The sequence below is a fragment of the Enhydra lutris genome, unplaced genomic scaffold, assembly GCF_002288905.1.
Source record: "Enhydra lutris kenyoni isolate GAN:26980312 unplaced genomic scaffold, ASM228890v2 scaffoldscaffold45, whole genome shotgun sequence".
Taxonomy (NCBI): Eukaryota; Metazoa; Chordata; class Mammalia; order Carnivora; family Mustelidae; genus Enhydra; species Enhydra lutris.
The window spans coordinates 3,436,027-3,573,219 of record NW_019154129.1 but is presented as its reverse complement, the minus strand read 5'-3'; the positions used below and the strand labels follow the sequence as shown (position 1 = coordinate 3,573,219).

At 48.2% G+C, this 137,193-nt stretch overlaps 4 protein-coding genes across 12 annotated transcripts in view; 3 read left to right on the top strand and 1 right to left on the bottom strand.

The window, feature by feature from the left end:
* LOC111156183 (uncharacterized protein C16orf45 homolog) overlaps positions 1-37,050 on the top strand; it is a 105,935-nt gene extending 68,885 nt beyond the window's left edge. The window contains exons 3-6 of the mRNA XM_022516903.1: positions 25,135-25,208; positions 31,961-32,075; positions 33,324-33,406; positions 35,796-37,050. Of these exons, the coding sequence (XP_022372611.1) occupies positions 25,135-25,208; positions 31,961-32,075; positions 33,324-33,406; positions 35,796-35,908 (385 nt within the window). The 3' untranslated portion in view covers positions 35,909-37,050. The remainder of the gene's footprint in view (positions 1-25,134; positions 25,209-31,960; positions 32,076-33,323; positions 33,407-35,795) is intronic.
* Positions 37,051-71,475: 34,425 nt separating this feature from the next.
* On the top strand, positions 71,476-82,248 carry LOC111156187 (uncharacterized protein C16orf45-like). The gene is made up of 4 exons (XM_022516907.1): positions 71,476-71,548; positions 78,300-78,414; positions 79,664-79,746; positions 82,136-82,248. Exons 1-4 carry the CDS (start codon positions 71,476-71,478, stop codon positions 82,246-82,248), a joined length of 384 nt encoding a protein of 127 aa, XP_022372615.1.
* A 12,718-nt stretch (positions 82,249-94,966) lies between these two features.
* On the bottom strand, positions 94,967-132,181 carry LOC111155998 (meiosis regulator and mRNA stability factor 1). Of its 8 annotated transcripts, none has more exons than XM_022516516.1 (27): positions 132,110-132,181; positions 128,379-128,580; positions 125,503-126,192; positions 124,584-124,758; positions 123,431-123,657; positions 122,156-122,273; positions 121,404-121,576; positions 119,752-120,180; positions 119,396-119,553; positions 119,150-119,308; positions 117,922-118,114; positions 117,037-117,215; positions 115,438-115,518; positions 113,038-113,274; positions 112,808-112,927; positions 111,917-112,092; positions 110,485-110,705; positions 109,619-109,761; positions 109,317-109,450; positions 108,009-108,211; positions 107,129-107,356; positions 103,623-103,853; positions 100,827-101,039; positions 99,537-99,597; positions 99,324-99,449; positions 97,588-97,758; positions 94,967-95,455 (listed from the first exon to the last, which is right to left on the bottom strand). In XM_022516516.1, the coding sequence occupies exons 2-27, from the start codon at positions 128,520-128,522 to the stop codon at positions 95,211-95,213; spliced, it is 5,235 nt and encodes a 1,744-aa protein (XP_022372224.1). In that variant the 5' UTR covers positions 128,523-128,580; positions 132,110-132,181; the 3' UTR covers positions 94,967-95,210. The 8 variants fall into 8 exon arrangements, with proteins under 8 accessions (XP_022372224.1, XP_022372225.1, XP_022372228.1 ...); XM_022516517.1 differs by having other exon boundaries at positions 117,922-118,111; XM_022516520.1 differs by having other exon boundaries at positions 117,922-118,084.
* A 4,570-nt stretch (positions 132,182-136,751) lies between these two features.
* LOC111155990 (nudE neurodevelopment protein 1) overlaps positions 136,752-137,193 on the top strand; it is a 29,166-nt gene continuing 28,724 nt past the window's right edge. For both annotated transcript variants that reach the window (XM_022516502.1, XM_022516503.1), the window contains exon 1: positions 136,752-136,786. The gene's annotated coding sequence lies outside the window, so the exon portion shown is untranslated. The remainder of the gene's footprint in view (positions 136,787-137,193) is intronic.

Here is a 137,193-nt window from a genome sequence, read left to right as displayed (position 1 = left end):
ACACACACACACACACACACACACACACACACACACACACACACACATACACACACACACATGAGGGCCCCTGGCACAGTGTAAGAGGGAAACAGAATTTCAGACCATACTAAGCATTTGCAGGCTCAGGCAGGGAAGCTCTGGGTGACAGGAAAGTGACAGCCATTGACTGAAACTGTCCCAAGCTGTAATAACCAGGATGAGATTGGTTTTGTCACACCTGCTCCAAAGTAATCAAGTTAATACCCATCAGCTTCTATGGAGACTATGTGAGTCAGACCACATTCCACGGTTGCCAGTGTCTTCTCACTTTTACTGTCTCCTGCTGTATTGATTGTTTTAAGAATGGGCCCAATGGCTGCTGCCCCAACACCCCCAATGTTTAACATTTTTCTTTCATGGACTTCCACGTTCTTGTCTTGCTGGTTCAACCTCTCTTCTTGCCAGGATGGTGAGGAAGTAGAAGAGTGAGATTTACCTAATTCCCGGGGAACCAGCATGGATTCAGGAGAAGTAGAGTCAGGGGTTGTCCTGGCTCTCTTGTGTCCTCAGTGGATGACCTTGGGCACATGACAGAGCATAGAAGAACTGCTGTTTACTCTTTATTCCCTCTCTTCTTTGCCCAGCACTTCTAGAATGTGAGGACAAACTCCTCGTTGGACGTCCACAATCCCACAATTACACAATCCCAGGTTGGGTTTTGTCTTGCTCCGCCATCTTGAATTAAGTGTGGTAGAAATGGAAAGGATTTTACTGAGGGAGGCTCAGTGAACTGGACTCCATCAGGATTTTTCCAAACTCTTTCTCTGGAAAGAAGCAATTTATTTGGAACCCAAAATGATGAGCTCTAACTTAGACGGCCAGGTTTGCAAGTTAACCTCCCAGGAATTCTTGGCAGTGCTCTACAAGGTTCTCAGGGGGCACCACAGTCAACATTCAGTGAGCCCTTCCTGCAGGCCAGCCCTGAGCCCACATGATCAGGCCATCTATGAAAAGTACCTATTAATGAAAGGACAAATCAGGGCAACCCCCTATTTTTTTAAAAAGATTTTTATTTATTTTTTGACAGAGAGAGAGAGATCACAAGTAGGCAAAGAGGCAGGCAGAGAGAGAGGGGGAAGCAGGCTCTCTGCTGAGCAGAGAGCCTGATGCAGGGCTCGATCCCAGGACCCTGAGATCATGACCTGAGCAGAAGGCAGAGGCTTAACCCACTGTGCCACCCAGGCTCCCTAGGGCAACCCCCTATTCACCTTGACTAAGAGCCACAAGGTCAGGCTTGGGGAAGGGCTATGAGTTGACCTTGGGGGGCACGGCATTATCTTCTCCACCTTCCTCAGCTTCTCCTCTGGTTTACAGGTTGCTACATGGCAGCTGGAGCTCTCCCACGTGAAGTTTGGTGGTTTTATGAGCTTCATTTGAATGAGTCAGTAAACCCCTCCGTATCACAAACACACCCCTGTACTAGGTACCAAATGTCCAGGAGGTAAAGCCTGGAGTCTGCTTTGTTCTCTCCGTGAGCCTCCGTACCACCCACCTCCCATCCCTCTGCCGCTGCCCTGGGTCCCTGCCACTCCCTCTCGCCTGTCCCACCTGGGCTGTCGCCAAGCTCAGACTCATTTTCTCACCTTTAATTCCAGGCACTGAATCACACCATTAGCTTTTCCTAACTCAGCAGCCCGGGCTCGCCTGCCTGGGCTCTCCTGCCGTCTCGGAACAATACCGGCCCTGCCATTTCTCTGGGCTTCAGATAATTAAGAATCTTACGCCTCTGAGCAGGGGCAGGGGGTGGTTATCTTCATTTTACACCCGCTTGCCGGATTTTCATAAAAGGGATAGCGTGCTCTGTCTCTCGGCTTGCCATGGGCAGTGGCGGGTTTTAATCAGGGAGTGTCAGCCCCACAGTGGGGAGGGGAGGCGCAGTGAGGAGGGGAGGCGGCGGGCTTGTGCAGGATGGATTTCAGGAGCATAGCACTCACTTTCTGCTGTTTCCAGAGCCACGGCCTGAACCCCAGTTACTTGGTTTCATTAAGTAGTACCAGCATGGTGGAGAGGTCAAGCCCTAGGATCCAGATAGCAGGGAGTCCGGTGGGGAGGGTAGAAGGCACATGGGTTGTGAACAGCAGCGTTCCGAGTACTTGCTAGGCTGAGCAGCATTCTAAATATTTCATGTGAGTTGACTCATTTAATCCTCACTACAACTATAGAGGTAGGCAGCAGCCATGTCCCACCCCGCTACTTCTCATCTTTTAGAGGAGGTGGAAACTAATGCACAGAGAGGTCGAGTAACTTGCCTGGGGTTGCCCAGCATCCATTAAGTAGCAGATACCGGTTTCTCCCAAGTATTCTGGGTCCAGTGTCCATCCCAACCACCATGCTATGGGGGTCTCTCAACTGACTTTGAACCCAAGTTTCTTTCTTTTTTTTCCTTTTAAGACTTTATTTATTTATTTGACAAAGAGAGATCACAAGGCAGAGAGGCAGGCAGAGAGAGAAAGAGGAGGAAGCAGACTTCCTGCTTAGTAGAGAGCCTGAGGTGGGGCTCGATCCCAGGACCCTGGGATCATGACCCGAGCCGAAGGCAGAGGCTTTAACCCACTGAGCCACCCAGGCGCCCCTGAACCCCAGTTTCGACTTGTAACCAACCGTGTGGCCCTGGAGCAGGTTTTTAGCTGTGTTTCACCTTCAGTTTCTCCCTCTGTACAATGGGGCATCGACGCTTTTCTGGCAGCAAGACAGCCGGAGATGAAAAGAGAGGACACGTCTGAAAGTAGGTGACTTTTCCTCCTAAGGAAATAAGCAAATCCTCTCTTTCACTGTTAAGGGCTGTGCTTTGAAGGATCACAGGAGATCAGGGTGCTGAGTCATCCCCAGAGAACACCCAGAACATGCTCCTCTCCCCGGGAAGCTGGGGAGCGGCTCTCCACCAGTAAGACCAGCTCCACCCTGGGGCCTTGACTTTATTATCACCCGTGTTATTTTTAAAAATGTTTTATACACCTGCATTTTTTTTTTTTTTGTCTTCAACGAGCTGGTGATTCTTAAGTCCCTTAGGAAAAGCTTCAAGCCAAGGGCAAAACGAAGCCTGTGCGTTTATGTAACTTGACACATCTTAGCCACGTTCGGGAATTCTGCTTCACACCCGTTACACTCCGGGTTTTAAATAGCATCCTCTAAGAACAGGTCACTGTTGACAGAGCCACTGTAGGTATCAGGTGGAAAGAGATGCTCTCAATGCAGAAGATCTGAAAAGCTTTTTTTTTTTTTTTTTTTTTGGACAAAATGTGCATGGATTTGAGGAGTTGTGGGGGGGAGGAAAGAGGGAGGGGTAGGGAAATGGAGGGAGAAGGAGAAAGGATGGAGGACATTGCAGGTTGGACCTCTGAGTGGAAAGATCCTCCTGAATTTATAAACATGCCAGGAGGTAGGGATGGGCGTGGGAAACTGGGCTGATCAAACGGAGAAAGATTATGTCCCCTGCTCAACAAGTTTCTGCTGTTCCAAGTTGCCTTTTGCAGTCAGAACACACTTCAGGAAAGGAAACTCTTCTCTCTGGGAACTCAGACGGTCTTACCATCCAGGACTTAGTTCTCTTACCTCCGAGGATCTGAGCGTCCTGTGTGCTGGTGAGCTGGGAGGGAGATCACAACAGTAGGCTCTTGTGATGGTGAAGTTCATGTGTCAGCTTGACTGGGGCTGTGGGGTCACCAGACATTTGGTTTTACGTTATTCTGGGGAGTCCATGCGGGGGGTTCTGGGTGAGACGAGACATTTGGACCAGTGGACGGAGTAAAGCAGATTGCCTTTCCCGGAGCAGGTGGCCTCGTGCAACCCACTAAAGGCCTGAAAAGAACAAAAAGGCTGAGAAAGCGGGAAATTTGCCTGCTTTCAGCTGCGATATTGATCTTTTCCTCCCTGTGGACTTGAACTGAAAAATCAACTCTTCTCGGGGCTTGAGCCTGCCAGCTTTTGGCCTAGAGGTATACCATCGGCTCTCCTGCTTCTCCAGGTGGCTGACGATAGATCTTGGGACTTCTCGGCCTTGATGATCAAGTGAGCCCCTTCCTTATAATGAAATAATCAATCGCTCAATCAGTCAATCAAATCTCTTATTGCTTCTGTTCCATGGGAGAATCCTGACTACCACAGCCCTGTTTATTCTCAGAAACTTCCATCTGGATGCCTTCTCTGGCTAGCAAAGACCTAGGAAGTTGGAGAAGGCTGATTAAGATAAAGGGATATTGGCTCTAGCACTTTGTAAAACAATCTGGAATTACCTAGTAAAAATGAGCATGTACTTACCTCTACAACCAGTAGTTTCTCCCCTGGGGATACCCTGGAGCAGCTCTGTATGACTGGGTAAGCCCGAGCTCCGTGTGGCTATTTCAATTTAAATTCATGGAAATAAAATGAAAAGTATAGTCATTCATTAGTGCTACTATTTCAAGGGCTCGTTCATCGACTAAGCCTAATGGCTGTTCTATTGGAAAGCATCCACACTGTTGTACATGTCCATCAATCTAGCACTGCCCTAAAGAAACTCTCATTCGGACACTCTCCCTCGGTGACCGAGCCACCCAGGCACCCCTACCTGTCCCTTTTTAAAGGAAAAATGCTAAGAAACGGAAGCAAGTTTATGATCTTTGATATCTTTGCATCAATGTCTCAGATACATCGAACCCAGTAGGTCCAAGTCCAAACTCAGGATCCCCGTGCCATCCCCCAGGCCTGCCCCCACCAAGCACAGCTCTGCAAGTGGTCCGGCACCACCATCTACCACGGAAATGCCAAATGCTGAAGTCAGATATCATTCTTGACTCCTTCCAATTTGCCGCCTTGCGTATTCAAACCATTCCCAAACTGAGTCCATTTTACCCCCTAAAGTAGTTTTTTTTTTAAAGATTTTATTTATTTATTTGACAGAGAGATCATAAGCAGGCAGAGAGGCAGGCAGAGAGAGAGGAGGAAGAAGGCTCCCTGCTGAGCAGAGAGCCCGATGAGGGGCTCGATCCCAGGACCCTGAGATCATGACCTGAGCCGAAGGCAGCGGCTTAACCCACTGAGCCACCCAGGCGCCCCCCCAAAGTAGTTTTAAAAACTGTCCACTTTCCTCCATCGTCATGGCCAACACCCAAGTGCACATTCCCACCTCTGTCCCTGATCTCAAGAACCTCCCAGCCTTCTACCCAGCTGCCCTCCGGGCCAGGGTACCACAGCCACAGGGAGCCTTTGGAAATGCAAATCAGACCACGCTCCCAGTTTTAAACACTTTCCAGAATGTGTTACTGTGATTAAGCCTACCTGATACCGCCAGGTCCATTCCTGTCTCTTCTGCTTTCTGTTCTCCCTTCATCGTTCCTCCGCCCCAGCCCCTACCCCTGATCTGCACCCCACACACACTCCATGCCCTTTCCTGCCACTGAGGCCATTTTCCATGCTGTTCCTTCTGCCTGGACTCCTTCTCCCACCATCCTCTTTGCCTGGTTGACTTTCCCTCTCCCTCCAGAGCTCAGATCCAGGGAAGGGAAGCCTTCCCAGGACTTCCCGGTCTGTGTCCAGTGTTATCCCCCAACCACCATCCTTTTCTTGGAAGACTTTCCCTCTACTTAGATCTCCATGCATTGGCGTGAGTATGTGCTCACTATCCTTCTCCTCCCAGACACTGGCCTTGCTGAGAACGGAGGCTGATCTGTTTTCACTCCCAGCACATGCCCAAGCTCAGAGCAGGTGCACAGTGAATACTTATATCATCGATGAACAAGAGCTCATCTTCCCGCTTCTCCCAGTGCCTGACCCATTGCAAGGGCTCCCCTGGGGCTGGCAAGTCCAGGTAGTGAGAGGGGCCTGGCCCTGTGAGGCTTAGACAGATGGTGGATCCAGTTCATAGCATTCCAGCGGAATGACAGCATGACATACAACTTGCCGTGTAGACACTTTGAGAAGTGTATGAGTTTCCCATGGCTGCTGTAACAAAGTCCCACAGAGTTGGTGTCTTAAAATAACACATATATGCTCGTACACTTCTGGAGACCAGAGGTCTGAAATTGGCATCACTGGGCTGAAATCAAGCGTCCGCGGGACCACGCTTCTCCTGGAGGTTGCAGGGGAGAATCTTTTTCCTCGTGTTTTCCAGTTTCTAGAACTGCATTTCTCACAGTCCTTGGCTGGTGGGCCCTTCTGCTCCTGTCAAAGCCAGCAGAAGGGAATCTTTAAATCTCTCTCTGCTGACATCATCCCATCTCCTCCCTCTTCTCCACCCAAATCTCACTCTATCTCCCTCTTATGGGGCTGCTTGTGAGTACATTTAGAACCCGCCAGAATAACCCAGATAAATCTCCCCATCTCAAGATCCTTAATGTAATTCCACCCGCAAAGTCCCCCATATTCCTAGCTTCCAGGGATTAGGCCGTGCATATTTCTGAGGGACATTATCCAGCAGGCCACATTAGGAGAGACCGATAGCAAATCGCACTGGGGCTCAGCATCGAGCTGGAGTCTCAGTGTGGCCATGATGGTGACAGATAGGGCCATGGCTGAGCTGAGCAGAGGGAAAGGCACCCCCTACGTGGAGAATGTACATTGCTTGATCTTATGCTAAATTCTCATTATTTTTTGAAATCTCCCAAAGAAGTGGCATCTTATGAGACAAAGAGGGAGAGGGGGAGGGAGCACCTTGGTAATGCACACACGGCGGCCTGACAGTTAAGGGTTTTCTCACTCTCCCTGCGTGTTTCTGGAGCAGTGCTGATTTGAATGGCAGCAGAACTTGAGAAGGGCTCGGTGGTATCACTCGATGATCTCAGCAGAGGGTTCAGCTTTTCCTAAGCGCTCCGTGTGGAATCAGATAACACTGGACTGGGCTGGCTTCATTTCCACATTGTCTCTTCCCATGAGAGCCAGCCCTCCCTTGATATTTCCTAGGCAGGATGCTCACAGAGAAAAGGAAGGACGGAAGGTACAAACGGCTTAGAGGGTGTGCCTTGGTGTTTCCCGTCCATGAGCTTTGCTGGCCCCCATCCCCCAGGAAATGTAAATATCCTGATTTACATCTTTCACTTTATTTAATTGGCTGCTATTCGCTGAATGATCAGATACGCGGATTTTTTTTTTTCCTTCTGGAATTTTGACCCACTCTGGGTCTTTCTTTCCTCCATCCCCTAAAATCCTCAGGGGTTTTGAATTATATGAAGTCAATCCAAGACACTCCTAGTTGGGGTTCTGCCAGTGGGAAGGAAGCCGTATTGTCACTTCTGGGTGTCCTCATCTCGGACAGCATGGCCTTCTGATCAAGAGAGAGACCTATACTTGTTCTAGGTTAGATTATACGTACGTTGGAACTCTAGCTCTGTCATTTCCAGGCTGTGCAGTCTTGGTCAAATATTTAACCTCTCAGAGCCCCAGCTGTCTCACCTGTCAAACGGCGATGGCTCCAACATTGCACAGGGTGGTTATGGGGAATAAAGGAAGTCATTTATACATGAAGTGCTCAGACCAGTGCCTGCCACAATGTAAGCGCTCAGGAAATGTTACTTTCCTTTGCTTCCAGAAGTAGTCGAGTTTGGAAAAGAACAGACATGTTTGTAAGAGCAGATGTTGGGCCTGCACTCTTGGTGACTAGTCGTACAGTTATGTATCTTGAATAGGGGGCACGGGAGAAGGGAGGGAGATTGGGAGGTAGACTGAAGGTCTCCTCCGTGACAAGGAAGTTCAGACTGGAGAGCAGGCTCGGGGCACTTGAGATGTGTCTCGAGACAACTGAAGGACTGCCCGGTAGAAGAGGGAGACTGTTTCTTCTTTGTGCAACCGGGACCAAACACAGATGCCGCTGGCGAATCAGGTTACCATCTCAGCCCGAGAGAGAGCACCCCAAACACTTGGAGCTATAAAAAGTGGGAGACTTGGGAGATCTTGAATTTCCACACCTGGGGATGTTCAAGTGTTGATTTATTCCTTCCTTCATGCAGCCGGCATCTACGATATTATTATCATGGGTCAGGTCCTGGGAACGTGGGAATGAACAGTGTAGATGAGAGCTCTGTCTTAATGGCATCTGGGGGAGGACAAAAAATGCATGACTCCTGGGGAGGATACGGAAGCTTCAGATGGGTGATGGGGAGGAGGGACAGTGAGTGCCAGGATACTATGCTCAATTCTTAAGGTCTCTGTCTCTCCTTACACCCCTTTGCAGGCCAGAGCTGACTGGTCCAGACTGACTCAGAGTCTCTCTCCTTGGGATACAGGGAGACTGGGCCAGTTCGGTGATGGATTTGCAAACCAAAGTCAGTGGATGAGCACAGAAAGCCTGTCTTTGGGAAGGAAGGAGGATAGCACAGCTGCCTGAGAGTAGCAAACAAGAGAACTGTCGTCTCGGAAAGCAGAGAACGATCTTGGCTATGACGTTCCCATTCCAGTCCCCAAGCAGCTCAGCTGAACTGGGCCTTTCTATAGGATGTTGTATCTTCTTACCCCCTGGGTGTCTGCTGTCCGGACCCTTGGAGAAAGGCCTCACACTTGTGTGGCCGCAGCCTGGGGAAACCCCAAATTTTCCGCTGTGCTGTTAGTGAATTTCAGGGTTTCCCTGCTCTGCTTTTCTCTGCCCCCAGGCTTGGTTCCCTGCATCCTGGAACCCCATCCACGTGGGTAGGTGACCTGGATGCTTCACCAGTTTCCATAATGACAGAACAGGACAAAGCCCTATGCTACTTCCACAGGTCATCCGAGGAGTTGCCGAACTAAACATCCAGAAAGGGCTTGCACTGAGCCCTTCACAGCTATTTAAAAACCCAGCTTGACATTCTCAGCTAATGGGCTCCTTTTAGGCATCTTGTACCAAGCGGTTGCTTTTTCCTGGCCCTTCTCTACTTCCAGGGCCCAGGTTCATCCACCTAGCTCAGACCTCTCAGTTCCCAGGAAGACAACTTCCCCTTCCTGTCCTTTTTTTTTTTTTTTAAGAGTTTATTTATTTATTTGACAGACAGAGATCACAAGTAGGCAGAAAAGCAGGCAGAGAGAAAGGAGGAAGCAGGCTCCCTGCTGAGCATAGAGCCCGATTCGGGGCTCGATCCCAGGACCCGGGGATCATGACCTGAGCTAAAGGCAGAGGCTTTAACCCACTGAGCCACCCAAGTGCCCTCTTTTTTTTTTTTTTTTTTAAAGATATGTTTCAGGGAGGGACAGAGGGAGAGAGAGAATCTCAGGCTGACTCCATGCTGAGCATGGAGCCCGAGATCAAGGACGTGGGCCAAAACCAAGAGTCAGATGCTCAATTGACTGAGCCACCCAGGTGCACCCTCCCTCCCAGTCTCACGCAGAGCAGTTTCACCTGCTTCCAAAAAGCCATTGTGCCAAAAGACACCTGGGCTCTCAGACACACTACCCCAGCTGTTTGTCAAGTTAAGATTCTAAGCAAAAACTCTTTCTTCCCCAAGATAGATCTGGGCACCAGCTGTCAAATTGATAACACTTCTCCCCATTTTTTTGGTTAAACTATCTTTCATCAGATGAGCTTGAGACAATTTCTGTTCCTTCTAGCCCATGCTGGGAGGGTCTCTTGAAACCATAGCTCAGTCAGGAACCCAGAATCCCATTCCTTGTCTGTTTCCGGTTAAAGGTGGGAGATCCAAGAGGCAGACAGGAAGTGCAGTGTTGATTCACTGAGGGCCGCCATGTTTGGATGAGGAGGCAATCAGATAGAGAAGACATGGAGGTTCCAGCTCCTCCTGACTTTCGCCGATTTCCCAACCAGCTTGTCATCCCCACGGCTGGCCCTGCTGACCAACAGCAGTCCTCCATCTCTTAGACCCTTGGAAGCCAAGACAACAGCCTCCCAAAGACCCCTCCACCTGCCTTTCCTCTACAGCCCCACCTTGCTGGCTGTATGTACCTGACTTCTCATATGGCTGGTGACTCCCCTGGTCTTCCACCACCCCTCCCAGACCTGCGTGTCCCCAACTCCTCCCACGATGGTGAAAAGTCCAGTTCCTACAGTGTATCCCTTGCCCCATAATTCATGGTGGTTCTGCTTTCCTGAGGGAGCCCTGACTGACACACATCCAGAGCCTTTCCAGAAGAGACTCATCTTCTTATTTTCTTTTCCTAATTTTTTCTTGATGAGAATTGGCCTCAGTCTGAAAGTGTAAAATCTTCCCAGCATTAGCATGGCTCCTGGAACGGCAATAGGTACCTCTCTTTCCAGTTGCTTCTAACCGTGATCAGAATCAGAATGAAATGTGTTTGTGGTCTCTCGTGGCTCATGAAAATCCCAAAGCCATCTGTTGTCTTCATCCTCGTGTCCGTTATCAGAATACACTGATTAGGCTTTTAATTGAACCTGGTGCCGTATTTATCGAGAAACTCACAACAATTAGCTTTCTAAAAGCTTATCACCGGAACCCGAATATATAATCATTCAGCGACAGTCACTTTCAACTCGCTCCATGGCCTACCTGTGTTTGCCCTCGAAAAACCAACACATAATCTCCTTTTTTTTTTTTTTTTTTTTTTAATTTTTCCAAGAGATCAAGTGAGCGAGCTGAGAGCTGGCAGTTAGGGAATTTCTGAGCTTCTTCACCAAACTGCAGAGGGATTTGGGGGATCAGAATAGAATAGGATCAACGTGGATTCTGGAGCCGGATGGTGCAGGGAGTCACTCCCAGCCTTACCACGGACGGACTGCGGAAACTTTAAGCTTTGAGTCCCTCATCTGTAAAACCGGTACAAATATAATTCACACCCTTCGGAATGAAGAATAAATGAATGAATGTGCAAAAAGAACTAGTATAGAGCCCAGCTCCTGTAAGCACTTCTCACGTAGTCATGAGAATGCTTATCCGTGCCTTCTGTGACCCCAGGAGGGAGTCGTGGACCTCGAGTTTGGCCCGAGACAGAAATGGTGCAATTATAAAATGAGATCTGAATTTCACTTTGAAAGCAGCACTTTAGAAAATGCCTGGATAAGCTAACATTTTGGCTTCCCGTGAGGTTTCCCCAGATAGAGCTTGGTGAGCTGGACCAGGTTATGAAAAGGGACCTCTGCACCCTCCTTGCCCCAGCAGAGGGTGATTATCCGCTGTCGCTCCTTGTCTCCAGGTGCTGGTGCTGCCTCTTAGACGCATTAGGACTGGCCTAGCACAATTTAGAGAGGATGTGTCTCAGGCTGTGATGATCTCGGATTAAATTCAGGGAGACTTGCCCAGGGCATCATTAACTGCCTGGAGGAGTCAGTCCTCCAGCCATCTGTCGTCTGCCATCCCTCTGTCTGGTTTTTCCTTTGGTCACATTGAGCCATCTTGAGAAACTTGGAGAGGTCCTCTCCTCTTGCTGCGTTGGCACGGTAAATGAGAAGCACAGCGTGGTCAGGGGTTCGGCTTTGGGGCTGAACCAGCACCACATTTAGAGATGGTACCTGGGTTGAGATGTTGGCTGTGGGACCAAGTGCTGCTGGGGAATGTGACGTAGTCAGCAACAGCTAGAGGAAGCCTAATGGAGTGATCGAAGGTCAAGAGCTTTATTTGGGTAAGAGCTGATATCCCAGCAGAGCCACTCACCTGCTCTGTGATCTTGGGCAAATTGCTTACCTTCTCTGTAACTCTTTGGTTTAGTGTTTGATGTTTTTGAGCAAATACGCATCCTTCTTCCATACCAACTTTCTGATTCTCTGACCCCAACTGAATATCCAACCATTTAATTCAATTTTGACACCACCTACCTGGAGTTAGGGTCGGATCCCGCAAGTTAAAGGGCTCATTCCCTGCCAAGACTGCACTCACTTCAGATGCCTGTCACAACTTCCGGGCATGCCTACACTTCTGTCCAGCCAACTACAATTTTGCGGTTCCCACATCCCTCCCCCTAGATTGGATAATTCGCTAAATTGGCTCAGAGAATTTAGGAAAGCATTTTGCTTGTGTTGACTGGTTTATCTTGAAGGCTACACCTCAGGAACAGCCAAATGGAAGAGAGGCATGGGGCACAAGACAGGGATGGTGGGGTGATGCCGAGCTTCCATACCCTTTCCAGGCACACTAGCCTGCCCAGCCCATGTGTGTCCACCAAGCCAGAAACTCCTTGAATCTCACTGTTCAAGCATTTTTATAACTTAGTCTGCATTCCTTTCCTCTTTCTTCAGAGTCTGGGGAGGGAGGTAGAGACTGAAAGCGCCCACCTTCTAATCACAGGTTTGGTCTTTCTGGTAGACCAGCCCCTACATGACACTAATGTGTAGTTCCACTCTGATCACCTCATTGGCAGGAACTCGGGTGTTTGTTCTCAAGGGGATCATTAGGAATGACAAAAGACACTCTTTACCCTCCGGAAATTCCACCCAGGGTTTTAAGAGCTCTGTGCTAGGAGCTAGGGACAAAGACCAAATATATTTTATGATAGTTCCACTGGGATACTTCCCAGACCCACAGGTGGAGGCCTGAAACCACACAGAACACCAAACTCTACATGTATACCATGCTTTTTCTTAAGACATACATACCTATGAGAAAGGTTCATTTATAAATTAGGCACAGTAAGAGATTAACAGTAGCTAACAATAAAACAGAACAATTATAACAATACAGTGTATAAAAGATATGTGAATGTGGCCTCCTCACATCTTGGAGCTAACCCTTGTTGAAAGCATTTGAAGAGGCTCCTGATGGCAGGGATGGGACAAAGGACGGGGGTCCTGGGGCAGAACGGGACAAGCTGGTGTGTCTGTGGAGCACTTCTAGTCAGTGTGTTGTAGTGACAATTGTCAGGGCTCCGGAGTCAGACTGCCTCCTTGCAAATCTTGCCTTCGTCCTTTGTCAGCTGTGTGATATTGGACAATTTACTCAACCTCTCTGAGCCTTCTATAAAGTTAAGAATGATAATACCTGCCCTATAGATTAAATGAGACAGTGCCAGGTCCAGTTCCAGACCGGGGTCTGTGCTCAGGTGAAGGCTAGCTGCTGTTAGTACTAGACCAGCGTGCAAGATGACTGTGGCTGTGGGCAAGGTAGGTTTGGGAGAGGAGCTGGTGCATTGGTGGGAGCTCAGCAGATATCGGAGAAAGGACTGCGCAGGAGGGCCCCAGCACCACCCAGAGGGGGGTCAAGAATAGAATATTGATACCCGAATGCAAAGCAGGATATGTAATTGGATTTCTCTGGGGGGTGACTCACCCCCTTTGATAAATGCTGTTGCCCTCCTGAGGTCTCTATCATGCGATTTGGAAAATTTTCCACCTGCACTTGCCGTCTCGAGGTCTCATTTTAATGAAACTCCAGGACTGTGTGTACTCTGTGCCCGCCTGCCTGCCTGCTCTTCTTGATCACAGGCTGACTGCCACGTGTCAGGCACAGGTGACGTTCGAGAAGCACGGAGGGAGGAGGCAGGGTGCTTTAAAGGGTGCACATGGGCGATTTAGGGAGAAACACAAGTGCCCAGGTGATTATCGGGGGTGGGGGGAGGGGAAGTGGATGGACGGTGGTAGGACATGGGGTCTTGGCAATGAGAATGTAAGAGCACCCGACCAAGCCCGGAGGCATTGGCAAGGCCATCTTGGGGGCTGCTTAAAAATTAGTCTGAGGTGAAGGTGCTCTGATCCCGGCAAGACTTAAAGGGAGAATGGGCTTGAAGACTGTAGGTCAGGATTCGCACAGACCTGCAGGTGGGCTGCTAGCCCCAAATGGGCTCTCCCTGGCTACAGAGGAGGCCAAAGAGATAAAAGAGATAAAAAGGAGGGGTTTCTGCTGTGGTTACAGTGACCCAAGGCTGGCGGGATTTGGCTCTGCAGAAAGTGGTGTCCTGTGGTAATTTTAAAACAAAAACAAAATGTCTTAAAAAAAAAAATTATCTACTTATTTGAGAGAGAGAGAGCACAGCAGGAGGGGCAGAGAGGGAAAGAGAGAATCTCAAGCTGACTCCACACTGAGCACGGAGCCCCGTGCAGGGCTCGATCCCACGACCCTGAGATCATGACCTGAGCCAGAATCAAGAGTCGGCTGCTTAACCAACTGTGCCACCCTGACCCCGCAAAACACAAAACGCTTTAGAAGTCATCAAGATACCACACCAAGCGTCTTTTCCAATCGCAGTGGCTTCAGATAATACATGCGTATGGTGAAAAAAAAAAAAAAACGCAGAGAAGCAAATGAAAGAAATAAAGTTTGCTTCAAAATCATCATCGTAACATTTTGAATGGAGTTAATGCATAGGTACTGTGCAAAATTGGATCCTAACCTTTGTGAACCATTTTTATATGGTTTCTTCTCTGATATCAATCACATCTTTCCTGAGCGCCATTTTTAATGCCTGTGTTATGAATTCCGAAATGCATACATCACACATTTAAGTCAGCAGTCTGCTATTATCGGTGGATACTTAGGTTGCTTTTTGTTTTTCGTGATTGCAAATAAGGTTGTCCTGAACATAATCACTGCTAAGTTTTCATGGTACCCTTTAAACGACCTCTTTAGGGGTGCCTGGGTGGCTCAATGGGTTAAGCTTCTGCCTTCGGCTCAGGTCATGATCTCAGGGTCCTGGGATCGAGTCCCGCATGGGGCTCTCTGCTCAGCGGGGAGCCTGCTTCCCCCTCTCTCTCTGCCTGCCTCTCTGCCTACTTGTGATCTCTCTCTCTCTGTCAAATAAATGAATAAAATCTTAAAAACAAACAAACAAACATCCTCTTTAGGATGAAACCTTAGAAATGGAATCAGTGGGCTCAAGAGTTTAAATGTTTTCAAAGCCCTTAACACAGTTTTCCAATTGTCCCCAGCTTTCTTCACCCATTAGTCCATGGGCCGTATTTGCTATTTCTTTCTTTTTTTTTTTTAATAATTTTTCATTTTTTAATTAACATATCGTATTTGCTATTTTTGCTTGAGGCTTTTCGTCCCTGTCTTCCCAGGCTCCCACATTGCAAGAAACCTGTCAACAGAGGGCTCTCCAGTGGCCATGGGGAGAGATGAGTCTAGGAGAGGCAACAATTATTCTAACTACTGAGGCCTTCAGGACACTTCCCTCTTCCCCCGGCACAACGCCCCCCCCCGCCCCCCCGCCCCCGCCCCCGCCCCCGCCCCTGGGCTTGGAAGTGAACCTGTTGTTGAAACTCTGGCCTCCCTCTTCTCATAGGATTACCAGAGAAAACACGGGATTCTATGTTAGATCTGAATTTCAGATAAACCACAGATTCTGTTTTTAGAGCATGTATGTTCCAAACAAATACTGCCTGGGCTGTTCTTTTTTTTTTTTTTTAAAGATTTTATTTATTTATTTGACAGACAGAGATCACAAGTAGGCAGAGAGGCAGGCAGAGAGAGAGGAGGAAGCAGGCTCCCCACTGAGCAGGGAGCCCGATGCGGGGCTCGATCCCAGGACCCTGGGATCATGACCTGAGCTGAAGGCAGAGGCTTTAACCCTCTGAGCCACCCAGGCGCCCCATCCTGGGCTGTTCTTATACTAAAAATTATTTGATACTTATCGGAAAATCCAATATAATTGGGTGCCCTGGTTTTTGTTTTTTGTTTGCTAAATCTGGAAACCCTAACCCCTTGGTGTCTTCCCTCATCAATTCTCTGTTGGCTGTATTTTCTCAAGAGGTCCTCTTGGGAAAAGCTTGCAGGTTGGCTGGCCATAACTTTGTAACGGTTGTTGAGTTCTTCCTTGTAGAGGTGGAAAATTATATATGGAACTACGTGCTATTACTGGGCATTTATAGTGATTCTTTTTCTCTCTTCCCGTCTCTTCTCCTTCCTCTCTCCCTCTCCCTTCACCTCCTCCTCCTTCTTTTCCCCTCCCGTCCTCACTTGTTTGAGCCTTAATCTTTATCCACATCTTTAATTCTTTTTTTACAGATTTTATTTGAGAGAGAGAGAGAGAGAGAGAGAGAGAGAGAGCACATGAGCAGGAGGGAGAGGCAGAGGGAGAGAGAGAAGCAAACTCCCTGCTGAGCAGGGAGCCCAGCACGGGGCTCCATCCCAGGACCCCGAGATCATGACCTGAGCTGAAGGCAGATGCTTAACTGACTGAGCCACCCAGGCACCCTATCCACGTCTTTGATTCTTGGTGAACCACTTAGCCAAAGGACTCAGGGCTAGGATTAGAGAAACCCAGGGCCAGAACCCCTCTCCTTTCCTAGTTTGCTGAGCCGTCCAAGGGAGAACATACGTCTCAGTCTAGGCTCTATCTTGGTAGGAGATTGGGGGACAAACATAGTAAATAAGGAATGAAATCTCAGAACTTTGTGTCTCCTTTAGAGAGACAGAGGACACACAGAAGGACAAATATGGTTGCAGAAACTGCCAGATCGCAGTAGCTGGTGCCTGCAGGCAATCTGTTGGCAAACCTTCTATGCTTTGGGCACAGCCCTATACCTCGCGGGAGCCTGGAGCAGAGAGCAGGCTGGACCCTTAGTGAAAAGCAGCAGGACCCAGAAGAACCCCACCGGCTTGCCGTGTGGCCTTGGTGGCTGGCCTGGGTCCTCAGTGGCTGGTGCAAGTGAAAACTGAGTCAGGAAGCCCGGCACACAGTAGGCTCTTAGTAAGTATTTTCTGGATGACTGATTTATTCGATGAGTCCACAAATCAGTGCATCCAGGATCAATATTCCCTTCTCAGGATTTCTTCATCCATATAAGCTGAGAGCTCTTCCAGCCCCCGCAACTTGATTAGTCTCTGATTAACGCATGGTTCTTTCTGAAGATCAGGACGCAACGAAATGTTTCTACAAAGAACCAGCCAGTAAAAATCTGAGAGTCCAGCAGGCCACAGTACAGTCTCTATTCCGATGACCTCTGCTGTAAAGAGAGAGCAGCCAGTGACAGCACGTGAACGAATGGGCATCGCTGTGTTCCAGTAAAACATTATTTATAGGCACTGAACTTTGAATTTCATGTAATATTCATGTGTCCAGAAATTTTATTCTTCTTCTGATATTTTGCTATTTAAAAATGTAAAAAACATTTTACGAACGGCCGGCTGGAAGGCTCAGTCACGTAAGTGTCTGACTCTTGGTTTCGGCTTAGGTGGTGATCTCAGGGTCGTGAGATGGAACCCTCTGCTGGCCTCCGCGCCGAGTGTGGAGCCTGCTCGAGAGTCTCCCTCTCCTTCTGCCCCTCCTCTCCACCGCATGTGTGCGTGCTCTCTCTCGCAAAAAAACAAAACAAAATCCAGAAACAGAACAACAACAACAACAAAAACCTTCTTACCTCATGCAGTGTACCAAAGCAGACGGTGGGCTGGGTTTGGGCTGTGGGCCACAGCTCGTCCACACTGCTCAAGATTCATGAACAAACCTGTCCTCTACGAAGTTCCTGAGCACTTTAAACAGAAAGTTCAGAGTGAGGGTGCTCTTTCTTCTTGCTGTGTACATATGGGTCCCCACATCTGCCAGACTGGCTTGCACAGACCCATTGCCAGGCCATGCTTTCACTCTACAACCTAAGATGACTCCCATGGTCGTCCTTTGTAACCCAGACCCACCAAGATGTCCTGTGCTGGTGGACGCTTCACTGCCGCATCCTCGGGGACACCACGCCCTTTTCTCGAGTCAGTATTTGAGTGAGCTGCCCCCTTTGCCTGAGTGCCTGGCACCCACCCTTCTCCCTGACCATCCAGGTTGTGCTCCTGTAAGTGGCCCTCAAGCTGAGAAAACTGCTCCCCTCCAACTACTCTGGTATCTGTCTTCCCTGAACTCCTCCCACCATATGGCTTGGAACCTGCATATTCCCCACTGGAGAGACCAGACTGCCTAAGTTCAAGTCCCTGTCACCTACTCCGTGACCTTGAACAAGTTCCTGACATCATGGGAGGGGTGATAATAATAGTACCCACCTGGGAGGGTCGTGGTGAGAGTTAATTGAGATGTTTTGTGTAAAATGTTTAGGCCAGGGCACCGGGGTGGCTCAGTTGGGTAAGTGCCGTCAGCTCAGGTCATGATTCCAGAGTGCCAGGATCAAGTCCCTCCTTGGGCTCCCTGCTCAGCAGGGAGCCTGCTTCTCCCTCTCCAGCTCCCCCTGCTTCTGTACTCTCTGTGATAAAATTAAAAAAAAAAATTTTTTTTAAGGGAGTATTTATACAGTAACAAAAGATCAGAAATACCCTTCCAGGCCTAAAGCAAAATTCACCAATATTGTTGATAATTTTTTCAGGTCAATTGTTAATTGACATGCAACATGCACACAGAAAAGGTTACAGACCCCCACGGTTCAGTGTGATGAGTTTTTTCAGTGCTAGTAATTTCCTTTGACTCAAAAGGGAGCTGATCTAGAAAAGGGGACAGAAGAGTCATCTGCACTCCAGGGAGGTGACGTGACATTCTTTTGGGAACAGAGGGTCGCATCTAGGAACAAGGATCGGGTTAGGGTTACAACTGAAGGAGAAGCCACTTAACACCCAGACCTTGAACTTGCCTCAGGGAGCAAACAGGCAGCTTACTTCTCAGTCATGCCTCACAAAGACGTCCCTCTCATAGATGTGTCACCTAAGCCCATGGCAGGCACCTGTCTGGGCCCTTGATCCCCGACAGGATGCAGAAAGGCAGCTGAGCCCACGGGCTCCCTGGAGATGTCTCAGTGCTTCTTCTCCCTCTGGGGACAGCATCTGAGCTCATTAATCCAAGAACACTAAAAAGATGCCCACATTCATCATCTCCAAGCCATTTGGTTTGAGGAAATGGAAATAGCTCATGAAGGTGAGGCTCTTTCTCTGACGCAGGAATGCTGGCAAAGATTTTTCAGGAGTGTCTGTGAGGCAACAGCCAAGGCTGGAGGGGCCGACGGAAGTGGCCTTCTCCTGTGCACCTACTAGATGTGTGCGAAGCTCAGGGCTGCCTGCTCTAGGCCCTAAGCTTTCTTCACGTTCATGCAACCCCAACACAAGGGTGTTATTCCTTTTCCAAGTGAGGGCAGCGAGCCCCAGAGCAGTGAAGGGACCTGCCCACAGTGTACAGTCAGTGAATGGTGGAACTGAGATGTGCATTCAGGTCTGGCTGGCTCTGGGTGCTAGTAGAATATGGCCCCAGGGGTCACCTCATTTTATACATGAGGAAACTGAGCTCCTGGAGGGAGGAATGGCCTGCCTCAAGTTATTACGGTATAATAAGAAGAAAGGGCACAGCAGCCCTGTGCCCCTTCCCCGTACCTTGCTCTGTGTTTCCTCCTCCTCAGGCTGTTCACCTGTATCCTTTGTAATATTGTTTATAATAAATCAGCAAATGTAAATAACTGTTTCCTCAAATTTCACGAGCAGTTCTAGCAAAGTACTGAACCTGAGGAGGGTGTCACAGGAACCCCAATTTATGGCCAGTTTGTCAGAAGAACAGGTGATTGGGGCTGGCAATCAGTATCTGAAGCAAGGGTAGGCTTATGGGACAGAGCCCTTAGTCTTGGGGTCTTGTTAATCCGAGGCAGCAAGTATCAGAGTTGAGTCAAACTGGAGGACACCTGCCTACAGTTGGACATCCGTCAAGAACTGGAGAGTTGCTTGGTGCAGAAGAATGCACACATTTGATGTCAGATGTGTAGAGTGTATAGAAAAACAGAACTTTCCTTTTGGGAGAAGTTCGTGGTGGGACTTAGGCTGGGGTCCAGGCTCCAAGCGCTAGACTCATCTCTGGATGAGTGTTCCTGCTTTTTACCCATCCCCAGAATGCCAAGCATCCACAATTTATAAGAGCCAGATAGGGCACCCAGGTGGCTCAGTGGGTTGTGCGACTGCCTTTGGCTCAGGTCATGATCCCGGACTTCCAGGATGGAGTCCCGCATCGGACTCCCAGCTCCTTGGGGAGTCTGCTTCTCCCTCTGACCTTCTCCTCTATCATGCTCTCTCTCACTCATTCTCTCTCAAATAAATAAATAAAATCTTTTTTAAAAATTTCTTTAAAAAAAAAGAAGAAAGAGCCAGATAAATATGATTTTTTAAAAGTTGGGCTTCTCCTCCATCAGTCTATTTTGACCTTCACATGGCAGTCTCTGCTGGATTTCCAATAGGCTCCAGACCATGCTATTTTCAAAGATATTTTGTAGAGTAGGTGCGTTATTATTCTGACAGAGCTTGATCGCCTCTCCAGCCCAGAGCTGGTAAAATGACCAATTTCCTCCACCGTCCCAGCATGAAAGGCTGGGATGGAGAATGGCACGAGCTGGCTTCTTTTCCCTGCTGCGTTCATCAGGTTCTTGGAGATGACATCACTCTCTCTCTCTCTCTGGAACAAGCTGGCAATAGTAGAGTTTGGTTTCCAGGACTTAGCTCTCTTCCTGCAGAGAACTGGACTAACATGCCTTATTCAAAAGGTCCAGCCAAGCTTCAAAAGTGCTTTGCATGAACTAGTGAAATGCTTTCGTAACAATATAATTTGATAGGACTGAAATTCCGTTCATGCTTGCAATGAGCAGTACATATATTTGTTTTAGTCAAAGCACACATATCCATGCACATGTATCAGTGAAAATGTCTTCAACTCTAAGTAACAGAACATTCCCTTAAGAATGTCTTAAATCTTAAAGCTCCTGGGTGGCTCAGTCGGTTAAGCTACGACTCTTAACTTCAGCTCAGGTCATGATCTCAGGGTGGTGAGATCAAGTCCCACGTTGGGCTATGAGCTGGGCATGGAACCTGCTTAAGATTCTCTCTCTGCCCCTCCTCTCCTCCCAATTTTTAAAAACCTAATGTCTTAAATCTAGGATGGCCAACTGTCCCTGTTTGCCTGGGACAAAGCAGTTTCCCAGGACATGGGAATTTCAGTGCTGAAGCTGGGACAGTTCCAGGCCAACCAAGACAGCTGGTCAGTCTCCTTAAATCATAAGGACATTTAACATTGCCTTACCAAGAAGTCTGGATGCAGGTGATCTGAGCATCAGCAAGGTACCTCTTAGCTCCCTTCCCCTTGTCACTCTCGCCACAGTGACTGCAGAAGCGTCAGGACGAGGAGGTGGGTAGCACTCGGGTCTTGGATCATCTTTCCCAGGAGCGCCCCCAAGCAGACTTCCTCTTCCATCTCATTGGCCAGAAGTGGGTCTCATGGCTACCTCTAACTGCAAGGGAGCCTGGAAAAGTGGATGTCTGGCGAAGGCAGACGGGATTGGCATCACTCTTGCTGCAGACTGAATTTTCCCTCCCAAATTCCTATGGTGAAGCCTTGATTTCCAGTTTGATCGTACTTGGAGGTGAAGCCTATGGGAGGAGCTTAGGTCATGAGAGTGGAAACCCCCTGAGTGGGATTATGGCCCGTAATGACACAAGGGACCCCAGAGAGATGATTTCTTTCTTCACCATGTGAAGATTTAGCAAGAATGTGGCCATCTCCAAACCAGGAAGGAGACCCTCACCAGGAGCCAAACTTGGCTGATATCTTGATCTTGGACTGCTTAGCCCTTCAGAACTGTGAGAAATTAACGTTCGTGGTTTAAGCCACACAATCTATGGTGTTTTATTATGGCTTTGGGCACGTTGCTTCATTTCCATTTCCTCATCTGTAAAATGGGGATAAAAACAGCTTTCCCATAGGACGCCTGTGACGCTATAGATGAGTTTATGTGTAGAAAGAGCTGAGACACTGCCTGGCCCATAGTAAATGTTCAGTACATGGTGACTTTTTGTTTTTGAGGATAAGAGCAGGATTGAATAGAGATTTTTATGAGGAGCTGTGTCATGACTCCCCATGAGAGCTTCCGAAGAATTCCTCACCTGTTAATGGTGGTGGATTTGAGTGTGTTTGAAATTGTTTGAAACTGCAATTTCAAGATGGACAGAGAGTGAGTGCGAAGGCCTCCCAGGGCATGTCCGCCATACTTGAGTTACAGAAAGGAAAAAAGACTGGCATGAGCTACACGGAAATACTTGGAGTGGAAGAGTGGCCCCGGGGTGCACGGGAGGTCAAGGTCATGCATCATTTTAGTTTCCTTCTTCATACCTGTTGGTGTTTTCTAAAACCTCTGCAGAGGGCAGGTGTGTCCTCTACAATTAGATAAGAATTTATTTCAAAACTTTGATATAGAGGAAAATACCCAATAAGGATGATTATTTTTAATATTGAACAGGTTCCATTTGTCACCTATTCCCCCAGCATCATTTTCTCTTTCTCTCCCTGCTTCTTTGTCATAGTGAGTAGTTGTACTAGACACAAATTACTGAGCACTTTACGTGTCCCAGGCACGTGCTCAGCACTTGACATGGGCAGCAAGACTGTTATTATTCCCATCTTAAAGATTTCTTTTTAAATTTATCTATTTGACAGACAGAGATTACAAGTAGGCAGAGAGGCAGGCAGAGAGAGAGGGAGAAGGAGACTCCCTGCTGAGCAGATAGCCCGATGTGGGGCTCCATCCCAGGACCCTGAGATCGTGACCTGAGCTGAAGGCAGAGGCTTTAACCCACTGAGCCACCCAGGCGCCCCAATTATTCCCATCTTAAAAAGGAGGAAAGTAAGGCTCAGAGAAGTTCAGCTGCTGGTGCATTGGCCCCTTTGAAGGAGAGCTCTTGGGTACCAGGGCTCTTACCTCTGACCAGGGTCTGTCTCTCTTTTGTCCCTTTCACTGCCTTTCCTTCTTTCATCTCTTGAAAATGATCAGCCAGGTACCTGTCTAAAAACTGACATTCAGACCAGATCATTCTCTACTGAGGTGCCACCCTGTGTGCTGTGGGACGTTTAGCAACATCCCTGGACTCTACCCAGTAGATGCCAGCAATGATCCCCACACACCAGCCCCAGCTGTCACAACCAACATGTCTCCAGACGTCGCCAAATATCCCTGGAGACCAAAATCATCCTCATTAGAGCCACGGATGGAGGCTGATCTCAGCAGTCGATGTGGCAAAGGATTCTGGAGGCCCTCCAGTTGAACGATCGCCGACGAGAGCCCATGGGAACAGGCTGTGCCCTACTGGCAAGTCCCCAAGCTCACTTGAGGCAGCTGCCACCTGCTAGGACATTTCAGGGCAGGGCCTGACAAACACTTGGGGGGCCTCTGGCAATAGGGAGATAATTCCGCGGCTTATCCCAGAAGCTGGGAGCTAGGATCAGAAGGAGTAATAATGGGCGCTCCTCGGCCAGCAAAGGGGAGGAGGCCCCATGCTGGTCTGTGGAATGTGGGCAACAGATCCGCGGAAGGAGGTGGGAAGATCAGCGGGCTCAGAGGTGTTGATTTCTAGTCCTTGTCCTGTTCCCACTTGCCATATGCATTCAGTCGAGTCCTTTGAGAACATGAATGCTCCCCTCTGTGTCTTCCCAGGACAGGAGTAGGATGTGTGCAAACTGGCCCCTCTGTGCCCCCGGCCCCTTACTTTACTCTTTTTCAGAGCATGTGACGTTCTGTTGTATCTGTGTTCATGCTCTGTCACCCCCACCTAAATTTCAGCTCCCGAGGGTAGAGGAGCCTCGGATGCTTGGAGCCCACAACCGTCCGTAGCAGGCACAGGAAATGTTCCATAAAGACGTGCAGAATGAAAGCAAATACCCTCCACGCCCCACGGGGCAGCGATCTGAAAATACACCTTAACAGCCACAGCTGTGTCAAGCCCTTCGTACGCAGTGGCGCCACTTCTGAGAATCCACGGCCCCCACTCCGAGTAATCCAACGTGAAGAAAAAGCCTTGTGTGAATCCATGTGTAGTCAACAGTGGCTCAAATGGCACCCCAAAAAAACCCAACCTGAAAACCCCACCTAAGTAGTCAAGATACGGGGGTCATTAAAGCACCCTTGAAAAATACACTTGGTGAAATTCCAGATTCGCGGTATACAACCGTGCACAACAGTTACAAAACTGTGAAGCAATACTTACCTGGCAGGGGAGGTCCCGTGATCACGAAGATGGTTTTCCCAGGGAGAGGCTTATCCATTGCACTCCGGATGTGCTGACCCCTGCGATTTCCCCAAATGTGGGAAACTCGAGTGCATAACGTGTGGTAGTGGGGGACTGTGTTCATTCACGCTTTCCCCTGGGAAAAAACAAAACAACTGTAAAGCGTGTTGCAAGACTGTCTGGGTAGCCCAACAGCAGAGATTATAGGCGTGAGCATCCTTTCCTGGTGGGAATATCATGCACCATCCATCTGGAGGGCAATTTGCAAGTTCCTAATTAAAATGCCAGTGTTGGGGCACCCGGGTGGCTCAGTCGGTTGAGCAGCTGACCCTTGGTTTTGGCTCAGGTCATGATCTCGGGGTCCTGGGACCGAGCCCCGCATTGGGCCCCTCGCTCAGCTTGGAGTCTGCTGGAAATGGTCTCTCCCATTCCCTCTGCCCCTCTGCCCTGTGAGTGTGCATGCACACACACTCTCTCTCTCAAATAAATAAATAAATCTTTTAAAAAAATAAAAACGAAAGGTAAAATGCAAGTGTTCATGTCACTTGACCCAGTGATTGCATTTCTAGGAATTAATTTTTCTAGGGATTGATGTGTTTCTAGGAATTTATCCTAGAAACATCCCAGATGTCTGCGCCTAGGAGAATGGTTAAATAAATCACCGTGTATCACTATAATGGAATACTACGCAGCCATTAAAAACAAGGAGGTACGCACATACCGACATGGAGAAATGCCCAAAATATATCATTAAGTTAAAAAAAAGTTGCAAAACATTTTTGTATGATAGTAATGATGTCATAACTTATAGTATAAACATGAACATTTAAAAAATCTGGAGGACTATAAACCAAAGTGTTGGGTTTTTTTTTTTCTAAAGGACTGAGGAAGATTTTTCTCTACATTGTTAATTTCTACAATGTCTGAAATTTTAAACATAGCTGCTAATAGAAAACACTGGGCCTGCAGCATGAGCTCACTCATATGAGCAAAAAGAAGTGAGGATATGAGGACCAAAAGCAATTCCATCAAGGGGTCATTAACAGTGATCGATCATTTCTCGGTAGTAGGATAATAGGCACTTACTGTTCTACTTCTTTAAGTTGTTATTTATTTAAGTAATTTCTGCACCCCACATGGGGCTCGAACTCACAACAGTGAGGTCGAGGGTCCCATGCTCTTCCCTCTGTGCCAGCCAGGCACCCCTGTTTTTCTTCTTTTGAAGGAGAACTTGTAGGAAGAGCGTGTGAGGTCTTTACAAAGGACAACATCCTCCCCAAACACTTTGTTTAAACTGGGTGATGCTCAAGGTCATAGAACATTCTGTCAACATAACCTGCTGTGGGATGGTGTCCTGTCTCCCCAGGATGGACGACATCCAGCTCTGCAATGACATTATGGACCTGAAGCAGGAGCTACAGAATTTGGTTGCCATCCCAGGTAAGCATGTGGGACTCCAGCCTAGTTAAGGAGGTGCCCAGAGCCCCCCAGCCAGCCCTGTCTGTGCCCCTTAGGTCTGGAAGGCTGAGTTCATCTCTGCTCCTAGCACAGCCCCATTCTTGCTATGTGATGCTCCCTGTCAGGCTACCCGGCTTCAAGTCTTCATTCTGGCCCCCTCCTTGACCTTGGGAAAGTCACTTTATCTGACTCTCCATTTCCTGGCCTCTGAAAACAGGGTAGTACTAGTCACAGCCCTTAACTCATTGGGTATAAATCTCCTTGTGATACATTGAACATGGCAAGCCATGGGCTTAGCTTCACATCTGGTCCAAAATGAAGAGTCCAGTAAGTATTAATGATTACTACTATTACTATTCTGTTTAGGGGTGGGTAGAGTATGGGGGTTACAAGCTCTGACTTTGGAGTCCAAACTAGATCTCTCGATTACTAATGAATGACATGACCAGAAACAACTTACTCCACCAAATTCAGTTTCCTCGCCTGTCAGCTGGGACAATAATGGTATCTACCTCATAGGGTCGTTGTGGAATTGACTGAGAGGAAAAACATGTATGGTGCTAGACACAGTTCCCATCCTTTAGTAAGTGCTTAAAGAAATTGTTACTGTTGTTCTTGTCATTAACTGAACAAACTTGTACCCACTTTTATATTTATACACTAATTCTTTTTAACCTGATAGTAGCAAACCTATTACCTTTTGACCTAAGTTCCTTTTTATGGATCATAATTATCTTTTCTAAACCTACAAATATTTAATGAGAAAAGTGGCATGTTCAAAAAATTTTTATGAAATCTCTTTTATGTCTTAAGATGTTGCTGTATCTGCTTTGGTAGGTATTGGGTTGGAAAATATGGTTTTGCTTCAAGTATATGGAATAAAGCTAGATACACACACACACACACTCAGACACACACACACTCACAGACACACACACACAGTGTCTACTCCTGACTCCTAATTTATTTTTTTTATTTATTATTATTTATTTGACAGACAGAGATCACAAGTAGGCAGAGAGGCAGACAGAGAGAGAGGAAGGGAAACAGGCTCCCTGCTGAGCAGAGAGCCCGATGCGGGGCTCGATCCCAGGATCCTGAGATCATGACCCGAGCCGAAGGCAGAGTCTTAAACCACTGAGCCACCCAAGCGCCCCCTGACTCCTAATTTATTTGGCCTCTTTTCCCAAGAGAGCTTTCCCTGCCCTCCAGGCTGGCTTAGGTGCAGGAATGAGGGCCTGGCAGGTGCTAAGGGAAGGTGTATTGGGTGCAGAAAATAACCCTGTCTCAAGAATCTTGCCTTAGGGAACACCTGGGTAATTCTGTCAGTTAAGCGTCTGCCTTTGGCTCGCGTCATGATCTCAGGGTCCTGGGATCCAATCCTGCATCGGGCTCCCTGCTCAGCAGGGAGGCTGTTTCTCCCTCTGCCTGCTGCTTCTCCCCTACCTGCCTGGGCTAGGTGCTGGTCACGTGACAAAGACAAAATGATTCCCTGCTCCAGCCACTCACAACTCAGTGGGAAGATGGGGCTTGGCGCTCAGTGGTACCAGTGAGTGGTAGCTATGACTGGTCAGAAAGGACAGTCGAAGGGGTTGTAGGTCCAGAGGCGCCTGGGTGGTTCAGTCATTTAAGCGCCTGACTCGGTTTCAGCTCAGGCCATGACTGCAGGGTCGTGAGATCGAGCCCTGTGTGGGGCTCCATGCTCAGCGGGGAGTCTGCTCAGGATTTTCTCTCTCCCTCTGCCCCTCCCCCCACCCCACTTACGCACACTCAATATCTTTCTCTCTCTCTCTCTCTCTCAAAAAAAGAGAGAGAGGATGCATTATGGAACCGAGCACTGTTCTAATGCCTTCTCACTAGAACATGTAGGGCTGGGCCATTCTTTGTTGAGGCTGGTGGGGGGCCTGTTCTGTGTGCTGTAAGGTACTCAGCAGCAGCACCCCTGGCCTCTACCCACGAGATGCCTGTAGCAACTCCCTGCTCCACAGCTGTGACAACCAAGGATGCCTCCAGGTGTTGCCAAATATACACTGGCAGATGGGTGCAAAATTGCCACCTAAGGGCCCTTACTTATATTTTTAAAGATTTTATTTATTCATTTGACAGAGGGAGAGCACAAGCAGGGGGAGTGGCAGAGGGGGAGGGAGGAGCAGGGAGGAGCTCCCTGCTCAGCGGGGAGCCTGATGCGGGGCTCCATTTCAGAACCCTGGGATCACGACCTGAGCCGAAGGCAGACACTTAATGCCTGAGCCCCCTGGGTGCCCCGAGAACCCCTACTTTAGAGTCCAGGTCCTGGCTTTGAATCCATGCTGGCCAGACAGGTGGCCTTCATGCGGCAACTTAATCTCTCTGAGCCTTAACGTTCCTTGTTTGCAAAATGAGGCCAAGAATGCCAGCCTCCCATGGTCGCCGTGCAGATGCTGTGGGGTGGGAGATGAGAAGCGTGGGAGCGCTCGGTCCATTCCTCTTCTGATGGCAGGGCGGGCGTAAGGGGCCAGCAGATCCTCCGGACGCCAGTGTCCCAGTGATCACTCACCAGGTGCCAGGCACGGTGCGGGCGGACAGCACTCAGATACCGGGCATCTCCTCGAGGGACCAAACTCTTCTAGGATGGCTTGTCGACACGGTTGCATGACTCGATGGGGGACTTGTAATGCAACGTGAACTATATCTTGAGAACACCCCTACCACAGAAAGTCAAATGCCCGACGCAAAGCATCCAAAGAAGGGAGCAAGAAGAACAAGGTCCAGACAGCACCTGCTAGAAATTCGATCCTGGGAGTGCAGAGCTCTGGCTTGGGTCATTTCTTAGAGCCTCGAGTGACTGTAAGGAACACCCAGGGTGTAGAGGCACCCCTGAGGACGGCCGGTTCTGCTGTCCCATTTCTATATCCCGCCAAGAACCAGTTTCAAAGGTAGAAAAACCCACCCCAGCTGATGGCAGCACTAAATGGGCAATTACTGGAAGGGCAGAGGAGGCTTCTGGAGCCCTGGGCCTTTGCATGAGCTCTCTGTCAAATTCCCTCCAACAGCATGAAACAACCCAAATTGATTCTCTTAGTTCTGGAGACCAGAAGTCAGGAATCTGGGCCCTGCTCCCTCCGGAAGCTCTAGAGGAGAATCCTTCCTTACCTCTTCCCACTCCCAGTGGCTGCGGGCGGTCTGTGGTGCTCCTTGGCTTGCGGCTGACTTGCTCCAATCTCTGCTTCTCTCATCCCATGGCTTCTTCCCTGTACATCTAGGCGTCCTCTCCACGTCTCCCAGGACAACTGTCATTGGATTTATGCTCCCCCTAGTGAATATGATCTCATCTCACTAAGTACATCTGCAAAGATCCTCTTTCCAAACCCAGTAAACAGGACATTTTGGAGGGGGAGGGGGATACTATTCAACCTAATACTGGCCTGAAGCTCAACCCAATCTCACAAGGGTTCGGAAACAAGAAAGTTGTTAGAATATTCCCTTCCTGTCTGTCTGTCTGTCTTTCTCTCTCCGCCTCTGTTTCGGATGAGTCAAGCAAGCCCACTCTATCTCCCTCCCATCATCTTCTCACCCAAAAACCCAACTATTCTATGTTTAGCAGAACTCGTAGGACACACAGATTAGCATAGCGTATCCTTCCTGTAAACAGATCCTCCTAGTTCCAGTAAGACCCCTTGTCACACATCACTTGCTTGAGAAACAGTGACGAAGATTTACGATTATCCAGAAGGACCAAAACGGTGGGAGCAAAGAAGAGCAGACGGTCTTCTCTGAGCACTGACCCTCTTGCCTTCTCCTCTCTTTCACAGCAAAAACAAACAAAAACAAAACAAAACCCCAAAAAACCAACTTTTAGGGCCTCAGTGTCTTAATTTTCAGCCTCTGAGAACTCTGATGGGCCTAGCAAGGGTTGATTTCCAGGATCACTTTTGGCTCAGCAGAACACATGGGAGCTCCTGAGGCAAAGGAGACATGGGTGTGTGACCACTGGACCAGCCAGGGCCACCTCAGGCCTCAGGGGCTCCAGTCAGGGCCATGGAAGCTTCTAGAACACAGGTGGAAATGGATGGGAGCAGGTGTTCTTGGCTGACGCAGTCCCTGGGATGCCTGGCTGACCCAGAACAGGGACTAGGATGAGGAGGACAAGGTCAGCCAGGTCACCAAAAAATCCAGTAACCATGACAAAGAATATATTAACGCAATATTTAAAATACCAAAATAGGGGTGCCTGGGTGACTCAGTTGGTTAAGTGTCTGACTCATGATTTAGGCTCCAGTCATGATCTCAGAGTCATAGGATCGAGCCCCGCATTGGGCTCTGCACTCACCTGGGAGTCTGCTTAGGATTCTCTCCCTCTGCACTTCATCCTACCCACATGTACTCTCTCTGTCAATCTTTAAAATAAAGTAAATAAATCTTTTTTTTTTTTAATTTTAAAATACCAAAATACACACACACATATACACACACAATCCATGATAAACAAAATACCAAAAATTTAAATTAAGATCAGTACCCACACTCAGCAGGCAAAGTCCAGGGATGCCAAAACATGCAGCGCAGGGGGGCGTCCCACGTGAAGAGTGCCTTCCGCCTGAAATATCATTGACTATCTGGCTAAGAATCATGGGTTGATAAGGTCATGGGACCAGTTAGTAATAGAGCTTAGGTCCTCAATGCCAGTTCCATTGACTCCCCCAGGAAATCAAGTTTTCCCAGTGACCTTTGTGTAGAAATTCACATATTAAAATTTTCTTTCTTCTTCTGCTTTCCTACTCACCTCTCCCTACCTTCTCCTCCAACTCTTTGTTGAGTCTTTCTGTGTGTTCCCTGGACCAGGCCAAGTGTTTAGATGGATTCAGCTGAGTGTAGGCAGGGGAAGAAACAGTGCTCCTGATGACACATCAATAAAAGTATCAAGCAAAGAGATCACTGAATGGCCAAGAAATTCACACCTCTCCAGCCAGGGTCAGAAGATCATTCACCAGCTCCCCAGTGGTGGATGCAGATATCTGGCTGGAGAGAATGCCTGGGGCCTTCTCTGCCTTGAGGACTCCTCTGGGACAAGCCAAGATATGTCATCTCACCTCCACTGCCCCCACTGCCTCCTCAGAACTGGAGAGGTCATGGCACCTTCCCCTTGGACATAAAAGTAGTGTCTCCCTCATACGGTTGTCGGAAAGGACTAAAGTTGTAGTTCTCAACCAGGGGTGATTTTGTCCCCCCTCCGAGGGACACTGGACAATGTCTGGAGGCATTTTTGGTTGTCACATCTGGGGTGGGGTACTGCTGGCCCCTAGTGGGTAGAGGCTGGGCATCTGGCTAAACACCATGCAGTATACAGGACAGCCTTTGCAACAAAGAATGATCCAGTCTCGAATATCAGTGGTGCTGGTTGAGAAACAGGACTAAATGGAAACGACAAGCTCATGGAAATACAAATATAACAGCTGCAATTTATGAAGCACTTCTCATTTGTACACTTAAGCTGAGATTCGCTTTTCGTTCATTAAATAAGTATTTATTTCTTTTGTACCTGATTCAGTAAATATTTAAGAGAGGAGCATTTAGTCATTAAAACAACGGTGACGATATACAATAATGGCTTATAATGGAAGAAGCTGACAGTTCATGAGCCCTTACGAGATACCAGGCAGTGAGCCTACTTTCCTTGGTCTATCTCTCTTAAAATTTGCAGCAACTTCATGATCACCTATGTTGAGAGACTGGATGCCCAGAGGGGTTGAGGGACGTGCTGGAGTTGCACAGCTAGGGAGAGGAGAAGGTAGGGTGTGAAAGTAGGACCGTCTGGTTCTATAATGGGCGCTCACAACTGTGTTGGGGTGACAGGCCAGAGAGTCCAGCTAGGAGGGCACACATGGTCCAGGAAGAGATGGCCTGGGCTAAGGAGGTGTGCTGGAGAAGATGAGAAGCCCAGTTGGAGAGTCACGTTGGTAGGCATGTGGAGATGTTAGGAATCAGGTGTGTGCTGCCAGCAAACGGGGTCAAGCTGGCAAGCTGGCAATTCTCATTGGCAAGTAGGTGGATAATGTTGGCAAGCAAAAGGATCACATCACCAAGCAAGTGTTGGTGCCTGGAGTGGTGAGAGGTGCACGGAGGCAGTTGGAAGATGCCTGGTAGGAAGTGGGGGTGCCTAGAGGCAGGTGGTTGATGCCTGGGGGCAAGTAGGTGGTACCTAGAGGCCAGTGGGTGGTGTCTGCAGACAAGTCGCCCAACACTTTTCATCTTCTGAAGGGGCCTGGGCGGAGGGAGCAGAAGCAGGTTCAAGTTTCTGCCTCCTTTTCTCAGTCATCTCTAGCCCTGACTCTTTTGTTTTCTCTTTGGCCTTCTAGGCCTTGGTATCTGGGACAGGACAAGAGCCATCAGGATGGATGATTTCCTTGTACACATTGGTTGGCCCTGGCTGTAGAGTAACTCCCTCCTACACCCCTGCCTGGGCCCTCGGAGCCCCTTGCCTTCTGCATGAACCCCTTGTTGCATCATTAACCACCTCCTAAGTACCTGCTGCGGGCCCAGCTCTGTACTAAGCCATTCACTAACACCGCTGCCTTTAAGCCCCACCATGTGTCTTTACAGGAAAGGAAACTGAGCCTTGAAGAGGTCCAGTTGCTTCTTCAAGTTCACCCAGCAAGTGACATGGCAGAGCCGGGATCCCAACCCAGGCCCCTGGACTTACATGCTTCTAGCATTTGCACTTGACAGTTTCTTTGCTGGTGTTTTCTTTTTCCCAGAAAAAGAAAAGACCAAGCTGCAAAAGCAGAGAGAGGATGAGCTAATCCAGAAGATCCACAAGCTGGTGCAGAAGAGAGACTTTCTGGTGGATGATGCAGAGGTCGAGCGGCTAAGGTGAGTGGGCTCCCATCTTCTGCTGCAGGGACTCATGGAATGGCCTGACAGGTGTGGCCTCAACAAATGCTCCCACATACTGGATCCAAATGAACCCCCAGCCTTCTCGTCTGAGGACCTGTTGCACATCCCAGGGAAACTGGAATCCAACTCCAGAAAGTCTTGCAAAGGCCTGTGGGTCCTAAGACAATGTTACTTGAGGAGGTGACCAGGGAGCAATTATATCACATGACACATGGCAGAGCCTCCTACGCATTCTCTTCACTGACCTTTCTCCCAAGGCAAACTGGTCATCAAGGCCACTTCCTGAAACTTCCATGGGTTTCTACAGAAACCCTGCCCCTTGGGCTGACTTGCTTCCTTGCCTGCCCTCTCCACTTCCCGACTTTGTTCTATTCTCCTGCCCCCCCCAAAACCCCTCACCGCCCCACACCTTGGTGGCTCCAGCACCACTCCCTAGCTCTCAGGGTCTCCTATTTGCAGATGCATCTGCCACTTGATCTGGACAACCATGGGCACTGGAGGCACAGGGCACCCACTCAAAGGAAAGGAATGTTGATTCTTGAGTATGTTTGTCCTGGAGCCGTGCCTTTGGAAAGCCCCACAAGGACAGAGGCTCACAGGTCTTCTTCCAACCTAGGAGGCATCTAGCTCTTTATTGTCTGTGTCCTCCTGGGTCCTCTGAAGGCTGGAATGTTCCTCGCCTGGCTCAGCCAGGCTGGGCCTGCTGACTTGTTCCTGATGACCCTTGGAAGAGTTTAGGTGAATTGCTGATACTTACCACAGACCTCATGGGAGCACAGATGTGTAGGTGACTTAAGGGTACAGGGTCAGGAGAGGTGTTATTCAGCTCACTGAAACCCCTGCAGAGGCTGGGTCCTAGCATGGCCTTGCCTTTGCCCTGGGATCTCACCCAGGCCCCAGGGAGACAGTTACTCCATTATTGATACATGTCTGTGGTTCAGAGTAAGTTCTTCAAATGCAACATGCATACACCACTGACACATAACACAAAAAAAAACATGGGCACACCACCCACGCATAAAACAGAACATACATTCCCCATCCACATGTAACATGCAGTATACACGTATCAGCCGCACATAATACACAGAAGCATACCCACACCAGCCACAGAGCCTGATGCGTGGTCCCACACACTTAACCTCTGGCCCCATTTCCTCAGTTTCTTGGTGCTTTCCTTGCTTACTCTACTTCCCTCTTGTCTTTACATGCCTGTCTCCACAGGGAGCAAGAAGAAGACAAGGAAATGGCGGATTTCCTGAGAATCAAGTTAAAACCTCTAGATAAAGTAACCAAATCTCCAGCCAGTGAGTGCCTACATTCTTCTTCCTCCTTCCCCCATTCAGGAGAAAAGGAAATTTTAAAGAGGTCTGGGAGCCAGAGGGGGGACAACAAAATACTTTCTAGAGATCAGACTTGGGCACATGATAGCAGCAGGTGGGGCCTGCTTCATGGGCATGCCTCCAGGGAAGTTGCCCAGGCCCCGATGCCCAGAAGGGCACTGTGCTTGTTTTCATGGTCTTCTCTTGCTATGTTGAGGTTCTTAATAGTTCTGGAACAAGGGGCCCTGCATTTTCATTTTGCCTGGGGTTCGGCAGACTGTAGCTGGTCCTAGCAGCAGCTGTCTCTTATCAATCGTAGGTTTGGAGGATTTCTCAGGAGTTGCATGGCCACTGAGGCAGAACGGTGGGGGCTGAGGCTCAGGGAAATCCAGCCTCTGTTGATAATCAGAGCAAAAAGTTTCCATGTGAAACAAGTTTGGGAAATGATACATATTTGATCTTCTGTTTGGTGCCAATATTTATTAGCCTATAAAAGTGGTAACAGGTTCTGCTTCTCTTTGTTGACCCAGTGAGGCTACGTTTAGTTATAGGAAACATACTCAATTCAAATTTACAATAGCACAAAGGGGGATTTGTTGGAAGAAGTGCAACAGGAACCAGCTTCGGGGACTAGACACTGTTAGAATGCCTTCATTTTCCTTCTGTTTCTATTTCTGCCCCTCCGCATATGTGAGCTTCATTTTCTCCTACTACATGGATGGGCCTTCTTCCTGGGGCCTGAACTGCAGAACCATAAATTAGCAGCAGCAAGACAACACCATACATTCTCTCTCCTGGTATCCAAACACATCAATCACAGGGGAATACTCTGACTGGCCCTTCTCGGATCATGTTCCCACCTCCTAGGCCTTCGCCGTCATCAAGAGGCTGGGATGCTATGATTGGCCAGATCTGTGTTGCATGCCTGCTTCTGTAGCCCCAGAGACATCAACTGTTATCAGAGTGAGAGGACTGGAAATCTTGCTAGGAAGATAAAACCCAAAGGCCACCACCATTTACTATGGCCACAAACCCAGTTTTCCTTGACCATCTATTAATATCCCATGAAATGTGGGGTAGAGTACAAGGGAATAAAGAAAGAAGAAGGTACCCTTCTTCAGGCCCCTAATATCACAAGGCATATGGTCCTTGCCTAAATCCAGCATCCTCAGTGGACTGTCTCTTTCATGAAAAGCCAATCAGAAAAAGTCCACCTAATGGGAGAGAGGAGGAGCAAGGAAAGCACGGTTATGAATAACAAAAAGTAATCTGGCAAGAAATCAAAACACCCAGTTTTTTGTACCCCATGCAAAGGGCCAAGTGTCCAAATTTGCACAAATCTTCTAGTGCTGGGATCTAAAGTTGAAAAATTAAAACTAAAAAAAAGCCACTGAAATCTCTGGGGTCCCAGCAAAGCAGATGCAAAACTGCTCAGTGAGGACCTTTCTGCATCCCACAATACGTAACCCACAGTTTTGGAAAAAAAACAACAACAAACAACTCTATGAAAATGAACTGTTGATAAAAATTTTAAACCCATAAAGAACTGAACCCCATGAGTGGAGTCAGTAGATACCACAAAAAGAATGTCTTCCCAAGAACTGGAGATAACAAACTATCTAAAAGAGATAATAAACTAAGTATATTTAAAACGATGAAAGAGATAAGAGAAGGGGTAAAACCCAAAATGAAATAGCAGGATGTCATGAGAAAAGAATTGGTAGATTTGCAAATAATTACATTTCTAAAAAAACTGCCACAGAAGTAAAAACTTGTAGATTAAACAGAGCTGAAGGGAGAATTCATAAATTGGAAGACAGAGCTGAGGAAATTAACCAGCATGTAACACAAAGAGACAAAGATATGGCAAATGTCTTCCAAAACATGGAAGAGAGAATAAGAAAGTCCAGCTTACTTCAAATAGGCATTCTAGAAGGAGTGATAACAGAAAACAAGGAATTTTCTGGAAGGATAATGTATGACCAATTCCCAGAATTAAAAGACATGAAACCCCAGATTAAAGTGACTTGGACGATACTTCCCATTTATCCATTCACCAAATACTTTGAATGCCAGACCCTGTGCCAGGCTTGGCAGATACAATGGCGAAGAGAACTGAATAGGATAAGAGCTAAAGGCTGTGACTGGAAGCTGAGGACTGAAAGTCAGGGGGCTCACAGGGAGGTGGGAATAGTTATTGGAACCATATAAAACACATGCCAGCTCTCCACTGCACCTAATCTGTAGAGCTGGAGCAAGGCCTGGCTAGGGGTTGGGATGGGACAGGGGCTGCTGATGGTCGGGGCTCTCCTTATGTCACCTCTTCCTCTCTCCTTTTTCCCCTATCTCTTTCTGTGCCCCTATCCTGCTGCAGGCTCCCGAGCAGAGAAGAAAGCAGAGCCCCCACCTAGCAAGCCCACAGTGGCCAAGACTGGGCTGGCACTCATCAAGGATTGCTGCGGGGCCACCCAGTGTAATATCATGTAGCCCCCCAATGTGGGGTGCCCCCGGGGCCACGGGGACCCCCCTCCCACCCTCTTGTCTTCATAGCCTCCATTTCACAGGGGCCCAAGAGCTCTCCAAGGCGGAAGGGGTTGAAGGCAAGCCTGTGACTGCCGCCAGGGGCCGTGGGCGTGGCGGGCGGGCCCGGCCGCCCTGTACAGAGTGTAGCAATAGGGAGTCCCTCACTGTCGCATGGCCCCCCCCAGAGCATGCCAAACCCAGGAGTCTGTCTCACTGTTTATCCAACCACCAGGAAAGGTCCTCCCTTGAAAAAGTGTATCTCCACTTCTATCTATCTATATCTAACCTACCGTGTGAATGAACTGGGAGAGGGGCATGATCCCCAGGTGTGTATAGTCGTGACTTTTCAACAATTTAGCACCATGTTGGACACATCCCCCATCCACCCTTCTAGCTCTGCTATCAGGCCTGCCCTGGATGGGCACAGCTCCCGTCTCCCGTCTGTCCTCTCCCAGGGGCTGTGCTCTGGAGGGCTCCACACAGCCCATGCGTCTTGGAGACATGAGGGCCCATCTGTAAAGACTGAGTTTGTGTGTGGTGTTGTGGTTACGTCTCCTGCTTCTTCCCCTCCTGTGTCTGGGCATGGTTCACATCGGGAGTGTGTCCATTTGCTCTTGGCTCTTCCTTCCCTTGCAATGTCTGCCCCAGGTGTGTGGAGCAAAGTGGGGATGAGGGCCTGGGCTGGAGCACAACCAGTGCTCAGAAGAGGTAGCAGAGTGCTGGGGGCTCCAACACCAGGCATGGGCAGATGAGAAGGGAACCCAGAGCAGATGCTGACTCAGGCGCTCTCCACCCACTGGGGGCCACTGGAGGGAGTGCCAGCAGGACACCACTCACCAGCCTAACACGAAGACCTCCGGAAACAGCAGCGGCGGGCGGGAGAGGTGGCCTGACCCAACCGTGTCCCATCATTTGGTGGTGTATTTTAACCAGCCTAATAATTCCACCTGTGTAACTTGATGTACATTTGCAACAGCCAGCCCGGCACAGCCCATGTGACCTCTCTGTGCATGTGTGTGTTGTGACCGGCCTAACGTAGTTAGCGTAACTCAAGATTCGCTGATGCGCAACCATCCATCAGAGAAAATAAAAATGGAAACCACGTACACGGGATTTTTAACGTTTTTTACTTTTTCCTTGATTATGGAAGTTATCCACATACCCAGTAAACCTTTTAAAAGTATAGAAAGTATAAAGAAGTTTCTCGTTTTCTGTTTGTATCTCCCACAAATTTTCCAACTTGAGACCACGCTGCCCTTGTGGCAGATTTTCCTTCATGCAATTTTTTTTCCCCAACAATCAGCATCATATTGTACCATTTTATAACCAGTTTCTTTTTTCATCTGGTGTTATATCACTACCATTTTCCCACATCATTAAGACCTCTTTGTAACATTAAACACTCTTTACAAATATTTGTAATGGCTGCTTAGTAATCCATCTTGTAGGTATGCCATAATCTATCTAACTAACCCTACCTTACTATCGGACATTTAAGCTGCTTCTACTTTTTCGGTATTATCAAGAATGTCATGGGGTACCTGGGTGGCTCAGTTGGTTCGGTGTCCAACTCTTGGATTTTGGCTCAGGTCATGATCCCAGGGTCCTGAGATGGATCCCAACGTCAGGATCCATGCTCAGTGTGGAGTCTGTATGTCCTTCTCCCTCTGCTCCTTCCCTGCTCGTGCTCTTTCTCCCTCTCTCAAAGAAATAAATGAAATCTTAAAAAAAAAAAAAAGAATGTTAAGATAAATACCATGGGGAACAAAGCTTCATCTGAATTTCTGATTTTTCCTTAAGACGAAAGTCAAGTTCTTAGGATCACCTTTTTCAAAAACATTTGTGAATGTTTTTCAAGTTATAGCAGCTTTGCCGTTGACACACAGTATCTCAAACTGAGGACCCCAGAGCCTTGGGTTCCCTGGCCCTTGCAGCACCCCCTCAGTCCCTCCCACTGTTTCAGATGTGTTTGTGCCTTAGTCCAAGCTTTGGCCTGCACACACTTCCTGCCATTTTGAAGCCGAAGAGGCTGCCATTGGCCACTGCCTGTGCCACCACGCCGGGCTTAGGGGACCCCATGGCCTCCTTCACTGCCCTAGACCAAGCATGAAGTCAGACTCTGTGAGCTTCCCAGGATGCTCCCATAACATGGTACCTCAACCAGGTGGCTGAAAACAACACAAATATATACCTCTCACAGTTCCGGAGGCCAGAGGTCTGAAATCAAGGAGCTGACAGAGCCATGCTCCCTCTGGCAGCTCTTGGGAAGCATTCTTCACTGCTTCCTACTCCTGGCAATCCTTGGCTTCATCATCCCAGTTTCCACCTCTGTCCTCATATGGTTTTGTCCTCTGTGTGTCTGTGTCTTATCCTCTTCTTATAAGGTGCACCTTAAACCCAGGGTGCTTTCCTGTAGATCCCTAGCTTACTGACTTCTGCAAAGACCCTATTTCCAGATAAGGTCACATCCTGAGATGTGAATTTTGGCAGGGGGACGGGCAGGAGACATGCTCTTCAAGCCACTCCATGGATGCTTCCCACTCTTGTAATAAAAACCCACAGGCTGCGAAGGGTCTGCTACTTTTCTTTCTTTGTAGAAAACATGGGTATTGAAGGCTTGACCTCAGACCAATTAGAGAGCAGTTACTCACTGATCTAATGAGCCAAAGGAGATTGAAGGCCTCATAAAAATTCTGCCTCTAGTACATCCCCTGAGCCCTGAGGTACACCGAATTTATGTTCCTGCTATTTCTATTGATTTGTTTTCAACAAACAAAAAAAAACCCCACCATTTATTCAGGCTTTCACACAAGAGCCAAAGAAAGTAATAATTCAAGATGTTTCCAGATCACCAGGGCTGCCTGTAAAGCCAGGAAACCTTGCAGACCCAGACTCACTCATTTTGGAAGCTGGAGCGGAAAAGATACAACAGGAGAAACGTTTACTGAGAGCTACGTGGGCCTAACCCCAGAGGCAGATGTTCTCATCACTTCTCTACAAATGAGGAGGTTGTCCCAAGTCCTTTGAGCAACGCCCTATGGATTGTTGGTGGTGGAATCATCATTAATCCAACCTTCTCCTGTAGCCTAAGAGGCCTTTGTTTTCCCATCAGAATTGAAACAAATCTCTCCCATCACCAACCAACCAACCAACCAACCAACCAACCAACCAACCAACCAACCCTCCATCCCATCTTCCCCTGCAGCCACTATCTCTCTGTCCCTCTTCATAGCCTTACATGTTGCGAGTTATCTGCCATCTTGCTATCTTCATTTCCTCATCTCTAGTCCCATCCTCACCCTATTTCAACTGGTTTCTGGCACTCTTTTGTCCCTGACCCCTCTCACTGGGGATGTCACCATGGTATGTAGGGAAAGAAAAATCCTTTCCTTTGCCTGTCTCACGTTCTCCAGATGGAGTCCTTTCAGTGAGATGGGCCAAAGAGAAGACCGAGAGAAAAACAGGCAGGAGTGTATGAACACAGGCACTACACAAGTACATGTGGGGGCACTGGACAATCAACAATCCAACGAGGTCCTTGGAACTTGAACTTACATACGGCCTGAACTAAAAGGGGAAAGGGTTCTGGGCTTCCGGGAGGGTAGCAAGTTATGGGAAGAGGACCCAGAAAAGTATGGTAAACAAGGGTTGTGTGGTTAGGTTTGTTATGCAGATGTAAGACCTGCCTTCTCCATGGATGAGACTCCTCCTCCTGGTGTGGGAGAGGGAGACACCTTTTACAAATGGGAATTTCCTTTATAAATGGAGCTCTCCTTTATGAAAGGAGTGCTTTCGCTGCACTTGTTGGTTCTCAAGGAACTTTAGCTCAAAATAATCCATATGCCAAAAGGGCATGACTTTGGGTGGCGTATCCTGGCACCCCGCATTTATGTCCCATCCATGCAGTCAGCCCTCAGGCTAGCTCTCTGAGATGTGTCATGGCCCAGTTACGATACTGCCAAAATACCCCATCTCAAGGCGAACCGCACCACCCAGGAAGACCTCTCTTCAGTCTCCTTTCTCTCTTCCTTGACCTCAGGGCCTGGCCCTCAGCATTCTGCTCTTGCCCGCTGGGGGCCTTAGAAGGCCTTTGCCCCCAGACTGCTCCTGGATTCCTTCCTTCACCTAGAATAGACCTTTCTCCTGTACTCAGAACCACTTTCCCCACGGCTTCCTAGACTCTCCATTTGAAACCAGAAGAGGCACATCAAATGTGACATGTCCTAAACGAGGGGCCAGAGAACCGTCCCCTCACCTGCTTATTGTAAACTGAGTTTTATTGGTGGGTAACCAAGAGCAATTGTACATATATTGTCTCCGGCTGCTTTTGGGGCTACAAGAGCCTAGCTGAGTACTTGTGACAGAGACCCCATGGCTGGCGAATCCTAAAATACTTATGGTGGCCCTTTAAGAAAAAGTTGGCCAGTCCCCATCCTAAGCTGCCTCAGTTTCCCCTATGTTTTCCCATTTCAAGAAAGGTTATCACAGGAGGTGACCTGGACTCATCTGTTTCTCCTCACATTCCCCCAGTTCCCAAGTCTTTAGCTTTTGCCCCCCGAGTCTCCCTAGAGTCCGTGCACACTGCCATGCTCCCAGCGTAACCGCCATCCCCTTTTGCTCAGTCACCCACAGGAGCTCTGAACCGGCCTCCTTAGCACCTGGTCATGCTCCACACCATGGCCGGCTGCTTTTCTGAGTAATACAAACCTAATTGTCATTCTGCTCTTTAAAACAGTGCCTGTGCCTTTAGGTTGAAATCCACGTTCTCTCGCGTGGCTAAAAAGGCCCTCTGCACTCGGACCCTCCCTATATCCCGCTTCATCTCCGCTCGCCTGTTGTGCAGGGCCACCAAAGCTTTCTTGGGTTTTTATAGTTCTTCTGGCTATGCCGACTGTTAGCCTCTCTCGCGGGCCCTCGTACGTTATTCCCTGTGCCAAGAACTTCTCGGATTCCCTGCCAGTTCTTTCTCTGATCTATCTGTGCGCCATGCTGAAGCCAAAATGACCTTCCTAATGGGCAAATCTGGCAGGTCTCCAGCTCTCCCGCACCTGCCCCCCAACCCTTGTGGTCGAGCCCTGGGGCTGGGGCCTGGTTTGCAAAGCGGTTTGTGAACCAGCATCTCCGGGGCCTTCCCTACCTCCTTCCTCCCCACTCCTCCAGCTTCTCACCCTTGCTCACACCATCGTTTAAGGGAACAAACATAGAAGCAGCTGGGGAGGAAGAAGGAACACCTGGTGGTGTCAAGGCGGGGGTTCTGTAGCATCCGACTTGACCCACACATCGCGTGGCTTTAAAAACTGTGTGAAAAGGGCCCAGGGGACATGGCAACAGGATGGGGTTGGTGTGAGCAGTTTCAGCAAGGGGCTGGCCCAGAAGTCAGATGCATCAGGCAGGAGAGTGCCCCCTCCCCCACTGTTCCATTGCATTTCCATGTGACAAATGGGGAAAGTGAGTCTCAGCGAGGAGAAGGGATTGGCCCAAGTTCATACAGCATGTCCGTGGGAGAGCTGGGACCGGAGTCTGAGAGCAAGGTGAGAGTCGGGTTCAGTGTATTTCTCATTTCTAACCCCAGCAGCCTCGCACCCCACTCCCCACTGAGCTGTCCTCGGATGGAGGTTAGCTTTGGCCACGGCCACAGCATCTGAGCCTCTTTTGACCCTTTCTGTTCCCTGGTGGCCTGGCAGCCCTGACCTGTGGGAATGCACCAGCTCAGCTTGAGTACAGCTCGAGAAGAAACAGAACACACCCACTGCCAGCAGCCAAGCCTCGGATACCTGCTACCACCGACAGGACAGCGGGGTGGGCATCATGGGCTGGGGCAAGACCCTCAGGAAGGTTGGCTCGAGGAACAAATGTCAGGGTCATTCTTCCATCCGTTCACATGTTTAATTCCACTACGGAACGGAACACATGGCAGGTGCCAGGGAACACAGATAAACCAGACAGGGAGGGTTCTGCCTTCCTGTAACTTACATTCTAGGGAGGGAGATGGACGTCCAACAGGAGCGTGGGGGTAGGCCTGCTCAGTGGCGATGAATCTGACCAAAACCCAGTGACATGCAGGAGTAGCTAAAGGGAGAGCCATCTGGAAGGTGATGAAGGGCTTTGGCTTGGAGTCAGTCTGCCTGGGGGACGATGCCAGCTGCTGCTCTCCCTGGGTGATCTCTTCCCCTCTCTGCACCTCAGTGGCCAGACCTGTAAGATAGAGAGAACACACTGGGGCATTCATGAGACATTAACTGTGCGGGATGGCTGAGAACAATGCACGCGGTAGATAATACACTTCGAGAAGTGGGTTCTTGTTGGCCACGGCCGAAGGCAAGAAGCTGTGGGATCAGAAGGCTGCTCAAGCCATGCTATGGTTCTGGAAGTCCTGGGGTGGAGAGGGTGAGACCTGCTGGGTCCTGCCTTCATGAAGCTGACAGGGAGGAGATGACGGGCAGCAGTGACAAAAGTTATTGTAACCTGAATGTCTGCAGGAGCCCCATTCCACATGCTTCCCCAAGGTGTCCGCACCTTCCCTGGGGCTTATGGGGCCTCCCCAACAGGTCACACCCATGACCTGGCCTGCGCCCCCACTAGCTCTGTACACCCCTCATATCCCTTCCTACAGCTGTCCTCACCCTCCTCCTGCCAAGTCCAAGGTGGAACTCACCTCCTTTCCTCACTCACAAAGAACCCAAGCTGCATAAGGCCTCAGGACATGAAGCCCGCCTTCTGGAATGTTTATGGAGGTGGGTGTGGGTTCACATCACAGCCGCACACACCAGTGAAGATCGGCGGCTCCTGTTCCCACCAGCTTTGCTACCAGTCACCGAAGGGCTCACCTCTGTCCCCAGGCCTCCTCATGAGCAATTGCCCTCCCACTTACTGGAACAATACAGCTCACTCTGGCCTTCACCCTAACCTGACTCCAGGCCCCAGGGCCCACTCTCCCCACCAAGGTTTATTTCTCTATGGATGCCGTAGCTCATGGCCTGTCCGCCCACAGGAGCAGCAGCTGCCACGGGTTTGGGTTTTGATGAATGGTTGAAGACTTTCCAACCCACTGGGGTCGTGGTAAGCTCAGAGGCCGTGGGAGCATGGGAGGGGGCGTCTACCAGACTCTGGGGTTCAGGGATGTCCCTGCAGGAGGACGCACCTCTGCAGCGAGACCAGCACAGACAGGAGTTGGAGGAGGTGAGGCTGGGTAGGAACAGGAGGCTGCTGGGGGCTGCCAGGAACTCTCAGTGGCCACCTCCAGCCCCCTCCATCGCCCCCATGGGGACCTGGAGCTCTGCAGTGGGAAGCTCTAGGTTTTAAGTAACTGAAACAGAAGACAAAGAGGCCAAAACCTAAGAACATTTCCTGGCTCCTGGGCCAAGATGTGGGGTACCCTTGGGTCCAGGGGTTCAAGCACGGTCACTTGGACTTCGTGTTTGTCTGCCTCTTGGCCCGCCTCCCTCAGGGTTGGGGGGGGGGCTTTATCTTGGGCAGAGTCTCCTGGTGAGGCACAAAGGCAACAGCTCTAGGTGCTCATCCTCCTTGGGGCGTCCTGGACCCCAGCATAGGGTCTGCCAGGTGTGGCCAGCATCGAGGTAAAAGATAAAGTAAGGCATATTAAAAAGGTTAAGTTTGGGGAGCCTGCGTGGCTCAGTCGGTTAAGCGTCTGCCTTTGGCTCAAGTCATGATCCCAGGGTCTTGGGATTGAGCCCTGCATTGGGCTCCCTGCTCAGCAGGAAGTCTGCTTCTCCCTCTGCCTGCAGTTCCCCCTGCTTGTGCGCGCTCTCTGACAAAGAAATAAATAAAATCCTTAAAAAAATGTTAAGTTTCCTTGAGCAAAAATCAGTTGGAATCAGGCAGTATCCAGCGGAGCAGACAGTAAGGCTCTCTGAGGAGCTGTTACAGGCAGAAGACAGCAGGAACCGGAAGTTATACCAGACACACAAGCAGGTTGGCTACTGCAAGGCCACCTCCCTTTAGGGGACGACAGGGGTCTGACAGGCACATCACCTGGCTAGTGCTGATCAGACTACTCCTGATTGACTGGTTTAGGATTCCATTTCTGGGAGCGGCGAAATTGTCGTCCAAGTCGTGGTGTGGTGACATGGAGCTTAGCTTAAACACTTCCATTTGGGGCCTGTTGTCCTGTTTTTTGACGGTCACGTGGCCAGCCCAGAATTACTGGCTGGGTCAGAGGGGGTGGTTCTCTGCTCAGCCCCCACAGCCTCCCGTTCCCATCTGGAAACCTCAGCGTGGAGGTGGAAGCTGGGTGGGCTGTGAGCAGGTCTATCACGGCTCCTGCTGCTTTGAAACTTGGTGGCTGACCCTCAGCGGGTTTAGCCCGGGACTCCTTTCCTTCCTCCCCAGTCACTCCCTCCAGGATCGTGTGGGAGCCCGTGTGGGGCAGGCTTCCACCTGATGGATGCTGGCAAGGACCATGGGAAGCCGCTCCCTTGGTTCGGTTACTTTCTGTGGGGCTCCCTCTCAGCCGACTGGAGATTCTCCTCACGGGTTTGATGGACTAAGCTGCCATCTTGAGGGAGCCCATGTGGGCGGCCTCTGGATTTACAAGTGGCTTCCAGCTGTCGGCCCACAAAACCTGGGGCCCGAACTCAGGACAGAGGACAGAGGGGAGATGCGGGAGGTCGGCAGGGGTCGGGACTCACAGTCCATGTGTAAAATCCTCTTATCGTCCTCATGCAGGGAAGCGAAACAGGCTACTTGAGAACGGAGAGGTCTTCCCTGATTCTGCATCCAGGCCCCACACCAGATTCAGAGGCTGCGAACACGGAGGGCGGGGGCCCTGCAGGGCCGTGGGCAGGCTTGTCTGTACTCACTGTGAGCGACATCAGAAACTCTGAGGGAGAAAAGGGTGGAGGTGGGAGTGGGAGTTCTCTGTGTAGGCCCTGCAGCCCAGCTGGGAAGGCCTCCTGGCAGAGGTGGAAGCAGAGGCCTTCCCATGAGGAGCCTGAGGTCAGAGAAGATGGCGCCACCGTGCCCTTGACCTCTGCAGCACTCCTAGCTGCTCCACATGTGGTGGTGGCTGCCAAGCTTCCGCTTGCCTCCTCTGTGCTCAGAGTCCCTCATTTCCAAGTACTTCCTTCCCAGGAAATGGGAATTCTTCTCCTTGTCTTGCTGACTTGAGATCTAAGCTCCTGGCCCCCCACACCTGAGAAGTGAGGGGTTCTCTCTCTTTGCAGCCATTTCCATAATTTGCTGACCATGTCCCAAAGGCAAGCAGCTGTTTCCTCCTATTTCCCAGGGGTGCCTCCCTCTGAGGGAGAGACTAGAACTTTCCTGGGAAAGTGTTAATTCAAAGAAGCAAATGGGCTCAGTCTGTCCCCCAAGAGCGTTAACAGCGGCAGCCCAGAGGCTGGCCAGCTAAGGCAGGAGTGTGCGGTCAGGCAAGGCAGTGGTGGGACCATGCTGACTGCTGGTTTATGGGGCGGTGAGTAGGGGTGCCTGCTCCTCCCACAGTCTGAGAGCCAAGGTGTGACCTGTCCCAATCCACGGAGCAAGCTCATTGGTTGGGGAGATAGTGAAGATGCTTCTGAGACACAACTGGGTCCCTGGCCATGTGAAGCTACTAGAAAGCAGAGAAGAGACATGCCAGAGCGCCATGCTCCTCAAGGTGGAGGACACAGCTAGCGTGAAGCATCAGGAGCCAGGTTTTAGATGTGGACACCCGTCTCCTCTGCACGGACAGGTGCGCCTTCATTCAGCCGGCCATCTTCGAAGCTACCTCCAGACCTCGAGGGAAGCGCAGAGAGAGAAAGGCAATGCCCCATTGCAAGTCCCAATCCAGACCTACAGAATCTCCCCGTGTCAGTTGAAAGGGGCATGGTGGCAGCTCAAGGTTTTCTGCAAAGATCTGCTACCACGAAAGATGTCTGGAAAGGACTGCCAAAGGTGTTTAAGAGCAGTTTCGTGTTGGAATTTAAAAAATGGCACTTCATCAAGAAGCAATCTACCCCAACATTCAAGTGTCTTCTAGGTCTTTTCAGGTATCTTGCAAGTGGGGGTAGTGGCAGGTGTCACAGTGGCCTCAGAGGAAGGACTTCAACATGGAATCGATGACGGAAGTCTTTTCCAAATGGGCTTATTGGAAAAGCATGCTGGGCAGTGACCAAAAAGGTAGCCTGCAGAATGGATTTCTCTCCCAGGGTGAGAGAGACCCAAGGGATTATCTCAGGTTTCTACCCAGAGGGGTCTGTGGTTACTGGATTTGCCCCACAGGTGATTGCACACCGGAACCTGGCTGGAAACCTCCGAGGGCCTGGGGTGTCAGGAGTGCAGACACCTGTGAGGGCTGTGGGCTCAGTGAGAAGGGCCCTGAAAATGTGGGACTACTTCACTCTCCCCAAAACAGCTGGATTTTCAGAAGGGGTGAGAAGTTGGGGAAACCCAACGTGGAAAGAGGACAGGACTGGACTGGCTTCCCACCCCTCCCCTCGGACAAATAACAAAGCACTTGGCAAACTCAAATTGATGCTTGCTTTGTAAAGTTTATTGACAACTGTTTGGTCCCAACACACAAAACAGCACTTAAACCACAAAAAAAGTGTTCAAACAAAGTAGACAGTTAAGAAAAAACATCTCTTCCCCCAAGCCCAATCCGAAACAAACAGTGCAAGATGGGAAAGGGGGTTGTGGTGATAACTTTTTATCTTTTTTTCTTTTTCTTTAAACAGATATATCTAATCTGGTACATCTTTCCACCCAGAAATAAAGAATTTCTTTGTCTTAATTCTCATACATCATTTCATCACATCATTTAATTAAAGCCTCTGGATAAAAAAATAGATAGCAATCAGACTGGCCGTTGTGGAGTACATCACGGACACAACGAGCTCACGCTGTATTTATTCTCGTATCTTCCAACAGCGACGGCTGGTCACACACGCGTCCCAGACTGGCTGGCGACTCCGGCGAACGGTTGGGTTCGACCACGTTCCTGGGACAGCATGAGCCCGCGGGCTCCTCTCTGCTGCCCAAAGAAGCTGCTGAGACTGTTCCTCGTGACTTGTAATGGTACCTCTGATGTTCTTAAAGTCGATCCCGCCTAGGCGAGCAAAACTAAAGTCCGAGAGTGCAAACTCAGCCTTAAGGAGTCTCAGGATAAGGCCACTGAGGTTCTCGACACCAACATTCTCACACTGGTTAAAAGCTTCTTAAAAAAAAAAAAAAAAAAAAAATTGCTCATCTGCATTTGACTTCTTGCCGTACTATGTCTGTAGGACAAATGCCTTCATTCGGAGAGGCTTCACGGAGGGCCATACTGCTTGCAAGGCTTTTCCAGGGTCACTCCATCTCGGCTGGGGCCACGTCTGGAGAACTGGGAACCACTGGCTTCATTTTAAAGATTTTGGGGAACAAAAACCCGACTTGTAGAAATCTCTCTGGAGCCCTTGTTTTGTGGCATTTTATCAAAATGCTGGCTATGAAATCAGAGCCCATTTTCTGGCTTTCTAGAAATTACAAAATACAAACATTTCCCCAAAAGAAACCATCTCAGTAGTGGAAGACCTTATGCCCACAGGTTCTTTCTGCTCTATGAATGAATCCGCCTTTTTGCCCAACAAATACAACCCATTGTAAATGTCAGGTTTCTCCAGGAGGGGTGAGAGACCACCTGTCACCTCAAGGCGAAGGTCATTCCACAGGGCAGTGCTCTCTCAAAGGCTGGCTTTTCCCAAATGCCAACATCAGACACCACAAAAACCCAAACATGCTTCCAACAGTGAGAAATAACAGTAAAAGCAGACACTATTAAAACACACTGAGCGCCCCCCCCAACACACTCACACATAAAGCTTCCCAGCTACCAAAACCAGGTTTAAAATTACAAATACAAGGTTAAGATGATCAACCTTGGCCTTCACACGTATAGATAGAATATCTGTCTCTTGCTAGTGGAAAGAGTATCGATATCGCTCCGGTTAAAGCACCTCGCCCCTCAGCTCTGATTTGTAATTTATGCATTTCATGCATATTTTAGAAAATCAGACTCTCTTCCCAACATTGCCCCTCGACACACAGTACTGTGTGCTGGAATTCAAATGCTGACTTTAAATTCATGACATCAAGACCATTTCCTTTTCCTTAACCTAATCCGCATCACACTGGAACGTAACATAAAAGGGAAGCTTAAAACATCCTCAACTGTCTAGAAAGCTCCTACATGGCACCCCGAAGTGGAAGCAGGGTTAAAAAAAAAAAAAAATCTGTGATGAAGCCACATTTGTCAACTACAGACATAGCTCAATAAAACAAACAAGGCACGCTTACAAGTCACATGGAAGCCAGGAAGCTTCATATCCAACCCAGAAACACATTCTCCCCGCCTCGCCTGCCCTTTTGCTTCCGCATGAGAACACACAGGGCCACAGAGCAGGCTCTGTGCTATCACACGCCATGCACTTGATCTGCACCGTCTGGAAACATCAGTAAGCAAAGGCTGAGAGGCTATCTTAGGCTACATGTAAGATCCAACCACGGATGTGGCTTGAATGGCAGTAAAACCACTCCCTTCCAGCTGAGTTCTCACCACTTTCTCCTTACACAACACCATCACATGCTAATTAAGAAAAATTTGGTAAGATATATTGAGGATTTCTTAACAACTGCCAGGAAGGTTTTTGGGGGGGGGGGGTTTTTTTTTTTTTTTTTTTTTTTTTTTTTGGTTTGTTTGCTTTTTCCAAAAAATTGGGGGAGGGAAAAAAAGAAAGAAACACTTCAGCTCTAAAGCTGTGTTCAACGTCAAAGAAACCAAATGTTATGGGATAAATCTGATAAGAAATTGGCTTCTAGGGGGTTTGCATTCAAACGGAAAAGGCTGTGTTTTCTGAACCCACTTTTGTGTGCAGAATCAGACAGTGTTTCCCCATCCTAATTCTATGTTCAAAACGCGAGTCAAAGCTTGGTTATAGGAGCAAAGGAAAAATTGGCTGCCAATTTTACTCTATTTTTGGGTTGCTTTTTGGCTGGGCTTTCCACGGGGTCCTTGCTGGGCAGTGACTCTGAGGTTTCCGAGGAGGGGCAGGGAGGCACCGGGACAGCTGCAGAGATGCCAGAGGAGCTGGAGTCCGAGGCTGGGTTGTTACTCTTTACCGGTACTGGAATTTCAATTTTCTCTTCTTGGTTTAAAATCATAATTTCTGTAAACACCAAAGAGCAAACACATTCAGTTCTAAGACCTGCAAGACGTGTGGGGTCTTAGTTTCTCTCTTGTCTCATCTCAAAAAGTATTTTTAAAATCACCCACCAAACATCACGCCCATGCCGCAACTTCCGTTATCAGCTATGTGGCCAACGAGTCACGTGAGTCCAGTATTTATACATAAAACTGCACTTCAGCTCGCTCTCCCTGGGATTACAAAGTTCTAGAAAGCTCCATTTTTGGCTATAACTCAATGGGCAATGGTGTAGACATTTTTACCCCCAGTTTGGATTCTCTGCCCATTCACTCGCTCTGTCCGGTAGTTAAAGACCTTTGAGCCTCATGGGACCTAACGACTTTTCCCACGAGGAGGGGCCTCAGTGTCAGGAAACCCCGGGCCCATTCCGCTGACTGAGGGCTGGATCTAAGGTGGGCAGACAGGGAGAGAAGTGCACAGAGGCAGAATTAGCATGAAATATTCAGGCAGTGAAACACGGCCATTTTTCCTGCAGTGTTTACTTTTTTTTTGGACAAAATGTGCATGGATTTGAGGAGTTGTGGGGGGGAGGAAAGAGGGAGGGGTAGGGAAATGGAGGGAGAAGGAGAAAGGATGGAGGACATTGCAGGTTGGACCTCTGAGTGGAAAGATCCTCCTGAATTTATAAACATGCCAGGAGGTAGGGATGGGCGTGGGAAACTGGGCTGATCAAACGGAGAAAGATTATGTCCCCTGCTCAACAAGTTTCTGCTGTTCCAAGTTGCCTTTTGCAGTCAGAACACACTTCAGGAAAGGAAACTCTTCTCTCTGGGAACTCAGACGGTCTTACCATCCAGGACTTAGTTCTCTTACCTCCGAGGATCTGAGCGTCCTGTGTGCTGGTGAGCTGGGAGGGAGATCACAACAGTAGGCTCTTGTGATGGTGAAGTTCATGTGTCAGCTTGACTGGGGCTGTGGGGTCACCAGACATTTGGTTTTACGTTATTCTGGGGAGTCCATGCGGGGGGTTCTGGGTGAGACGAGACATTTGGACCAGTGGACGGAGTAAAGCAGATTGCCTTTCCCGGAGCGGGTGGCCTCGTGCAACCCACTGAAGGCCTGAAAAGAACAAAAAGGCTGAGAAAGCGGGAAATTTGCCTGCTTTCAGCTGCGATATTGATCTTTTCCTCCCTGTGGACTTGAACTGAAAAATCAACTCTTCTCGGGGCTTGAGCCTGCCAGCTTTTGGCCTAGAGGTATACCATCGGCTCTCCTGCTTCTCCAGGTGGCTGACGATAGATCTTGGGACTTCTCGGCCTTGATGATCAAGTGAGCCCCTTCCTTATAATGAAATAATCAATCGCTCAATCAGTCAATCAAATCTCTTATTGCTTCTGTTCCATGGGAGAATCCTGACTACCACAGCCCTGTTTATTCTCAGAAACTTCCATCTGGATGCCTTCTCTGGCTAGCAAAGACCTAGGAAGTTGGAGAAGGCTGATTAAGATAAAGGGATATTGGCTCTAGCACTTTGTAAAACAATCTGGAATTACCTAGTAAAAATGAGCATGTACTTACCTCTACAACCAGTAGTTTCTCCCCTGGGGATACCCTGGAGCAGCTCTGTATGACTGGGTAAGCCCGAGCTCCGTGTGGCTATTTCAATTTAAATTCATGGAAATAAAATGAAAAGTATAGTCATTCATTAGTGCTACTATTTCAAGGGCTCGTTCATCGACTAAGCCTAATGGCTGTTCTATTGGAAAGCATCCACACTGTTGTACATGTCCATCAATCTAGCACTGCCCTAAAGAAACTCTCATTCGGACACTCTCCCTCGGTGACCGAGCCACCCAGGCACCCCTACCTGTCCCTTTTTAAAGGAAAAATGCTAAGAAACGGAAGCAAGTTTATGATCTTTGATATCTTTGCATCAATGTCTCAGATACATCGAACCCAGTAGGTCCAAGTCCAAACTCAGGATCCCCGTGCCATCCCCCAGGCCTGCCCCCACCAAGCACAGCTCTGCAAGTGGTCCGGCACCACCATCTACCACGGAAATGCCAAATGCTGAAGTCAGATATCATTCTTGACTCCTTCCAATTTGCCGCCTTGCGTATTCAAACCATTCCCAAACTGAGTCCATTTTACCCCCTAAAGTAGTTTTTTTTTTAAAGATTTTATTTATTTATTTGACAGAGAGATCATAAGCAGGCAGAGAGGCAGGCAGAGAGAGAGGAGGAAGAAGGCTCCCTGCTGAGCAGAGAGCCCGATGAGGGGCTCGATCCCAGGACCCTGAGATCATGACCTGAGCCGAAGGCAGCGGCTTAACCCACTGAGCCACCCAGGCGCCCCCCCCAAAGTAGTTTTAAAAACTGTCCACTTTCCTCCATCGTCATGGCCAACACCCAAGTGCACATTCCCACCTCTGTCCCTGATCTCAAGAACCTCCCAGCCTTCTACCCAGCTGCCCTCCGGGCCAGGGTACCACAGCCACAGGGAGCCTTTGGAAATGCAAATCAGACCACGCTCCCAGTTTTAAACACTTTCCAGAATGTGTTACTGTGATTAAGCCTACCTGATACCGCCAGGTCCATTCCTGTCTCTTCTGCTTTCTGTTCTCCCTTCATCGTTCCTCCGCCCCAGCCCCTACCCCTGATCTGCACCCCACACACACTCCATGCCCTTTCCTGCCACTGAGGCCATTTTCCATGCTGTTCCTTCTGCCTGGACTCCTTCTCCCACCATCCTCTTTGCCTGGTTGACTTTCCCTCTCCCTCCAGAGCTCAGATCCAGGGAAGGGAAGCCTTCCCAGGACTTCCCGGTCTGTGTCCAGTGTTATCCCCCAACCACCATCCTTTTCTTGGAAGACTTTCCCTCTACTTAGATCTCCATGCATTGGCGTGAGTATGTGCTCACTATCCTTCTCCTCCCAGACACTGGCCTTGCTGAGAACGGAGGCTGATCTGTTTTCACTCCCAGCACATGCCCAAGCTCAGAGCAGGTGCACAGTGAATACTTATATCATCGATGAACAAGAGCTCATCTTCCCGCTTCTCCCAGTGCCTGACCCATTGCAAGGGCTCCCCTGGGGCTGGCAAGTCCAGGTAGTGAGAGGGGCCTGGCCCTGTGAGGCTTAGACAGATGGTGGATCCAGTTCATAGCATTCCAGCGGAATGACAGCATGACATACAACTTGCCGTGTAGACACTTTGAGAAGTGTATGAGTTTCCCATGGCTGCTGTAACAAAGTCCCACAGAGTTGGTGTCTTAAAATAACACATATATGCTCGTACACTTCTGGAGACCAGAGGTCTGAAATTGGCATCACTGGGCTGAAATCAAGCGTCCGCGGGACCACGCTTCTCCTGGAGGTTGCAGGGGAGAATCTTTTTCCTCGTGTTTTCCAGTTTCTAGAACTGCATTTCTCACAGTCCTTGGCTGGTGGGCCCTTCTGCTCCTGTCAAAGCCAGCAGAAGGGAATCTTTAAATCTCTCTCTGCTGACATCATCCCATCTCCTCCCTCTTCTCCACCCAAATCTCACTCTATCTCCCTCTTATGGGGCTGCTTGTGAGTACATTTAGAACCCGCCAGAATAACCCAGATAAATCTCCCCATCTCAAGATCCTTAATGTAATTCCACCCGCAAAGTCCCCCATATTCCTAGCTTCCAGGGATTAGGCCGTGCATATTTCTGAGGGACATTATCCAGCAGGCCACATTAGGAGAGACCGATAGCAAATCGCACTGGGGCTCAGCATCGAGCTGGAGTCTCAGTGTGGCCATGATGGTGACAGATAGGGCCATGGCTGAGCTGAGCAGAGGGAAAGGCACCCCCTACGTGGAGAATGTACATTGCTTGATCTTATGCTAAATTCTCATTATTTTTTGAAATCTCCCAAAGAAGTGGCATCTTATGAGACAAAGAGGGAGAGGGGGAGGGAGCACCTTGGTAATGCACACACGGCGGCCTGACAGTTAAGGGTTTTCTCACTCTCCCTGCGTGTTTCTGGAGCAGTGCTGATTTGAATGGCAGCAGAACTTGAGAAGGGCTCGGTGGTATCACTCGATGATCTCAGCAGAGGGTTCAGCTTTTCCTAAGCGCTCCGTGTGGAATCAGATAACACTGGACTGGGCTGGCTTCATTTCCACATTGTCTCTTCCCATGAGAGCCAGCCCTCCCTTGATATTTCCTAGGCAGGATGCTCACAGAGAAAAGGAAGGACGGAAGGTACAAACGGCTTAGAGGGTGTGCCTTGGTGTTTCCCGTCCATGAGCTTTGCTGGCCCCCATCCCCCAGGAAATGTAAATATCCTGATTTACATCTTTCACTTTATTTAATTGGCTGCTATTCGCTGAATGATCAGATACGCGGATTTTTTTTTTTCCTTCTGGAATTTTGACCCACTCTGGGTCTTTCTTTCCTCCATCCCCTAAAATCCTCAGGGGTTTTGAATTATATGAAGTCAATCCAAGACACTCCTAGTTGGGGTTCTGCCAGTGGGAAGGAAGCCGTATTGTCACTTCTGGGTGTCCTCATCTCGGACAGCATGGCCTTCTGATCAAGAGAGAGACCTATACTTGTTCTAGGTTAGATTATACGTACGTTGGAACTCTAGCTCTGTCATTTCCAGGCTGTGCAGTCTTGGTCAAATATTTAACCTCTCAGAGCCCCAGCTGTCTCACCTGTCAAACGGCGATGGCTCCAACATTGCACAGGGTGGTTATGGGGAATAAAGGAAGTCATTTATACATGAAGTGCTCAGACCAGTGCCTGCCACAATGTAAGCGCTCAGGAAATGTTACTTTCCTTTGCTTCCAGAAGTAGTCGAGTTTGGAAAAGAACAGACATGTTTGTAAGAGCAGATGTTGGGCCTGCACTCTTGGTGACTAGTCGTACAGTTATGTATCTTGAATAGGGGGCACGGGAGAAGGGAGGGAGATTGGGAGGTAGACTGAAGGTCTCCTCCGTGACAAGGAAGTTCAGACTGGAGAGCAGGCTCGGGGCACTTGAGATGTGTCTCGAGACAACTGAAGGACTGCCCGGTAGAAGAGGGAGACTGTTTCTTCTTTGTGCAACCGGGACCAAACACAGATGCCGCTGGCGAATCAGGTTACCATCTCAGCCCGAGAGAGAGCACCCCAAACACTTGGAGCTATAAAAAGTGGGAGACTTGGGAGATCTTGAATTTCCACACCTGGGGATGTTCAAGTGTTGATTTATTCCTTCCTTCATGCAGCCGGCATCTACGATATTATTATCATGGGTCAGGTCCTGGGAACGTGGGAATGAACAGTGTAGATGAGAGCTCTGTCTTAATGGCATCTGGGGGAGGACAAAAAATGCATGACTCCTGGGGAGGATACGGAAGCTTCAGATGGGTGATGGGGAGGAGGGACAGTGAGTGCCAGGATACTATGCTCAATTCTTAAGGTCTCTGTCTCTCCTTACACCCCTTTGCAGGCCAGAGCTGACTGGTCCAGACTGACTCAGAGTCTCTCTCCTTGGGATACAGGGAGACTGGGCCAGTTCGGTGATGGATTTGCAAACCAAAGTCAGTGGATGAGCACAGAAAGCCTGTCTTTGGGAAGGAAGGAGGATAGCACAGCTGCCTGAGAGTAGCAAACAAGAGAACTGTCGTCTCGGAAAGCAGAGAACGATCTTGGCTATGACGTTCCCATTCCAGTCCCCAAGCAGCTCAGCTGAACTGGGCCTTTCTATAGGATGTTGTATCTTCTTACCCCCTGGGTGTCTGCTGTCCGGACCCTTGGAGAAAGGCCTCACACTTGTGTGGCCGCAGCCTGGGGAAACCCCAAATTTTCCGCTGTGCTGTTAGTGAATTTCAGGGTTTCCCTGCTCTGCTTTTCTCTGCCCCCAGGCTTGGTTCCCTGCATCCTGGAACCCCATCCACGTGGGTAGGTGACCTGGATGCTTCACCAGTTTCCATAATGACAGAACAGGACAAAGCCCTATGCTACTTCCACAGGTCATCCGAGGAGTTGCCGAACTAAACATCCAGAAAGGGCTTGCACTGAGCCCTTCACAGCTATTTAAAAACCCAGCTTGACATTCTCAGCTAATGGGCTCCTTTTAGGCATCTTGTACCAAGCGGTTGCTTTTTCCTGGCCCTTCTCTACTTCCAGGGCCCAGGTTCATCCACCTAGCTCAGACCTCTCAGTTCCCAGGAAGACAACTTCCCCTTCCTGTCCTTTTTTTTTTTTTTTAAGAGTTTATTTATTTATTTGACAGACAGAGATCACAAGTAGGCAGAAAAGCAGGCAGAGAGAAAGGAGGAAGCAGGCTCCCTGCTGAGCATAGAGCCCGATTCGGGGCTCGATCCCAGGACCCGGGGATCATGACCTGAGCTAAAGGCAGAGGCTTTAACCCACTGAGCCACCCAAGTGCCCTCTTTTTTTTTTTTTTTTTTAAAGATATGTTTCAGGGAGGGACAGAGGGAGAGAGAGAATCTCAGGCTGACTCCATGCTGAGCATGGAGCCCGAGATCAAGGACGTGGGCCAAAACCAAGAGTCAGATGCTCAATTGACTGAGCCACCCAGGTGCACCCTCCCTCCCAGTCTCACGCAGAGCAGTTTCACCTGCTTCCAAAAAGCCATTGTGCCAAAAGACACCTGGGCTCTCAGACACACTACCCCAGCTGTTTGTCAAGTTAAGATTCTAAGCAAAAACTCTTTCTTCCCCAAGATAGATCTGGGCACCAGCTGTCAAATTGATAACACTTCTCCCCATTTTTTTGGTTAAACTATCTTTCATCAGATGAGCTTGAGACAATTTCTGTTCCTTCTAGCCCATGCTGGGAGGGTCTCTTGAAACCATAGCTCAGTCAGGAACCCAGAATCCCATTCCTTGTCTGTTTCCGGTTAAAGGTGGGAGATCCAAGAGGCAGACAGGAAGTGCAGTGTTGATTCACTGAGGGCCGCCATGTTTGGATGAGGAGGCAATCAGATAGAGAAGACATGGAGGTTCCAGCTCCTCCTGACTTTCGCCGATTTCCCAACCAGCTTGTCATCCCCACGGCTGGCCCTGCTGACCAACAGCAGTCCTCCATCTCTTAGACCCTTGGAAGCCAAGACAACAGCCTCCCAAAGACCCCTCCACCTGCCTTTCCTCTACAGCCCCACCTTGCTGGCTGTATGTACCTGACTTCTCATATGGCTGGTGACTCCCCTGGTCTTCCACCACCCCTCCCAGACCTGCGTGTCCCCAACTCCTCCCACGATGGTGAAAAGTCCAGTTCCTACAGTGTATCCCTTGCCCCATAATTCATGGTGGTTCTGCTTTCCTGAGGGAGCCCTGACTGACACACATCCAGAGCCTTTCCAGAAGAGACTCATCTTCTTATTTTCTTTTCCTAATTTTTTCTTGATGAGAATTGGCCTCAGTCTGAAAGTGTAAAATCTTCCCAGCATTAGCATGGCTCCTGGAACGGCAATAGGTACCTCTCTTTCCAGTTGCTTCTAACCGTGATCAGAATCAGAATGAAATGTGTTTGTGGTCTCTCGTGGCTCATGAAAATCCCAAAGCCATCTGTTGTCTTCATCCTCGTGTCCGTTATCAGAATACACTGATTAGGCTTTTAATTGAACCTGGTGCCGTATTTATCGAGAAACTCACAACAATTAGCTTTCTAAAAGCTTATCACCGGAACCCGAATATATAATCATTCAGCGACAGTCACTTTCAACTCGCTCCATGGCCTACCTGTGTTTGCCCTCGAAAAACCAACACATAATCTCCTTTTTTTTTTTTTTTTTTTTTTAATTTTTCCAAGAGATCAAGTGAGCGAGCTGAGAGCTGGCAGTTAGGGAATTTCTGAGCTTCTTCACCAAACTGCAGAGGGATTTGGGGGATCAGAATAGAATAGGATCAACGTGGATTCTGGAGCCGGATGGTGCAGGGAGTCACTCCCAGCCTTACCACGGACGGACTGCGGAAACTTTAAGCTTTGAGTCCCTCATCTGTAAAACCGGTACAAATATAATTCACACCCTTCGGAATGAAGAATAAATGAATGAATGTGCAAAAAGAACTAGTATAGAGCCCAGCTCCTGTAAGCACTTCTCACGTAGTCATGAGAATGCTTATCCGTGCCTTCTGTGACCCCAGGAGGGAGTCGTGGACCTCGAGTTTGGCCCGAGACAGAAATGGTGCAATTATAAAATGAGATCTGAATTTCACTTTGAAAGCAGCACTTTAGAAAATGCCTGGATAAGCTAACATTTTGGCTTCCCGTGAGGTTTCCCCAGATAGAGCTTGGTGAGCTGGACCAGGTTATGAAAAGGGACCTCTGCACCCTCCTTGCCCCAGCAGAGGGTGATTATCCGCTGTCGCTCCTTGTCTCCAGGTGCTGGTGCTGCCTCTTAGACGCATTAGGACTGGCCTAGCACAATTTAGAGAGGATGTGTCTCAGGCTGTGATGATCTCGGATTAAATTCAGGGAGACTTGCCCAGGGCATCATTAACTGCCTGGAGGAGTCAGTCCTCCAGCCATCTGTCGTCTGCCATCCCTCTGTCTGGTTTTTCCTTTGGTCACATTGAGCCATCTTGAGAAACTTGGAGAGGTCCTCTCCTCTTGCTGCGTTGGCACGGTAAATGAGAAGCACAGCGTGGTCAGGGGTTCGGCTTTGGGGCTGAACCAGCACCACATTTAGAGATGGTACCTGGGTTGAGATGTTGGCTGTGGGACCAAGTGCTGCTGGGGAATGTGACGTAGTCAGCAACAGCTAGAGGAAGCCTAATGGAGTGATCGAAGGTCAAGAGCTTTATTTGGGTAAGAGCTGATATCCCAGCAGAGCCACTCACCTGCTCTGTGATCTTGGGCAAATTGCTTACCTTCTCTGTAACTCTTTGGTTTAGTGTTTGATGTTTTTGAGCAAATACGCATCCTTCTTCCATACCAACTTTCTGATTCTCTGACCCCAACTGAATATCCAACCATTTAATTCAATTTTGACACCACCTACCTGGAGTTAGGGTCGGATCCCGCAAGTTAAAGGGCTCATTCCCTGCCAAGACTGCACTCACTTCAGATGCCTGTCACAACTTCCGGGCATGCCTACACTTCTGTCCAGCCAACTACAATTTTGCGGTTCCCACATCCCTCCCCCTAGATTGGATAATTCGCTAAATTGGCTCAGAGAATTTAGGAAAGCATTTTGCTTGTGTTGACTGGTTTATCTTGAAGGCTACACCTCAGGAACAGCCAAATGGAAGAGAGGCATGGGGCACAAGACAGGGATGGTGGGGTGATGCCGAGCTTCCATACCCTTTCCAGGCACACTAGCCTGCCCAGCCCATGTGTGTCCACCAAGCCAGAAACTCCTTGAATCTCACTGTTCAAGCATTTTTATAACTTAGTCTGCATTCCTTTCCTCTTTCTTCAGAGTCTGGGGAGGGAGGTAGAGACTGAAAGCGCCCACCTTCTAATCACAGGTTTGGTCTTTCTGGTAGACCAGCCCCTACATGACACTAATGTGTAGTTCCACTCTGATCACCTCATTGGCAGGAACTCGGGTGTTTGTTCTCAAGGGGATCATTAGGAATGACAAAAGACACTCTTTACCCTCCGGAAATTCCACCCAGGGTTTTAAGAGCTCTGTGCTAGGAGCTAGGGACAAAGACCAAATATATTTTATGATAGTTCCACTGGGATACTTCCCAGACCCACAGGTGGAGGCCTGAAACCACACAGAACACCAAACTCTACATGTATACCATGCTTTTTCTTAAGACATACATACCTATGAGAAAGGTTCATTTATAAATTAGGCACAGTAAGAGATTAACAGTAGCTAACAATAAAACAGAACAATTATAACAATACAGTGTATAAAAGATATGTGAATGTGGCCTCCTCACATCTTGGAGCTAACCCTTGTTGAAAGCATTTGAAGAGGCTCCTGATGGCAGGGATGGGACAAAGGACGGGGGTCCTGGGGCAGAACGGGACAAGCTGGTGTGTCTGTGGAGCACTTCTAGTCAGTGTGTTGTAGTGACAATTGTCAGGGCTCCGGAGTCAGACTGCCTCCTTGCAAATCTTGCCTTCGTCCTTTGTCAGCTGTGTGATATTGGACAATTTACTCAACCTCTCTGAGCCTTCTATAAAGTTAAGAATGATAATACCTGCCCTATAGATTAAATGAGACAGTGCCAGGTCCAGTTCCAGACCGGGGTCTGTGCTCAGGTGAAGGCTAGCTGCTGTTAGTACTAGACCAGCGTGCAAGATGACTGTGGCTGTGGGCAAGGTAGGTTTGGGAGAGGAGCTGGTGCATTGGTGGGAGCTCAGCAGATATCGGAGAAAGGACTGCGCAGGAGGGCCCCAGCACCACCCAGAGGGGGGTCAAGAATAGAATATTGATACCCGAATGCAAAGCAGGATATGTAATTGGATTTCTCTGGGGGGTGACTCACCCCCTTTGATAAATGCTGTTGCCCTCCTGAGGTCTCTATCATGCGATTTGGAAAATTTTCCACCTGCACTTGCCGTCTCGAGGTCTCATTTTAATGAAACTCCAGGACTGTGTGTACTCTGTGCCCGCCTGCCTGCCTGCTCTTCTTGATCACAGGCTGACTGCCACGTGTCAGGCACAGGTGACGTTCGAGAAGCACGGAGGGAGGAGGCAGGGTGCTTTAAAGGGTGCACATGGGCGATTTAGGGAGAAACACAAGTGCCCAGGTGATTATCGGGGGTGGGGGGAGGGGAAGTGGATGGACGGTGGTAGGACATGGGGTCTTGGCAATGAGAATGTAGGAGCACCCGACCAAGCCCGGAGGCATTGGCAAGGCCATCTTGGGGGCTGCTTAAAAATTAGTCTGAGGTGAAGGTGCTCTGATCCCGGCAAGACTTAAAGGGAGAATGGGCTTGAAGACTGTAGGTCAGGATTCGCACAGACCTGCAGGTGGGCTGCTAGCCCCAAATGGGCTCTCCCTGGCTACAGAGGAGGCCAAAGAGATAAAAGAGATAAAAAGGAGGGGTTTCTGCTGTGGTTACAGTGACCCAAGGCTGGCGGGATTTGGCTCTGCAGAAAGTGGTGTCCTGTGGTAATTTTAAAACAAAAACAAAATGTCTTAAAAAAAAAAATTATCTACTTATTTGAGAGAGAGAGAGCACAGCAGGAGGGGCAGAGAGGGAAAGAGAGAATCTCAAGCTGACTCCACACTGAGCACGGAGCCCCGTGCAGGGCTCGATCCCACGACCCTGAGATCATGACCTGAGCCAGAATCAAGAGTCGGCTGCTTAACCAACTGTGCCACCCTGACCCCGCAAAACACAAAACGCTTTAGAAGTCATCAAGATACCACACCAAGCGTCTTTTCCAATCGCAGTGGCTTCAGATAATACATGCGTATGGTGAAAAAAAAAAAAAAACGCAGAGAAGCAAATGAAAGAAATAAAGTTTGCTTCAAAATCATCATCGTAACATTTTGAATGGAGTTAATGCATAGGTACTGTGCAAAATTGGATCCTAACCTTTGTGAACCATTTTTATATGGTTTCTTCTCTGATATCAATCACATCTTTCCTGAGCGCCATTTTTAATGCCTGTGTTATGAATTCCGAAATGCATACATCACACATTTAAGTCAGCAGTCTGCTATTATCGGTGGATACTTAGGTTGCTTTTTGTTTTTCGTGATTGCAAATAAGGTTGTCCTGAACATAATCACTGCTAAGTTTTCATGGTACCCTTTAAACGACCTCTTTAGGGGTGCCTGGGTGGCTCAATGGGTTAAGCTTCTGCCTTCGGCTCAGGTCATGATCTCAGGGTCCTGGGATCGAGTCCCGCATGGGGCTCTCTGCTCAGCGGGGAGCCTGCTTCCCCCTCTCTCTCTGCCTGCCTCTCTGCCTACTTGTGATCTCTCTCTCTCTGTCAAATAAATGAATAAAATCTTAAAAACAAACAAACAAACATCCTCTTTAGGATGAAACCTTAGAAATGGAATCAGTGGGCTCAAGAGTTTAAATGTTTTCAAAGCCCTTAACACAGTTTTCCAATTGTCCCCAGCTTTCTTCACCCATTAGTCCATGGGCCGTATTTGCTATTTCTTTCTTTTTTTTTTTTAATAATTTTTCATTTTTTAATTAACATATCGTATTTGCTATTTTTGCTTGAGGCTTTTCGTCCCTGTCTTCCCAGGCTCCCACATTGCAAGAAACCTGTCAACAGAGGGCTCTCCAGTGGCCATGGGGAGAGATGAGTCTAGGAGAGGCAACAATTATTCTAACTACTGAGGCCTTCAGGACACTTCCCTCTTCCCCCGGCACAACGCCCCCCCCCGCCCCCCCGCCCCCGCCCCCGCCCCCGCCCCTGGGCTTGGAAGTGAACCTGTTGTTGAAACTCTGGCCTCCCTCTTCTCATAGGATTACCAGAGAAAACACGGGATTCTATGTTAGATCTGAATTTCAGATAAACCACAGATTCTGTTTTTAGAGCATGTATGTTCCAAACAAATACTGCCTGGGCTGTTCTTTTTTTTTTTTTTTAAAGATTTTATTTATTTATTTGACAGACAGAGATCACAAGTAGGCAGAGAGGCAGGCAGAGAGAGAGGAGGAAGCAGGCTCCCCACTGAGCAGGGAGCCCGATGCGGGGCTCGATCCCAGGACCCTGGGATCATGACCTGAGCTGAAGGCAGAGGCTTTAACCCTCTGAGCCACCCAGGCGCCCCATCCTGGGCTGTTCTTATACTAAAAATTATTTGATACTTATCGGAAAATCCAATATAATTGGGTGCCCTGGTTTTTGTTTTTTGTTTGCTAAATCTGGAAACCCTAACCCCTTGGTGTCTTCCCTCATCAATTCTCTGTTGGCTGTATTTTCTCAAGAGGTCCTCTTGGGAAAAGCTTGCAGGTTGGCTGGCCATAACTTTGTAACGGTTGTTGAGTTCTTCCTTGTAGAGGTGGAAAATTATATATGGAACTACGTGCTATTACTGGGCATTTATAGTGATTCTTTTTCTCTCTTCCCGTCTCTTCTCCTTCCTCTCTCCCTCTCCCTTCACCTCCTCCTCCTTCTTTTCCCCTCCCGTCCTCACTTGTTTGAGCCTTAATCTTTATCCACATCTTTAATTCTTTTTTTACAGACTTTATTTGAGAGAGAGAGAGAGAGAGAGAGAGAGAGAGCACATGAGCAGGAGGGAGAGGCAGAGGGAGAGAGAGAAGCAAACTCCCTGCTGAGCAGGGAGCCCAGCACGGGGCTCCATCCCAGGACCCCGAGATCATGACCTGAGCTGAAGGCAGATGCTTAACTGACTGAGCCACCCAGGCACCCTATCCACGTCTTTGATTCTTGGTGAACCACTTAGCCAAAGGACTCAGGGCTAGGATTAGAGAAACCCAGGGCCAGAACCCCTCTCCTTTCCTAGTTTGCTGAGCCGTCCAAGGGAGAACATACGTCTCAGTCTAGGCTCTATCTTGGTAGGAGATTGGGGGACAAACATAGTAAATAAGGAATGAAATCTCAGAACTTTGTGTCTCCTTTAGAGAGACAGAGGACACACAGAAGGACAAATATGGTTGCAGAAACTGCCAGATTGCAGTAGCTGGTGCCTGCAGGCAATCTGTTGGCAAACCTTCTATGCTTTGGGCACAGCCCTATACCTCGCGGGAGCCTGGAGCAGAGAGCAGGCTGGACCCTTAGTGAAAAGCAGCAGGACCCAGAAGAACCCCACCGGCTTGCCGTGTGGCCTTGGTGGCTGGCCTGGGTCCTCAGTGGCTGGTGCAAGTGAAAACTGAGTCAGGAAGCCCGGCACACAGTAGGCTCTTAGTAAGTATTTTCTGGATGACTGATTTATTCGATGAGTCCACAAATCAGTGCATCCAGGATCAATATTCCCTTCTCAGGATTTCTTCATCCATATAAGCTGAGAGCTCTTCCAGCCCCCGCAACTTGATTAGTCTCTGATTAACGCATGGTTCTTTCTGAAGATCAGGACGCAACGAAATGTTTCTACAAAGAACCAGCCAGTAAAAATCTGAGAGTCCAGCAGGCCACAGTACAGTCTCTATTCCGATGACCTCTGCTGTAAAGAGAGAGCAGCCAGTGACAGCACGTGAACGAATGGGCATCGCTGTGTTCCAGTAAAACATTATTTATAGGCACTGAACTTTGAATTTCATGTAATATTCATGTGTCCAGAAATTTTATTCTTCTTCTGATATTTTGCTATTTAAAAATGTAAAAAACATTTTACGAACGGCCGGCTGGAAGGCTCAGTCACGTAAGTGTCTGACTCTTGGTTTCGGCTTAGGTGGTGATCTCAGGGTCGTGAGATGGAACCCTCTGCTGGCCTCCGCGCCGAGTGTGGAGCCTGCTCGAGAGTCTCCCTCTCCTTCTGCCCCTCCTCTCCACCGCATGTGTGCGTGCTCTCTCTCGCAAAAAAACAAAACAAAACCCAGAAACAGAACAACAACAACAACAAAAACCTTCTTACCTCATGCAGTGTACCAAAGCAGACGGTGGGCTGGGTTTGGGCTGTGGGCCACAGCTCGTCCACACTGCTCAAGATTCATGAACAAACCTGTCCTCTACGAAGTTCCTGAGCACTTTAAACAGAAAGTTCAGAGTGAGGGTGCTCTTTCTTCTTGCTGTGTACATATGGGTCCCCACATCTGCCAGACTGGCTTGCACAGACCCATTGCCAGGCCATGCTTTCACTCTACAACCTAAGATGACTCCCATGGTCGTCCTTTGTAACCCAGACCCACCAAGATGTCCTGTGCTGGTGGACGCTTCACTGCCGCATCCTCGGGGACACCACGCCCTTTTCTCGAGTCAGTATTTGAGTGAGCTGCCCCCTTTGCCTGAGTGCCTGGCACCCACCCTTCTCCCTGACCATCCAGGTTGTGCTCCTGTAAGTGGCCCTCAAGCTGAGAAAACTGCTCCCCTCCAACTACTCTGGTATCTGTCTTCCCTGAACTCCTCCCACCATATGGCTTGGAACCTGCATATTCCCCACTGGAGAGACCAGACTGCCTAAGTTCAAGTCCCTGTCACCTACTCTGTGACCTTGAACAAGTTCCTGACATCATGGGAGGGGTGATAATAATAGTACCCACCTGGGAGGGTCGTGGTGAGAGTTAATTGAGATGTTTTGTGTAAAATGTTTAGGCCAGGGCACCGGGGTGGCTCAGTTGGGTAAGTGCCGTCAGCTCAGGTCATGATTCCAGAGTGCCAGGATCAAGTCCCTCCTTGGGCTCCCTGCTCAGCAGGGAGCCTGCTTCTCCCTCTCCAGCTCCCCCTGCTTCTGTACTCTCTGTGATAAAATTAAAAAAAAAAATTTTTTTTAAGGGAGTATTTATACAGTAACAAAAGATCAGAAATACCCTTCCAGGCCTAAAGCAAAATTCACCAATATTGTTGATAATTTTTTCAGGTCAATTGTTAATTGACATGCAACATGCACACAGAAAAGGTTACAGACCCCCACGGTTCAGTGTGATGAGTTTTTTCAGTGCTAGTAATTTCCTTTGACTCAAAAGGGAGCTGATCTAGAAAAGGGGACAGAAGAGTCATCTGCACTCCAGGGAGGTGACGTGACATTCTTTTGGGAACAGAGGGTCGCATCTAGGAACAAGGATCGGGTTAGGGTTACAACTGAAGGAGAAGCCACTTAACACCCAGACCTTGAACTTGCCTCAGGGAGCAAACAGGCAGCTTACTTCTCAGTCATGCCTCACAAAGACGTCCCTCTCATAGATGTGTCACCTAAGCCCATGGCAGGCACCTGTCTGGGCCCTTGATCCCCGACAGGATGCAGAAAGGCAGCTGAGCCCACGGGCTCCCTGGAGATGTCTCAGTGCTTCTTCTCCCTCTGGGGACAGCATCTGAGCTCATTAATCCAAGAACACTAAAAAGATGCCCACATTCATCATCTCCAAGCCATTTGGTTTGAGGAAATGGAAATAGCTCATGAAGGTGAGGCTCTTTCTCTGACGCAGGAATGCTGGCAAAGATTTTTCAGGAGTGTCTGTGAGGCAACAGCCAAGGCTGGAGGGGCCGACGGAAGTGGCCTTCTCCTGTGCACCTACTAGATGTGTGCGAAGCTCAGGGCTGCCTGCTCTAGGCCCTAAGCTTTCTTCACGTTCATGCAACCCCAACACAAGGGTGTTATTCCTTTTCCAAGTGAGGGCAGCGAGCCCCAGAGCAGTGAAGGGACCTGCCCACAGTGTACAGTCAGTGAATGGTGGAACTGAGATGTGCATTCAGGTCTGGCTGGCTCTGGGTGCTAGTAGAATATGGCCCCAGGGGTCACCTCATTTTATACATGAGGAAACTGAGCTCCTGGAGGGAGGAATGGCCTGCCTCAAGTTATTACGGTATAATAAGAAGAAAGGGCACAGCAGCCCTGTGCCCCTTCCCCGTACCTTGCTCTGTGTTTCCTCCTCCTCAGGCTGTTCACCTGTATCCTTTGTAATATTGTTTATAATAAATCAGCAAATGTAAATAACTGTTTCCTCAAATTTCACGAGCAGTTCTAGCAAAGTACTGAACCTGAGGAGGGTGTCACAGGAACCCCAATTTATGGCCAGTTTGTCAGAAGAACAGGTGATTGGGGCTGGCAATCAGTATCTGAAGCAAGGGTAGGCTTATGGGACAGAGCCCTTAGTCTTGGGGTCTTGTTAATCCGAGGCAGCAAGTATCAGAGTTGAGTCAAACTGGAGGACACCTGCCTACAGTTGGACATCCGTCAAGAACTGGAGAGTTGCTTGGTGCAGAAGAATGCACACATTTGATGTCAGATGTGTAGAGTGTATAGAAAAACAGAACTTTCCTTTTGGGAGAAGTTCGTGGTGGGACTTAGGCTGGGGTCCAGGCTCCAAGCGCTAGACTCATCTCTGGATGAGTGTTCCTGCTTTTTACCCATCCCCAGAATGCCAAGCATCCACAATTTATAAGAGCCAGATAGGGCACCCAGGTGGCTCAGTGGGTTGTGCGACTGCCTTTGGCTCAGGTCATGATCCCGGACTTCCAGGATGGAGTCCCGCATCGGACTCCCAGCTCCTTGGGGAGTCTGCTTCTCCCTCTGACCTTCTCCTCTATCATGCTCTCTCTCACTCATTCTCTCTCAAATAAATAAATAAAATCTTTTTTAAAAATTTCTTTAAAAAAAAAGAAGAAAGAGCCAGATAAATATGATTTTTTAAAAGTTGGGCTTCTCCTCCATCAGTCTATTTTGACCTTCACATGGCAGTCTCTGCTGGATTTCCAATAGGCTCCAGACCATGCTATTTTCAAAGATATTTTGTAGAGTAGGTGCGTTATTATTCTGACAGAGCTTGATCGCCTCTCCAGCCCAGAGCTGGTAAAATGACCAATTTCCTCCACCGTCCCAGCATGAAAGGCTGGGATGGAGAATGGCACGAGCTGGCTTCTTTTCCCTGCTGCGTTCATCAGGTTCTTGGAGATGACATCACTCTCTCTCTCTCTCTGGAACAAGCTGGCAATAGTAGAGTTTGGTTTCCAGGACTTAGCTCTCTTCCTGCAGAGAACTGGACTAACATGCCTTATTCAAAAGGTCCAGCCAAGCTTCAAAAGTGCTTTGCATGAACTAGTGAAATGCTTTCGTAACAATATAATTTGATAGGACTGAAATTCCGTTCATGCTTGCAATGAGCAGTACATATATTTGTTTTAGTCAAAGCACACATATCCATGCACATGTATCAGTGAAAATGTCTTCAACTCTAAGTAACAGAACATTCCCTTAAGAATGTCTTAAATCTTAAAGCTCCTGGGTGGCTCAGTCGGTTAAGCTACGACTCTTAACTTCAGCTCAGGTCATGATCTCAGGGTGGTGAGATCAAGTCCCACGTTGGGCTATGAGCTGGGCATGGAACCTGCTTAAGATTCTCTCTCTGCCCCTCCTCTCCTCCCAATTTTTAAAAACCTAATGTCTTAAATCTAGGATGGCCAACTGTCCCTGTTTGCCTGGGACAAAGCAGTTTCCCAGGACATGGGAATTTCAGTGCTGAAGCTGGGACAGTTCCAGGCCAACCAAGACAGCTGGTCAGTCTCCTTAAATCATAAGGACATTTAACATTGCCTTACCAAGAAGTCTGGATGCAGGTGATCTGAGCATCAGCAAGGTACCTCTTAGCTCCCTTCCCCTTGTCACTCTCGCCACAGTGACTGCAGAAGCGTCAGGACGAGGAGGTGGGTAGCACTCGGGTCTTGGATCATCTTTCCCAGGAGCGCCCCCAAGCAGACTTCCTCTTCCATCTCATTGGCCAGAAGTGGGTCTCATGGCTACCTCTAACTGCAAGGGAGCCTGGAAAAGTGGATGTCTGGCGAAGGCAGACGGGATTGGCATCACTCTTGCTGCAGACTGAATTTTCCCTCCCAAATTCCTATGGTGAAGCCTTGATTTCCAGTTTGATCGTACTTGGAGGTGAAGCCTATGGGAGGAGCTTAGGTCATGAGAGTGGAAACCCCCTGAGTGGGATTATGGCCCGTAATGACACAAGGGACCCCAGAGAGATGATTTCTTTCTTCACCATGTGAAGATTTAGCAAGAATGTGGCCATCTCCAAACCAGGAAGGAGACCCTCACCAGGAGCCAAACTTGGCTGATATCTTGATCTTGGACTGCTTAGCCCTTCAGAACTGTGAGAAATTAACGTTCGTGGTTTAAGCCACACAATCTATGGTGTTTTATTATGGCTTTGGGCACGTTGCTTCATTTCCATTTCCTCATCTGTAAAATGGGGATAAAAACAGCTTTCCCATAGGACGCCTGTGACGCTATAGATGAGTTTATGTGTAGAAAGAGCTGAGACACTGCCTGGCCCATAGTAAATGTTCAGTACATGGTGACTTTTTGTTTTTGAGGATAAGAGCAGGATTGAATAGAGATTTTTATGAGGAGCTGTGTCATGACTCCCCATGAGAGCTTCCGAAGAATTCCTCACCTGTTAATGGTGGTGGATTTGAGTGTGTTTGAAATTGTTTGAAACTGCAATTTCAAGATGGACAGAGAGTGAGTGCGAAGGCCTCCCAGGGCATGTCCGCCATACTTGAGTTACAGAAAGGAAAAAAGACTGGCATGAGCTACACGGAAATACTTGGAGTGGAAGAGTGGCCCCGGGGTGCACGGGAGGTCAAGGTCATGCATCATTTTAGTTTCCTTCTTCATACCTGTTGGTGTTTTCTAAAACCTCTGCAGAGGGCAGGTGTGTCCTCTACAATTAGATAAGAATTTATTTCAAAACTTTGATATAGAGGAAAATACCCAATAAGGATGATTATTTTTAATATTGAACAGGTTCCATTTGTCACCTATTCCCCCAGCATCATTTTCTCTTTCTCTCCCTGCTTCTTTGTCATAGTGAGTAGTTGTACTAGACACAAATTACTGAGCACTTTACGTGTCCCAGGCACGTGCTCAGCACTTGACATGGGCAGCAAGACTGTTATTATTCCCATCTTAAAGATTTCTTTTTAAATTTATCTATTTGACAGACAGAGATTACAAGTAGGCAGAGAGGCAGGCAGAGAGAGAGGGAGAAGGAGACTCCCTGCTGAGCAGATAGCCCGATGTGGGGCTCCATCCCAGGACCCTGAGATCGTGACCTGAGCTGAAGGCAGAGGCTTTAACCCACTGAGCCACCCAGGCGCCCCAATTATTCCCATCTTAAAAAGGAGGAAAGTAAGGCTCAGAGAAGTTCAGCTGCTGGTGCATTGGCCCCTTTGAAGGAGAGCTCTTGGGTACCAGGGCTCTTACCTCTGACCAGGGTCTGTCTCTCTTTTGTCCCTTTCACTGCCTTTCCTTCTTTCATCTCTTGAAAATGATCAGCCAGGTACCTGTCTAAAAACTGACATTCAGACCAGATCATTCTCTACTGAGGTGCCACCCTGTGTGCTGTGGGACGTTTAGCAACATCCCTGGACTCTACCCAGTAGATGCCAGCAATGATCCCCACACACCAGCCCCAGCTGTCACAACCAACATGTCTCCAGACGTCGCCAAATATCCCTGGAGACCAAAATCATCCTCATTAGAGCCACGGATGGAGGCTGATCTCAGCAGTCGATGTGGCAAAGGATTCTGGAGGCCCTCCAGTTGAACGATCGCCGACGAGAGCCCATGGGAACAGGCTGTGCCCTACTGGCAAGTCCCCAAGCTCACTTGAGGCAGCTGCCACCTGCTAGGACATTTCAGGGCAGGGCCTGACAAACACTTGGGGGGCCTCTGGCAATAGGGAGATAATTCCGCGGCTTATCCCAGAAGCTGGGAGCTAGGATCAGAAGGAGTAATAATGGGCGCTCCTCGGCCAGCAAAGGGGAGGAGGCCCCATGCTGGTCTGTGGAATGTGGGCAACAGATCCGCGGAAGGAGGTGGGAAGATCAGCGGGCTCAGAGGTGTTGATTTCTAGTCCTTGTCCTGTTCCCACTTGCCATATGCATTCAGTCGAGTCCTTTGAGAACATGAATGCTCCCCTCTGTGTCTTCCCAGGACAGGAGTAGGATGTGTGCAAACTGGCCCCTCTGTGCCCCCGGCCCCTTACTTTACTCTTTTTCAGAGCATGTGACGTTCTGTTGTATCTGTGTTCATGCTCTGTCACCCCCACCTAAATTTCAGCTCCCGAGGGTAGAGGAGCCTCGGATGCTTGGAGCCCACAACCGTCCGTAGCAGGCACAGGAAATGTTCCATAAAGACGTGCAGAATGAAAGCAAATACCCTCCACGCCCCACGGGGCAGCGATCTGAAAATACACCTTAACAGCCACAGCTGTGTCAAGCCCTTCGTACGCAGTGGCGCCACTTCTGAGAATCCACGGCCCCCACTCCGAGTAATCCAACGTGAAGAAAAAGCCTTGTGTGAATCCATGTGTAGTCAACAGTGGCTCAAATGGCACCCCAAAAAAACCCAACCTGAAAACCCCACCTAAGTAGTCAAGATACGGGGGTCATTAAAGCACCCTTGAAAAATACACTTGGTGAAATTCCAGATTCGCGGTATACAACCGTGCACAACAGTTACAAAACTGTGAAGCAATACTTACCTGGCAGGGGAGGTCCCGTGATCACGAAGATGGTTTTCCCAGGGAGAGGCTTATCCATTGCACTCCGGATGTGCTGACCCCTGCGATTTCCCCAAATGTGGGAAACTCGAGTGCATAACGTGTGGTAGTGGGGGACTGTGTTCATTCACGCTTTCCCCTGGGAAAAAACAAAACAACTGTAAAGCGTGTTGCAAGACTGTCTGGGTAGCCCAACAGCAGAGATTATAGGCGTGAGCATCCTTTCCTGGTGGGAATATCATGCACCATCCATCTGGAGGGCAATTTGCAAGTTCCTAATTAAAATGCCAGTGTTGGGGCACCCGGGTGGCTCAGTCGGTTGAGCAGCTGACCCTTGGTTTTGGCTCAGGTCATGATCTCGGGGTCCTGGGACCGAGCCCCGCATTGGGCCCCTCGCTCAGCTTGGAGTCTGCTGGAAATGGTCTCTCCCATTCCCTCTGCCCCTCTGCCCTGTGAGTGTGCATGCACACACACTCTCTCTCTCAAATAAATAAATAAATCTTTTAAAAAAATAAAAACGAAAGGTAAAATGCAAGTGTTCATGTCACTTGACCCAGTGATTGCATTTCTAGGAATTAATTTTTCTAGGGATTGATGTGTTTCTAGGAATTTATCCTAGAAACATCCCAGATGTCTGCGCCTAGGAGAATGGTTAAATAAATCACCGTGTATCACTATAATGGAATACTACGCAGCCATTAAAAACAAGGAGGTACGCACATACCGACATGGAGAAATGCCCAAAATATATCATTAAGTTAAAAAAAAGTTGCAAAACATTTTTGTATGATAGTAATGATGTCATAACTTATAGTATAAACATGAACATTTAAAAAATCTGGAGGACTATAAACCAAAGTGTTGGGTTTTTTTTTTTCTAAAGGACTGAGGAAGATTTTTCTCTACATTGTTAATTTCTACAATGTCTGAAATTTTAAACATAGCTGCTAATAGAAAACACTGGGCCTGCAGCATGAGCTCACTCATATGAGCAAAAAGAAGTGAGGATATGAGGACCAAAAGCAATTCCATCAAGGGGTCATTAACAGTGATCGATCATTTCTCGGTAGTAGGATAATAGGCACTTACTGTTCTACTTCTTTAAGTTGTTATTTATTTAAGTAATTTCTGCACCCCACATGGGGCTCGAACTCACAACAGTGAGGTCGAGGGTCCCATGCTCTTCCCTCTGTGCCAGCCAGGCACCCCTGTTTTTCTTCTTTTGAAGGAGAACTTGTAGGAAGAGCGTGTGAGGTCTTTACAAAGGACAACATCCTCCCCAAACACTTTGTTTAAACTGGGTGATGCTCAAGGTCATAGAACATTCTGTCAACATAACCTGCTGTGGGATGGTGTCCTGTCTCCCCAGGATGGACGACATCCAGCTCTGCAATGACATTATGGACCTGAAGCAGGAGCTACAGAATTTGGTTGCCATCCCAGGTAAGCATGTGGGACTCCAGCCTAGTTAAGGAGGTGCCCAGAGCCCCCCAGCCAGCCCTGTCTGTGCCCCTTAGGTCTGGAAGGCTGAGTTCATCTCTGCTCCTAGCACAGCCCCATTCTTGCTATGTGATGCTCCCTGTCAGGCTACCCGGCTTCAAGTCTTCATTCTGGCCCCCTCCTTGACCTTGGGAAAGTCACTTTATCTGACTCTCCATTTCCTGGCCTCTGAAAACAGGGTAGTACTAGTCACAGCCCTTAACTCATTGGGTATAAATCTCCTTGTGATACATTGAACATGGCAAGCCATGGGCTTAGCTTCACATCTGGTCCAAAATGAAGAGTCCAGTAAGTATTAATGATTACTACTATTACTATTCTGTTTAGGGGTGGGTAGAGTATGGGGGTTACAAGCTCTGACTTTGGAGTCCAAACTAGATCTCTCGATTACTAATGAATGACATGACCAGAAACAACTTACTCCACCAAATTCAGTTTCCTCGCCTGTCAGCTGGGACAATAATGGTATCTACCTCATAGGGTCGTTGTGGAATTGACTGAGAGGAAAAACATGTATGGTGCTAGACACAGTTCCCATCCTTTAGTAAGTGCTTAAAGAAATTGTTACTGTTGTTCTTGTCATTAACTGAACAAACTTGTACCCACTTTTATATTTATACACTAATTCTTTTTAACCTGATAGTAGCAAACCTATTACCTTTTGACCTAAGTTCCTTTTTATGGATCATAATTATCTTTTCTAAACCTACAAATATTTAATGAGAAAAGTGGCATGTTCAAAAAATTTTTATGAAATCTCTTTTATGTCTTAAGATGTTGCTGTATCTGCTTTGGTAGGTATTGGGTTGGAAAATATGGTTTTGCTTCAAGTATATGGAATAAAGCTAGATACACACACACACACACTCAGACACACACACACTCACAGACACACACACACAGTGTCTACTCCTGACTCCTAATTTATTTTTTTTATTTATTATTATTTATTTGACAGACAGAGATCACAAGTAGGCAGAGAGGCAGACAGAGAGAGAGGAAGGGAAACAGGCTCCCTGCTGAGCAGAGAGCCCGATGCGGGGCTCGATCCCAGGATCCTGAGATCATGACCCGAGCCGAAGGCAGAGTCTTAAACCACTGAGCCACCCAAGCGCCCCCTGACTCCTAATTTATTTGGCCTCTTTTCCCAAGAGAGCTTTCCCTGCCCTCCAGGCTGGCTTAGGTGCAGGAATGAGGGCCTGGCAGGTGCTAAGGGAAGGTGTATTGGGTGCAGAAAATAACCCTGTCTCAAGAATCTTGCCTTAGGGAACACCTGGGTAATTCTGTCAGTTAAGCGTCTGCCTTTGGCTCGCGTCATGATCTCAGGGTCCTGGGATCCAATCCTGCATCGGGCTCCCTGCTCAGCAGGGAGGCTGTTTCTCCCTCTGCCTGCTGCTTCTCCCCTACCTGCCTGGGCTAGGTGCTGGTCACGTGACAAAGACAAAATGATTCCCTGCTCCAGCCACTCACAACTCAGTGGGAAGATGGGGCTTGGCGCTCAGTGGTACCAGTGAGTGGTAGCTATGACTGGTCAGAAAGGACAGTCGAAGGGGTTGTAGGTCCAGAGGCGCCTGGGTGGTTCAGTCATTTAAGCGCCTGACTCGGTTTCAGCTCAGGCCATGACTGCAGGGTCGTGAGATCGAGCCCTGTGTGGGGCTCCATGCTCAGCGGGGAGTCTGCTCAGGATTTTCTCTCTCCCTCTGCCCCTCCCCCCACCCCACTTACGCACACTCAATATCTTTCTCTCTCTCTCTCTCTCTCAAAAAAAGAGAGAGAGGATGCATTATGGAACCGAGCACTGTTCTAATGCCTTCTCACTAGAACATGTAGGGCTGGGCCATTCTTTGTTGAGGCTGGTGGGGGGCCTGTTCTGTGTGCTGTAAGGTACTCAGCAGCAGCACCCCTGGCCTCTACCCACGAGATGCCTGTAGCAACTCCCTGCTCCACAGCTGTGACAACCAAGGATGCCTCCAGGTGTTGCCAAATATACACTGGCAGATGGGTGCAAAATTGCCACCTAAGGGCCCTTACTTATATTTTTAAAGATTTTATTTATTCATTTGACAGAGGGAGAGCACAAGCAGGGGGAGTGGCAGAGGGGGAGGGAGGAGCAGGGAGGAGCTCCCTGCTCAGCGGGGAGCCTGATGCGGGGCTCCATTTCAGAACCCTGGGATCACGACCTGAGCCGAAGGCAGACACTTAATGCCTGAGCCCCCTGGGTGCCCCGAGAACCCCTACTTTAGAGTCCAGGTCCTGGCTTTGAATCCATGCTGGCCAGACAGGTGGCCTTCATGCGGCAACTTAATCTCTCTGAGCCTTAACGTTCCTTGTTTGCAAAATGAGGCCAAGAATGCCAGCCTCCCATGGTCGCCGTGCAGATGCTGTGGGGTGGGAGATGAGAAGCGTGGGAGCGCTCGGTCCATTCCTCTTCTGATGGCAGGGCGGGCGTAAGGGGCCAGCAGATCCTCCGGACGCCAGTGTCCCAGTGATCACTCACCAGGTGCCAGGCACGGTGCGGGCGGACAGCACTCAGATACCGGGCATCTCCTCGAGGGACCAAACTCTTCTAGGATGGCTTGTCGACACGGTTGCATGACTCGATGGGGGACTTGTAATGCAACGTGAACTATATCTTGAGAACACCCCTACCACAGAAAGTCAAATGCCCGACGCAAAGCATCCAAAGAAGGGAGCAAGAAGAACAAGGTCCAGACAGCACCTGCTAGAAATTCGATCCTGGGAGTGCAGAGCTCTGGCTTGGGTCATTTCTTAGAGCCTCGAGTGACTGTAAGGAACACCCAGGGTGTAGAGGCACCCCTGAGGACGGCCGGTTCTGCTGTCCCATTTCTATATCCCGCCAAGAACCAGTTTCAAAGGTAGAAAAACCCACCCCAGCTGATGGCAGCACTAAATGGGCAATTACTGGAAGGGCAGAGGAGGCTTCTGGAGCCCTGGGCCTTTGCATGAGCTCTCTGTCAAATTCCCTCCAACAGCATGAAACAACCCAAATTGATTCTCTTAGTTCTGGAGACCAGAAGTCAGGAATCTGGGCCCTGCTCCCTCCGGAAGCTCTAGAGGAGAATCCTTCCTTACCTCTTCCCACTCCCAGTGGCTGCGGGCGGTCTGTGGTGCTCCTTGGCTTGCGGCTGACTTGCTCCAATCTCTGCTTCTCTCATCCCATGGCTTCTTCCCTGTACATCTAGGCGTCCTCTCCACGTCTCCCAGGACAACTGTCATTGGATTTATGCTCCCCCTAGTGAATATGATCTCATCTCACTAAGTACATCTGCAAAGATCCTCTTTCCAAACCCAGTAAACAGGACATTTTGGAGGGGGAGGGGGATACTATTCAACCTAATACTGGCCTGAAGCTCAACCCAATCTCACAAGGGTTCGGAAACAAGAAAGTTGTTAGAATATTCCCTTCCTGTCTGTCTGTCTGTCTTTCTCTCTCCGCCTCTGTTTCGGATGAGTCAAGCAAGCCCACTCTATCTCCCTCCCATCATCTTCTCACCCAAAAACCCAACTATTCTATGTTTAGCAGAACTCGTAGGACACACAGATTAGCATAGCGTATCCTTCCTGTAAACAGATCCTCCTAGTTCCAGTAAGACCCCTTGTCACACATCACTTGCTTGAGAAACAGTGACGAAGATTTACGATTATCCAGAAGGACCAAAACGGTGGGAGCAAAGAAGAGCAGACGGTCTTCTCTGAGCACTGACCCTCTTGCCTTCTCCTCTCTTTCACAGCAAAAACAAACAAAAACAAAACAAAACCCCAAAAAACCAACTTTTAGGGCCTCAGTGTCTTAATTTTCAGCCTCTGAGAACTCTGATGGGCCTAGCAAGGGTTGATTTCCAGGATCACTTTTGGCTCAGCAGAACACATGGGAGCTCCTGAGGCAAAGGAGACATGGGTGTGTGACCACTGGACCAGCCAGGGCCACCTCAGGCCTCAGGGGCTCCAGTCAGGGCCATGGAAGCTTCTAGAACACAGGTGGAAATGGATGGGAGCAGGTGTTCTTGGCTGACGCAGTCCCTGGGATGCCTGGCTGACCCAGAACAGGGACTAGGATGAGGAGGACAAGGTCAGCCAGGTCACCAAAAAATCCAGTAACCATGACAAAGAATACATTAACGCAATATTTAAAATACCAAAATAGGGGTGCCTGGGTGACTCAGTTGGTTAAGTGTCTGACTCATGATTTAGGCTCCAGTCATGATCTCAGAGTCATAGGATCGAGCCCCGCATTGGGCTCTGCACTCACCTGGGAGTCTGCTTAGGATTCTCTCCCTCTGCACTTCATCCTACCCACATGTACTCTCTCTGTCAATCTTTAAAATAAAGTAAATAAATCTTTTTTTTTTTAATTTTAAAATACCAAAATACACACACACATATACACACACAATCCATGATAAACAAAATACCAAAAATTTAAATTAAGATCAGTACCCACACTCAGCAGGCAAAGTCCAGGGATGCCAAAACATGCAGCGCAGGGGGGCGTCCCACGTGAAGAGTGCCTTCCGCCTGAAATATCATTGACTATCTGGCTAAGAATCATGGGTTGATAAGGTCATGGGACCAGTTAGTAATAGAGCTTAGGTCCTCAATGCCAGTTCCATTGACTCCCCCAGGAAATCAAGTTTTCCCAGTGACCTTTGTGTAGAAATTCACATATTAAAATTTTCTTTCTTCTTCTGCTTTCCTACTCACCTCTCCCTACCTTCTCCTCCAACTCTTTGTTGAGTCTTTCTGTGTGTTCCCTGGACCAGGCCAAGTGTTTAGATGGATTCAGCTGAGTGTAGGCAGGGGAAGAAACAGTGCTCCTGATGACACATCAATAAAAGTATCAAGCAAAGAGATCACTGAATGGCCAAGAAATTCACACCTCTCCAGCCAGGGTCAGAAGATCATTCACCAGCTCCCCAGTGGTGGATGCAGATATCTGGCTGGAGAGAATGCCTGGGGCCTTCTCTGCCTTGAGGACTCCTCTGGGACAAGCCAAGATATGTCATCTCACCTCCACTGCCCCCACTGCCTCCTCAGAACTGGAGAGGTCATGGCACCTTCCCCTTGGACATAAAAGTAGTGTCTCCCTCATACGGTTGTCGGAAAGGACTAAAGTTGTAGTTCTCAACCAGGGGTGATTTTGTCCCCCCTCCGAGGGACACTGGACAATGTCTGGAGGCATTTTTGGTTGTCACATCTGGGGTGGGGTACTGCTGGCCCCTAGTGGGTAGAGGCTGGGCATCTGGCTAAACACCATGCAGTATACAGGACAGCCTTTGCAACAAAGAATGATCCAGTCTCGAATATCAGTGGTGCTGGTTGAGAAACAGGACTAAATGGAAACGACAAGCTCATGGAAATACAAATATAACAGCTGCAATTTATGAAGCACTTCTCATTTGTACACTTAAGCTGAGATTCGCTTTTCGTTCATTAAATAAGTATTTATTTCTTTTGTACCTGATTCAGTAAATATTTAAGAGAGGAGCATTTAGTCATTAAAACAACGGTGACGATATACAATAATGGCTTATAATGGAAGAAGCTGACAGTTCATGAGCCCTTACGAGATACCAGGCAGTGAGCCTACTTTCCTTGGTCTATCTCTCTTAAAATTTGCAGCAACTTCATGATCACCTATGTTGAGAGACTGGATGCCCAGAGGGGTTGAGGGACGTGCTGGAGTTGCACAGCTAGGGAGAGGAGAAGGTAGGGTGTGAAAGTAGGACCGTCTGGTTCTATAATGGGCGCTCACAACTGTGTTGGGGTGACAGGCCAGAGAGTCCAGCTAGGAGGGCACACATGGTCCAGGAAGAGATGGCCTGGGCTAAGGAGGTGTGCTGGAGAAGATGAGAAGCCCAGTTGGAGAGTCACGTTGGTAGGCATGTGGAGATGTTAGGAATCAGGTGTGTGCTGCCAGCAAACGGGGTCAAGCTGGCAAGCTGGCAATTCTCATTGGCAAGTAGGTGGATAATGTTGGCAAGCAAAAGGATCACATCACCAAGCAAGTGTTGGTGCCTGGAGTGGTGAGAGGTGCACGGAGGCAGTTGGAAGATGCCTGGTAGGAAGTGGGGGTGCCTAGAGGCAGGTGGTTGATGCCTGGGGGCAAGTAGGTGGTACCTAGAGGCCAGTGGGTGGTGTCTGCAGACAAGTCGCCCAACACTTTTCATCTTCTGAAGGGGCCTGGGCGGAGGGAGCAGAAGCAGGTTCAAGTTTCTGCCTCCTTTTCTCAGTCATCTCTAGCCCTGACTCTTTTGTTTTCTCTTTGGCCTTCTAGGCCTTGGTATCTGGGACAGGACAAGAGCCATCAGGATGGATGATTTCCTTGTACACATTGGTTGGCCCTGGCTGTAGAGTAACTCCCTCCTACACCCCTGCCTGGGCCCTCGGAGCCCCTTGCCTTCTGCATGAACCCCTTGTTGCATCATTAACCACCTCCTAAGTACCTGCTGCGGGCCCAGCTCTGTACTAAGCCATTCACTAACACCGCTGCCTTTAAGCCCCACCATGTGTCTTTACAGGAAAGGAAACTGAGCCTTGAAGAGGTCCAGTTGCTTCTTCAAGTTCACCCAGCAAGTGACATGGCAGAGCCGGGATCCCAACCCAGGCCCCTGGACTTACATGCTTCTAGCATTTGCACTTGACAGTTTCTTTGCTGGTGTTTTCTTTTTCCCAGAAAAAGAAAAGACCAAGCTGCAAAAGCAGAGAGAGGATGAGCTAATCCAGAAGATCCACAAGCTGGTGCAGAAGAGAGACTTTCTGGTGGATGATGCAGAGGTCGAGCGGCTAAGGTGAGTGGGCTCCCATCTTCTGCTGCAGGGACTCATGGAATGGCCTGACAGGTGTGGCCTCAACAAATGCTCCCACATACTGGATCCAAATGAACCCCCAGCCTTCTCGTCTGAGGACCTGTTGCACATCCCAGGGAAACTGGAATCCAACTCCAGAAAGTCTTGCAAAGGCCTGTGGGTCCTAAGACAATGTTACTTGAGGAGGTGACCAGGGAGCAATTATATCACATGACACATGGCAGAGCCTCCTACGCATTCTCTTCACTGACCTTTCTCCCAAGGCAAACTGGTCATCAAGGCCACTTCCTGAAACTTCCATGGGTTTCTACAGAAACCCTGCCCCTTGGGCTGACTTGCTTCCTTGCCTGCCCTCTCCACTTCCCGACTTTGTTCTATTCTCCTGCCCCCCCCCAAAACCCCTCACCGCCCCACACCTTGGTGGCTCCAGCACCACTCCCTAGCTCTCAGGGTCTCCTATTTGCAGATGCATCTGCCACTTGATCTGGACAACCATGGGCACTGGAGGCACAGGGCACCCACTCAAAGGAAAGGAATGTTGATTCTTGAGTATGTTTGTCCTGGAGCCGTGCCTTTGGAAAGCCCCACAAGGACAGAGGCTCACAGGTCTTCTTCCAACCTAGGAGGCATCTAGCTCTTTATTGTCTGTGTCCTCCTGGGTCCTCTGAAGGCTGGAATGTTCCTCGCCTGGCTCAGCCAGGCTGGGCCTGCTGACTTGTTCCTGATGACCCTTGGAAGAGTTTAGGTGAATTGCTGATACTTACCACAGACCTCATGGGAGCACAGATGTGTAGGTGACTTAAGGGTACAGGGTCAGGAGAGGTGTTATTCAGCTCACTGAAACCCCTGCAGAGGCTGGGTCCTAGCATGGCCTTGCCTTTGCCCTGGGATCTCACCCAGGCCCCAGGGAGACAGTTACTCCATTATTGATACATGTCTGTGGTTCAGAGTAAGTTCTTCAAATGCAACATGCATACACCACTGACACATAACACAAAAAAAAACATGGGCACACCACCCACGCATAAAACAGAACATACATTCCCCATCCACATGTAACATGCAGTATACACGTATCAGCCGCACATAATACACAGAAGCATACCCACACCAGCCACAGAGCCTGATGCGTGGTCCCACACACTTAACCTCTGGCCCCATTTCCTCAGTTTCTTGGTGCTTTCCTTGCTTACTCTACTTCCCTCTTGTCTTTACATGCCTGTCTCCACAGGGAGCAAGAAGAAGACAAGGAAATGGCGGATTTCCTGAGAATCAAGTTAAAACCTCTAGATAAAGTAACCAAATCTCCAGCCAGTGAGTGCCTACATTCTTCTTCCTCCTTCCCCCATTCAGGAGAAAAGGAAATTTTAAAGAGGTCTGGGAGCCAGAGGGGGGACAACAAAATACTTTCTAGAGATCAGACTTGGGCACATGATAGCAGCAGGTGGGGCCTGCTTCATGGGCATGCCTCCAGGGAAGTTGCCCAGGCCCCGATGCCCAGAAGGGCACTGTGCTTGTTTTCATGGTCTTCTCTTGCTATGTTGAGGTTCTTAATAGTTCTGGAACAAGGGGCCCTGCATTTTCATTTTGCCTGGGGTTCGGCAGACTGTAGCTGGTCCTAGCAGCAGCTGTCTCTTATCAATCGTAGGTTTGGAGGATTTCTCAGGAGTTGCATGGCCACTGAGGCAGAACGGTGGGGGCTGAGGCTCAGGGAAATCCAGCCTCTGTTGATAATCAGAGCAAAAAGTTTCCATGTGAAACAAGTTTGGGAAATGATACATATTTGATCTTCTGTTTGGTGCCAATATTTATTAGCCTATAAAAGTGGTAACAGGTTCTGCTTCTCTTTGTTGACCCAGTGAGGCTACGTTTAGTTATAGGAAACATACTCAATTCAAATTTACAATAGCACAAAGGGGGATTTGTTGGAAGAAGTGCAACAGGAACCAGCTTCGGGGACTAGACACTGTTAGAATGCCTTCATTTTCCTTCTGTTTCTATTTCTGCCCCTCCGCATATGTGAGCTTCATTTTCTCCTACTACATGGATGGGCCTTCTTCCTGGGGCCTGAACTGCAGAACCATAAATTAGCAGCAGCAAGACAACACCATACATTCTCTCTCCTGGTATCCAAACACATCAATCACAGGGGAATACTCTGACTGGCCCTTCTCGGATCATGTTCCCACCTCCTAGGCCTTCGCCGTCATCAAGAGGCTGGGATGCTATGATTGGCCAGATCTGTGTTGCATGCCTGCTTCTGTAGCCCCAGAGACATCAACTGTTATCAGAGTGAGAGGACTGGAAATCTTGCTAGGAAGATAAAACCCAAAGGCCACCACCATTTACTATGGCCACAAACCCAGTTTTCCTTGACCATCTATTAATATCCCATGAAATGTGGGGTAGAGTACAAGGGAATAAAGAAAGAAGAAGGTACCCTTCTTCAGGCCCCTAATATCACAAGGCATATGGTCCTTGCCTAAATCCAGCATCCTCAGTGGACTGTCTCTTTCATGAAAAGCCAATCAGAAAAAGTCCACCTAATGGGAGAGAGGAGGAGCAAGGAAAGCACGGTTATGAATAACAAAAAGTAATCTGGCAAGAAATCAAAACACCCAGTTTTTTGTACCCCATGCAAAGGGCCAAGTGTCCAAATTTGCACAAATCTTCTAGTGCTGGGATCTAAAGTTGAAAAATTAAAACTAAAAAAAAGCCACTGAAATCTCTGGGGTCCCAGCAAAGCAGATGCAAAACTGCTCAGTGAGGACCTTTCTGCATCCCACAATACGTAACCCACAGTTTTGGAAAAAAAACAACAACAAACAACTCTATGAAAATGAACTGTTGATAAAAATTTTAAACCCATAAAGAACTGAACCCCATGAGTGGAGTCAGTAGATACCACAAAAAGAATGTCTTCCCAAGAACTGGAGATAACAAACTATCTAAAAGAGATAATAAACTAAGTATATTTAAAACGATGAAAGAGATAAGAGAAGGGGTAAAACCCAAAATGAAATAGCAGGATGTCATGAGAAAAGAATTGGTAGATTTGCAAATAATTACATTTCTAAAAAAACTGCCACAGAAGTAAAAACTTGTAGATTAAACAGAGCTGAAGGGAGAATTCATAAATTGGAAGACAGAGCTGAGGAAATTAACCAGCATGTAACACAAAGAGACAAAGATATGGCAAATGTCTTCCAAAACATGGAAGAGAGAATAAGAAAGTCCAGCTTACTTCAAATAGGCATTCTAGAAGGAGTGATAACAGAAAACAAGGAATTTTCTGGAAGGATAATGTATGACCAATTCCCAGAATTAAAAGACATGAAACCCCAGATTAAAGTGACTTGGACGATACTTCCCATTTATCCATTCACCAAATACTTTGAATGCCAGACCCTGTGCCAGGCTTGGCAGATACAATGGCGAAGAGAACTGAATAGGATAAGAGCTAAAGGCTGTGACTGGAAGCTGAGGACTGAAAGTCAGGGGGCTCACAGGGAGGTGGGAATAGTTATTGGAACCATATAAAACACATGCCAGCTCTCCACTGCACCTAATCTGTAGAGCTGGAGCAAGGCCTGGCTAGGGGTTGGGATGGGACAGGGGCTGCTGATGGTCGGGGCTCTCCTTATGTCACCTCTTCCTCTCTCCTTTTTCCCCTATCTCTTTCTGTGCCCCTATCCTGCTGCAGGCTCCCGAGCAGAGAAGAAAGCAGAGCCCCCACCTAGCAAGCCCACAGTGGCCAAGACTGGGCTGGCACTCATCAAGGATTGCTGCGGGGCCACCCAGTGTAATATCATGTAGCCCCCCAATGTGGGGTGCCCCCGGGGCCACGGGGACCCCCCTCCCACCCTCTTGTCTTCATAGCCCCCATTTCACAGGGGCCCAAGAGCTCTCCAAGGCGGAAGGGGTTGAAGGCAAGCCTGTGACTGCCGCCAGGGGCCGTGGGCGTGGCGGGCGGGCCCGGCCGCCCTGTACAGAGTGTAGCAATAGGGAGTCCCTCACTGTCGCATGGCCCCCCCCAGAGCATGCCAAACCCAGGAGTCTGTCTCACTGTTTATCCAACCACCAGGAAAGGTCCTCCCTTGAAAAAGTGTATCTCCACTTCTATCTATCTATATCTAACCTACCGTGTGAATGAACTGGGAGAGGGGCATGATCCCCAGGTGTGTATAGTCGTGACTTTTCAACAATTTAGCACCATGTTGGACACATCCCCCATCCACCCTTCTAGCTCTGCTATCAGGCCTGCCCTGGATGGGCACAGCTCCCGTCTCCCGTCTGTCCTCTCCCAGGGGCTGTGCTCTGGAGGGCTCCACACAGCCCATGCGTCTTGGAGACATGAGGGCCCATCTGTAAAGACTGAGTTTGTGTGTGGTGTTGTGGTTACGTCTCCTGCTTCTTCCCCTCCTGTGTCTGGGCATGGTTCACATCGGGAGTGTGTCCATTTGCTCTTGGCTCTTCCTTCCCTTGCAATGTCTGCCCCAGGTGTGTGGAGCAAAGTGGGGATGAGGGCCTGGGCTGGAGCACAACCAGTGCTCAGAAGAGGTAGCAGAGTGCTGGGGGCTCCAACACCAGGCATGGGCAGATGAGAAGGGAACCCAGAGCAGATGCTGACTCAGGCGCTCTCCACCCACTGGGGGCCACTGGAGGGAGTGCCAGCAGGACACCACTCACCAGCCTAACACGAAGACCTCCGGAAACAGCAGCGGCGGGCGGGAGAGGTGGCCTGACCCAACCGTGTCCCATCATTTGGTGGTGTATTTTAACCAGCCTAATAATTCCACCTGTGTAACTTGATGTACATTTGCAACAGCCAGCCCGGCACAGCCCATGTGACCTCTCTGTGCATGTGTGTGTTGTGACCGGCCTAACGTAGTTAGCGTAACTCAAGATTCGCTGATGCGCAACCATCCATCAGAGAAAATAAAAATGGAAACCACGTACACGGGATTTTTAACGTTTTTTACTTTTTCCTTGATTATGGAAGTTATCCACATACCCAGTAAACCTTTTAAAAGTATAGAAAGTATAAAGAAGTTTCTCGTTTTCTGTTTGTATCTCCCACAAATTTTCCAACTTGAGACCACGCTGCCCTTGTGGCAGATTTTCCTTCATGCAATTTTTTTTCCCCAACAATCAGCATCATATTGTACCATTTTATAACCAGTTTCTTTTTTCATCTGGTGTTATATCACTACCATTTTCCCACATCATTAAGACCTCTTTGTAACATTAAACACTCTTTACAAATATTTGTAATGGCTGCTTAGTAATCCATCTTGTAGGTATGCCATAATCTATCTAACTAACCCTACCTTACTATCAGACATTTAAGCTGCTTCTACTTTTTCGGTATTATCAAGAATGTCATGGGGTACCTGGGTGGCTCAGTTGGTTCGGTGTCCAACTCTTGGATTTTGGCTCAGGTCATGATCCCAGGGTCCTGAGATGGATCCCAACGTCAGGATCCATGCTCAGTGTGGAGTCTGTATGTCCTTCTCCCTCTGCTCCTTCCCTGCTCGTGCTCTTTCTCCCTCTCTCAAAGAAATAAATGAAATCTTAAAAAAAAAAAAAGAATGTTAAGATAAATACCATGGGGAACAAAGCTTCATCTGAATTTCTGATTTTTCCTTAAGACGAAAGTCAAGTTCTTAGGATCACCTTTTTCAAAAACATTTGTGAATGTTTTTCAAGTTATAGCAGCTTTGCCGTTGACACACAGTATCTCAAACTGAGGACCCCAGAGCCTTGGGTTCCCTGGCCCTTGCAGCACCCCCTCAGTCCCTCCCACTGTTTCAGATGTGTTTGTGCCTTAGTCCAAGCTTTGGCCTGCACACACTTCCTGCCATTTTGAAGCCGAAGAGGCTGCCATTGGCCACTGCCTGTGCCACCACGCCGGGCTTAGGGGACCCCATGGCCTCCTTCACTGCCCTAGACCAAGCATGAAGTCAGACTCTGTGAGCTTCCCAGGATGCTCCCATAACATGGTACCTCAACCAGGTGGCTGAAAACAACACAAATATATACCTCTCACAGTTCCGGAGGCCAGAGGTCTGAAATCAAGGAGCTGACAGAGCCATGCTCCCTCTGGCAGCTCTTGGGAAGCATTCTTCACTGCTTCCTACTCCTGGCAATCCTTGGCTTCATCATCCCAGTTTCCACCTCTGTCCTCATATGGTTTTGTCCTCTGTGTGTCTGTGTCTTATCCTCTTCTTATAAGGTGCACCTTAAACCCAGGGTGCTTTCCTGTAGATCCCTAGCTTACTGACTTCTGCAAAGACCCTATTTCCAGATAAGGTCACATCCTGAGATGTGAATTTTGGCAGGGGGACGGGCAGGAGACATGCTCTTCAAGCCACTCCATGGATGCTTCCCACTCTTGTAATAAAAACCCACAGGCTGCGAAGGGTCTGCTACTTTTCTTTCTTTGTAGAAAACATGGGTATTGAAGGCTTGACCTCAGACCAATTAGAGAGCAGTTACTCACTGATCTAATGAGCCAAAGGAGATTGAAGGCCTCATAAAAATTCTGCCTCTAGTACATCCCCTGAGCCCTGAGGTACACCGAATTTATGTTCCTGCTATTTCTATTGATTTGTTTTCAACAAACAAAAAAAAACCCCACCATTTATTCAGGCTTTCACACAAGAGCCAAAGAAAGTAATAATTCAAGATGTTTCCAGATCACCAGGGCTGCCTGTAAAGCCAGGAAACCTTGCAGACCCAGACTCACTCATTTTGGAAGCTGGAGCGGAAAAGATACAACAGGAGAAACGTTTACTGAGAGCTACGTGGGCCTAACCCCAGAGGCAGATGTTCTCATCACTTCTCTACAAATGAGGAGGTTGTCCCAAGTCCTTTGAGCAACGCCCTATGGATTGTTGGTGGTGGAATCATCATTAATCCAACCTTCTCCTGTAGCCTAAGAGGCCTTTGTTTTCCCATCAGAATTGAAACAAATCTCTCCCATCACCAACCAACCAACCAACCAACCAACCAACCAACCAACCCTCCATCCCATCTTCCCCTGCAGCCACTATCTCTCTGTCCCTCTTCATAGCCTTACATGTTGCGAGTTATCTGCCATCTTGCTATCTTCATTTCCTCATCTCTAGTCCCATCCTCACCCTATTTCAACTGGTTTCTGGCACTCTTTTGTCCCTGACCCCTCTCACTGGGGATGTCACCATGGTATGTAGGGAAAGAAAAATCCTTTCCTTTGCCTGTCTCACGTTCTCCAGATGGAGTCCTTTCAGTGAGATGGGCCAAAGAGAAGACCGAGAGAAAAACAGGCAGGAGTGTATGAACACAGGCACTACACAAGTACATGTGGGGGCACTGGACAATCAACAATCCAACGAGGTCCTTGGAACTTGAACTTACATACGGCCTGAACTAAAAGGGGAAAGGGTTCTGGGCTTCCGGGAGGGTAGCAAGTTATGGGAAGAGGACCCAGAAAAGTATGGTAAACAAGGGTTGTGTGGTTAGGTTTGTTATGCAGATGTAAGACCTGCCTTCTCCATGGATGAGACTCCTCCTCCTGGTGTGGGAGAGGGAGACACCTTTTACAAATGGGAATTTCCTTTATAAATGGAGCTCTCCTTTATGAAAGGAGTGCTTTCGCTGCACTTGTTGGTTCTCAAGGAACTTTAGCTCAAAATAATCCATATGCCAAAAGGGCATGACTTTGGGTGGCGTATCCTGGCACCCCGCATTTATGTCCCATCCATGCAGTCAGCCCTCAGGCTAGCTCTCTGAGATGTGTCATGGCCCAGTTACGATACTGCCAAAATACCCCATCTCAAGGCGAACCGCACCACCCAGGAAGACCTCTCTTCAGTCTCCTTTCTCTCTTCCTTGACCTCAGGGCCTGGCCCTCAGCATTCTGCTCTTGCCCGCTGGGGGCCTTAGAAGGCCTTTGCCCCCAGACTGCTCCTGGATTCCTTCCTTCACCTAGAATAGACCTTTCTCCTGTACTCAGAACCACTTTCCCCACGGCTTCCTAGACTCTCCATTTGAAACCAGAAGAGGCACATCAAATGTGACATGTCCTAAACGAGGGGCCAGAGAACCGTCCCCTCACCTGCTTATTGTAAACTGAGTTTTATTGGTGGGTAACCAAGAGCAATTGTACATATATTGTCTCCGGCTGCTTTTGGGGCTACAAGAGCCTAGCTGAGTACTTGTGACAGAGACCCCATGGCTGGCGAATCCTAAAATACTTATGGTGGCCCTTTAAGAAAAAGTTGGCCAGTCCCCATCCTAAGCTGCCTCAGTTTCCCCTATGTTTTCCCATTTCAAGAAAGGTTATCACAGGAGGTGACCTGGACTCATCTGTTTCTCCTCACATTCCCCCAGTTCCCAAGTCTTTAGCTTTTGCCCCCCGAGTCTCCCTAGAGTCCGTGCACACTGCCATGCTCCCAGCGTAACCGCCATCCCCTTTTGCTCAGTCACCCACAGGAGCTCTGAACCGGCCTCCTTAGCACCTGGTCATGCTCCACACCATGGCCGGCTGCTTTTCTGAGTAATACAAACCTAATTGTCATTCTGCTCTTTAAAACAGTGCCTGTGCCTTTAGGTTGAAATCCACGTTCTCTCGCGTGGCTAAAAAGGCCCTCTGCACTCGGACCCTCCCTATATCCCGCTTCATCTCCGCTCGCCTGTTGTGCAGGGCCACCAAAGCTTTCTTGGGTTTTTATAGTTCTTCTGGCTATGCCGACTGTTAGCCTCTCTCGCGGGCCCTCGTACGTTATTCCCTGTGCCAAGAACTTCTCGGATTCCCTGCCAGTTCTTTCTCTGATCTATCTGTGCGCCATGCTGAAGCCAAAATGACCTTCCTAATGGGCAAATCTGGCAGGTCTCCAGCTCTCCCGCACCTGCCCCCCAACCCTTGTGGTCGAGCCCTGGGGCTGGGGCCTGGTTTGCAAAGCGGTTTGTGAACCAGCATCTCCGGGGCCTTCCCTACCTCCTTCCTCCCCACTCCTCCAGCTTCTCACCCTTGCTCACACCATCGTTTAAGGGAACAAACATAGAAGCAGCTGGGGAGGAAGAAGGAACACCTGGTGGTGTCAAGGCGGGGGTTCTGTAGCATCCGACTTGACCCACACATCGCGTGGCTTTAAAAACTGTGTGAAAAGGGCCCAGGGGACATGGCAACAGGATGGGGTTGGTGTGAGCAGTTTCAGCAAGGGGCTGGCCCAGAAGTCAGATGCATCAGGCAGGAGAGTGCCCCCTCCCCCACTGTTCCATTGCATTTCCATGTGACAAATGGGGAAAGTGAGTCTCAGCGAGGAGAAGGGATTGGCCCAAGTTCATACAGCATGTCCGTGGGAGAGCTGGGACCGGAGTCTGAGAGCAAGGTGAGAGTCGGGTTCAGTGTATTTCTCATTTCTAACCCCAGCAGCCTCGCACCCCACTCCCCACTGAGCTGTCCTCGGATGGAGGTTAGCTTTGGCCACGGCCACAGCATCTGAGCCTCTTTTGACCCTTTCTGTTCCCTGGTGGCCTGGCAGCCCTGACCTGTGGGAATGCACCAGCTCAGCTTGAGTACAGCTCGAGAAGAAACAGAACACACCCACTGCCAGCAGCCAAGCCTCGGATACCTGCTACCACCGACAGGACAGCGGGGTGGGCATCATGGGCTGGGGCAAGACCCTCAGGAAGGTTGGCTCGAGGAACAAATGTCAGGGTCATTCTTCCATCCGTTCACATGTTTAATTCCACTACGGAACGGAACACATGGCAGGTGCCAGGGAACACAGATAAACCAGACAGGGAGGGTTCTGCCTTCCTGTAACTTACATTCTAGGGAGGGAGATGGACGTCCAACAGGAGCGTGGGGGTAGGCCTGCTCAGTGGCGATGAATCTGACCAAAACCCAGTGACATGCAGGAGTAGCTAAAGGGAGAGCCATCTGGAAGGTGATGAAGGGCTTTGGCTTGGAGTCAGTCTGCCTGGGGGACGATGCCAGCTGCTGCTCTCCCTGGGTGATCTCTTCCCCTCTCTGCACCTCAGTGGCCAGACCTGTAAGATAGAGAGAACACACTGGGGCATTCATGAGACATTAACTGTGCGGGATGGCTGAGAACAATGCACGCGGTAGATAATACACTTCGAGAAGTGGGTTCTTGTTGGCCACGGCCGAAGGCAAGAAGCTGTGGGATCAGAAGGCTGCTCAAGCCATGCTATGGTTCTGGAAGTCCTGGGGTGGAGAGGGTGAGACCTGCTGGGTCCTGCCTTCATGAAGCTGACAGGGAGGAGATGACGGGCAGCAGTGACAAAAGTTATTGTAACCTGAATGTCTGCAGGAGCCCCATTCCACATGCTTCCCCAAGGTGTCCGCACCTTCCCTGGGGCTTATGGGGCCTCCCCAACAGGTCACACCCATGACCTGGCCTGCGCCCCCACTAGCTCTGTACACCCCTCATATCCCTTCCTACAGCTGTCCTCACCCTCCTCCTGCCAAGTCCAAGGTGGAACTCACCTCCTTTCCTCACTCACAAAGAACCCAAGCTGCATAAGGCCTCAGGACATGAAGCCCGCCTTCTGGAATGTTTATGGAGGTGGGTGTGGGTTCACATCACAGCCGCACACACCAGTGAAGATCGGCGGCTCCTGTTCCCACCAGCTTTGCTACCAGTCACCGAAGGGCTCACCTCTGTCCCCAGGCCTCCTCATGAGCAATTGCCCTCCCACTTACTGGAACAATACAGCTCACTCTGGCCTTTACCCTAACCTGACTCCAGGCCCCAGGGCCCACTCTCCCCACCAAGGTTTATTTCTCTATGGATGCCGTAGCTCATGGCCTGTCCGCCCACAGGAGCAGCAGCTGCCACGGGTTTGGGTTTTGATGAATGGTTGAAGACTTTCCAACCCACTGGGGTCGTGGTAAGCTCAGAGGCCGTGGGAGCATGGGAGGGGGCGTCTACCAGACTCTGGGGTTCAGGGATGTCCCTGCAGGAGGACGCACCTCTGCAGCGAGACCAGCACAGACAGGAGTTGGAGGAGGTGAGGCTGGGTAGGAACAGGAGGCTGCTGGGGGCTGCCAGGAACTCTCAGTGGCCACCTCCAGCCCCCTCCATCGCCCCCATGGGGACCTGGAGCTCTGCAGTGGGAAGCTCTAGGTTTTAAGTAACTGAAACAGAAGACAAAGAGGCCAAAACCTAAGAACATTTCCTGGCTCCTGGGCCAAGATGTGGGGTACCCTTGGGTCCAGGGGTTCAAGCACGGTCACTTGGACTTCGTGTTTGTCTGCCTCTTGGCCCGCCTCCCTCAGGGTTGGGGGGGGGGGCTTTATCTTGGGCAGAGTCTCCTGGTGAGGCACAAAGGCAACAGCTCTAGGTGCTCATCCTCCTTGGGGCGTCCTGGACCCCAGCATAGGGTCTGCCAGGTGTGGCCAGCATCGAGGTAAAAGATAAAGTAAGGCATATTAAAAAGGTTAAGTTTGGGGAGCCTGCGTGGCTCAGTCGGTTAAGCGTCTGCCTTTGGCTCAAGTCATGATCCCAGGGTCTTGGGATTGAGCCCTGCATTGGGCTCCCTGCTCAGCAGGAAGTCTGCTTCTCCCTCTGCCTGCAGTTCCCCCTGCTTGTGCGCGCTCTCTGACAAAGAAATAAATAAAATCCTTAAAAAAATGTTAAGTTTCCTTGAGCAAAAATCAGTTGGAATCAGGCAGTATCCAGCGGAGCAGACAGTAAGGCTCTCTGAGGAGCTGTTACAGGCAGAAGACAGCAGGAACCGGAAGTTATACCAGACACACAAGCAGGTTGGCTACTGCAAGGCCACCTCCCTTTAGGGGACGACAGGGGTCTGACAGGCACATCACCTGGCTAGTGCTGATCAGACTACTCCTGATTGACTGGTTTAGGATTCCATTTCTGGGAGCGGCGAAATTGTCGTCCAAGTCGTGGTGTGGTGACATGGAGCTTAGCTTAAACACTTCCATTTGGGGCCTGTTGTCCTGTTTTTTGACGGTCACGTGGCCAGCCCAGAATTACTGGCTGGGTCAGAGGGGGTGGTTCTCTGCTCAGCCCCCACAGCCTCCCGTTCCCATCTGGAAACCTCAGCGTGGAGGTGGAAGCTGGGTGGGCTGTGAGCAGGTCTATCACGGCTCCTGCTGCTTTGAAACTTGGTGGCTGACCCTCAGCGGGTTTAGCCCGGGACTCCTTTCCTTCCTCCCCAGTCACTCCCTCCAGGATCGTGTGGGAGCCCGTGTGGGGCAGGCTTCCACCTGATGGATGCTGGCAAGGACCATGGGAAGCCGCTCCCTTGGTTCGGTTACTTTCTGTGGGGCTCCCTCTCAGCCGACTGGAGATTCTCCTCACGGGTTTGATGGACTAAGCTGCCATCTTGAGGGAGCCCATGTGGGCGGCCTCTGGATTTACAAGTGGCTTCCAGCTGTCGGCCCACAAAACCTGGGGCCCGAACTCAGGACAGAGGACAGAGGGGAGATGCGGGAGGTCGGCAGGGGTCGGGACTCACAGTCCATGTGTAAAATCCTCTTATCGTCCTCATGCAGGGAAGCGAAACAGGCTACTTGAGAACGGAGAGGTCTTCCCTGATTCTGCATCCAGGCCCCACACCAGATTCAGAGGCTGCGAACACGGAGGGCGGGGGCCCTGCAGGGCCGTGGGCAGGCTTGTCTGTACTCACTGTGAGCGACATCAGAAACTCTGAGGGAGAAAAGGGTGGAGGTGGGAGTGGGAGTTCTCTGTGTAGGCCCTGCAGCCCAGCTGGGAAGGCCTCCTGGCAGAGGTGGAAGCAGAGGCCTTCCCATGAGGAGCCTGAGGTCAGAGAAGATGGCGCCACCGTGCCCTTGACCTCTGCAGCACTCCTAGCTGCTCCACATGTGGTGGTGGCTGCCAAGCTTCCGCTTGCCTCCTCTGTGCTCAGAGTCCCTCATTTCCAAGTACTTCCTTCCCAGGAAATGGGAATTCTTCTCCTTGTCTTGCTGACTTGAGATCTAAGCTCCTGGCCCCCCACACCTGAGAAGTGAGGGGTTCTCTCTCTTTGCAGCCATTTCCATAATTTGCTGACCATGTCCCAAAGGCAAGCAGCTGTTTCCTCCTATTTCCCAGGGGTGCCTCCCTCTGAGGGAGAGACTAGAACTTTCCTGGGAAAGTGTTAATTCAAAGAAGCAAATGGGCTCAGTCTGTCCCCCAAGAGCGTTAACAGCGGCAGCCCAGAGGCTGGCCAGCTAAGGCAGGAGTGTGCGGTCAGGCAAGGCAGTGGTGGGACCATGCTGACTGCTGGTTTATGGGGCGGTGAGTAGGGGTGCCTGCTCCTCCCACAGTCTGAGAGCCAAGGTGTGACCTGTCCCAATCCACGGAGCAAGCTCATTGGTTGGGGAGATAGTGAAGATGCTTCTGAGACACAACTGGGTCCCTGGCCATGTGAAGCTACTAGAAAGCAGAGAAGAGACATGCCAGAGCGCCATGCTCCTCAAGGTGGAGGACACAGCTAGCGTGAAGCATCAGGAGCCAGGTTTTAGATGTGGACACCCGTCTCCTCTGCACGGACAGGTGCGCCTTCATTCAGCCGGCCATCTTCGAAGCTACCTCCAGACCTCGAGGGAAGCGCAGAGAGAGAAAGGCAATGCCCCATTGCAAGTCCCAATCCAGACCTACAGAATCTCCCCGTGTCAGTTGAAAGGGGCATGGTGGCAGCTCAAGGTTTTCTGCAAAGATCTGCTACCACGAAAGATGTCTGGAAAGGACTGCCAAAGGTGTTTAAGAGCAGTTTCGTGTTGGAATTTAAAAAATGGCACTTCATCAAGAAGCAATCTACCCCAACATTCAAGTGTCTTCTAGGTCTTTTCAGGTATCTTGCAAGTGGGGGTAGTGGCAGGTGTCACAGTGGCCTCAGAGGAAGGACTTCAACATGGAATCGATGACGGAAGTCTTTTCCAAATGGGCTTATTGGAAAAGCATGCTGGGCAGTGACCAAAAAGGTAGCCTGCAGAATGGATTTCTCTCCCAGGGTGAGAGAGACCCAAGGGATTATCTCAGGTTTCTACCCAGAGGGGTCTGTGGTTACTGGATTTGCCCCACAGGTGATTGCACACCGGAACCTGGCTGGAAACCTCCGAGGGCCTGGGGTGTCAGGAGTGCAGACACCTGTGAGGGCTGTGGGCTCAGTGAGAAGGGCCCTGAAAATGTGGGACTACTTCACTCTCCCCAAAACAGCTGGATTTTCAGAAGGGGTGAGAAGTTGGGGAAACCCAACGTGGAAAGAGGACAGGACTGGACTGGCTTCCCACCCCTCCCCTCGGACAAATAACAAAGCACTTGGCAAACTCAAATTGATGCTTGCTTTGTAAAGTTTATTGACAACTGTTTGGTCCCAACACACAAAACAGCACTTAAACCACAAAAAAAGTGTTCAAACAAAGTAGACAGTTAAGAAAAAACATCTCTTCCCCCAAGCCCAATCCGAAACAAACAGTGCAAGATGGGAAAGGGGGTTGTGGTGATAACTTTTTATCTTTTTTTCTTTTTCTTTAAACAGATATATCTAATCTGGTACATCTTTCCACCCAGAAATAAAGAATTTCTTTGTCTTAATTCTCATACATCATTTCATCACATCATTTAATTAAAGCCTCTGGATAAAAAAATAGATAGCAATCAGACTGGCCGTTGTGGAGTACATCACGGACACAACGAGCTCACGCTGTATTTATTCTCGTATCTTCCAACAGCGACGGCTGGTCACACACGCGTCCCAGACTGGCTGGCGACTCCGGCGAACGGTTGGGTTCGACCACGTTCCTGGGACAGCATGAGCCCGCGGGCTCCTCTCTGCTGCCCAAAGAAGCTGCTGAGACTGTTCCTCGTGACTTGTAATGGTACCTCTGATGTTCTTAAAGTCGATCCCGCCTAGGCGAGCAAAACTAAAGTCCGAGAGTGCAAACTCAGCCTTAAGGAGTCTCAGGATAAGGCCACTGAGGTTCTCGACACCAACTTTCTCACACTGGTTAAAAGCTTCTTAAAAAAAAAAAAAAAAAAATTGCTCATCTGCATTTGACTTCTTGCCGTACTATGTCTGTAGGACAAATGCCTTCATTCGGAGAGGCTTCACGGAGGGCCATACTGCTTGCAAGGCTTTTCCAGGGTCACTCCATCTCGGCTGGGGCCACGTCTGGAGAACTGGGAACCACTGGCTTCATTTTAAAGATTTTGGGGAACAAAAACCCGACTTGTAGAAATCTCTCTGGAGCCCTTGTTTTGTGGCATTTTATCAAAATGCTGGCTATGAAATCAGAGCCCATTTTCTGGCTTTCTAGAAATTACAAAATACAAACATTTCCCCAAAAGAAACCATCTCAGTAGTGGAAGACCTTATGCCCACAGGTTCTTTCTGCTCTATGAATGAATCCGCCTTTTTGCCCAACAAATACAACCCATTGTAAATGTCAGGTTTCTCCAGGAGGGGTGAGAGACCACCTGTCACCTCAAGGCGAAGGTCATTCCACAGGGCAGTGCTCTCTCAAAGGCTGGCTTTTCCCAAATGCCAACATCAGACACCACAAAAACCCAAACATGCTTCCAACAGTGAGAAATAACAGTAAAAGCAGACACTATTAAAACACACTGAGCGCCCCCCCCAACACACTCACACATAAAGCTTCCCAGCTACCAAAACCAGGTTTAAAATTACAAATACAAGGTTAAGATGATCAACCTTGGCCTTCACACGTATAGATAGAATATCTGTCTCTTGCTAGTGGAAAGAGTATCGATATCGCTCCGGTTAAAGCACCTCGCCCCTCAGCTCTGATTTGTAATTTATGCATTTCATGCATATTTTAGAAAATCAGACTCTCTTCCCAACATTGCCCCTCGACACACAGTACTGTGTGCTGGAATTCAAATGCTGACTTTAAATTCATGACATCAAGACCATTTCCTTTTCCTTAACCTAATCCGCATCACACTGGAACGTAACATAAAAGGGAAGCTTAAAACATCCTCAACTGTCTAGAAAGCTCCTACATGGCACCCCGAAGTGGAAGCAGGGTTAAAAAAAAAAAAAAATCTGTGATGAAGCCACATTTGTCAACTACAGACATAGCTCAATAAAACAAACAAGGCACGCTTACAAGTCACATGGAAGCCAGGAAGCTTCATATCCAACCCAGAAACACATTCTCCCCGCCTCGCCTGCCCTTTTGCTTCCGCATGAGAACACACAGGGCCACAGAGCAGGCTCTGTGCTATCACACGCCATGCACTTGATCTGCACCGTCTGGAAACATCAGTAAGCAAAGGCTGAGAGGCTATCTTAGGCTACATGTAAGATCCAACCACGGATGTGGCTTGAATGGCAGTAAAACCACTCCCTTCCAGCTGAGTTCTCACCACTTTCTCCTTACACAACACCATCACATGCTAATTAAGAAAAATTTGGTAAGATATATTGAGGATTTCTTAACAACTGCCAGGAAGGTTTTTGGGGGGGGGGGGTTGCTTTTTTTTTTTTTTCTTTTTTTTTTTTTGGTTTGTTTGCTTTTTTTTTTTTTTTTTTTTTTTTTTTTTGGTTTGTTTGCTTTTTCCAAAAAATTGGGGGAGGGAAAAAAAGAAAGAAACACTTCAGCTCTAAAGCTGTGTTCAACGTCAAAGAAACCAAATGTTATGGGATAAATCTGATAAGAAATTGGCTTCTAGGGGGTTTGCATTCAAACGGAAAAGGCTGTGTTTTCTGAACCCACTTTTGTGTGCAGAATCAGACAGTGTTTCCCCATCCTAATTCTATGTTCAAAACGCGAGTCAAAGCTTGGTTATAGGAGCAAAGGAAAAATTGGCTGCCAATTTTACTCTATTTTTGGGTTGCTTTTTGGCTGGGCTTTCCACGGGGTCCTTGCTGGGCAGTGACTCTGAGGTTTCCGAGGAGGGGCAGGGAGGCACCGGGACAGCTGCAGAGATGCCAGAGGAGCTGGAGTCCGAGGCTGGGTTGTTACTCTTTACCGGTACTGGAATTTCAATTTTCTCTTCTTGGTTTAAAATCATAATTTCTGTAAACACCAAAGAGCAAACACATTCAGTTCTAAGACCTGCAAGACGTGTGGGGTCTTAGTTTCTCTCTTGTCTCATCTCAAAAAGTATTTTTAAAATCACCCACCAAACATCACGCCCATGCCGCAACTTCCGTTATCAGCTATGTGGCCAACGAGTCACGTGAGTCCAGTATTTATACATAAAACTGCACTTCAGCTCGCTCTCCCTGGGATTACAAAGTTCTAGAAAGCTCCATTTTTGGCTATAACTCAATGGGCAATGGTGTAGACATTTTTACCCCCAGTTTGGATTCTCTGCCCATTCACTCGCTCTGTCCGGTAGTTAAAGACCTTTGAGCCTCATGGGACCTAACGACTTTTCCCACGAGGAGGGGCCTCAGTGTCAGGAAACCCCGGGCCCATTCCGCTGACTGAGGGCTGGATCTAAGGTGGGCAGACAGGGAGAGAAGTGCACAGAGGCAGAATTAGCATGAAATATTCAGGCAGTGAAACACGGCCATTTTTCCTGCAGTGTTTACAGGCTGCTCTTTCTCTGGCCGAGCCCCGCGTACACAGGGGGCCGCTTTTGCTTCCACGAGATGTACTGCAGCTCAGACTCCCACTGTGTGTGCATGTGCAGGGGGCCCTCGCACCAGAGGCACGGAGAGGCCCGAGTGATGGAGGGGGTGCGGAGCCCCAGCTCCCTTCTCAGGCCGGCACCCAGGAGCATGGCACACAGAGCTGCCCATGCCATTCGGCATCTCTCTGTGGACCCACGCATCTGCTTGAACTCGCACAGACTAAATGCACCGCAGCTGCAACCCCACAGGCGCGCTGCTATCCATCTCACGCCGGCTCCTGTGGTCCCTCCCAGAGGAGCACACCCCTGCTTCTGTCGGGCCGCTTGTGCTTCCACGAGATGTACTGCAGCTCAGACTCCCACTGTGTGTGCATGTGCAGGGGGCCCTCGCACCAGAGGCACGGAGAGGCCCGAGTGATGGAGGGGGTGCGGAGCCCCAGCTCCCTTCTCAGGCCGGCACCCAGGAGCATGGCACACAGAGCTGCCCATGCCATTCGGCATCTCTCTGTGGACCCACGCATCTGCTTGAACTCGCACAGACTAAATGCACCGCAGCTGCAACCCCACAGGCGCGCTGCTATCCATCTCACGCCGGCTCCTGTGGTCCCTCCCAGAGGAGCACACCCCTGCTTCTGTCACACACTACATATTCCAGCGGCAGAAGCCACGTATATGTTTCCCTACCTCCTATTCTCCAGATAAACAGCCTCAGTTCCCTCACTGGGCAACACGAGGCTGCCCCTGGATTCCCCCTGGAACGGTAAGCGGAGTGGAGAAGCACCCACTGTGAGAGACAAAGGGGAAAGGCCTCGACAAAGCAGATGGCCACCTCTCCGGAGGTCAGGTGACACAACAGCAAGACAAGAGGCTTGGGGTTCAAATCCCAGCTCAGACACTTCCCAGCCCGGCAACCTGGGGCTAGGGTGGTCCCTGGTCTGTCACCCATCCTGCAGGGCTGCGGTGAGGAGGAGATGCGAGTGAGGAGGAGATGCGAGTGAGGAGGAGATGCGAGTGAGGAGGAGATGCGAGCGTGCCGGGAGCCGCCTCCCACCGCAACCCCCACCCCCCAGGTCAGTGCTGGCTGCAGCCAGCTTCCCGTCCCTCCTCAGCCCACCATGCAGGGTCCAGAGCTTAAGTCACAGATGGCCTTCCCTCCCCTGCTCATACCATCATGAGGCCCCAACCCAGGGCCATCATTCACCTGTAGGCCGGACCAGAGCTGCCGTGCATGCATGTGGGCCACCAGGTGTACCCGCGAGCGGCTGCACCTTTACAAAGGCGGGCAACACAAGCCCAGGAAGCCTCCGTGGGCTTCTCCACGGCCCAGCTGCGTCATCCCTCCAGATGCACCATCGTTCCTGGGCTTGGGGCTCCCCAAGCCTCCCTGGGCTATGAACCCAACTCTGCAGGAAGACCGACCGGAAAACAGGGTCCTAATAATCAGTGTAGGTATTCTTGTGCCTGAAAATATGGTTTCTCCCCACCTCCGTCAAAACTTTACCATAAAGGCATTGTGCTTTGATTTTTTAACCCAGAGAGAAAAACCTCACGACCGCATAGCACATCCTACCAGAACACTCCTGAGGGTGTTCCTCAAACTGAATGAGATCAGCAGACTGGAGGACTACAGGATCCGGTCTCAGCTGTGGGGACGGCAGGCACGAAGGGACGGGTGCACACAGAAGGTCCACAGGGGAGTCACTGGTCAGGTGGAGAAGCTCCTGCTCTGTCTGGTGGGGCCCTGGACAGAGAAGGCAGGCTGGGGCTCAACTCAGGACAGCAGTCTACCACGAGCCTGTGCCTGAGGCTTTCTTTCTCAGCCTTCAAGATGAAAAAGGCCAGGAAGTACTCCAGAACACAAGGTTAACAATGAAGACAACAACAACAACAATAACAAAGCCATTAAGGGAAAGGTCTGGGTCACTCTTTGGTAAATGAAGTGCCACAAGCCAGGCTCTCCAGATTTGTGTTCAGAAATAGCAATGCCCCAAGGGGCCACACAAACACCAAAAAAGGCTCCACAATCAGGGGGAGGGGAAAGTAAGTCCTTAGAAGAGGTATAAAGTAGTTAAAATGAGCAAAAGCTAGACCCCGGTTCTGTCACTCCCTTACTAAGTGATTCTGGGTAAGCTTTTTTTTTTTTTTTAAAAGACTTTATTTATTTATTTGACAGAGAAAGACACAGTGAGAGAGAAAACACAAGCAGGGGCAGTGGGATAAACATGCTTCCCGCTGAGCAGGGAGCCTGATGATGCAGAATTCGATCCCATGACCTTGGGACTAAAGGCAGACACCCAACTACTGAGCCACGCAGGAGCCCCTTGGGTAAGCTCTTTAACCTCCCAGAACTTGGGTCCCTTATTCGGAGACTGGTGGTAACTTCCCTGCAGGCTGTGCTGACAGCTGAGGGTGGGGAGTTCCATTCCCATGCTTTATAAAACGTGTAATGTGTCCTCCACACAAAGGTCACAGCAATGCTTCCAATAGTGACTTACAGAGTCATACAAAGATAAAAGTCTCATATGCAGCAATGGATTCAAACGTCTTTTAGTAAAGTTACAATTGCTACAGAGCTCAATCTAGTCAATTTCTACCTACAGAGGAAGCTCCACATAAAATCTGAGTGGATCAATGTTGTTTTGAGGATTATTCATGCATTATTACCAAGTCTTTCTCAGGAAGGCCCTGTGACAAAGACTCTCTCCATCCAACTTGAGCCTGGCCCTTTGAGCCCTCTTCTCCACAAGGCCTTGACCTTGGCCTTCCATGTCTGTCTGGTCCTTACTGAACCCAGTCTTGGCAAGCATCTTGGAAGTCAGTTCTGTGAGAACTCTGCACCCCTGCTCTCCGACCAAGGCCCTCAGTCCTCCACCTCTGATGTCTTCTCCTGGTGATGTGGACCCCCCACCCCCGCCGCTGACCCCGCTCTGCTCCTTAACTAAAACATCCCTGTCCATCCTTGTACTCAGAATTAACTTCCATCTCCCTCCTTGGGTGCAGCAGAGTTCACCCAATTGCAATAGTCTTAAAATACTATTTTAGCAAATGTTGGAAAAATTTTTTCCTCTTAAGTCTGAACTGGGCTGACATATTGTCATTACAGGGGTGTCAACAGCCTTCAAGAACCTGAACCATAAAACACTACGAAGTGCAGGCTCGTTTTTCTGTTACCAATCAAACACAAGACTGCTTTGGAGAATATATGAAGACGGCTCACTGTGGTCCTTGCCCCCACCCACCCCCCAGCCCACACCCCACCAGTTCTCCAAGAATTTCACAAGCTTGGCTGTGTTGTGCCTCGCTTACCATCGCTGCCTGCTCCGAGTTCAAGTTCCATAGCTGTGCCAGATTCAGGCACCACCGAGATGTGCTCTGTGGCCAAGGGCTGGTTTTCAGAATGGGTGGGGGCAAGCCCGAGGGAACTCAATCGACCTGGGGGACCAAGAGCAGCCGTCAGAGGGAAAAGTCAGTGGGAGAACCGGGATTTCTGAAGCAGGGAGGGGATGGGTGCTTACTTACATTTCATGTCATTTTTTAACACTACAATTCTCTTATGACCATGTCCTTTTATCCAGACCACCTGCATACAAGACATACTACTGGTTAAGCAGTGGAAAAGGAGGGGAGATAAGCCCTAAGTCCAGGAAGAATGGGACCTGTTGCGCTGACCCTAGATGTCAGAAACTAACGTCAAGGAAAATTCTTCTATACTTTCTTTAGCTTTTAAAGTAACAGAAGCTGGCAGAGACATGCACCTTGTAAGAAAACATGGAGTCTAAAAATGATGAGACTCAGCTTTAAAAACATTCTTTAGGGCTCTCAGAAAGACCAGCCCCCAACACCAGTTCTGGTCTGTTAAAGGAGACAGTTCTCACACAAGAGTCCTTCCTATTTCCTCCAGAAACTAAATATACCCTAAGAGAATTAATGGGGACGTTCCAGACCCCCCCAAACTAAGCTCCTGGTCCTAATCCTGAAACAGAGTCCTCGCTCCGCCTCCTCAGCGAAGCAGGAGTGGCAGCGGAGGCCCCCGGCTCCCAGCACCCCCACATGCGTCGGCACCGAGTCCGGATCTCAGCCTCCCTGGGTCCTTCGCTGCCTCCTGCAATACTTTCACGCAGGTTCGGTCTCGTTATCACTCTCACCTGGGCTCCGGCCACGTCCAGGATCCTCGCCAAGCTCCCTCCTCCCTTCCTGCTACTCTGGACACAGCACTGACACTGGTGTTTTCACACACAAACCCGAGGCTCTCCGCTTCTCTCCTCCAGGTCCTTCTGCTCACCCGGAGGAGCAAGGCCCTCCCCAAGTGAGCTCCCACTACACTGGTAGGCCTCCGCCTGGTTTTTAATGCCCTCAACATTCCACACTACTTGTCACTGCTTTGCATCTGCTTTTCCAATCCCCTCTGCCCAGACCATCCCATCTTCGTCACATAGTTCACGTCTATAAATCCTTGACATCTGGGCTCTAGAATGAAACCGGAGCCTGGGCGGGGCCCTACCTGTGCCCCTCCTTGGGGTACCCACGGATGGCTGATCACACTGCCTCGTCACCTGCCAGGTGCCCCAACTCTCCATCGCCTGACACCTTTCTGAGGAAAGGGGCTGCAACTTACTCACCTGGCATATACGCATTTAATACAGGCTTGCAGAACCTAGGAGAAACGCTAGCATCACCCCTTTAATGCCAACAGTATGTCTTTCAAAATGCCTGCCACGTCATTACTGCGGCAGCATTTGCCGACTGTGTTCAGGAGAGCGAGCCTGGGGCTCTCCCGGAAGACCCCCTCCAGGCTCCAGGAACACCCACCTGCGGGATTGCTCCCAAGAGCTCCTCCACGCTGCTGCAGCCATAGGTCTCGGGCTGCACGGTTTCTCCGACGTATTTGGTATAGGCCACGGAAAACTCATGGAGAAAAAGCTGCTGGTAGTGGTACGTATGAAGTAAAGAGCGCACGTTCTTGGCAAACAAGTACAGGCTGGTAAGCCTCACACACTCCTCTGTCTTATCATTGGTGAAAACCTGGTCCAAGAGAAGAACACAGCATTAGAGATTTCCAGAGTGGCGCGCCTGCAGGGGTCTCAGCAGGTTGAGCATCTGCCTTTGGCTCAGGTCTCAGGGTCCTGGGATGGAGCCCTGTGTCTGGCTCCCCTGCTCAGCGGGGAGTCTGCTTCTCCCTCTGCCTCTGCCCCTTCTTGTCCTCTCTCTCGCACGCGCTCTCTCTCTCCCTCTCTCTGACAAATAACTAAAATCTTAAAAAAAAAAAAAAAAACCAAAAAAAAAAACTTCCAGAGTGACTGGTCTTGCCCCGCTGGGGAGTCCCGGCCTCCTGCTGAGAGTGAAAAGGCACCAAATCAACCTGAAAATGGCCACTGAGCCTGGGAGGAGGGGGCGCCCATTCAAGGATCTCTGCCCACAGCAAGTGCTGTCTTAGAGCAAACTACAGTTTGCGCTGTGTGTCTCAGATGGCTGAGGTCTGGGGAAACAGCGTGTCAGAAAGGAAGGAAACTGGCAGATGTGCGGTCTCAAACAAAAGGAGACCGTGAGGAGGGGAGGCAAACCCCCAGAATGAGAGGACTGCATCAGACAGCAGGGACTGAGGCCAATGAACCCCCTCGCCCAAAGTGGGGATCCCAGGAACTCTGTGCTACAGGATGACATCAGTCTTCTTTAAAAAAAGGATGGGGGGGGGTCGTGGTTAGTAAGGAAGAAACCCCAAAGCTCTTCTGTCCTCAAGTAAATAAATTTCTTTACCATAAACCTTTCCAGAGTCTTTAATGTGCACTGATAATCTCCAAGGGAAGGGGTATTTCCCCCCAAGCTGGCCATGGAAAGCCTTCTGTCTTGGGTTATCCGTTCATGCTGCCTAGAACCACTATTCACATAATAGATAATCAACAGAGTTTTCAAAATGTTGGATGTGATGCTGTTTTTAAAAAAGATTTTATTTATTTGACAGAGAGAGATACAGAGAAAGAGGGAACAGGGGGAGTGGGAGAGAGTGGGAGAAGGAGAAGCAGGCTTCCTGCGGAGCAGGGAGCCCAATGTGGAGCTCGATCCCAGGACCCTGGGATCATGACCTGAGCCAAAGGCAGATGCTCAACCACTGAGCCCCCCAGGCGCCCCTGTTGGATGTGATATTGTGAGGACAAACCAGAGGTGGACAGTAAAGGTGGAAAACAGTTTTTATTCAAGAACTATCCCCAATAAAAGGAAAGATCCTCAGTGCAGAACAGGGCTCCAACAAAGAGAAGCGAAGATTTATAGCTGGTGGAGGGCTGGCAGGTGATGGTGGACGGAAAATTACCAAGACATCCAAGGTCATGGTCTAGTCTAGAAGGCGGCTCCTAGGAGCCTGGCCTGAGTATGGCTAAGGAGAGAGTTTCTGTCAATATCTCTCAATTATTTAGTTATCCATGATATGGTTATATGGTAACAATGGGGGAACATACTTCTCCCACGTTGCTAGACTTTACTGGTTAATACCCTATTTAGAACCACTGTCTTTTGGAGGACTGTATTAGTTAGGTTTTTGGTATTAAAGTTGCTTTGGATTCATAAAATTAAGTGGTGAGGTTTTTTTGTTTCTTTTGTCTTTTTGTTTTGCTTTTAACATGGCCTAAATGGTTTTTAGGAAGCTGCGAGTTATTCTTCAAAGTTAGTTAAAAATCCAACCATTAACCTATCTGGTCCCGGTGTCTTTTTCATTGGTAAAACTTCAATGATCTTAGAGCCTCCTTTGTGGTAACTGGTCAAAAATTTTTTTCAAAGATTTTATTTAGGGGCACCTGGGGGACTCAGTCAGTTAAGTGTCTGCCTTCAACTCAGGTCACGATACCAGGGTCCTGGGATCAAGTCCCACATCAGGCTCCCTGCTCAGCGGGGAGTATGCTTCTCCCTCTCACTCTGCCTGCCACTGCCCCAGCTTATGCTATCTCCCTCTCTGCATCAAATAAATATTTTATCTACTTGAGAGACAGAGAGAGAGACATCACAAGCAAGGGGGAAGGTAGAGGGAGAAGCAGACTCCCCACTGAGTAGCGAGCCTGATGTGGGGCTCAATCCCAGGACCCGGGGATCATGACCTGAGCTGAGCCAGAGGTAGATGCTTAACAGACTGAGCCACCCAGGTGCCCCAGCTGGTATAATTTTTCACTTCTTGGGCCAATTTTGTTAATTTGGCGGGGAGGGGGGTGCTTATCTACATCTGTAATATTCTCCCATGATTCTTCTCATCTTAAGTGCTATTCTTAAAGTCTACCCGGGTGACCAGCTTTCCCTTCTGACCCGTGTCTGACTGATGACAGCCCCCCACCCCGCCCACACACCATCCATCTCGTCAGAAAGTGCTAACAGTAGCAAACTGCAGCCTGGCATAGCACGAAAGCACCCCAGCTCAGGACTTAGGAGGCCAGGACTTCCCCCTTACCTGGGCACTCAACTGGGCAAGGTGCCTGCACCCCTGCCCTGCCTCGTATGTTCAACCACAGAACAGCTGACTGGTCCTTCCCCGCTCTACAGCCTCCAAGCCAGACCATCAGGGGACCCCGGAGCAGTTCAGAAGACCTCAGGAAGACGGCTCTATAGAACCGTTAACACTCGTACCTCCACTAAGTAGGGCAGACTCTTCAGAAGTTCGGTCAAGGTCATGAATCCATATTCACAGGGGTTGAGGGGAACACTGTGGGTGGTTTCATAATGTCTCTTGAGCTCATCGACAGAAAGGTGGGCAGCTCCTTCCCAAGACATCAGCAACACCAGCAGCTGGGCAGTGAGGGCGCGCAGGGATTTGCGGTTGATCAGCTGGATCTGTTTGCCCGACTCCATGTCGGCAATCTGGGGGAACAAGAAGCCCAGAGTTTCCCAGCTTGAGAGTGGCATACTGGCCACAGCCACCCAGTTCAGCTACTGTCCTCTGGGTTAGGGAGACCAACAGAGGGAAAACCTCTACTCCCTTCTCCTACACAGAAGTGAGTGCCTGAGTTTGTTTTCAGCTGCTGTGGGACACCGGAGCGGGAACTGTCCTCTCCCTTTCTGATGGTCCACGATCAGAGTCAGCCATCCTTATTAGCCCTCTCTTACGGCACTCCTTCCACTCCCCTATGGAAGGAGGTAAGACTGGCCGGCTGGCACGTATGGGGCCCAAGACCCTGAACTGAAGGTTGCTGCACTCAAGTCGGGGGGAGTTTGGACTGCAGGTGACGGTACACAGGGCTGCTCTGCAGACCGACTCACCCCACCTCTGTGGCTCAGAGCAGACTGAAGGCCCACTCTGATTACAGGCACCCACACTCCTCTAGTCCATCATCACTAGCCAGCAAGTGGGTATTTTCCTATCAGACTACATGTCTCACTCTCGCTTCTCAAGGAGATACAGGGTCGGGGGGGTGGGGGGGCTTCTGGAAAAGACACAGGTGGGCACCGGGGGACCAAACAGCAGGTAAAGAAACAAACAAGGGCTAACTGAGAGCGGCAGGCCTTGGGCCGAGGAACAGGCTGAACTGAGCCATCCCTGGACTTAGAACCGGCAGAGCTTCAGTATGAACGACCTTAGGTGCTGGGAGGCAAACCAAGTTTACAGTTGTCTGGTCTCCCAGCCAAGACCACAGGTCTCGGTGCCTCAGTCAGGGCTGGGTAATCAGAGGCTCGTACTCTCTGGGGCTCTGGGTTCATAATCCCAGTGGGTCCCTGGTTCAGACGTTCACCCAGAGCCAAGGCAGGAGGTTAGTGGGTAGACCCTCCGCCCCACTTATCGTGGTTACAGATCCATGGAGATTTATTTCAATGAGAGATTTCCTCTGCAGACACAAGGTTTAATCAAGCAACAGATTCACGTCTAGGGGAATCCGAGCCATCTTCTCTGATGCCCAGACCATTGCTAAAACTCCAGTCTTTCAAGGAAAAAAAATTAAAAGTTGCCCTTTTGATGCTACTTAGAGACATCTCCCAATTCTGAACCCATGCTACATAACAGAATCAACTGGGGAGCCTATAAAAAATGCCAACGCTCCGAGCACACTGGGACTTATTACATCAGAATGTCAGAGGCAGGGGTGAAGTTCGGGCATCAGCATTTCCCAGAGGCTCCTGGGAGAGGCAGCAGCAGCCAGGGAGCACACCAGAGCCCCTCCGATCCCTCCCCGTCCTGACTGCTGACACCCCAACTCCCCACTCACTTGCCCTCGCTCTTCCCAGTGTCTGCTCACGGCTTAGACTTGCTATCGACTGGAGCCCATCACTGCCTTCCCACACTGCGTGACCGAGCAACCAGGAGGGCTGCCCCACCGCATGGCCTTTCCGTTCCTCATCCACCCCATCTCCAGGCACATCCTCTCCTACTTGATTCCACTCCGGAACCCCATTCCCAGGTCACACTTGGGATTGCCAGCTACTGTCCACTTCCCAAGCAGCTCATGCAAACTCCCCAGGCAAACCGCATGCAAAAGAACGTGTGGGGCAGACGCTGGGGTGGGGAGACTGGAAAGACAGTCCAGTGATTGGCTCTTCTTCCCTTTCTCCAGCTGCACCTGCATGGACTCCCATGTCCTCCCAATTCAGGTCCTCTCCCTTCTTCACATGTTCCTCTTTTGTTCACCTTGGCACGACAGGCCATTAATTCATTGCCTTTCTGGTCATACTCCATAAATTCCTCTGTCCCTGTGCCTTTTCTCTGCACTGTCTGGCAAACTCCCGCCTTGAGGCCAACTGTCTGCTTTCCCTGTGCCTGCACCAAAGCAGCCCAATGCCACTGACCCTCCCCGCGGTAGCCCTACAGTAGCGCTATGGGTCCCACCTCCCTCCTGCGGAGCTCCCCCTATTCCCAGCTCCCCCGCCTGAGGTCCTGGCGGGTCCCAAGAACCACGACAGCCACTTCAATCTTGAATCGGGTCTCTTTCAGTCCCTCCCTCTTCTTCCCAGTGAGGAATATCAAACTTACCACAGTTACCCTATATTCTCTCCCTTCAGTCACAGTACTAGTATCAGGGCTGTGCCTCCTTCCGCTGAATGCCAATTCCCAGGCTTGCCTCCCCAGGAACCCCACTCTGCCGCCTTGTCTCGACTTTGTGTACTTCTCTTCCTCAAGCAGATCCTTCCCTGCGGCTCTCACACATGCTCAAGGCTCTCCACCTGGGAGCGAAGCAGCCACCAGAGAGCACACTGGCCCACTCTGTCCTGTGGTCTCCTCGCATGGCGCTCGCACTCTCCTCCCTCATGAATACACAAGCCGAAAAGCTGTCTGCATTACCTGTCACTACTGTCATGTCCTAGTCCTCCTGCCTCAACCCACTCCGTGTGCCCTTCTTTGGTCCCCACACACTGGTGCTGACCCCGTCCTGGCCAGCAACACTAAGTCCCCCCACTAGCTAGGTCTGAAGGTCACGTTAGTTAGTCCCTCCCTCACCCGTCCTCCCAGCAGGTGGCACTGGGAGCAGGTCACACTCCTAGTGTCCTTCCTGCTCTCCAGCAGCTCCTTCTCTGTCTCCTGCGAAGGTTTTTCTCCCTTTAATCGCACAGTACATAACTGGATTCCTTCCAGATCTGGAACTGGGGCTGACCCCAACTAGGTATGTTTTCCCTTTCATGGCTCCCTCCTTATAGTGAGTTTTCTTGGTCCCGTGCAGGAAGCGGCCTGAGACTGTCCAGCTGCTCTGCCTAGGATGGGGAGGGTCAGCTCAGCCCCGGGCGGGAAGAGGAAGTTACCCTCTCGAGTTGTGAGCCTGGCCTGTTCCTAAATCTACTCAAGTGGGTCAGAATCTGGAAGGGCTGTAATCTGTGATTACAGTCTCCCCACACCGTCAGAGACCACAATCTGCTTAGAAGGATACTCCTGAGAAGAAACACCCTCAGATAAAACAGAGACCTCCTCAGCTCAGAGAGACATTACTTCCGCAAGGCCTCTAAGAAACACACCAGAGCAAGACCAAAACTCTTCAAACCAGAGTCCTCTCCTACCACCTAGTAATGCATTAATGGGACACAAAGCACTCACTTCCTGTGAAGAGGTAACCAGCGCCAGGGGTGAACAAGGAAATGCTAAGCACAGGTAAGCATCCCGGGGACAGATGCTGCCGCCGCCACATTTTCGTCCATAAAAACAAAGATCTGCTCACCTTTACCACATGGCAGAGTTTCTGTGTTAAAGCCGAAATTGAACTGACATCATAGTCTTGGAGACGAAATGTGTAACCAAAAGTTTTAGCATATTCTGTAAGCAGATCTGTCATCATAAGGCAGTTATCCTTCTGGGACCGAAGGAGTTTGACAAACTGGGCAGCCAGAGCTTTGACTCGTTCCACCTCTGTCAAAGTAAGGATTTTTTCTTCTCCGCATTCCAATACCTTGGAAAACACACAGGGAGGAGGAAGGCAACAGTGAACAAGTTCGGACCGTTCACGGAATTCGAGGGCACAAAAATGTATACACTTAGTAACTGAGAAGCACTCTGGGGCTCTTCTGTGGATACAGAGCTTCAGTTTTGCAAGATTTCTGAAATGCACACTTAAAAAAGGGTTAACTAGGTAATGTGTATTTTATCACACACGAGAAAAATTTTAAAAGTACTTTAAGGGTCAAAAATAGTAATACTAATAAAATCAACAACAGAAATCTGGTTCAACGTCACTCAACAGCCAAGCATTCACATCACCTCACAGACTCATCCCCACTGCCAACCTGAGAGATTCGAGAAGTATGGGACTAACGGAAGAATATTCCACTTAAGAAATCAAACTATTTAATCTTTTTTTTTTTTTTTCAGTAATTACCCTGAAACAAATTCAAAGAATAATTCCTTTCTTTATTAAAGTTTAAAAACCCACATTTACCTAGAAAGACTAAGTACTGGGCCAACAACACAGCTTCTCGATCAAACTACTGAAGGTTTCCCTCCTATTTCCTAACTCCCTATTCCCAGGAAAAACAGACCTGGAAAAGAAAAATTTCCCCCCATATATTGCTCAGAAAAGGATAACTGGAAACCTCTTCACTCACTTGTAAAATATCAGGTATGGCTTCAAAAAGTTCAAGTAGTTTAGTAAACCCGTAGTATGCGAGTTTGCACTGCCGGCCAAAGTGGTGGTGGTAGGAGGGGATAAATTTGTTAAAGGGCATCCTGAAGTGCGGCTGATGCCGGAGCAAATCGACAACATCCTTGGAGAACTGTTTTGTCCTTTCTATTTCATCCTGGGTACGCTCTTAAAAAAGAAAAAACAAATCACAGTTTTCTTCCATTCATCTGTGTCAAACCTGACTGCTGTATTAGTCTTATGCACAGATGACAAGAGATACCATCTCTGCCTTCCAAACACATATGCAACCTAAAACAAACACGTTCATGTTCTCTCTCTGCAGAATGGTTTTCAAACTCAGTCAAGGGCACAGCACCAGGAAGCCAGGAGACTACTACGGTATACTACGAAAGACACATACATACACCCCCATGTAGTTTTGCCTTGCAAGCTAGGTGTATTTTCTCTAGCTCTCCATCCCTCACTTCTATCCCGTATATATGCACATGACACACTTCCCAGTCTTTACTTGAAAGAGTAGCCAAGAAATTATTTCTGTAAAGCTGCATTTCTGAAAAGCTACACATTTTTGTGCCTTCTTCTAATCTTCAGTTAAAATTGCTAGCAGGCCAGAGTATCAGGCAACAAAAGTTTATCAAAAGTACAGGGGAGAAAAAGCTTCAACTGCAATTTTTGCTTCTATTAATTTTTAAATCAGAATCTGGAAGATTGACATGACTCATTCCAAAAGCTTTCAGGGATTATGATTTCACGAACAGGAGTGTTCTGCGGGAACACAGGTTAGGAATCACGGATTAATAATACTGGGAGAACATGGCAGTAGGTACACGTAACTTCACTTATCTCAGCTCCCAGAGCTTAATCAGAAGGACCAAATGAGAAAGCCAAAACATCTGCTTGGATCTTCTTTCTTTCTCAAGAGTGCACAGTCAAGTAGCTCAGTTAAAGAGAGGAGACAAGCAACAGCCACGGTAACTGTCTCTCAGCCAGGTAATTATGGTGTCAACAGCCACAGACAGGCTGAAGAAGGCGTTTCAAGAAAGTGCTGCTTATGCCCGTCTTTCCCCTACAGTGAATTCTAAAAAACTAGCTTGCTTTTCTTGTTGGCAAGTGGCCGCAACTGCTCTGAAGAACCCCAGATCCAATGTACCGGGATAGTTCTCATGATGCACTTTCCACAGAATCTTCAGGAACCATGGAGGCGGGGAAAGGACATAGGATTCCTTGTTAAGATACACAACTGTCGAACAGCACATTTAGGTCAACATACCTCTCTTGGGGATACAAATCACCATTTCATTATCTTGTTGGGACAAGCAGATCGTTGTGTCTGGGATTTCTGAGACAATATCGATCAACTCACAAACACCATATTCGGTGACATCCCAGTCTTTTGAGAAACACCTAGAATTCAACCAGGAAAGTGGGTAAAGAATCAGAAATATCACTTGCAAGTCTTCCTCAAAAATGCTAAATAGAAAACGTTGGATAATGATTTTAAATCTGTGGGAAGAAAAAGTGTTCTGAAGTATCTGCTTTCTTTTTTGACCCCCGCCCTTCTCATCAACTCACCAATGATAAGCCTGTGAGAACTCCCTCACAATGACCTGTTTGCTGGCTTGGGATTTGAGAAGTTTTAGTAAATCCTGAGTAAAGCGCTTCACCTGGGCCCGGTGGGTAAGGGTTAACAGACGTTTGGAGCCCATTCCAAGAATCTGCAAATCAAACACTTTGATTATTTACACTTGTCAGACCTTGGCACGTACTGACTCTCTGGGTGATGGCATTCCCTCTCTCTCCTGTTACCTGTCTTGGAGAACAAGTCCTTTTATGTATGGGATCTGCATTTTTAAATACATGTAGGTCAAAAGAATGCAGACGGTCAAAATGAACGACTGTTCAAGTGCCAGAGATCCCTGCCCCCGTTTTGTTTGCCCTTTATACCCCTTCCCAAATAGTCATGAGTACGGAAATAAAAAGCCCATTATTAATCTGAACAACTAATTTTGTCTACAAAAGACAACCCAGGTGTTCCATGCCAGTTTATAAGCTGGAAACTGTTTTATGGGTAAGAAGCTATGGAACAAGCTAAATTAATAGGGTCAAGACTCCTTAGGAACCAACACTAGGCTCCAGCCCAGGAGCTGGTCTTTAATTCATTGATGAGAGCTAAGCCCACGTTCATGGCAGCTCCTCTGTAAGAGTGAACAATCCTGGAGAGTCCTGAGCTAGGGAGAGGAAGGTCGGTCTACAGAGATTAGAAGGAAAATACTCCGTGCTGTGAGGGAAGGTTCCTTTTTTATGTTTAAACTCAGTTTTCTGGAAAAACTGAGAAGCCACCCCGAATGAGGTTACCAGCTATCCTGTTTCCCTGAAGGAGCCGAGGCCATAGAGGAACGTTCCTGTCATTAAGCAAATAATCCTTAATCCTTCCTCACCTGCAATACATGAGGCACGGCTTCCAATAATTCTATCAGCTTGGAATACCCATAGTCGGATACCCGACACTGCTTCGCAAAATGGTGGTGGTAGGACGGGATGAAATTACTAATGGGGATGACACAGGACGGCTGGCTCTTCAACAGGTCGATCACTTCCCTGCTGAACTGGATCAGCTGGGGGTTGCCCACAGGACTTTTAGAACGCAGAAGCCAAGGATCTAGACAGGGGGAGAAAAAGAGAACATGCCGAAGACAGGATTTCACCCCTGAAAGAAAGCTAACTCACTTCGCCCTCCCTTGCCTCAGCTCAACCATAACCAAGGAGATGAGAGCGAAGGGCCGCTGTACTTCTCAGCGTCTACACTCAGGTCCCATATAACCTATGGACGAGCACAACTTCTTCATGGGCTGGCAGATGCTTTACTACTTCTCAACGTTCTGTAGTCAAAGGAAAGCATAGTTCAGCAGAGTGTTAACTTAAAGCAGAATTACACAGGAGGCTTCCAGCTTGTAAACTGGTTGTATTTCAAAGGTTCATTTGAACTTGGTCCCATGGAACATACTTTCCGATAGAAACAAAGTTACAGATGGGGAGCAAGCACGTAGCCCAGAAAAGTCTAATTAACCCGTAGGGAAGCCGAAAACATCGTGCAGGAAAAGCAGTGCATGAAAAGCAGCAGTGTAAAACCTGCCGATATAAAACTAAGAAAGAGATTCTTGTATTTATCTGAATGTTCATGTAATTAAGAAAAAGTTTTAATTATGAAAGTATAATTGGATAGAAACGTTTCTACAAGACTAGCAGACTGACAACAAAAGAGGAAAGAGAAAGAGCGCAGTGCATGGGAGCCTGAGTGGTCTAGGACTGAGGGGAAAGGCAGGAGAAGGTGGTAAGCAGCTCTGATACAAATGCTTCTCCTTCCCTGGTAATCCTCACCTTTCTTCCCACGGGGGGGGTGGGGGAGCAAAGGAGGAAGTGGTCGGGGTCAAAAAGAAGGAAGCATCGTTAGGAAGGCAACAGTTTTCAGCCCTGTTCACAAGTGGTGGGATTAACACCTGCAGCCTGGGAGGAGGCCCGGGACTCAGACACTTGCCCAAAGTTAGGTTTACACTTCCTGGTCCTTTACATGGAAACCTAAATCTGTTTTTCCATTTATCCAAGTCACAAACGTTGACCAAAACAAATTTCAAAGGCAAACCTGCATTTAGCAGTATTTCTTTCAAATACCTTGAAACAATTTTTAAAAAGGCCGGTCAACTGACGAGCCAAAAAGCGTCACAAGATTAGGTGGGTCTGAAGGTATTGGTAACGGTGAAATGTGGCTTTTAAACTTTTTTACAGAATTTACGCTGGGACTTGCAAGACGTCTGGTTCTGTCAGACCTTCAGCACTTTAGTGGCTCAGAAAACCCCAGGGCCCGTCTCCTACCTGTGTTTGGAGGCGGGGGCTTGTTGTGGATCCATCTGACCACTTTGAGGCCACTCTGCGCAGTGGCGACGTTTACGCCCGGAACACATGTGACGAGGTGTTCTAAGGGAACACCCGCTTGATTCTCCTGCACTACTTCCAGCTCGCCGAACTCCGCAGCGTAACAATCTGGAAAGCTGAAGTGGGGGCAAGGGAGGTGAATCAAACTAACGGAAAAGCAAAGCACCTGCTACACAGAAGTCTTTAATATATCCACTCATAAATCATTTCTCCTTAAATCCTCAGGATCTGGGTTTGAATGTGAAAATTCAGGTCCCAGGGACGGGAAGGCCATCACCACGGCACTGACCTCTTTGGCGCTGAGGATACCAGAAATACCCGAACGGTGTTCCAGCACAGGGGGTGAGAAATAAGGCAGCTGGGTTCCAAGCCCAGTTATTTACCTGCTTTAAGGTATCAGTGGCTTTAAGGCAGACGGGCTTTAGGGCCCATGTTGGCCCCTACAGTAAGTCTACCCGGCCCCGGGATGCTTACATGGCCTTCTGAAGAACACCTCTCTCTCAAGCTTTACAAGTTACTGCTTGAGGTGTGTGCACTCTAGCAGCACGCGTGCATACTTCTAGAACAGTGCTTACACTAATCTCATCTCTGTGGGGAAGAAACGTTCCTATTCGTTGCTTATGTTTCTAAAAATCAGCACACACACAAATTTTTTTGTGGAAATAGCAAGCAAATGTACCCCATTTCAGATATACTTTGACTGCAAGGCGCTAAAAATGTTAGGATGAGGCATTCTATGATACTCGCTTGGGAAGAGGGGTGGGCAGGGGGCAGACTTTCTAGAAAGAGGAGAACCAAGGCATCGTATCTCAGTGGCTTTGACATGTTCACCTTAACAAAGGCACGGTGCCCTCGTGTGTCTGCAGAAGACTGTGAACCTGGGGCGCAAACGTCTTCAAAGAGAGAATCACAAAAGGAATCTTATACGAGTCTGGATCAAATTCATGTTCACTACAGAAAAAAGAACACAGCAGTTGGCTAAAATATTTGCAAGGAAATTGTAACAGATATTCCATGATCTTATGCAAAAGGATGTCTCTAAAGGGAAATGAGTGTTATACCTGAAGTCCTTATTGGAACAATGCTGTCTGCAGACAGGCTCGTGATATTCTAACTCTTCAAATATAATTGGGCTGCAATTTGTCGAGGAGCCGTCGTGCGACTGGGAAGACCCCAAGGGGCTCTGCCGTGCCTGACTGCTGGGGAGGAGACACACCAGTCTGCCATTCCCTTGCTCACGGATTGTGACCGTGTCTGTTAATTTATATAAATCTGACACATTCAACTTGTGTCCAAACCTAAAAGCGAGGAAAAGGAGAGATATGCTGACTTAGAACGTTTTTCGTTGGTTATACAGAAACGCCCGTATATCTGATGCAATAAGGAGCTATTGCCAAGAATCGTTCCTCTGTCTCCTCAAACGTAAAACTGGAATAATTCTACTATAAATTCATTCACTACCAAACCAGTAATGCTTGGCAATTCTTCAAGTCACCTCTGGCACACTGCCCATTAATCACTATGTCATTTGGTGCTTATTCCTCGAACCCTAAAGTTTCTGTAAATGACCTCACCTAATTTCCTGAGATGGAAAGCTATAGGATATGACCTCTTACCTTGGCTCCCCCAAACTGGAAATCCCTCTGGATTACCTACCCCTCTCACCATCTCTGCTCTCCTCTCTCAGAAGAGGTATACTCATTTTCAGCTACTCTTTCCCCTCATCTATGCCTCAACCTCATTTCCAGAGGGTCAACTCCTCAATCATCCCCCCAACGCAGGTCTCTCACGCATGGAGCTTAAAGGCACCGGCTCAGAAGGCAGAAAGATTTGAGTTCACATCCTGACCCAACCTGTGTGGCCTCAGTCACCTTGGTTCTAGAATCTTCTAGAACCAATCCCGGTTCTAAGGAAAAGCCTTAGCTTTTCCAAATGCAAAATGGGAAGATAATACCCACCTCACAGGGTTGATAGGAGGATTAAATGTTATGTCTGGAAAGAACCTGGCACACGTTAAGTGCACATCTGCCGCTCCACTGGTTTCTTCCCAGGGCCCTACACTGATGCTCAGACCAAGTTTGGCCTCACACCCTCGCCCTCACTCAAGCTGTCTGCCCCTGCACACAAACACCCCTGGTGCTCTCGCTCAGTCCTGTAACCTGGTTATACCTCTAATGGAAACAGCTGCTCTCTCAGGAGCTGCTCTGCCATTTTACCATCCAGTCTGTCAGCCTGTTGCCCCCAGATTTTACCCACAGGGCTCTGTAGGGATGGCAAGTTACCAGCAGCCTCCTCCTCCCTCCCAAACCTCGCACCATCCCCACATGTCCTGATGTCACTCTCACCTCTGGGTTCTCTCCCGCTTCCTGTCCCTCGTGGTATTTCATCCAGTTCTGCCTTTCTCTGAGTTGCCTCTCCCTCCCAATCTGCTCCCCTATCCCACGATCTCCTTTAGGAAAATAACTGCCACATCTTTCTATCTTCAGTGTCCCAAAAACCAAGGACAAAAATTCACTGTACCTCCTGAACATGCTTTCTTTATTTCTCCATATCTGATTCAACCACACAACCAGTCCATCTGGGGCAAAAAAACCCACTCAGAATCAAAACAACCTCTACCGTTTACCTTTCCTTCCACGTAAAACTAGTCACCAGGTCCTGACTCACTGACAAATCAAACTTCGGTATTCCAACAGCATCTGCCCAGGCCTGGGGACTGGTGTGGCACTGTCCCTCCATCTCCCCCTCTGCCCTGTCCATTCCACCTCCGATGGAACCATCACCAGAAAAGTTTTCCTAAAGCATGGTTCCTGCCACCATACCTCCCCCTTCACTCCTCCACAGATCAGGGCTCCCACGATTCAGAGACTAACACTCCCAGCAACTTGTTCCTTTCATCCTCATACCATTTTCTCCTCCCTGCACTTCCTTTATGACAGTTTTCTTTGTTCTAGAATGATTTGTGAATGTTTTCTCTTCCGTTCCAGTCATAAAGTCCTCAGGGACAAGGGTTGTGTCCTCCCAGCTCTGCACTCTCCACAGAGTCCCACACTTTCATCCACTAATACCTGCTGAGTGCCTGCTAAGCCCTGTGCACTGAAGAGACTGTCCTTAAGTCCTTGCTGTCCAGGAGCTTACGGTCTAGGAGGTGCTCAAAAATGTTCACTCGATGAAGAACAAAACTCATCAGTCAAATTGGGAAAAAAAAAAAAAAAAAAGGAAAGTACAGCTTTAGGCACCGAGGTCCAAATTTTCTAAAAACAAAAGATGCTTTTAAGATGTATGTTAAAACTGAAATCTGAATTTAAATACCACTGCTTTTATGTCTTTTCCTCCACCGGGCCAGACAATCCTGCAGAGCAGCTACCACAGTTTTATGCCAACCACCGATCAATATAAGAATTCTGGAAGCTGCCAATGAGTACAGGCTCAATGATAGAAAAAAAATAAACCTAACTTACTTTTTCTCATAGATATCTGTAAATTTAAAAAGAGGCAGACAGCAGGCAGGGGCATCCTGAAGAATAGACATTGTTTCTGCACTGTAAAACAAAATTTCACTTTATTAGAGATGTTATTGGACATCAACATATGATTTCCAAGTTGTATTTAATAAACTGAGTTCACATAATTAAAAATTACAGCTGACCCTTGAACAACTTCACGAGTTGGTGTTCTTGTGGATTTCTTTTGATAAAGGCAGTACAGTCCTGTAAGTGTATGTTCCCTTATGATTTTAGTAACGTTTTCTTCTATCTTACTTTACTGTAAAAATACAGTATCTAATGCATGTAACATACAAAACAGGTGTTAATCCGTTGTTTATGTTACCAGTAAGGTTACTGGTGAACAGTATGCAATTAGTAGTTAAGATTGCGGGGAGCCAAAAGCTGTATGTGGAGTTTTGACTGCATGAGGACGGTGTTGGCACACCAACCCTTACATTATTCAAGGGTCCGCACAACATAAATTTACCGGTTTCTGTTATGTCAAAATTAATTTTCCAGAACAACTTAAATAACTTTAGGGACAAGGTGATTAAAGAATATAAAATCAGACACAAGCATAGGGCTTCTCACACCTGTGTATCAGAAAAATGCTGACTACTCTGTGAGACAAACACCCTGTTGACTCAGAGTAAAAGAACAGCTTAAATGTCTCCTGCCACGTCGTGGTTCACACAGTTCATGAACTCCACGTGGGAGTGGAATTCCCACAGTTGAGGATACGGAACTGAACACAATATATCATCCCAACTATGGTCTTAAAAACCAAAAAGGCAGCCAAAAACAGAGAGAAAACAAAAGGCAAACTGTTGAATGATCGGCTTTGAGCCACAGGATTATGGTTTTCTCCCCCTCTTCTTTTATGTTTCTGACCTTTCCAAAGTTTCTTCCATGAGTATTACTTTTATTCTAGGGGATAAAAACTGTAATTTAAAATAATGGTGAAGTACATGTCACAGAAAAATACCTTTAAGAATTCAAACAGATTTTTTAGAATTGAGTTCTGTTTTACTCGTTTCCCCCAAAACAGGGAGAGCCAAAGAATCACCAAAGTGCATTAAGAATAAAATCACCACCAGGTTCCTACAACTGACATAATCATAATGCAGACTTACGGAGTGTCTATTTGATATGAAGCATCTATCTGTAGGTTGAGAGCTTGGAGCTTTGTAGACCTACCCTTTACAAACCAACCAACCTTCTCCCAAGATTTGGAGGTAGTATTTCACACTTTCCGGGCTCATAAACTTTTATCATAGAGGGCTACTATTTTTAGAACCTGTTCTGGATATGTGGTATATTATTTTACTCCTAACTGCCTGCCAAGTTTAAGCTGTACTTCACCTTTGAGTAGTGACTTGAACAACAGTCGAATTATTCTAACTAGCTTCTTGCTGACTTCCAGCTTATCTTTAAGCTCTATCAATTACGAATAAGCACTACTGCATATGTAATCGTCTAAGAGGGCTGGGAAAATGATCGAATCTATTTTCTTATTTCTAAAATTGTTTCTGGGCCAAATATTATTTCCTGAAATAAATGGTTTGTTTTTACCTCAGTAAAGAGAGTGATTTATTAGCAGCTCCTGTGGCAAGTGAGACCAGGATCTTCTTGCTGCCAATTTTGTATCTGTGGAGGCTATTCACCGCACTGATTGCTTCTTGTAAGTTCTCCATCTGAACAACAGCCTTGAGCTGATAATCTGTATGGGGGCTGAGCTCAACACTCTTCACCTACAGCAGTAAAAAGGAAAATGGAATGCTATGTCTACCCAGAACCCTGTCATCTTAAAACTGAAGGTGAATTATTAGGGAACATGTTTGCAGACTTCTGTGCTTCTGTGAGGGAATGTGTCCGAACTCTATACTTTTGCCAAGCAAAACCTAAGTGAACTAGGACTGGGTGACCTTCGGGGATATGAAACCGGCCTGGACTGCCTGCACGCTCTGGCGCACACAGGACTCCCGTGCAGGCTCAGGAGCCAATACATGGGAGGAGTCTTGGGGGGGTCTTCTCTGGACCCTGCAAACACCTGGGGCATAGCCATTTAATAATCTGGAAAAGGTGCACTTCTAGCAAACAGCACCTAAAAACTGCATCAATACAGAAAGATGTTAACAAAAACAGCCAACGTTACTTCAGAATCCTATTCCTGTATTCTAGCAGTCAGAGCTAAATAAAATCCATCAGCATTTTATTTCCCAAAGTGCCACTTAAATCTCTGCCCATGACCACAAGTGCTTCTTCACTAGGTCCCTTGCTCTCTGGGGCTATATCCTAAAAACTGGAGACATAGTATCACCACGAGCAGACCACAGGAGAAACTCATTCAGTAATCCTCATATCCTGGCTGTAGTTACGTGTGTTGAAAGACATGCTCTCGACTTGGAGTCCTAGCGAAGGGTAAAAGAAAGGCAGGAACAAGAGAGAAAAGGTTACCTTGCCGTGCCTAGAAAACGCTTCCTGCATGAGCTGTTGCAGCTCCTTCCGGGACAATCTGTAGTCGATGTTGCTGATCTGGATGTCAGCACCATTTGCAAATGGGTCTGGGCTGTCGGCACCAGTGCTCGGATTTGCAATGTTGAAAGCAAGTGGGGAGGTTCTGTTTAAAAGGTGTGGAGACATACTCCTGCTTAAGACATACATACTGAATTATTTTTAAAAACCGTGGTTCTATTTATTTCGTTCATATCATTTAGGATTTGTTTGAAGCTATACATAGAAAGAGCTTTCCACAAAGCCACCAAACTAAACATTTGGTGTTTTGTTTTGTTTTTAAATATTTGGTTTTCAAATGTATGTTTATCTTAAATACACAGATTTATTGTCAGAAGTACCACCTGTTGGCCCCTTATTGACCTGTACATGATTTAATATCAAATATGCTTTCACTGGATTATTTAAAACTACAGACAAAATATAGGTTGGCCTAATGAATTAATTTTCTACTTGGGGTATTTATTCTTGATTAATTAGCCCGTGAGACTAATGTAAGGCACTTAACCTCTCCCTGGCTCTGAAAACACTAGATACTCTTGCTCATGTGCTATAGTCTTTCTCCACATCAGGAAAACTTTCACATGAATTTTAAAATGTAACTTTACAGATCCAAAGTCACTTTCTGGAGGGAGTCTTCACCAACTCAGCAGAAAAATACAATGCTTGAAGGAGTTCACGGGACGCAACGGTGCCTTATGGCTCCTGCCCTCCAGGCCCCCGAGGAGTACTCAGTATGAGTGTGGAGGGCTTAGGTAAGTGTTACTTAGGTAATGATAGTGGTTTAGAGACTTTTCAAACAGCTCCTGGTAATTACCCTAGGAGTTAAGAATAACCAGTGCGTGTCCAGTTCGGGCTTCTCTGACAACATGACGAAGTCAGGAGGAAAGGGTAGGGACATCTTAACGTGCATCCCATCCGGGCCAGGGACTCGCAGACAAGTTCTTCTGACCTCTGCTTACCCAGACCCCCACGTGGAAGAGGGAGAGCAGCAATTACCCCCAACGCCAGCTAAAATTACTCGAGGAAAAGGGGGGCTGGGGGAGGAGGGGTGGAAGATTCCTCTTCTACCTTAGGCACTCCTATATCGCTTGTATTCTTCCAAACAGGTGTTATTTTGTAATACCTCCTCTCGCGAGCAACTACCCCACGATTAAGCAGCCAGACTCACCGAGAAGACCAAGACTGTGCGGCGAGCAGAGGACTGATCTGCCTTGATGTGATCAACTTGCTGAAAGCCGACGGGTAACTCACTTGGAACGGGGTCTCCTCTTTATCTCTCTTCTCCACAGGAGAACTGGTGACACTTCGGGCACAGAGGTTCTCTTTTCTAATGGAGGGAAAAGTTGCAGGGGAAGGGTCACTGGATTTCCTTCACGTTAGACAAGCATCTGCATGGAAGAGTGAGCGAACCTACTTCGGATTGGTTTTGTACGCAGGTTCTGGAGTCCCCGAGTTCTTAGGTGTGGGTGCTGCGGCACTCGAGCTCCTGTGAGGAGGTGCGGCCAGCCTCGGGTGACCCTGCTGGGAGTCACTGCTTCTAGTTCCAGTCCTCGACTCCAGGCGGCACAGCTCCTTAAAAGAGACAAGTGCAGTGGAGGTGAAAACGTAAGTACCCACGGCGTGTTAAAGCCTGTCGGGGAAACACGGAGCTCTGAGTATGGTCAAAAATGAAAATTTCAAAAGGATACGCCAAAAGCAAGCGGGCATATCAAACACAGACACAAACCAAACCTACCATAAACTTCAGAAAGCAAGAGGTATCGAAGTTACCTGTAAACTTTTAACATTTGTGTTTTTTGTAGCAGATCCAGAATTTGCCTGCGACCCTTTTCCAGGCGTGGCTTTGGCACTGGAAGACTGTTCACTTGTATCTTTGATGAGGCACAATTTTGGATTCTTAAGTTTTTTGGGAGACTTCGCTTTATCGGCAATTGCACTGGAACCCTTTGTCTCACAGAGTTCTCTAGTTTTTGGAGTAAATGACACAATGATCCTATTACCAAAGACATCTTCGTTTTCCATTCGCTTCTGCGCCCGTTCCGCACTATCTTGGTTTATGAAGCGGAGAATCGCACTGCGGCCCGTGATACTCAGCACTCTCCCACCACAATTATCAGACAGGCGCCTGAGCCTGCTGCTGACGCTCTTGCCATCTTTATTTGCTGGTAGGTTATAAACATAGAGCAGAGTGTGGCACTGCTGATACAGAGGAGAAGTGTTACAACAGGTTAACGGAGGGGCACACGTTCAATCACACAATTAGAACAAGGAGTGATCTCCAGGCGTAAGCTAACAGCCTTAGCCTTGGAGGGGAGGTCACAATGATGTAGAGGGGAGAAGGTGAACTTATTTAGACTGAAAAACACAGAAAGAGAGAAGTGTACCTTAAACGATCGCTCTCGTGGATGAGAATGGCAAGATTTAAAGTTCTAAATGATCAAGTCTTTTTTTCTTTTTTAACCATCAAGAATAAGGAGCTCAAAAGTGGGCAATCTGTTATCTAAAACACTACAACTGACTTAAAGGCCTTGGAGATTAGAAAAGGGAATGCTGCTCTCTTCAGAGTCACCGACATATTCTCCAAATAGCTTAAAAATAGTTCAACACAGCAGTAAACACGCTCATCCAAATCAAGACTCTAAGACATGCTCACCCTGCTGGAAATATGCCCACATTCCCCTAGCACATGGCTCTACGAGCTACAGGTGTAGCAATAACCACTGCAAATTGTGCAAGTGTGTGTGCATGGTGGGGAACGCAACTGTAGAAAAACAGGCCTCCCGATGCCTAAAAAGGGTCAATTAGGGGCGCCTGGGGGGCTCAGTCAATCAAGCCTCTGACTCTTGGTTTCAGCTCAGGTCATGATCTTGGGGTCATGGGATCGAGCCCCATGTGGGGCTCCACACCGAGCACAGAATCTGCTTGAGATTCTCTTTGCCTCTGCCCCTCCCCCTGTTCACTCACACCCGCGCCTCTCCCTCTCAAATAAATAAATCTTAAAAAAAAAAAAAAAAAAGTGTATAATTTCTGTTTATTTGACTCCATCGTGAATGTGTGCAAACCATCACCATATTCTTTACCCATGCCTGGAAGCAAAAGGAGTAATCAATGTTTCCATTACTTCCATTCAATGGACACAAAACACTGCTAGCTTTGGAGAAACTGAAAAGTGGCTGTTGGTAAGGTTAACCTACATGTCAATTCCTTGTGATACTGTGCAACAAAATAAAAGCAAAATCCCTACATATCAATTCTCTGTATGTTTGTAAGAGAAGAACTATTTCAAAGCCTTATTTCAAAACTCTGGCTAGCCTCCTATAAAGAGCAGCCTCACTTGGTGGCCTGTTATGGGGTGGGGAGCGGTCTTCACCTTCCATAATGTAACGTCAGAATACAACAAAAAGGAACACAAACCCACTTACTGGCATTTTTAGTGGTAACCTAGGGGGCAGGTCGGAAATGAACTCTTCGAATCTGATCAGCTCATTCGCATGATGCAGCAGTGCTTCTGAGGCCTGGTTTTTATGGACCAAAATTATGTGGAAACCATGCCTGTGTCTCAGGTCACTGAGTTCCAATGCAAAATTGACATCAGCTGCAAGAAAAGGTACAGCCCGCCCCCGTCCCCAAACATTAGGAGGACTGGACAAAGACACAAAACCTCCCTGACACCCACTGAGAAAAAAAAAAATAGCTGGACTATAGAATTCAGAGTTGCTCCCCACCTCCCACCACTTCTTGGAACAGGAACACATTTCATATTGGAAGAATTAAGACCACAGGACACCACATACTTCTACGGATTCCAAGACACATGTTACTTCCCGCAGTGAAAGAAAGCAAATATTAACATTTTAGGGAATATCAACTTTGGAAATGCTTCTTCCTAGATTTTTTTAAAAATTTGCTGGGCCCAGGGTAAAAAAAGGATTTAAAAAAAAGCTACATTTTCTTTAACTGGCCCCACAAGAATTCTTACTCACATCCTAAGGAAAAAATACGTAAAACCCACACAGACTCCATTTCTTCTCTAAACAGCTCTCAGACATAAGCATAAATATGTCCGGTGTAGGTCAGCCTCTCTGGGGGCGTATTTTACTTTAACATGTTCTGGCTTCTGTTAACAATTCTGATCCGCGAGTTTAGCTGAAAGTGGCCGACCTTCCGCACTTACTCGACACAAGAACCACAGTGGCCGGAGCAGTGTGCGTGTTCGCGAACCTTCGGAGACTCTGGCGGAGCTTATCGTCAGCCGCATTCTTTGCAGTAGCGTTGATGTGGGCAACAGTTACCTGCATTAATTTAAAGTAAGGACAAATGAGCAAGAGCTGAGGTCAGAAAACCACAACACACTCTGCCCGCAGCTTACAGATAGTCCCTGAGGAAAGATATGCTTATTATTGCCGCCACTTAGGAATGGAAAAAATTCTAAGTGGATCTCAATAATTTCAAATTTGTCTCTCCATACAAAGGAACTAGACCCATCATCATCCCTGCTCACCTCTCTAATCTTCTGCTTTTGCACTTCGTCCATCCGCCTTTGAGAAAACAGGCAGAAGAGGAAGTGAAAATTTGAAGTAGGTAAATTAGCTCTCCCTACCAGCTTCTGCCAACAGCTGGGGAAGTAGGAGAGATAGGTGTATGAGGAAGGTAAGATTTAGTGCCGTACTGGATGTCATTTGTCTCCACTATACGTCTGTGGCTTTCAGGATCTGGGGTCAGGTAGTGAGAGGAGAGACATCTGTCCCCGACAGAGCTCAAATGTGTTTATTTCTGTTAAAGCCGCCAGACTCACTGAAAAGTCTCCAAAGCAAGGAAAGGTTTTGAGAGCTGCTTCAACTATGTGCAATACACAGTAGGGTTTATTTTTAAGGAGCACAAATATAAAGTTTTAGGCAAAATGGCATATCAACAGAATTACTTGTCTAAGAATCGAAAGAACTGGATTCTAATTCCAGCTTAACAGACTGTGCAGCCAGACAATCTGGATTTAAATCCTAGTTTATCTGTTTATTGGCCATATGATTTTTAAAAAGTTGCTTAACACCGTGGTGCTTCAGTTGAATTTGTGTATTTCAAATAATAAATCCTATGAGCAAAAAAATAAAATAAAATAAAAAATAAATCCTATGAGCCCTTTCCACAGAGCAGTCATGGAAACCAAAAGAAAAGATACAAATTTATGTAACCATCATATTAGCAGAGCACTAGTCACATACAAATAGATTACTGGAAGATCAGTTATGATTAAATGATTTCTAGTACATTAGATATGATCTTTTGATAATTTCCTTTATTTGCAAATAATAATCCTTTATTTGCTGATAATTTCCCTTATCAGCACAAATGTATATTAACCTTTAAATTAAAATTCTTTAAAAAAAAAAACCCACATGTGCTTATTCTTCTATCATAATAGTTAAAATTATTACTATTATTATTATTTTACCTGGCAATTATTCAGCTCTTGAATAACTTCTTTGTTTTCTTTACTAATGTCGCACACACAGATGAATTCTGCTTCTCTGTGGCCTTTAAAAAACTTCTCACGGATTCTCTGTACAACAGCAGTAGCTGAACGGCCAGAGGGAACTGAACAGTTTTCAATATCCCAAAAAACTCCAATGGGGGGTAAATTTTCCAGCACCTGTCCGGCTAGTGCAACTTCTGGTGACCCTTAGGAAATGTTAACACTTTCAATCATACATACTGAAAAACAATGGCAAACTAAAATAAATAGGTAGCTACCTAGCATTCTTAGTGGCAGAAAAATGAAGTTACTGATTGATGTTAAGCTTAAGGACACCGACCTCACCGGTTGACCTAATAGCACAACCGCAAGTTCCAATAGTATTTCTAAGTGATTATTCCTATTTTTCAGGAGAGAACAAATCTAAAGGCCAAGTTACTTCAAGCCCACAATAAATCCACTGCAAAGCATGAGCCCTTCTCATGCTGGGCGGAATGCGTCTCCGAACACTAATGTGGAGGTAGATGGACACTGCAGCTCTGAGACCTGATCGTCATGATCTGCCCATGCTTGTCTACCTGCTCAGTATGGAAGACCCATGAAGAGGTGACAAAGGGTGAACTTGTTACCATCTTTGATTTAAAAAAAAAAAAAAAAATTTTTTTTTAATCTGCATTAACGTCTGATTTAATATTAAAAAAATGTTTTCAAAAGATAAAATATCACATTAACTACTTTTTTGGGGAAATGATATTTAGTTTTTTTTTCAATGAGTTTTTCATCAACCATTATTAAATCTTTCTAAATATTAAGTATTTCTACGGAGTGTACAACTAACAGCAGGATTATGAGCCTAAGTTGACAAGGAGTCCCCTCTAGCACTGACTTCTAATACTATGCTCCCTATTTTTCTTCTGGTTTCAAGTAGCCGTAGCTCAACATGGAAAGCAAATGGCTTGCTGGTCTATAAGGATAAAAAGATTTTTTTTTTACCAAGAGGTAGAAATGGAGACTTATATACCCAGTAGCTCCAGAACCACAAGGAATCTTTTCAAGGCGATTAAATGCAGTGTTAGTATCAGATACTGAGAACTACTTAAATATGCACATTTTATACCATACTGTCATTTACCAAATTTCGAAGCAGCTTTGCCTAGACTGGTCGCCAATAACAACGTGGTCTCCTTCCCTGTTCCTTTGGTTCCACAGCCATTACACAGAGGAATAGTAACAGGTGCAGTTTGAGTATTTGGAGGTGGTATATTTGGCCAGACTTTAGCAGCATCAATTATACTATTTCTTGCCGGCTGTTTTAAAAATTTTTTTAAGAAAAGGAGGAGGTTTCAGATACATCATTGCAGAACCTAGAGTGATAAACAACAACTGAAAACACAGTCTGTTTCTTCTTTCCGCCTGTTAACCTCTGATGGAAGGTATTTTCAATACTTCAGAGCACTCCCGGAACTATCAGCTATCAATTCGTAAGCTCCCTTCAAGAAGGGACTTGGAATGATCTGGGAAGATAGTCACGTGATCGTTCTAGGGCATGTGTATCCTCCAAAGGTGAGCCCAAATACACTTTACGGGAAGGTCAGAGATGTCTACTTTAACAGCCGTGTGATCGAGGCCAAGTTCCAAGTCCCTCAAATTGTTATAGAGGAACGACACGGCATGACCTGCGTCGCCTGAGTGGGTCCATGTATGAGGTCAGTGGTATGAGAATCGCAATCGTGCTCTAGCCTTTAAGGTCCAAAGAGAACACGAAGCCTTGCCGAACTCGGTTTGCATCACGTAGGAAACTGATTACAGCAAAAGCCTGTAAAAGCATGAACTACATAATGACTCTGCACTTTTTTGGAAGGGCCCTTCCCATTTCACCCTATGCTTCTTTCAGAGGTGAGAGAAGCCACGCCGATGGGGCGTGAGCTACCTCGCAGGAGAATCTTCACCCCCGTGCACAATCAAGATTGCTCAAGCAACACCTAGCTACGTTCACAAAGTCATTCCTCAAAGGTCAGCTGCACCCAGAGAACAAATAAAAAGATACACACCTTGTTCAGACAGTCTTCGCAGTAAAGTGAGCCCTTTAAACAAACCGGAGGTACCACATTTAGGTGCAAAGAATTGGTGCACAAGTGAGGCGTAAGCTCCGACTGTGAAATGTGGTCTTCCAAATGCCCTGGAGCCCCGCTTGTGAAATCGGAACAGGGGAAGTAGCCAGCAGAGGTGCAGCCCTGGAGAGCCGGGAACTGATGCAGCTTGTGCACGTTACCGTGACATGGTTGGAAATGAAGCTTCCCGCAACAGGGCAGGTGTTTGCAGGAAGACAGATTACTTTCTAGACACATGCTGGGAAAGTCACTTGCAATGCCGGCCACACTGTTCCTAGCTGAGGCATTCTGGAGTGAAGACGCAGACTGGAAAGCGAACCCTGACCCTACCTGACACGTGATGGTCCTGGTGCTCTGCGAGTCTAACAGTGCGCCGGGGTGAATCAAGCTACCGGTACCTCCACTACCGCCACCACCGCCACCACCAAAATGCATTGGCGACGTGGAGGGTTCATTAGGGCAATGAGCACAGCAGCTTACTTTGGGGACAGGTGAAAGCTGTATTTTAGGTTGCTGAAGAGAATGGATATCTGGAAGTGGGACTGCTGGGAAAAGCTTAGAGCCAGCATGAAGGGGAGATGGCACATCCTTTAATTCCACAGCAACTTTCTTGTTCTCCATGTACTCTTTCTGGGAAGAGAAGATCAGAACGCCAGTCAATGTCATGAGGCCAGTGACTTTTGGTTACTCACATCCTACTGCAATCCAAAAATGGAAATAGCGTTCAATCCTGTTTACATAACTCAACCATAACCAAGCGATATGGAATGGCAGCTGAAACCAGGGACATTCTTCAGAGAGGCCTGCAGGAGGTGAACACCGAAACAGACAGCTAAAATCAAGACCGTGTCCTTCCTCAATTTCAGGAGACTGGGGGAGGGTTCTGCTTACATGTTCAGCAAGGCAGGTTAACCATCTGTGCCTCAGGGACTTCCCTTTGATAACTTCCCCTTGCCTCACAGGGTCTTCTAAAGACAAAACAGGTGGTATGAAAATAACACAGTCACAAACAGCATTCAATAAAGGTGGCTTACAAGCCAAGCACTCTGAGGAAAAGACTTAATAGTTCTTGCAGCCAGACCATAAAGGGTTTCGGAAAGTCCTCCAGATGATTCCAGACATTAAGGATGAGATCAGCCATCTGCCCCAGTGACCCATCCATGGAGAAGTTTTACAGGTACTGTTGACATTAAGCCAACTGTAGGATACTATGACCTAAAGCCATAATGTCAACAATTACTTTGCAGCCAGGGACAAGAATCAGAGTAGTTAGAAAACTATTTAGAAATAAGATTCCAGAGAAATCGTTTGTCATATGCCTCTAACGTAGACACAGGAGACCAGCATATTTACAAGGTTACAGCCTGGCTCCTGTGTCAGAGACCTGGCTTTGAATGTGATACTCACTGTTTTAGGAATTTAGGTAGGTTACATAACCTCTCTACGTTTCAGTTTTGTCAGCCTTCCGTTGGGGAAAACAGGATGAACTTCCTATAGCTGTTAGAAGGATAAAATGAGAGGGTACATAAAGCACTCAGCAGAGTACCTGGCTACTGAAAGGGGATCTAACTAATCAATAGCCCCAATTGGCTGACTGCAGGAACTATTAAGAGAAAGAGGATGTCCCGATATCGTGAGAGAGACATGCTCTTCCCTCAGAGCACAGAAAGGGCCATCTGACTGCTATGATTTCACTCCTTTGGCTGTGGTTCTACACTCATCTGGGAGAGTACACTCATTTGGGAGAAATCTGGATCTTTCACTCTACATTTCCTAAAAGGGAGGAGACAGCAACTGACTGACTGCCAACAAGCAGTGTGTTCTGCCCTCTTGGTAATTACAGTTTAGGCCAGAAACTACTGGCATTCTGATTTATAGAGATCTGGCTCTTAAAAAAAAAGGCGGGGGGGGGGGAGGATCTGGCTCTTATGGTCAGGGTTATTATGAGTTGGTTCCCCTGAATCTACTCAATTCTGGGTGCCACAAATAAAATCAGGTTTCTGGATCTGTAAAGTTGAGTGCAAACCAGTACTGTGTGACTCTAGAAGGGTCAGATCCTCCATCCCAGGAAGCCCTGTCTGAGCTGCCAACCCTGTTGCCAAGTGTCCCTAAAGTAAATGACCTCAATTACTGACACCATGCAAAAGAGAGAACTATATAATGAAAACCTGAAGAAGACAGGGAATTTAGTTGAGTTTTTAAATAGTCACTAATACCCTTTTGTAGATTCATAGTAAAGACTCATGTAAAACCCAAATGCAGTATCAAAAAAGAAAAAAAAAAGACACAGCAGTGAAATGTGGTAATACGGTGCATGGAATGAAATCAGAAAAAGTCAAAATCACTATGAAAAGGCAAGGAAGTTACAGACACATTTAAATATTCAAGAGAAATCTGGAATAGAAAAAGACTGTCAATAAGGTCCTATCAATCTTCCCTTGATTTTAAGACTCAAACCTCAGAAGGCTAGAATGAAATAAAATCTATTTTATACTTTCCTCTGATTTGACTCTACAATTTGGATTTTATCTTTGCATTCTGTGACTTCCATAAGAAACAAATCTTCCCCAAATGTTAACGTTAAATATTTAAAGCACCTACAGTTCCTTACACCAGGAGTACAAGAGTTTAAAAAAAAAAAAAACTTACGCTCTCCTTGAGTCAGGAATTATAATCATGTGCTATGAGCAGGAATAAGCATGATATAAGGTGAAACTGAGCACAGACTCCAGGGAGAGAGAATGCCCCAGACCAAATGGACCACACATCTATTTGCATAAGGAATTTGCTACGTCCTCAGTCTTGCACATAGTTACCGTTTGGGGACTAAGTGGCAATGCCTGCTCAGGACGAGAAAAGCAATTAGAGAATTTCCAAAGCCATGGCTTAGCATCATTATTTTGTTGCAGCCATCCAGGTGTTCTACTGCAGGAGTCCTCAGTTCCGCTTCCTTCCATCATACAGCCATACAAAGTGGTTCAACATTCTTTCATCTTTCTTTTCTTTCATTCTTCCACCCTGTTAAGAACGAGGTCTCAGTGTTATTTATTTGCCTAAGTACAAGTTTCACTATTAAGATGTGAGACTTGGGGCTCCTGGGTGGCTCAGATGATTAAGTGTCTGCCTCTGGCTCAGGTCATGATCCCAGGTGGGATCGAGCCCCATGTTGAGCTCCCAGATCAGCAGGGAGTCTGCTTCTCCCTCTCCCTCTGCCTCTCCCCTTACTTGTGCTCTCTCTCTCAAATGAATAAATAAAATCTTAAAAAAAAAAAAAAAAGTGAGACAGCAGGGGCACCTGGGTGGCTCAGTCAGTTAAGTGTCTGCCTTCAGGTCACGATTTTTGGGTCCTGGGATCGAGAGCCCTAAGTTGGGCTCCCTGTTCAGTGGTAGCTTGCTTTTCGCTCTCCCCCAACTTGTATGTGCGTTCCCACTCTCTTTCAAATAAAATTTAAAAAAAAAAAGTGAGACTACAACTGTATTTATAGTACAACTATATGGTACAATGGCTCCCAACAAGAGATCAGTTCAGCCAAGTGCCAACCTCCTCCAGCCCTGAGCAGGCCTTTTCTACGGTTTTTCTTAATTCTTTGTGACCATCTCTTCCTGAAGACCCTACTGGTGAGGGTGAAAAAGTTAACAAAGAGCACGTAATTTTAGGGGAAAAAAAAAAAAACAATTATATGTCTTCATTGCCAATTACGAAAGATTCTGAAATTGACTTAATAGCAACCTATCCCGCTGTGTCATTGATATGACTGTGGAAGGTCCAAATTAAGTGAACTCTGTAGACTCTGTGAATTTGATTCTGCTACAGAACAAGCAAACCAATTTCTTCATGTACTTATTACAAAAGCGCAATCTGATATACCACCAAGAAGCTAACCAAGAAATCTCAAGTCACAGCTGTGCTGTATCTACTCCAGTGCGAACACATTCTTACAAGTCTTAAACAGTACAATAAAAGCAGATCAAATCGATAACAGCCAGTGGGCATGGAGGCAGCCTGCCAACAGTAAGGACAACTGAACCTCATTTCCAAGTCCTCCCCATCATATAGAACCACCACCTATTCTTATCTACAGTGGCCATTTTAAGGTTATCCATGTATCAGAAATTTCACCCAGACATAAAGAAAACCATTTCTTTTAGCTCTCTCTCTCCAAGAGGCTCTTCTCAAGAGATTGTAACATCTATATACCACGGTGAAGGGAGAGAGGAGTACTCTAAGATATTGAACTGATCACATAAACAGGAGCAGGCACACTACATCCTGCCAGCCCAAACCAGCCCACTGCTTGTATTTAAATGACCTCAAACTAAGAAGGCATTGTATACTTTTAATTTTGGGGCGGAGAATCAAAATAATATTTTGTGATACCAAATTATATGAAATTCAACTTTTGGTGTCTATAAATAGAGACATTTGTTTAATACGGTCTGTGATTATTTACAACTACAGCTACCTAGTCCAGTATCTGCAACAGAAACTGCATGTCCCACAAAGCCTAAAATATTGACTATTTGGCCCTTATGTGGAAGTTACAACAATTTCATTAAGTTTCAGTTTCTTCCTCTGCAGAGTGTGGCTAATTTCTCCCCCTCCACAACATGGCTGAGGGGGGAAAATCAGAAAAAGGATCCCACTATCTGTTTTTGTCTTCCCCAATGTAGAGCTTGTGCCAAGCACAGGGCTTCTAACATAGCATATACTAACTAATTATTTGTTAAATTAAGGAATGATTACATCAACTCTTCACCTACTATGTACAGTTAGGAGTTAGTGTGGAAGCAGAGATGGAGTTAACTGCCACAATGACAACAAATTATGATTGTTGTTATTCCTACTAAACATAGGTCTTGGAGTCCCCCAACAAGCTCCTCCCCAGACCACAGAAATCTGTGATATGCACAATACACAACTTCCACATGCTCTCTTAAATCTCTTCAAGGCCAATCCTGAAAGTGAGCTAGTAGGTAATGCACAATACCAATTACAAAGCCTTTTTATGTAACATTATTTCCTCAATCAGTAATTATTTATTTACTATCTACTATATTAACAGGCCTGTGCTTGGCCCAAGAAATACAATGATGACAATAACCAGACAATAAGATTCATTTACCTAATTTTTCCCCCACAGTAAATCTGTGAGATAGTCAAGGGAGAAATAAGCCACAGATTTTACAGAGGAGTAAACAAAAGTTTAATTAAGTTTTGGAACTTGCCAAGATCAGATAATTAGAAAGGGGGCAGAGCCAGGCTTGTCCTCTTCCCACCACACCAAGATGCCTTCAGCATTGCTCAACACAATCAACAGAAAGTACAACTGTACTAGCTTGTTAGTGGCCCGAACCCAGAAAACTTCCCAAGCATTCCTGGGAATGCCACTAAGTACCTTAGGTAGCCAAAGCAAGTTTTCTATTGATTTGAGTGGGATTTTCTGAACAATTCAGAGAGTGCTTGAGAGCACAGACTCTGATATCAGTCTGTGTATTAATCCCCAATTTTGCTGCTTCCTGTATGTGTCGCGTTGGAGAGTTCACAACCTCTCTGAACCTCAGATCCTATGTGTAAAATGGGCCTGATAATAACTGTAGCATCCTCATAGGGCTGTTGTTGGGGTTTAATGAGGCAATCAAAGTCTAAAATCTAGAAGTGGACTTCTCTACCCAAGTTAGTCCTGGAACCCCACACCACCCAGTCCTATTACTTTTTTTTTTTTTTCATAGCCCTTTTATCTAAAATTGTTTATTTGCTTTATTATATGTCTCCCCTACTTGAATATAACTCCATGACAGCGACATCATGTCTCCTCATTTATTGCTGTGTTTCCTGCACCTACCAACGCCTGGTGCATATCAACAACTGCTGAATGAGTGAAGAGTTCAATAAATATCTCGGAAGACCGGTTAGGTTTTGATTTCTCTGTATGCAAAACAGCATACTTAGCGCTCAGAGAAGTGGGAAAGTCCAAAAGATACAAATGTAATCAGAAAGCTCTGGGAAATACTAGAAAGGTGCTTGGGAAACGAAAATGTGTATCACAGTGTAGCGTTACAATTGTTAGTGGGAGTGGCTCATGCCCTAAGGCAACTCAACACTATCCTTCAAGCCCAGAGACTACACCCTAGGGAGCGCTGAACTACAGAAGAGAATGCAAAAACGCTCCAGCAGGTTGAAAAACACCGCCCCTTTCTTCCTCTCTTAACCTTCTAAGTGTGCACACTCCTCGGGAAAGGTTGCTCTCCACACCTGGAAGCCCCCCAGGGTGCACGGGGACAGGTGCGGACTGGGAGCCAAACACCCCAAAAAGGGCAGCAGCGGCGCAGCAGTGACAGTCGCGAACGGGCCTGAAAGGGAGACAACCTGAAACTATGGTGGGGGCCTGACAGGTGAATCTCAATCTTCCCCCTCGGAGTAGCCAACCTTCCCCACCCCCGCCAGCAAAGGGCAGGGGAATGGGGGGGGGGCTGTCCCGCCTGCAGCTGGTGCCCCAGAGCAGTGAGCCCGTCTGGAACTAGTCTCCAGAGCTGCCAGCCAACTCACCTCGGCCGCCGGCTCCACCTCCGCTCACATTCCGGCCCCGCCGCCTTCCCCCCGCCCCCCCAGGCCCTTTGTTTTGATTCCCGACTCCGCAGCTCCCGCCGCCGCCGCCAAGCGCACCCTCCACTTCCGCTTCCGCACCGCACCGCCCCTGTCGCAAAACCGACGCCCTTCTCTTCCCCGCCTCGCTCCGCCCCTTCCTCCACCCCGCCCCGGCCGCCGTGTTCTCCCCGCGCGGGGCGCGCTGGGAACCCCGGGGGGGGGCGGGGCCTCGCGGCCCTGCAGCCTCGTCAGGCTCAGTCCCCTCCCGATAAACCCCTAAATAGGGACCTTCCCCGGGGGAGATCCCGGCTTTTTTGGCGAAAACCCCGAGTTTAAGGAGGCCTTCCCCCTGGCTTATCGTGGTGGCATGGAAAGGAACCTGAAAGCGAAGAATGAGGGGGTTTGTGAGGGGGAGCCTGGGGGAAAAACCTGCCAGCCGGGATTTGATACAACTCAGCTCTTTCGGTCTTTTGAGGGAAGGCAATTTAAACGGGATTTGGATGAAAAACCCGATTGTTTTGGCGCTCTCGCTCGTGCGCGCGCTTCCCTCTCTCCCACTCCCTCGCGTCACGTGATGGCTCTATTTATTTATTTTTTTAATTAAATGACGCATAATTTCCACAGCATCTTTAATCTAGTGCAACCTAGTGGCGAGTGGAGAGAAAAATAAACGCCGGCGGGCCTTCCCGCGAGGTCCTGCCTGCCGGCGGAGTTTGTCTCGTCGACGTGGCGACCCAGGGAGCACAAAATGAAGTGTGTGCTCAGACTCGGCTGGGCACTGTCACCTACTATTAGGGGATGCTCGTGATTTCAGTTAGAAAACGTCATTTTTAAAAGCCCCGGTCCAGAGCCTGTTGTTCGTGCATGCAAACTTTCCAGGGACTGGGTGGGGAAAGCCCTGTGAAACCTGTGACTGCTTGTGTGTTAGGTGAATGGATGATGGGGGTTTGGGGGGCTTTGAGGGTTTTGGGTTTGTTTCCTGGGTGGGGGCAGGGTTGATACTTTACCATCTTTTAGCTGAAGTAATTTTTTTTTTTAAAGATTTCATGTATTTATTTGACAGAGACAGCAGGAGAGGGAACATAGCAGGGGGAGTGGGAGAAGAAGAAGGAGGCTTCCTGCTGAGCAGGGAGGGGGCCCCCCCCCCTCCGGACCCTGGAATCAGGACCTGAGCTTAAGGCAGACGCTTAAGGACTGAGCTGCCCAGGCGTCCTGAAGTAATTGGTTTTTTTTTTTTAAAGCTCAGCACGAAGGTCGTTTCTGAAACTGCCAACTGCTCGCTATTTCCTGTTGCCAATGAGAAAAATGAAACTTTATAAATCGAAACATATTTAGGATGTGCTAGCTGAATACGACCTAAAAGTTCACTCCTGAAATTTGCCAAGAAACGGATTAGTTTTGCAGACGAATAAGTAGAAATCGCCAAAAGAGTTTTGTCTTATATTGTTTTGTCCCCGCCTGAAGTCTGCAGGGTGAGCCAATTTCATTAGGCAATTTGCAGGAAGTGGGGGGAAATTTCAGGGGAAGCTGACACATCCCTGTAGACATCCTTGTAGACTCCTGTTGCAGAGGGCAAGATCAAACATGTAGCTAAAGTGTCCTTTGTGCTTGCTTTTCATTTTCCAGAAGGCAGATGAAACACACACATCATCTGTCTGCTTAGGTATTTATTACTGCTGAGTAAATCTTCATTGTGTCTGTGTGTGGGTATTATTTTCCAGGTGGGAACTAGAACAGATGAAAAACAACCCTGTGTCTAGTCTTGTGTTTTTTTTTTTGTTTGTTTTGTTTTGTTTTTTTCCCTTTCTTTCCCAAAGTACCAAACGAATATGCTTCTCTTCAGAGGAGTTTTTCTTTTTATTCCAGTTGAGTTTTGCAGGACCACAGACAGAAGTAACATAAAAAATAAAAAAGGAAACAAAGTAATTGTGGATTTTTTATTGCCTTTTTAAAAAGGTTTTTTGGTCACAAAATAATCCAGATCAGACACATTTTGTTTGACTTTGCTTGGCATTTTTTCCAAGTCCAGAGCTGTGCCTGATCTCAACAGGTTAAACACTGTAAATAAAGTCAAATCAATTCTACTAAATGGAAAGTTAATGAAAAGCCCGAATGACAGACAATTTTTAATGGAATGCAGTTTTTAGTGTTTTCTGTAGAAAACCAGTAGTCTGCTTAGGCAGACTACCCCAGCCCTTGGAAGCAATTATGAAGTGAAATGCAATTTGATACTTGTGAAAGAGTGCTTTCACATTTTTCTTAAGAAATATTTTCTTAAATACAGTCTCCGTTCATCTTACTCCTATTTATTTAATGGGCAAACGCTTTTATCAGAGAGTAGGAGTAACTTTCAGTTTTTCCCTGTCCAAATTATAATCTTCACATTTGTGGAACTAGGATGAAGCTTTATTTTTGTGCTGTTTAAGTGGCCATTTTACATTCAGTTCACCTTCTAAATTACCTAGCTGTCACTAAAGGAGTTTCTCCCACAGCAACTTCTCTTCTGCCTGTGTCCAATTTAGTGCTTTGAAATAATAAATTACAATGGAGGGACGTAAGCAAGAGAAACTGAGCTCTCTGCTAATTCATATCTAAGAGCTACAAGGAAAACACTGAATAAAGGGAGGAAAAGGTTTTAACATGCTCCAAAATTTTTTTTTCTTTTAAAGGTTTTGCCCAATAAAAGCCATTTCCTTAAATTATTCCTGAGAACTTTCATGATAATCATTTCAGTGTCCTCCCTGTTGTTTTTATGGAAAATGAAGGAAATTGTAAACGAGCTCATTTAAGTGACTTGATCAATGCCATTCAGGCAGAACTGGTAACTCATGGATTCGTTCTTCAGTTTATCTGTAAACTGGGATGGTTACTCCCTGCCCAGAAACCTCACGGAGCGGTGAGAGTAAAAAAAAGTCTGAAGATGAAAGAAAGCATCAGAGGAAAAGTTTTGAGAGGAGGGTGTGTATGATATATTAGTGTTTGTGAGCAGGATGGAAGTTTCCTGAAAGACATTTTGGTACTTAACCCTATTGATACAGATAGTGAGGCTACCTTTTGTATCTCTGAGCTTCTTCAAGAACTAGCAAGGAGTCAAAGTCAAATTAGAGAAAGGTCATTCTTAACCACGGCATGGAGGCAGGAAGGATTCTGAGAGTATGGCCATAGGCCTCAAAATAGCTAAAAATCTCTGCCTCTAGAGTAATGCTAGAGAATGAGGGTGTAGGCGTCAAACAGACCCAGGTTTGAAGCCCAGTTTGTTATTACTAATTGGGACTCCTTGGGCAACACATTTAATTTCCTGCACCTTTGTTTTCTCTCTTTATTGAGGACAATAAAATTGCTTTTCTGTGGTTCTCATCATCTGGATCTCAGCTCCATTGTCATTTCCATCTAGCAGCCTTCCCTGATCATCTGAAGTGAACCTCCTGGCCCTTTTCTCTCAAATGACCCTGTTTATTCTGAAATTATTACTTACAAGCATCTGAAATTATTTTACTCGTTCTTTCTGTTTGCTGATTTAGTGTCTTGCTTTCTTAGTAGCATAAGACATTTGAGGACTGGCATGTTTTCTGACATTTGTTGTGTTATAAGCTTGAGTGCTCAACAAATATCTGTTGGTGAACAGTTGGGATTGTGTGAGAATAAGAAAACCCCTGTCAGGGGCGCCTGGGTGGCTCAGTGGGTTAAAGCCTCTGCCTTCAGCTCAGGTCATGATCCCAGGGTCCTGGGATTGAGCCCCACATGGGGCTCTCTGCTTAGCCTGCTTCCCCCTCTCTCTCTGTTTGCCTCTCTGCCTACTTGTGATCTCTGTCTGTCAAATAAATAAATAAAATCTTAAAAATAAAAAAAATTATATATTAAAAAAACCCATGTCAAGAAGTTGGCCTTGTGTCTGACACACAACCAATGAACAAATCACAATCACTTAAGAATTGCACAGATTATATTTAACTTTAATAGGCACTGTCCTAAACGTTTTACAGACTCCAAGTTAACTCAGTTTGTCTCTGCGTAACCTTAAGGTAGAATCCTTTAATGGGCCCCCATTTTATAGATGAGGAAACTAAGTCACAGAGAGTTTAAGTCACTCGCCCAAGATCAACCAGCTAGTAGGAGTACAGCTAGAATTCAAAGCCAGGCTAGAAACCAGACCCTTACACACGAAGTTCGCTGCCTTTGAAAAAAGATAATGATGTCGAAATTTTTATTTTGGGTGCAAAGAACATGGAACATTGCTTAGCCTAAGCGGACCTGGATCTTTGTCTTTCCCTTGATGTGGGGAAAATGCGAACGATGTCGTATTTTCTTGACCAGGGTGGCCCTCGCGTCCAAGCCCGTCCCCGGATGCCCAGAGAACCGCCTGCACACTCCAAGGCGGTCCAGGTCCCTGCCCAGCCACGGGAGCCTCCCAGGCCTGGGCGGGCTCAGTGCAGCCGCGTGGCTACGCGGCGCCGGGGCCCTGGGAAAAAAGTTTCCAAACGGCGCTGCTAGGCGCTGATTGGCCGAGGCGGACGCGGTCCCGTGGCGCCGCAGCCAATAGTCGGCGCCCGCCGCGGGCGCGGGGGTGGGGGCGGTGGTCAGAGGCCCGGGCAGTGCAGTCCGCCGCTGCTGCCGCCAGTCCTCGCGGACCGAGCCGGGGTAAGTGCTGAGCTCCGGTGGCCGGTAGCTGGGACCGTCCCGGGACCGCCGCCACCACCGGGAAACTCTTTTGCCCGCCCTGGCGCCCGCCACGCCCTCGGGACCGCCGGGAGCCGCCTTGCAGGGACCCTGCCGCGCCCCTCACTCGCGCGTCTCTTCGCCGCCGCCTGTACTCCGCGGGTCCCGGGCGCGGGGCTCAAAAATCCCGCTCTCTGCAGGCTCCTTTTCTAACTTAGTGCCTTCCCACTCTTGTGTCCTAGCGCCCAGCTCCTCGCCTTTGCCAACTTTCTCTTCTAGCGCTGGCTGGTCTCCGACCAGCTGCCCTCCGCTCCCTCCATGACTTCCTCGGTCCTTCGTGCCCTCCTCGTCTCCAACCCCCGCTGCCTGGCTCTTCTGCCCTCCAGCCC

What these genes read in the sequence shown, in the direction of transcription:
- LOC111156187 (XM_022516907.1), top strand. Translation starts at nt 71,476, where the DNA reads ATGGACGACATCCAGCTCTGCAATGACATTATGGACCTGAAGCAGGAG. An exon ending in GAATTTGGTTGCCATCCCAG is followed by an intron (nt 71,549 to 78,299) that starts GTAAGCATGTGG and finishes TCTTTTTCCCAG; the next exon opens with AAAAAGAAAAGACCAAGCTG. An exon ending in AGTAACCAAATCTCCAGCCA is followed by an intron (nt 79,747 to 82,135) that starts GTGAGTGCCTAC and finishes ATCCTGCTGCAG; the next exon opens with GCTCCCGAGCAGAGAAGAAA.
- LOC111155998 (XM_022516516.1), bottom strand. Translation starts at nt 128,522, where the DNA reads ATGATGGAAGGAAGCGGAACTGAGGACTCCTGCAGTAGAACACCTGGA. An exon ending in GCGAAGACTGTCTGAACAAG is followed by an intron (nt 124,759 to 125,502) that starts GTGTGTATCTTT and finishes TTTTTAAAACAG; the next exon opens with CCGGCAAGAAATAGTATAAT. An exon ending in GCACAGTCTTGGTCTTCTCG is followed by an intron (nt 118,115 to 119,149) that starts GTGAGTCTGGCT and finishes GTATGTCTTAAG; the next exon opens with CAGGAGTATGTCTCCACACC.